Source organism: Netta rufina (genome assembly GCF_964035555.1).
Source record: "Netta rufina genome assembly, chromosome: 7".
Taxonomy (NCBI): domain Eukaryota; kingdom Metazoa; phylum Chordata; class Aves; order Anseriformes; family Anatidae; genus Netta; species Netta rufina.
Window position 1 is genome coordinate 36,639,100 of NC_140130.1, and position 144,179 is coordinate 36,783,278.

Sequence of the window (144,179 nt, forward strand, 5' to 3'; positions counted from 1 at the left end):
ACCAGAAACATCCTTCCATACTGGCACATGAAAGGGGCATGACTTTTATTGCAGCAGTATTTTATTGATTTTGTAATACGCCATTCAGTTCGATGGGCAATGGGTCTAATTTGGCCATACCTGGAACAAGAAGTGTTCCCACAACCATATACTCATGATTCAGCTTCCCAGAACCATTCACAGGCTTGACTGTGTGTGACTTTCAGACCAGGTTTATGCCTACCTGATTTTGTTAGCACAACAAGTATATTAAAAACAAAAAAAAAATACATTAAATATATATAACAATATATGCAATATATTAAATACATATTTTTATATATAATATATTAACTGTATATAATTATATGTATATAAACAAAAATATATTTAAAAGTGCAGAATGTGACGTCAAGCTATTTAAATGTATATTTATCTGTTTGTTGGAAAAGGGAAGCAGGAGGGCCACTCAGAGTTTGAAGGCGATAACACACGTCAGGGATTTGATCAGGCTGGGGAGGGTGCCACCTTGTACCCCAAGAGCCTCACCAAGCTCAGCTATGTAGATTCCCATTGTGCAAAACTTTTATGAAATGTGGCAGGTGAAGTTTGAGCTGGAAGAGGGCAGAGCTTCAGCCAGGGTCCTAACACAGAAAGGTGGAAACAGGGGAGGTTGTGTTTATGCACGACCGATGTTGTCGCTGGAATTTTAGCTGAGAATTTGGTAAAGAATGGTTTGTTCTTTCTCAAGTGTCTGAGACATGTATCTGCCGACAGCAGACATGTACCTGGCGGCAGCAGAGCTTCACAAGAGGAAATACTCTGTTAAAGTGAAAACAAACAAACAAACAAACAAACAAAAAGCTCCAAAATATTCAACTATTATTCTGCATAAGAAAATTAAGGAAAGAAACCCTACCATAGATTAACTGTGCAATGGGGCGTGTGTGTGTATGAAAATGAGTGGTTACTCCCTCCAGTATGAAGTACTTCATTTTTCTTCCTTCTTTTCCGTTTGTTACAACCATAACCTTATTTAAATGTAGCTTTTCTTTCCAGTGTGACTGCAATAATTTCGTGGAGAACATATTTTAATAGCTTGACTATATGCTCAGGATTTCTGTTTGCTTCTGTAATTGCTTCTTAATTATTTTCCAATTGCTGAAACAACAGTTTTCACAGTTTATTAAAAAGCATTTTTGAAAGCTTTACCCTAAGGCATTGTCAACATTTTATTAAGATCACTAACAGCCAGCACAAATGAATAATCGCCAGTGCTGGTAACTTACGTCAAGCAGATGAAAACTGTTTGGGACTTATGTAGGAATTATGCTGAAGTTTGTAGGAATTATGCTGAAGTTTAACGTCGGAGCGGAGCGGCTTCCATGCAGGAGGAGCCCCCCCAGCCCTGGTGCTGCCACCATTGGGGCTGCAGAGAAGCTCCCCTGTCCTCCCCCGTTGTTTCTGAGCACAGGCAGCTGCGTGAGCCCATTGGCATCATTAATTTAAAGCCCATGAGAGCAGCATGGTGACAATGTGACGTGTGTGTGCTCTGCCTGCCTGCTGCAGGTTCATGCGGTGAACCCCGTGCCCACAGTTCTTTTTACTGGAGTGCTGGAGGAGGTTATATTTTTATGGGGTTAACTGTAAACCAGTTGGTATTTCTCTTCCTGCTGTAACATCACTAAAGGAGATAAAATCACTTTATTGGAAAGCAGGATTATATCCTCAAAACTTTTCTAAAAAATAGAACAAATATTTTTGCCATTTTTTCCCTGACTCTTATTTATTTTAGAGAAAAATTGGCCTGATCCACGTAGCTCTAACAAGCTGGAGCACTCTGAATCCCATATCATTAAAAACCCAGAACATTTAGTGTATGGAAGGTATCAATTTAAATTGTATTTCCATGCATAGTCCTGATTTAACATCCTTTCAAAGTGGTAGTTTAAGAGACATTAGCAGAGCTCGCATGACCTTATTCCCACCTATATAATGTTTCACATCAAGCCCTGTGTAATTAAGAATCCATAATCAGCGCTGCAACAGCAGCCTGGCCTCCAAGCTATGTGCAGGTGCCTTTCCAGCGGATGATGTTTGCAAAATATTGAACAAACAGAAGCTGCCAGAACTGCTCAGCCCCTGCTGGCCACCTTGCCTGTCCCGCGGGTGCCTCGTCCTCTTCACCCTCTCGATGTGCTCAGCTCGCCTGTGCTAGCCAAGCTGCAGCCACCGAGTCTGGCTGCTGCGCCCCTGTGGCACAGAGGTAATTTCTTGGGAGGAATTGAAAAGAAAAAAATATCACAGCTTGCGTTTCCCCCAGGTGCAGCGTGGGGAGGTGAGGCTGCGACTGGTGCCCAGCCACACGCACAGCCCCGGCACGTGGAGGCTGCGCCTTTGCCCTCTGCTTCTGGGGCATCTGAACAGCAACGTGCATGGAGAGACCTCACGGAGCTCCTGGTCATGGCTTGGTCTCTGCAAGGCCAGCTGTGATCGCTGCTGAACACTTCAGGGGTGCTTTAGCAGAGGGCTGAGGGGTGTGGCGGTGCTGCCCAGCACTGGCTGTGCCAGCATGGCACCGTGAGAGCCCCCTGGGCTCACACACAGCGGGGTATAAATGCTCCTTCCTTGCCAGGGCTTCTGGAGCCAGAGGGACACCTTCTGCAAAACCCAGGAGAGGGTTTCACCATGTCTGCGGGGCACTCCCATAATTGAGGCACATGATCTTCTTCAGTGATCACCGTTCTCAATGATATTCTGACGTACAGACATGCAAAACAATGCCAATTTCTCTACCTACTCTAGATATGAATTGCCAGAACACAGCTTTCTGTAAACAATATTAAAGTGAAAGACAGAAGGGGTTGTTCTAGTTCCGGGAGCCCTCAACTTCGAGCCTACAAACAACTAATACAATGCTTTCATGTAGTCCCTCGGAGGACAGAAATCTAGACAACCCATCAGTTCTTCTCCTTCTAAAACTTAAACATTCAAAATAATTACTAGAAATTAGTTGGCAATTTTGTGCAAAAGATTCATTTTGTTTTGTCAGATCAGGAACGTCACAGGAAAAAGAACAATTTTTCAAAATCTCTCAGCGTAAAAAATACAAGTGGAAATTACAAAATTTATTTCTACCATTAAATATTTCTTTCAAAAAGGATAAAGAAAATGAGGATCGAAACAGAAATGAACAGGATGTGACATATCAGTTCGTTATAATTTCCCAGCTCCTAATTTCTCCCTCCCTGCTCAATGCAGCCAGTGCTTTGCTGTTGGAAAAGCCCCCCTGACCCCAGTGCTGTTGGGTGCTGTGCCCCCTGTGGCACCGTGCTGCCCATCCTCACTTGGGAACCCCCTTCACTTTTTCTTTGGCACCGTGAGATTTCTGCCTGTAGAGGTAAAGGCTAGAAAAGGAAAAAACTCATCTGAACTGAACTGGGGGCTGAAACACCATCAAGGCAAAAGCCTCAGGTTGCTCTCCCTCGTCTCTCATAACAGTGACATTTTTTTCAAGTAAGATTTATTAGAAACAGCAACTGCATATTTATACCAATGGGAAATAAATGTTTTGCTTATATTCTCTTCCTATGCTCCTCTCATAAACTAAATCATATAAATGATTCCTCATTTACCTTTATTGACTATGAGGAGTGTATTGCCTGGATATAAAACTCTTATTTTAATACTTTGATTAGAAAATACTAAGAGGAGAAGAGATGCCTTGAAGGCATTATTAGCTTTAGTGAACTAGAAGTTTTCCTCATTAATGTGGAGGCAGAGAGGTGTCCCTACCTCTGAGCAGGATGCACAGGGCTTTGTTATTAGGCAGTGGGTAATAAACCTGGAGCCCGATGTGCTGAAGCAGATGAGTGAGGAAAGCTGATGTGCTGCTTAATGTGGTAGTTGAGTTAACTTTAAAAAGTGTGGTAAGCATTCAGAGAGCAAATTTTGTGGTTTCAATGATGCTTTGATATAAATGCAAATGATTGGAGGTTTAACACAGAATATTGTACCAAGTATTTATGGTGCCATGACAAGGACCACATGTAATTTATTAATGAATATGTAAATTAGCTGGCCTGAAGATATAAGGAGGGATTTACTAGTGGTTTGTCAGAGCTGTACCTGGAGACAATGCTTTGCTACTTGTTTTTCACCATCTTTACCCCTTGGTGCTGAGAAAGGAAACGGTTAAATACTTCCTCATTGCGCTAACCTTGTGTAGAAATGGACCTAATAATGAGATAAAGATGTTTTTCTTTATTTTTCTTGTACAACTGCAATCAACATATTGCTATTTAAATAAATGAAGCAAATGCAAAGTGGACCAAAATTAGCCACAAGCAAAAATTTTGCAAGTGCAGCTCCTTGCTGTGATGAACCTCCTGGGTTGGCCAGGAGGGGAAAAACACTTCCAGGCCCATTGAATTAAATGAAAGCACAATTATTGATAAGAGATCATTTTAACAGTTAAATCAGCTTCCAAAAAGTTGTCATAAAGGTCTGCTTTATTATGGTTTATTGATAAGCAAAACATGTAATTTTGCTCTATGATGTTTTATATTATACAGATATAAACATGAATTTGTATCACAATCATTGAAACTGCAAAATCATATTTTTGTGATTTTAAATTCAACACAACTGAATCCATGAAACATGAACTTTTGATGTTTAGATGAAGCATTCTTAAAATTTCAGCATTCTTTGTCCAGGTCAGATTAAAATGTTTGACACCTGTGTGATCTCAGTAATTAAGAGACTTTTTTCTTTGCAGAATTTATTAAGTACTTATGCAAGTTACATAATCATTATATGTAAATGCACAGTAATAATAATCCACATGCTACAATACTATGTATATTATTGTGCATATGGGAAGCTTCAGGTTCAGGCACCTTTCCCAGCTTCTGCACACACGACATGTGTAGTATTGAGCTCAGAATTTCAGCCCAGACACCTTTAATCCTGAACTTTTCCTTGCACGGCTGTACTTACTGACTAACAAGGCATGCCTTGGCAGCATTATTTACGTGACCGGTCTCACTAAACTGCCCTGCAGAATTGTAATTCATTATTGATTTAAGTGAAGTATGTGTATAATTACAGCATTCTTTTCTGAGGTCAGCTGAAAGTACAAAAACTATCCACAGAGCCCAGGATTTTCAAAGCAAACCAATATTTCTGAAATAAAAAAAGTGAGAAAGCAGGAGGTGGCTCATGCGCTGCTGACAGACCCACACCAGATCCCCGGGGTACAATTCCCAGTCACTTCCATTCACGATCCCAGCACAGACAACGCCTGCAGAAGAATATTGCAGGCTCATCCCCTACAGGAAATGCAGGGCTGTGAATCAGCACACGGTGACGTGTCTGCCATTCATTGCTTTGTGCTGATATTTCCATGAATACATTATTTGAGCTTACACTGTAATAATTAAACGCTGAAAGGTTTTCTTTTGAGATAGCAGAGAGTATCTGTATCTGCTCTGAACACCACTAACAGCAAGAGTCCTACAGGCCTACCTGGAAGAAGGAAGTGTGGCTTGGCTTCACTAATTCTTGTAGACACTGCAGGAAGAACTATACTTTTTAGAGAAACCTGAGCCATTTACTAAAACATTACTAAACATTAAAGACATTACTAAAACAAAAAGGGATCATTATCATGTATTTTCAACCCCCCTGTGATGGGCCATGCTTTACAAGGTCACTCAAAGTGTGAGCAACGGTCCTGCCTTCAAGACATACTTGAGGATCCAGACAGCCTTCCCAGTCCCTCAACAAACAGCACAATTCTACAGAGAGACGTTTAAGAGCAGAGATGGGGATTTAAGATGAAGGGAACTGTCAGAAGAAGAAGGGATCAGGAAGATCCCCAATGACTGAACTGTTCTCTCCCAGCAGGGCAGAGAGAGATCAGCTGGGGAACAGGGATACGTGAAGCCTGAAAAATAAATAAATAAATAAAAAGATGATGAGACACAAGCAAAGTGAAAGGACTACAGGAACGGTACTGCAGAAACCATCTGTTTTCACCAGCAGCCAGCACGCTGCTGCTGCAAGCAGCACAGTCATCAGTGTCTGACTCTAATAAAGCATCCCCTCGTTACCGAGTAAAAGCAGAGCACAGGCACATTTCAAGTTATGCAGGCTGAGCTTTGTGTGTCTGATGCTTCATCAGGCCCTCAGTCATAACTTTGCACGCCATGGTCGTGTTTCCTTGCTTTTCCTTTTTCTTTGTAATAGGATAACAGCAGTCATTTCTCCTGCTGCCCTGCGGTGCAGCTCCTGCACAGCTGAGCTCTTGCCTTGTTCATACAGCAGCAGTATCTGCAAGCAGCTGATACGTGGTGTTAGAGGTGAAAGTGTGCTCAGGGTATCAGAACCCTCAGAAGCAACAAATGCCTTATTAACCCAAGAAGCACTCTACGAAGGAACAGGGATTGCACGTAGGAATTAACTTTTGACATGGATATTAGTTAAAGGTTGTCCCACGAAATATTAACTATCTGCTAAGGCTGCAGGACTGCAGTGAGATAACAGAGTTCTGAACAATAATTGGTAACCCCATGCTGAAATCAATGCTATCGGACTATACTGATATAGATGTTCCTTTGATCTATAAAGCTCAAAGAAAGATTGGCCTTCACACAGATCTTAAGTGTCAGTATCACTGTGAGATTCATGGCTATCCACACCTGAACTGAAAATTGCAAATATGAGAGCAAAATTACCCCCTGCTAAAGTGCTCAGGAGCTCATTTGCAAAGTCTGTTTTCTATTAGACAAAACAACACATGGTGTATTATATCACACATCTCTCTCTATCTCCAAGAAGGCTTTTATCAAAGAAAGGCGTGCTCAGGATGGGCAGACCCATCTGTGGTGCATAGATAAATGCCTACAATCCACTCAAACACAGCACGTTAGCCCTCACTGCTTGTCATGTTGTTTCCCCTCCTCCCCAGCATCATGAATCTTGGTCACTCTGTTTCTGCTATGCTGAAATGGAGCAGAGCAAATGGATATTTGGCCAGGAAACAGCAAAATTGTGCTGGTATCTGTTTCAGTTCCCAGCATGGGTGCTTTGGTGTAACCAAGTGCACGGCATCAGTGAAGGGCTCTTCATTTAACTTAACCACCCGTTACATGGATATAAGTGACCCTAAGAGTATTTTGAAAGGAAATTTCATAGAACAATTTTGGTACCAAATAATGACAAAGTTCAGTCAAAAAACAATATTCACACATGAAAATGAAGCCTCAAATATGGCAACGATGTGCATTTGGAGGGGGGTTGTATTCCACCCCCAAAACCTGGCTAAGCAAAGTAACACCATGCCCTGGCTGCCATAGTGTGGCCAGCACATTTTCCAGGAGAAATGTTCTTGAAGAACATAATAGAAAGCACGATTGTGGCATTTGTAATCACCTTTTTGTTGTTGGTAGAAGTTTTACAGTTGTCGTCAAAGCTGAATTTCCAGCCACAGCGACTGCAGCGGGGGGAAGAAAAAGTTTGAAGAGAAAGTGCATCTTGTTTTCCTTGTGGAAAGCATTGCCCTCACAACGCACTGTGAAAATTGTTGGGTTTGGGGGTTATTTCTTACTGACATGCCAATGTCTTTAGAGCTGATGGAGGTGTCTGTTACCTGGAAGCCAGCTCTCCTCCTTCGGGTGCATTTTATGCTCTGCTCTGGATCCACAGGCGCCAGGAATGTCAGGGCTGGAGGCGATGTGAGGCCAGAGGAGAGGAGCAGACACGAATGGAACTCAGTGTATCATTTAGCCCCAGTTCATGCTCTCCTGTTGCTGATAACAGCTCATCTTTCAGACACAACAGGAGGATCACAATGAGATGAGTTTGGAGCCTGTCAAACTGCTGGGAATGGCGGTGTTAATTAAATAACGATGGAACAAATGGCAGGGTCTGCTTGTCAGAACTGCAACACCAAGAAGGCAGCCACGATGCAGATGAATTCGGAGTGAGTTTTCCCCACCAGCAGATCGTGGCCGGGCTGTCTCCAAGCTCTTCCCAAGGCGGGGAATTAGTTTTCAAGCTTTGAGCTGGAGATAATGAATTGACATCAGACTCAAGTGCAAAATGTGGCCCTCAGAAATATGATTTCTGCTCAAAGTCAGATCTAATGAGGACCAAATGCTGGTTAAGTGAATACCAGTTGCTTTGAAAGAGTATTATTTGATCTGCTTAAAGATGACAGAAAAGAACAGTAACAAGACATGTCAAAGTGCCATAAGCTGTATGATATGTTATAACCTCACACTGCTTTTGTCTGAACAAATGTTATGACAACCCCCAGAAATTGGATTGTATATCTGTATTTTTTGTGTTTTACAGTATGTCATCATTCCATGTCATCTTAAGAGATATAGACAATCATTTATCAGAATTAAGCACACAGTAATAAAATCATTTCCTGTTACTCTAGGTTATGAAAACAGCTTTTGGCTTAATATTATGATGTGACTGCTTCTTAGTATCTCAACAAAACAGAAGGGCTGATGCATTTTGCTCTCAGCTTTCCTATTTTTTTTTTTATGTACTTTGTATCGAGTATATCCTTTTACATTCATTTGTGTGTGTTTTTATAGAATATTTTTATTTTAAGGATACTGGCATACCATGCCAAGGTATACCAGCTGATTAATTCTCATGACAGTTCTGTAAAGTAAAGAGGTGAGAATGTAACTTACTATGTAGCTACTGCCTTGAATGATTTTTTCTCTCTTCCGCAGTGTGCTCCTTGTCCTCAGCCCTGGAGGGTGCTGAGCAGGGCTCCTGGCACAGCCAACATGAGGGGCCTGGCACCAGTGCTTCAGGGAGGGACCCTCTTTTTAGGTCACACAGGTGTAAGCCCCTGTCAGCAGCAGAAACAGTCTCATAAACCACAGACAATTTTCACTGTGTTCTAAAAGTAAAAAAATAAAAAAAAATAAAAAAAAAATATCGAAACCTATCTAATCCTCATCTGGGGTTTCTTTAGCTATAAAAAAAAACAAAACAAAACAAAACACATTGTCTTCTCTTCTCTCTCTCTCGTTAATCCATTTTTTTGGATGACTGACAAATTCGGATTTTCATAGCTGATATCTTCTTTGATGAAGCATCACAAATGCCCAGCACCAAGATATAGCAATTAACACTATCAGCTGTCAGGACTGAACCATCCCATCTGCTTGTATGAGCGTGTCCTCTCTGCTCCTCAGCTTACCTGTAGGAAACCAGCAGCATGTCCCAGTGTTTGAGCCTCCCCTGCCAGTTCTGGCAGACATTATCAGGACTTAAAGAGGACTTTGGGGAAAGTTAATAAATAGGGTGGCTCCACGCAGCAGGAGAGAGCAAGGAAGGGTCGCACCAAATTGCTGCTGCAGGAACTTAGGGTGGACGAGATGATAACCAGAGAAAAAAACAGAAGCACAGCATTATCTCTAGCAACCATTTGCAGTGCGGGCTGACTCATTAAAAGGGATGATTAAAGACAGCCACCTACATAGTTAATTACTGTCAGCAATTAAACCTGGAGGAACACTGTAATAGATACCCAAAGAAAACTGAGCTGAGAAATAGCCTCACCTGGGCAATATTTCTTCTCTTGCCTTGTCAGACAACACTGTGCCATCCCCCACAACCTTTGAAAGTCTGCATTCCGTTTCTAGGACATTTTCATCCTCCTGTGTAGGAAAATTGCTGACTATAAACCTAAGGAGGCATTATCTCCTCTGTCCTATCTACACTGACCCAACCAAAGTCAAAGGGCCACCTGCCCCTGGGTGGTGGGTGGGATGGGAACCCTGCAAGGCAGCCCCAAGCCTCAAATGCCAGGCAGGGGATGATGATCACCCAGACCCTATCCCACAGGGAAGGGAGAAACCAGGCAGCCACAAAGAAATCTTTGTCCAGATGGTGACAAGACAGATCACATAGCTGTGAGATGAAATACATCAATCACACAGCTTAAAAGTATTTGAATTTACTTGTGTTCACCTCTGAATGCGAGGAAGACAACAAATGTGCTCTTGCTTGCTCAGGAATAAGGAAGGAAACAAAACAGTTATATATTTTCAATATTCCTTTTCATATTATCTGCTGCCCACAATAGCTTGTAAAGTACGAAGAGCTCAGCTGGGCTTAAATGAACTGGTTTATGAATCTGCATTTAGAGTACAGCTAATGAAAAATTAAAATTACAGCAGTGATTTTTTTCTGATAAGAAACAAGAATTTCATCATAATCAGTGGTTGACCAATGTTCTCAGTTGACTCATCTTAAAAATTGTGTTTTCTAGAGTCGTTTCACCATCCTTGAGGATGGCAGAGCAAAGGCAGCTTGTGAGGCAGCTCTGGCTCAGGAGGAAGAGCTCCAGTTTATGTCCCCACCCTAAATCAGCGCCCAGCTCATCTTCTTGTAAGATCATCATCTTGTAACGATTCTCCCACCAACACCCCCATGCCAGACCCCACGTGCCATCTGGAAATAACATACTCAATTAACAGGGAGTATTGGCAGTAGAGTGCCAAATTTAAACATTTTCATAAAAATCGGCAGCACATATATATTTTAACACACAGGAATAAGGTGAAAGAGAGAACTTGCTTTGCCTGGTGAAGCACAGGCACATCACCTTGCAGAGGTCAGTGCTCTTGCTGCTCCCTGCCGAGCACCATTCAGCACAGGGTGGTGGCTGCTCACCATCCATCCATCCAGCACAGGCATTAAGTGCTTCTCCGCACAGCTGGTGACACAGGGGCAAAGAATTGCTCTTCAGTATTTGGAGAAGAAAATTATTGTGGTCACCTAGGATACAAAAAATGCCTTTATATTGTTACTCTGGAATTTATAGTACTTCTGGCACTGTATGTTGACATCTACTGATGGCTCTTGACAGCACAGGAAAATAGTTTGAATTTTTTCCAGAACTCCTAATATGCACAAAGATTCCTGACTATTTGCTACCACCGAGTCCAAAGGGTTCAGGTATTCTGGTCATAACTTATTACTGAAGCTTTCCATCCTGAAGCTCAGATGCAAACCCTTTATGGCTTAAATAGGCTTAAATCCTTGATTCCAGTGGAGCTCGCTTAGGTTTAGCTCCTCAGAAATATTTTGTTAAGCACAGGAGGCTCCAGATGAACATGAGGGGGCACTTCTTCACTGGGAGGGGGACAGAGCCCCGGGACAGGCTGCCCAGAAAGGCTGTGGAGTCTTGTCCTTTGGAGATATTCAAACCCTGCCTGGACAATGTGCTCTGGGTGATCCAGCTCAGCAGGGGAGTTGGACCAGAGGGTCTCCAGAGTCCCTTCCAACCTCAGCCATTCATTGATATGGCAATGCAGAACACACAGAACCTGTAAAACAGGCATTAACACCAAAGCACAATGTGATTTGTGCAAGCTTGCTGTACCAAGGGCCTTGCAGGACTGTGAGCTGGAGTCCCCATGCTCAGGTACCCCTGGCAGTGTGGTCTCAGAGCTCCCAGGATCCTTCTAGAAGTGCTCAGCTTGATTTGTCCTTTGTGATTATGATATGGGAACCACGCTAAACAAAAATCCATCTGCTCTGCTTTTCAAATCTGTGTCAGAGTAAGAACTTTGCCCCATGTCAGCATACCTGGGCTAGGGGAATAGCAGGAGGCACCACCGGGTGGATTTCAGTTGCTGATGGTTTTTGATCTCTGAGAATATGGCCAACTCTTACTCTGCCCTGTTCTTTGGCTTGCTACAGAGATGCTGAAAGCAGAAGGCTGCAAAAGTTACATCTCCCAAGAATAAAAAATTTTACTAGTAGAAATCCTTAATTTCCCAATAGAAAATAAAGGATGTAAATGGGATTTTATATGAAGGAATCTTAATAAGTTTATTATGAATTATTATTTTATACGCATGTTCTGATACCATTTTATGATCCCTGAACTCCTCTTACAGTCACATTCACCAGAACAGACCCTGCTGCTCGGGCAGAAGTCCACTGAGACCCCAAAAGACCAATTGGATGGATCTGAGCACATGCAGCCTCTGTATTTGCTTTTGAACATGACTCCTCTGGTTTGTGCAGGAGCCTTTTTTTTTTTAAATAAGAAAATCTGTATATGTTTTACTCCTAATTCTGAATTAATGAAACCAAACATGTTTCACCACAAAATAAAAATGATGAAAAATCCAAGAGAGGACAAAAGAGTCAAAAGCTTCAAAATGGTGAATTCCAAATAGACATAAGGAAAAATCCCTCCTTACAATGACAGAAATACTGGAGGAGGTTACCCAGAAGGGTTGTGCAAACTCAGCATTTTTGGAGATTTTCAAAGGCCATTTGGACAGGATCCTAAAAAACACGATATATCCTTGAAGTCAGCCCTCTGAGCAGAGGATTACACTAGGTGATCTGCAACTTCAGAGGCTGCCCAAGGCAGGCTGGGCTGCCCGAGCCAAAATACGACACACAGGTTCTCTTCAGAGCTCTGATTTGTTTTAGGGGGAATCTGGCCAAAAATCTAAGAGCCTACCCTCCAAAATGCTTTGTTTTTGTCAAACTGTTGGGATTTGATAAAAAGCTGCTCCAGCAGCTTGCTTTCTCTCTCTTTTTTCTCCCCCTTATCCCTTAGAATTACATTTTATTAGTGTGGTGGTTAAATGAGTTTTCAGGTTATTTAGGGACTTGGATATGGGAGTAAAAAATGTATTTTACTTGTTTAGAGATTGCAGAAGACAGACTTATAGGAAGAGGTGATATATTGCTGTGCTGCCAAGAAGTCCCACAGAGGAAGCATTTGCAGATTCTGGAGCCCTAAATCCCCCATCACGTCCATTGCTCTGGAACGTGACAGCCCAGCACACCACCCTCGCTATTTAGAAGCCACAGCTGAAGCCTTGGCTTTTAAAATAGGAAAAAGTGATATTAAACACTTACTTATCCAGATCCTCATTGTGTTATATCTAGACTTAACACAGCAGTTATCAGTGTGTTGGGAGATATTAGGTGTTATCGACACTTGTGGTTTAATTTCTGGGAGTTTTTATGGAAATGTTTATTCCTAGTATATTTTGAGCAGGATCACTTGCTCTGGCACATACTCTTGGCTCCTCCAGAAAGCTGTTTACTTCTTAGCTCCTTCTAGAGATTGATTTTTGTACTTAGACACTGAGATATAAAATACTTCCTATTAGTATCTTACCATTATCTTTAATATGCAATAGAAAAAATTGAACTTTAAAATAAAAAAGAAAATGGTCCAGAAAAGTAATATTGTTTTTACATAAAAATGTTCATTATTTCATAATCTACTTTCTAATCCTTTTTATAAGTACAGAGATATACCATAATACGCATTTGTCTTAAAAAAAAAAAAAAAAAAAAAAAAGGCAATTGTGTCAACACCAAGAGAGATTTCAGAGTTAAGCAAGAAACCCACTAAAACCAAGGTCCAAACCAATATCTTTAAAAACCAGATCTCTTAGGCATGTACCAGCTTATATTTAGAGACAACTTACCCAGTGAAGTTAGAAATCGTGCTAGAGGTGTCACAGCTGGGGTTCCATGGCATTGCTGTGCTTCCCAAAGGCAAAAAGGGAGGGAGGAACCAGCACGGATTGCCTCAGAGGACATCCTGCAGGAAGAACGAGGATTTTGATGCAGCATTCGGCTGCTCCAAATGACAGCAATTGTGCAGCTTACAGCACACCTGTAGGCATACCCACAGCTTCCTACTGCAATAATTCTTTTATCAAAGTCCAATCTTCCAAGAGGAAGGGGCTATGAACGGCCGAGGAGAGCACTGCAGCCTCCTGCAATGCCCGCGTGGCTCTGCAGGGAGCACAGCACCCCTGGGACCTCCAGCAGCACCACAGCAGGACAGGGGGACAGGGGCACAGGTGTGACATGCTGGTGTTCCCTGATGCCTGGCAGAACAGGGCAGATTTCCCATCCTCTGCCCAGCGGTAATGGGTGTCAAAATCACCCAGACATATAGCTACATGCATGCTGTAATGAAGGCACACAACCCAGTGGAAGAAATTGTAGCTCCTGGAATAAATATTAATAATTGTGAGGAGAAAATTTATTGGGGGGGAAAAAAGTGAAGTTCCTGAGTCATGGTTTGGCTGTCCCATGAGGGCTTCCCATTGCCCAGCCCAGGAAACCTGTCCTCCAGCGAGAGGATGGCCATCCGTAAATCACAAGCACAACTGCTGATTGCCTCGTGCAAGGACCTATGTGAGAAGTAAAGTTAAGATTTAGAGGGTGGAAACTAGAAATCAAGTCAAATCAGGGCTGTGTACAAGGTGATATGCAGAAAGGGATACAGATACGTATATAACTTCTGTGCTCCCCATCTTCTCATTTTCTGTTTCTCCTGAATAGCAAAATATTTTTCCTCAGACTAGCGACCATTTCTGTGCATTAGAAGTCACCGTACACCCCATGCCTATAATGCCACGAGCCCCGAGAGATGTGGAAGGAGATGCAACAAACAGGCAAACGCCGGCATCGCTGGACACAAAGGCATTTCTCTGCTTACTTTCCAAACGATTTCTGCAAAATAAAAGCGATACAAGCCACAGGACATAAAAGCCACGATCGCCTAATGAAACGAGGGACATGATCAATGAACGCAATCCGATGTCAGGCTTTTACATCTCCCAGCTTCGACGTAAGCTGCTTTTTAAACGATAGCAAAAGAAACCCGGTTACAACTCTCCATTAAGGTCTGGCATCACTGCTTGGTGAAGGAAGAAAAATGACACTATTTTATACAGCCAGCATGCTTAAACCCCTTATTAGTAGTCTGGATAAAACTGAAATATGGTCCTTCAAGTGGATGGAATGTAAAGTGTTAGGGATAGCCCTGAAAGCAGTAACTGTGGCAGTGCCAGGGAGATGCTGGGGGCACCTCAATGAGGCACAGATCCTGCTCTTGCCTCCCCTGGCAGCAACAGTGCCTGACCCTGCACCAGGTGGGGTAAAAAGGCTCGGGGTGCTCCCTGCCAGCACACAGGGATGTCACACCCCAAGGGTTCTGAGCCAGGGCCCAACAGAGGCACAGCTGGGGAAAAAAAAAAAAAAAAAAAAAAAAAAAAACTTCTCTCCCACTTAGATTTTTTTTATTCTGATGGGAAAGCTGCCGTGCTGGAAAGTTTTGGAAAAATCTCTCCTGGTAATGCCCGTTTACCTGCCAACCTCATTGTACTGTCCTAGTAATAAACTGAGATTATAGAAGCTTCCAGTCTTTTCAGCATGTTTTCACCGTGATGCCATTTCAAATGTGTGTAAATATATAATAAATATATATATACATGCATATATATATATACATATGAGAAATCTGGCCCCATTTCACAGTTGCTCTGGTGCCTGACGCCAGGTTTTATTCCCTTTAATACTTGGAGCAATCAGCCAAGGAGGTACTTGTGTGCACAGATAACAAAATTGCCAGGCCAAAAATAAATTATCATATTTATCATATCTGTGATATTACTCTTTAAGGAATTGCCTTATCTAGCCAAAAAAATGCTTTAAACATATGACACTAATGGAGAGTGGATTTTGGTTTACTTCCAACTGCATTATTGATAATTGCAGGCTTTATATTTCAGCTTGATCTCCTCTGACCAGGGATGAACTTGTTATGAAAGAAAACAGGAGCTGTAACTTCCATCGCACCGTGCTAGCAGAACAGCACCCAAAATGCCGTCTTTTGGGTGGAATGTGTTCTGAATTACAACACAAACCCGTGAGTCACAGCACCACAGTGCGAGGAGCAGCTGCAGTTAAAATGAATTATCCTTGGCCATCGGAGATGCCGACTGACAGATGAAGACATGAGCCAGGATAAAGTTGCAGTTATAATAAGAGAAAATGAAAATAACATAATTTACCAAGGGCAGACTCAGACGGACAATATGCAAACGGCACTGCAATCTTTTACATCCTGTCTGCAGGCATATCCATTACACCTTCCAAAATTTAATTTCCCCCATGCTCTTTATGGGCAAACAAGCAGCATTACAGCCACTTTAAGGAAAGCAAATGCTGAAAACATGGCAGCTTTGTGTTGCTGCCAGCTCGGCTGCTCTCTCCATCACCGTGCATCAGCCTAGCGAGACCTCCAGCACGTCTAGAGGCCCTTACACCACTGCAGCTGCAGAGGAGGGGAGCCCCAGCCCCAAAGGCAGCAGCTCGATGCTGGGGGCCTGAGTTATTTTTTCCCCAAGTACCATGTAGCCAGGTGAGGCACCCCTGTTAAGGGGGCAGGTCCAGGCAGCCAGGAGCCCAGCCTGGCCTTGGGCACTGCCAGGGATGGGGCACCCACAGCTCCTGGGGCAGCCTGGGCTCTGGTGATACTCAGGATCTCACCATCCACCGAGTAAAGATATTTCTTTTCGAACACCTAATCTAAATCTACCTTCTTTAGTTTAAAATCATAACCCCTTGACTCATCACCACACTCCCTGTGAAAGAGTCCCTACCCAGCTTTCCTGTAGGCCCCCTTTAGGTATTGGAAGACAAGTTTATTACATTACAGTGTTGGTAAGTACCAAAACTGTATGACATATACATATATATATAGCATTATATATATAATAAAAAAATCACCTCTCCATCCTGCCAGAGGACTTGCAAATAACAGCTAATGAAAATGAAGCTACTTAAGGACCAAGATTTATTTTTTCTCTGACTAACATGCTCTGCCTTCTAAGCAAATGTTTTTTATATTTGCATGTATGCTGTTATGCACACACCTTTAAATACAAACAAATATTAAATCTATAGACATCTGCTGTGCTGAGCACGGTCAGAGACAAACTGAAGCACAAGCAAATAATTTATCTGTGCCTTTCCCTTAAACAGAGAGCTCTTCCCTCTGCCCCACCAGCTGAACTGGCAGCAGACTTCTTGCTAAACACCACGTGAACCTACCTGTAACGCTCCCTGAATACAAAGCCACCCCCTAAGTGCAAACTGCACCTGGCCGTGCTCGTGCTTGCAAACAAGCCAGCTGCTGAAGCAGCCAGCACCTTTCCTGCTCACAGCACCACACAAATCCCTCTGTCCTGCTTCTCAGCCTGCCCACATCAGCTTGGTTGGTAGCTAAGAAGCTGCAGTGCTGCCTGACATCCAGCATGAAGCCAGCAGCACCCAGGAAGCAGTTGCTTTATACGAGGCTGGGGGCTGGGAAGATGCTGATACCATTAGCGGTGTTAATCAGATGATGAACAGGGAGAATGCAAAGCACCTGCCGTGCACCCACCCAGAATAAGGAGAACATCCCTCGAGTCACAGAACAGGCCTCCAGGACATGCTGATGCTGAAGGGAGAGGGGTGAACCCGATGGCAGGGCCTGCTTGTGGCCAGCACCAGCCCATGGCTACGGATCAGCCGCAGCGAGATGCAGGGAGCGGTGCCAGGTGGATCAATGAAGATCAGGCAAAGGCGTTTATCAGAAATAAACCTCCTTTATTCATTAGGCCAGAGCACATAATTTATGCAAAGTAATGTGAATTGCATAGTTAATTTAGGTAATTACCTAAACAACTAGGTAATTTATGTTCCACGGCAAACTTACTAAACTCCCACCCTTATGGATTTACTATTGTTATCCTTTGGTAAATGACAGTGAACATCCCCATAAAAACTGGTGCAGAGCACTTTATGTGCTTTATGAATTTTATGCATTTTCACATGAAAAATTTAGGTCTCGGGCAGAGATTGTAAGCAAGGCACTGGTATTCTACTGGGTCGCATTAGTTTTGAGATAGGATTTATGGGACTGGCTGTAGCAAAGTACAGCTACCAGCACACAAGCATATTCACTGCAAGGAAAATCACCATTTTCTGCGATACACACAGCTTTCTGGTCATGCCCTTTCACCTAAGGCTGGCTGCTCAGAAGATGGGGGCTCGGTCAAGGGCAATGTCCCAGGCCATGGGCAGAGCCAGCGGTAGGCGCCTCTCCCTCTGCCCCCTGCCACCTCTGGGTGACGTCCTTTGGCAAGATGTGCTGGGCTTGATGACTTGGGCTTTCCTCCAAAGCGATCCTGATTGCGTGTTTATATGAGACCTTTGGGATCCAGTAGCTGGGAAGGCATTGCACAAAACCTGTTGGCAATGAAATGCTATCAGACAGGTACAGACCATCGTCAGTAGCTGAAGAGGTTGTTTTATCCGAACGATGCTTACAAGGAGACTTTATAAAATAAAAGGCATCTTAGCCTATCAATCAGACCATCCCCATCCCTCAGCTCTGTTAGCTGCTAGGAGGGAAGCCAGCCCCAGACTCACACAGTCCCTCAGGTATCCAATTTGTCCCAGGTCAGCAGAAGTGCAGCAGGGGCCCGCAGCGCTCTGTGTGTTTCACCCACCCGCTGTCAGGCCAGCGCCGACCATAGCCAACATTCAGGGATTTTACTGCCCTAGTAAATGTGTAGTGCCGCTGCTGTGGAGGTGTAATGGTGTAGTAGATCATAAAAACACCGTTGCTTGGCTGACAACAACAGATGTGGCTGACTGAAATAAGTATTTTTGGCACCCCAGCGCTGCCCAGAAGCCCAAGGATGGCAACGAGAGCGTGCGTGGGGCCCTCTGCCCAAACCCCTGCCCATCCCTGCACCTTCCCCCACTGCTGGCAGTGAGCACAGGCTCACCAGCAGCCGTGGGCTGGGGTTATGAATTAGCACTGGTGGGCTACTTAATTGGAACTTGAAGGTTTTACTGAATGAGACCTGTCAAAACTATTTTCCCATGAACACTCCTGATTTTTGCTGCGGCTGAAGTGTCTTGGTGTCTATCAAACCATCCCCGCCTGACGAAACAAAAGCCAAAAACCCTCCCTGGCCCTGCTTAGCAGGTTCAAAGAGATTAGCAGAACAGATGGGAAGAAGCCGAAGCCAAAAGGTAAGCAGATTTCACTCGTCCTGAAGCAGGTCCTTCCAGACCACTGAGCCGGGTGCAGCTGCGCGGGGTTTGGCAGTGTCCACGACGTGCCACCAGAAACCCAGGGGCACCACGGCCACCTGCCCACCACCACGTCTGCACACTGACCCACGTGGATCGGGGCCAGCACAGCCCTCGAGATGCACTTATTTGGGATTTGTTCTTCCTTTAAAGTCTCTCCCCCAGTCCCAGCCCCGAGCGAGGAGGAGCAGTGCCTGCGCACAGGTCAGAGCAAATACCTCCGTGTCTGGACCTGTGACTGCGCTGGGGTGGCACTGGTGTGATGGAGTCTGCAACTTCTACACCCAAAAAAATTAAGTAAAAAAAGAGATCTGTAACTTCTGACAAGTTGCCAGCTTGTGTTTATGATAAACGCTGAAGAATTGAGTTGTACTGCCTGACAGCTACCAAATTAAACCTCAGGCTGTTTAGGAGGCTGTCAGTCAATAAATTCAAGTGTTTAAAAGGTCCAAGGCTGCTTCTTCTGCCTGTTAGACAGGATATATGGTTTGGACTCTGTGAATATGGAAGCAGCTACCCTTCCCTCTCACCATCTTCTGGATCACATTTGCATGGTTATTAAGGGAGATTTCATCTCTGAAAAAGAACTGGGAAAATTGGCATCCCATTGAGCTGAAACAATTCTATTTTCTCCCCACATCCACTGCCCAGAAGTATGCTTGCATCTACAGGCAAGCTACCCAATTGTGTATATGTGAGCAACACTACAAAGACTTTGAGCAACACTACAAAGTCTTTGAAACAGAACATCCGCAGCAGTGCCTGGGCAACCGTGCTGAATGTCTGGTACCGCAGGATGAGCTTAATGTCTGCTAGGAGAAATCAGACTGGCAATTCTGAAGACAAATGATTTATTTTAACCTCATGCTCTATTGAAAAATCCCTCCTGCACCCAAATACTACCCTGTAAGAGTTGAATTTTATCCTAAAACACCTTTGAGTCCCTCTGGGCTTCAATAGATTAAACAGCAGGGCTGAGATCTCCTGGTCCAAGCCCGCAGAGCGCTGAGCCTCCCGAACCTGCCCCACACTGTGCTGCACTCCTTGGCCCAGGCGGGGAAGTGAGGCAGGGAGCTGGGCACAGCATCGGAACAGCAAAACCCTAAGGGCAGCCATGAAATTAATTGCAGAAGAGCCATCGACTTGTTTGTGAGCGTCGGTGGCTTGGGGTACTCCAGGGATGGAGGAAACAGTCTGATTCCAGACCAGACCTAAAGGCAGACCTGAGCCTCTGGGATGTGCTCCTGTGCTTGTCCCAGCCCTCTGGGTGAGAGCAGTTTTCCTCCTTCCTCCTGGGGAATTTCCAGGAGATTCGGCACATTTCTGAGGAAGAGTTTCAGTCTCAACAAATAACACTCCTGAAAAAAAAAGAAAAAAAAAAAAAAAAGTGTTTTGCACAGAAACATTTCTGGACAGCTCCATTAAACATCTCAGGCAGGAGCACAGTGCAGGCGATATAGATGTGCAAGGCAGCTCCTCGGCTGGCACAGCTCCATGCTCATCTGTCTCATGCATATTTATGTGCAAGGGACGGCATCCTAACACTAAAACTGTCTCAGCAGATGTGAAACTCAAACGGAGAAGTTGGTTTCTGCAGTCAGAAGGTGTGAATCGCCCCCCCAAAAAACCCAAGAGTCCCAAATGGTCTTTGAAAATTAAATGTATGCTCCTAAATCACCAGTGACTTAATGCAAAATTGGTAGAGAAACTGGAGCTGAGGTTTAGACAAATTTAAGCACATCAGCAAACTACTGCCCAGATGTCCTTGGGAATTCAGTTCTTAAGTGCTTTTGAAAATCGTGTTTTTCATTTCCATACAATTTAAAATCACTGAATTATTTTTTAATTCTCCAGTGCACTGACATGCAGTCTGTACACTTCTTGGTGCAGAGTTGGTTTATATCCTGCTGTGACAGACCCGAACTCCTCCTGTCCTCCCGGCAAGACGACACCCAGCACTGAGCACACCGTGCCCTGACAGACAATGCTCAGGCATGGCACCAGGCTGGCCCCACCAAACAGTTGTTTCCTACTATTTGGAAGAGAGGGACAATCTGTGGAAGATCTTGCAAAGTATATTTATATATTTATATATGCCATTATATAGATATAGTCATGTATATATTTATAACTAAGTCATTTATATATTTATATGTGAGTCAGACTCGAGCCAATTATAAATTGACAATTATAAATTGTGGATGAGGAAGGGTTGCCGTGCCTAGAGCTGGCCATCCCAGTTTTTCCTTTCCCAGGGGGTCTGAATGTTTTACCTTCATCCACACCACCTGCCACTGGCTCCCAAAGAGGAACATTTCCCTGCATGCTTACAGAGCAACAGCCGATCTGCCTTACTCATGGCTAAAAATCATAGTCCTCTACCCTATTAGTAGATACACGTGAGTTAGTGGGTTTATTCAATCTGAAGCCACGGTTTGTTATCCAGAAAGGGAGATCCCATTTCCAGCAGTGCTCTTTCATGACACAAGAACCATTCTTACTATAACAGATAGTAAAGACAGTGTATAAAATAGTCTTGATACAAATGACACAAAAAAGTCTGAAAACTAGTCTAATTACAAAGTCTGAGTCACAATGAAAATATTTGGGGATTATCTGTGCCAATTTCATAGCTGTTTCCAAAAAAGCTTTTTATCAGACACTTACATCTAGGTATCTAAAGCTTATTTTCACACAAGTTAAGACACTCTTAATTGGAAATGCCACGTGGTTATAATTTGAATAAGGCAATTTAATAAAAATCTTTAGCAGAGACTCAGTAGAGATGCAGCAAAAAATGGGAGATTTTTTTTTTTTATCAGCAGAAAATGGCAACAGAGTGTGATATCAAAGAAAATATAAGTTTCCATACAAAATAATAAATGTCTGGCAAACAGCTCTAGCACATTCCTGACAGCTCTGGTGACATTACAGCTCCCCCTTCCCAAAATAGCTATAACTGTATATACATTCATACCTCAGTACTGCAACCTACTTCTGAAACTCTGAAATAAAACAATGTTGGGATATTTTTCTAGAATTTAGCAGAAAGAGACACAATAAATGTCATATTATTACGATCAACTGAAGTATAAGACATGGGTCTAATTAATACTGATGTTAAAGCTTTGGGAAACATTGGTAAAAAATACAAAAGTAGCTTACAAATATCAGCAGATGCATATCAAGATGCTAATTTACAAATAAAGGAGTGTGAGAAACGTGTGAGAAAATCAGTTTTATTCAGTAAGCTTCACAGCAAACAGCATGGCATTTGGAGCTGTTATTACACATGGTACACACAAAACCTGTGGAATGCTATTTTGGAAAATGATGTATTTGTTTTCTTGCAGTCTCTTGTGTGTCACATTAATTGCTTTCTTCCTGCAATGGTAAATCCAGAAACAAGGCAGTGAGCTCTTCTAATGGCAGATTAAGAGACCTGGAAGGGAGGCAAACGTATTTATTGCTTTATCCCTACGTTCATTTTATGAACTTGTCATATCTTTTTCTGGCCTCTAAAACCTGACAGATAGAGTCTTAGCGCCTGCGAGAGGCCCTGGCTTTTGTTCTGGGACAAAGGCAGGTGACAGACCGCGGGGCAGAGCCCCCCGAGGATCTGTGGCAGCGCACACGGAGCACGGCCGGGGTGCTTTGTGCACAGCCACGCTGCCTGCCCTCCCCTCTGCAGCAGGTGAAAAGGTGTTGGGAAGACTTCAGTGAAAAGAGCACGGGATGTGGGAAGGAAAGCTTTGGGAAGAATTGCTGAAAATATTGGCTGTCAGCTCAGACACAAAAAAGGGTTCATGGTGGTGCCCCGCCGCCTCCACAGACACAGTCTGCCATTTAGCAGGCATGCGCCATTCCCAATAATAAGCAAGAATGATAACTTTTTCTCACAAACAATGACTTTTACACTGCCATGCTTCTTGTTTCCTTCTACACCTCATTCTCTCAAGCTCCTCTCTGGCGCATGGCCCAGTTTTATCCCCCTGTCCCCTTGCTCCCCAGTCCAAAGCCCGTTGAAGTCCATCGAAGAGTCTCACAGACATCAGTGGATGATTTCCGAGGTGTACAAAAGCAGAGCTTGCATTTCTATGATGGTTCCCTTAAAGTTATTTTGAACCATATTGTATCATCTCTTCCTGATTATAAAATATGTTTCAGAAGTTTTTATACAGCAGATCAGCTTCATAAGTAGGGAAAAGAGTAAGCGTGAAGCCAGTGAACGGCCTAGAAGTTCTTTTTCATCTATAGATAAATAATTTTTTTTAAAGAGTCTTGCAAGAGATGAAGCAGTCACTTGAGTTTCTCAATACTTTAGGAACCGTGTCTTTTGCAAACAGAGCATGTCCTTCAGAAAGTAAAATTTTTTCTCTTTCAAGAACCTGACATCTGTAGAAGGCTTCTAGAGCACCACATCAAAAGGAAACTAGAGAGCTGTGGATGAGACATAAAAAAACACAGCTGAGTAGGAACAAAGTCATCAAGTAACAAGAAGAAAAAAAGGGGGAAGGTCTGGAAAAAGAAAACAGTTTTAACATTTCATTCCAGGACTGGAGGCATGTAACATTTCATACTTTTTTTTTGTGATGCCAACCAATTTTTTCAGCTAACAAAATGTACATCAGATAAACAGTGTTTTATATATATATATATATATATTTTTTTTTTTTTTTCCTTTAGCTATGTTCAGACCTTCTTATAGCTTTACAACTTCATAATCTTTGTGTAAAGGATTTTAAATAAATATGCAGACTGTCCATATTCTATCAAGATCCTATTTGGGGTACCTTGATTTCTTGCAGGGTGATAAAATTTGTTTGTAAACTGGAGGGAAAACTGTCTTTCACTGTCTGATTTTGAAGTGACTTAAGCTTAGATGAAATCAGTGAGAATAAAGAAGTTAATAGCTGAAAAATAGCAAAAGGAGCTCTCAAAAACTGATGACTATCTCAATAACTTCAATTCACTCTGCAGTGCTCAGCACTGGGTTGAGCATGAGGGCATCAGGAACAGCTGCTGGAAATCTGCCAAAGGTTAATTCTGTGATATTATGTGTGTCTCCCTTCTCCAGAGGTATGTATTTCCAAAAGTATATGAGCATTTGTTGGCTTTCTTTCCACATCACTGCATTATTTCTCTGTTTTTGGTAAATAAAGCCTTTCGGTTTTGCATTCCAAGACCAAAGTAATTCTGTCATGCAGGGCGTTTTTACTTCTGAAGATTAAAATAAGTCTGTATGGAGAAAGTTCATCTTTCTGAATTTCCAGATCCGGTTAGCGTTCATCTGCTCTGATCTGTGGCACACTCCTGAGGAATAAATTCATTATTATGCAAATCCTCTATATGGCAGTACAACTGTCAGGTGCAAGATATTCTCAGAAAAATATCAATGTGCACAGCCGCATGCCTGCATCTGACCACGTATTTCAGTATAAAGTTGAATAAAGCACAGTCAAAGGAAAAAAAGACTTTCAAAATTGTTACATTTAAAAAGAAATATTTTCAAATACATTTTAGCGAATTAATTTGCATGTTGCAGTGATAAGCAACAAACGTTCACATCCTCACCTGACACAGGAGCTGGGCTCAGTGCTGCAGCCAAGGCACGCAGCGCCCTGCGAGATGCCCCCTGCCCGCACGCCAGCAGGGACCTGAAAGGGTCCCAGCCTTTCTGCTTTGCCTCCAGATAACAGAGAAAAGGATTATTTCAAACCCAACTGAAACCTGCAGAAACCTCCTGTTGGTTTCAAAGGTATTGGATGTTTTTAATCCTGCCAAACGCTGAGCAGAAGGTTGGAAAAACAAGTTCCCGGAAACCCCAGGGAGTTCTTCATCTCCTTAAGGGCTGTATGGGATCGCATTGAAGTACCAACCAAAGGGGGGAAAAGCAGACTAAACTGTGAAAGGTGGTAGCTGACTGAGAATGAAAACACTAAGTTTAAAAAATCACATGAGGAGAACTCAGCTCATCACCATTTCATGCCAGAACCGGAGGCACCGTGTGTCCCAGGCTCTCCAGTGACCGATGCCTTGGGGTCAGCACGGGCAGGGGTCTGCCTGCCCAGCTGCAGCTCCGCCAGCATCCTGCTCCTCGGGGACCCTCGCTGCACGCTGCTGCACACAGCTTTGGTCAGAGCCTCGGGTCAGCACAGCCCTGGGAATGAGAAGGATTGTTAGTCAGAGGCTGAGCACACACCTGGCTGTTGGCTCCCCACGAGCACGCTGGGCACCTTGCGCCCTGACAGGCTGAGTTCACCCATCGGCTGCTTCAAGGAACCTGCATTAACTTCAGATGAAGCCATCTGCAGCCCTAGCATCGTGGCTCCTCACATCAAACACACAGTATTACATATTTCAGTGTCACAGTGATCAGTGCTGTAAGAAATAAAGCTTTCATTCCTGTACTAAGCACTTCATTCTCCTCACCATTCTCTTCACCTACCTGTCACCACTATTACTGTATACAGTTTTAATATTTTTATTAATAAAAGAAGCCTCACATTATGGTGCTGCTCTATTACAACCATCACTATTTCTTTTGTATATCACAGAGTTTCTATTCCTCCTCCAAAAACATCTAGGAAGGAGTATCAGTGGTGTGGGGATGGGGCAGATACAGCAATGGTGCTTTACAAATGTCATATGAGGATATTGAAGTGTTAATTTGTGCCAGCTGAAGAACATAATGCCATTCTAATAATGTCTGGCATAATGCAAATTGCATGCAGAGCCATTTAGTGGTGGAGATATACCCAAGTTCGCTGTCCAGTGAAGCAGCTTTGCTTCCCCCAGCAGCACGGGGCCAGTTCTGGAGCTCAGCACAGGACTCGCTGCTCACGCTGTTGCAGATGTCCTGCTACCAGCTAAGCATATGGCACTCTTCTCATCAGAGTTCATCTTTTAAAGCAAAGCTAATGGTAGCTTCCAGACTGCTAAATAAAGCACTGTCGTGATTTGATCTTACATTTGGGGCCAAGGCACGAGTAGCACGAGTTTGTCCCTGTGCATCCTGTACTGGTGGCACGGAGCCCCCAGCACCAGGCTGGCCACAGCCCTACACCAGGACACATGCCATGGGGGCATAGGAAGGCTGTGAGGCAGGGGTGGGTGCCACGGGGGTGCAAACGCTCACTTCCAACTGCAGAGGCTGAGGTTCTGCCAGCTCTTGGGTTTCCTACATGAGACACAGAAATAAGCAAGCTCTTAGCAAGCCCTGCTCCTCAGCCCTGCCTGGACACACCAACCCCACGTGTCACCGCTGGTGAGCCTGGCCGATGTTTTACACCAAACACGTATCTGGGCTTTTCTCCCCTCTCCATTTTTTTAATAACTATTCTATGTTTGAGATGTTTGAATGTTTTGAATGAGCTTTTGAGAATGTGAGAAGCTTTTATCTCTGCACACAGACAGTTTATTGTTTACCCATTTTAAACAAACCACGAGCAGACAATTTAGAAATGGTAATAAAGTTTTGTTGGAAAGGTTTAGTGTTATGGACAACTCCATTAAAGATGACTGCAGCTGTTTTCCTGCTGTTCCTTATTCTGCGGTTTGTTATAGCAGAGCGTGCACCATATTGAATCTGCTGCAGCTGGGCACGGGAAATAGCCCTTGCAGAACCTGACTGCAGCACACCTCCATTTTTACTTCCCCATGGAGACCCTGTAAAACAGAGTGCCAAAATATCTCGGTTGTTTTGGATCAACTGCAAGCTTTTAGCAATTTGTTTTCTGCAGGCTTTGGGCTCTAGCTCTGCCTGCCAGAGCTGGAGGTGTGGGGGAAGAAAGTGCTGGGGACAGAGAACTGAGCCAGGAGTGCGGCTGGTGCAAAGACCAGCATTAGGTGGCTCAGGAATTAACAGAAAAAAGGACATGGTAACCTAATTACAGGCAGCTTATAATTCTATAGGTTGGAAAAGACCTATCAGATCATCAAGTCATCAAGGGATATGCTGACGTTAATTGGAATTCACCATCAGAGGATGAAATGGATGCTGCATCACCATCTGCATGTCCATGGGATGCACGAGCACAGCACCAGCATGTCAATGCCACCAGAAAGGCCTGTCCAGCAGAATACAGCTGCTGGAGAGCTGCACTCAAGAGTGACCATTGGTCTCTTCTGCACTGTCAATATTCAGTAGAAACAGCCTCTAAAACTACTGAGTTGCTCCAGGAAATGTGCTGAGCTGGTGAATCCTGTAACCACATCTCCTTACTGCTGTCAGTCCCCGAACAGTAGCACGGTGAAACTTTCTGAGCTCTGGTTCTTCCAAGCACCAGCACCCATTGCTGCCCAGATGGTGCATTTGCTGATGCATCAGTCAGTAGTTACCCTCCTTCGTTTGGAAGATTAATTAGGAGATGTGATGCTAGTTGTGCAGCAAAACAGAGATTGCGATTGAGCCCTTCCTGCTCCTCCCTGCCATCCTGGGCATCCTGCTTTGCCCGGGGGCTGAAGGACTGGGCAAAACGGGGTTTAATTACAATTTCTGTTCAGCAGGACACCTGCTATTTTTTCCACTGGTACGAATGCTATGAGAAGCCAACGTCCATCCTACCTGCCTCTCCATGTGCACCGTGCTGTGGGAATTGTCTGCGATATATTTGGTCATTAAGAGACAATTCAGCGGGGTGTGTGTGTGTGTGTTGCTTTTTAAGGCTAACAAAACAGTATCGGAGAGCCTTTTTATGATGAATATAAACATGAATTGAAAGTCCTCTGGTAAAGTTTGGATCTAGTTTTCCTGAATAGAAAGGAAAAGGCAAATTGCCACCAGTTGCTTAGTAACCAGCCAGAGCTCATTTCTCTTCAAGGGAAACCAATTAGGCCTTTTAACCTATTTTAATGGGGAGGGGGAGTGGATCTATAAAAATTAAACTTCCTGGATGTCCTTCTGGTCTTGAGGGAACCCTTTGGGGAACCTCTCGAGCTGGTTCCAGGTGCTGGCTCGAAGGAAGGGTCCCCAGGTGCTGCAGGAGCTGGCGGCTCCCAGCTGCGGCCTGTGTTCCCATCCACCTTCCCCTTCTGGGCCTGAGGCTGCTCTCCTGAAACACTGCTCCATAAAAATGCCACAATGTCACTCTCCATACAAAGCCACCATTGTCAGGGACCACTCGTTGGAAATAATTAAATATTTGTAAACAGGTCTCTGAAGTATTTGGGAGCTCCCATGCAGGTGCTGATGGCAGCGTCACTGTCTGTCCTCCAAATGGAAAATGTGTGAAAAGCAAACTATTTGACATCAAACTTCAGCTCTCGGGTGTTTTCTGCACAACACTGAACCATTTGCTTAATTAAACATACTGTTATTAATACGTGTTTTAAAGTAACAGAGGCACATCATTATTTTGAGCTCTGTCTGCTGGTCCTGCAGCAGAAGATAAGAGAGAAGCTCTCCTCTGCCCGCCCTGACAGTGACATTAATCATCCGTGTTGGTGCACTCACACAGCTCTCTCACCCCTTCCTCCGCTGGTAGTGCCAGCAGCTGTGCACGGAAAGGAAATGACGACTGATGTAATTAATTGTGTTCATGAGCAGACTAATACATGCCGCTCTCTTTGTTAGAAGACAAAGCCACAGGCTTACAATGATTAGTAGCTCTTATTATTCATCCCATTGTTACAGATCTGATCAGTATTGCTGAACAGAGGCTGCAATATGAATATTTATGATTAACAATTCGGAAAATTCTTATTTTGGCTGTGCTTTAAAATCAGCTTCAAGATGATAAGAAGTTATAGCACAGCCAGCTAAAGCCCACACTAGTAATGCAGGAATTATTTCACATCATGTTCTTAATGAATGCTGGCCATGATTTTGAATTGAAATCCCAGTCTTGGAAGCCTGTTCAAAAACACAGAAGATGCCCAGGAAGAACAGATGACTCATGTGGGAAGGAAGAAGAAGCTGGAGAAAGATCCTTCCCCACAAGTAGCCACGCACATCTCCAGACTACCTCCCCAGAGACCACTTGACCTCTAGCAGAATCTAAATTAATAGTCAGGGCCAAAAACCACTGATCATTGTCAAAGGATACAGAAGAGTATTCTTCAGGAACAAACCGTAAATCAAGAGTGAATAGCTTCCTTACAAATAACTAAAAACATAAATATAAAATGCATTCACCAGAAATCGTGGACACAATGCAAGAACAGGGTATGAAATTCTGTTGCTGTTTTCCTGTATGACATTAGCCTGGACAATGATAAGGACCTATTTTTACCTTAAATATGTGTTAATAAACTGGACTGAAGCAAGAATTTTTCTAAATCATTTTTAATCTCTTATCCCTCCTCTGCCATGTACCAAGTCCGTTTCGACATTCATTTCTAAATACTTACAATCTCTATAGTGCTGTTTCAAATCTGTACCACTGATCTGAATTTCATACTATGCTCTGAACACATCCTATGACATTTATCTTTCAGTTCATGGTCTGTACTGATGCTCTTCTTATTTATTCTATCTGATACTCTCAAATAAAGTAGTGGATCTTCAAAAGAAATCTTCAATCAAAGTACAGTTCAAACTAAGCCGTGGTTCTCGCCAGGTTAAACATGTGACTTTCTGTCTCTAATGGAAAGATGATGATGGAATATCTCACTACTGACCTCAAAAGGAAAATCTGGTGATTGATAATTTTCTAATTCAGCCCTATTCCCTCTTGTGTTCTCAGACTAAAATGTAACATTCTTGTTAAAACCATACTTTGATGTTACCGGGCACTTTCGGTTCAGCTCATTCTGAAGGATGTCATGTTTATTTTTCTGGTTACTATCAGTATCTTGGAGATACCTATTTCTTCAACTCTGAAATAAATAGGTACTAATTCTGCTCCAGGAAAGCTGCAAAGGTGGGACAATTTTGGGGGGGATGGAAAGAAAGGGAGAACAGTGCTGCTAGCAATGGGGCAGTGCAATGGGGTCATCTCTAGCAAGCCTTTCTCACACTGTGAATTACCAGAGGCAGGTGTGGGGTATTGCAGGAGGATTTGGAGATTGATTTTGTGCTGCCTGGAGAAATCATCATAAAGCAACCATACAAGATAGATTTAGATAATAAGTACTTTCAACCCAGAGATTTAAAACCTGTGCTCTTTGTGACAAAACAAATGTGGTTTCTTTTTCCTTTTTTTTTTTTTTTTTTTTCTTCTCCGAATTTCTCCTACAACACAATTACTGAGAGTCCTAGTAGGACCTCGGAGTGCTCCATAGGTACAGACACATTTATTTGTTTTCATACCCCCACATCTCTGTCATTACTTGTTCTCATCACTGGAAGAGGCTTAACCTGCCATCTTGCACTACTGGAGCATGTGTAACCCAACATCATTCATGAAGTAAGGGAAAAACGAAGCTACCAGCTTCCTTCACCCTGAGTCTCTCTGAGCTGGAGGCAGATGGAGAAGGGAAAAAATGCCCCGTCTAGATTTTTCCAATAGAGGATATTATAAAATGGACACTGCAGTTGGATGGCAGGTGGTGCTAAAAGAATTGTTGAGTGATGGGCACTGCTTGAGAGGAGAAATCAGATGAAAAGAGGATCATGGAAAGGATCATTTCCATAGGATGGTCCTACCTGCATTTTTCTTCTGGCTTTACTATGGGGAAAAGCATATCTGCCACTGCCACCTGTGAGATTGGTCATTACCATTACTGTACTATCTCAGGAGGTGCTGATAAGATAATTGGAGAATCCAATTCCATTGGATAAATGGAATTTAACATTTCTGAATCGTTAAAATACCATGGCCTTGAGTTTCCTAGTCAAAATAGCCACTGATAACCAGAAAGAAACTGGAATAAGCTGATATACCTGTTTTTGCTACGTGGACCTTTTCTAACTCTCCATATTTCTGCCTGCAAAATGTGATGGATTTTTAGCTTTGAGGGTATTGAGAATTTTTATTGATTTTTTTTTTATTTAGTTTTATTATTTTTGAGTCTTTTATATGGTAGCAATAGCCTAATAGAAATATGTGTAAATGGAATCACATCAACCGTTCCTTCATTGACATTCAAAAAGGGTGCAAAGACCTCATCAGAGCAGATTTCTAAAGGGTCAAGCCTGAAGGCAGGTGAATTATGGGGATGTCACCATGTCCTCCTCTCCCCATGGTGGGGGCTCAGGCAGAAATGCTGCCGAGTGAGCGCAGCCCATGCCCGGGCAGACCCCGGCGAGGGGGATGTCTCTGGGACGTGCCAAGTCGGAGCCTCGCTCATCAGTTATGAAGGAAGGGATCTTTTCATGTGTTCTTCTTGAAGGTCCCCTTTGAAATGCTTATCCAGTCAGGGTCTGACCTCCCTAAGTTACACGCGTACAAATTTACTTCCTTGACTTCAATGAATTCACTCTTCCACTATTTATCAGCTTTAATAAGACTTCTTAACTTAGCAGGGTCATTCAACCTAAATGAAAACTCTTCAAAGGATTGATGCCAATTATCCTTCCCTCCTCACTGCAATTACCATGTCTGGGTGGGCTCAGGTTGCACAGCTTCATCTGCACGTGCAGCTGTGGATCCTCCGTGCTTGTGAGGCTGGCAGCAGCAGAGGCAGGACAGCAGCATCCAGACACAAGAACATGAGCTTCTACAAGGCAGGGAAACCTGCACTGTTTTAAAAGCAGGAAAGGTTCTGAGTTCATTGCTCTAACTCGGAGAGTTTGCTGATGTGCTGCAAGCTGAGGGAAAGCCAGCAGCTTAAATTTACATCCAGCTGTTTGTTTCACCTTGCATTTCAGCACAGCTTTGGGCCCTCCTTGTCTAAATTCCCATTTCCATTGACGGGTTTTGGTCATTCAAGGCCTTTGGGGGAGCAAATGATGTGCACAACGCCAACCTGAGGCCTCAGCCTGAAATCTTTTCAGTGCTGTTTGGAAGGTCAAGACACTGAAATTAACATTTTTCAATCTACGTAAGTACTCAAGTTAAAATAGAAGGCCAGTGCATTTGTCTGATTTTAAAAATTAGTTTCAGTAGTTACTTTGCCTGTAGTGATTTCCAAAGTATAGACCCTGTGAGAATTAGCCAACCAAATTTCCATGAGACTGTCTTCTGTATTCGTTTTATTGCTCTGTTTGCTTTCATAGACAGTTCTTTTAAAATATTTTAATGAATTCTTTGGTGATTTGGACAAAGCATAAAATAAAAGATACAGGTGAATAATAGATCTAAAGAATGAAAGAGAATTGTTTGCATCATGTTTAGTATTTGCTTGAAAAGCTCATTATGATGACTGCTCAAAACTGTTATTCAAAGGACAGACCCATTGTTTTAAAGGCAATTGGAAAACAGAAAAAATGTATGTTCTGTCACTCCGTGGCTAGAGGACTTTTGTAATATAATGTTGCAATATCAAAAAGGATAAAAATACTGCTTTTTTCCTGTTTATTTTTAACAGAGGTTGTCTCCTTTACACCTGTTTGATGTCCTCCTGCTTGCAAGCATCCTCTGCAAAGAGTGCTCTGACGTTGTGGTGAGAGAAGAGTCTCCTCAAAATAATGTATTTTTAAGTAATAATGTATTTTTAAGGGGATGGTAATACCTCAAAACACATGCTGCCATGTGTGTATGCAGAAAGTCATAAAACAGAAAGGGAAAGATGGGATGTTGTAAAAGATGGAACCATTTACAAAAAATGGATTACACAGAGCCAGAAAAGCATCTCTGTACTTTGCAGGAGAAGAATCAAAATATTTTATCTGGACTTTTGTTGACCAGAGGAAAAAGACAACTCTTAGCACAAAAAAACACAAGGGAAATACAGACGGGAGAGCAAGTCATGGCCAGCTCACCTCTGCTCCTGGAGACAGGATGCATCTGAGGTGGGGAAATATGGTCATTTAAATATTCACGGGGAAGGCAATAAAAGGGTTTGCAAATACGACTGAAGAGGATGGCCACTTCTGCTTCTCAGCATATTCCAAACCCACGTTTGGCTTTAGTCACACATCTTGAGAAATGGCTGACAACACTGTTGACTAAAAACCGTGTCAAAGCATGACAGCTGCTAGGACAAATTCTCCATACTTTGCTGGAAGCGGGCTGCTAGCCTCTTTGCAGAATTTTTCTATAGCATATAGCTCACTTCCTCATGAGGCTGTCAGCAAGATTACTATATGTGTTTTTTCATTTACTTTTTAGGCGTATAAATCGCTCTACGAGAAGATAGCCTGAGACCAACGATCATCCCACACGTACACCGCACACATACGTCTCTACATGCCGTAAATTACCAGAACTGTTCTCATCATTAGGAACATAAGACTTCGGTCATTGCAATTGCAGAAAGTATTCAGTTATCCGAATTGAGCACACACGTCCCAGCCTTTCAGCAGCAGACTCATTCTACGAAGGACAGGCAATCAAAAGACATCTGATCTACCTGTGGTGATGGCAGCTCATCCACCTCTGGCTGTTCACAGCCTATTTTTCAGCCCGAGACTACAAGGGGCTGGTTAGCAGGGATCCAACTTTCATGAACAAGCCCTTCTACGTTTATGATTTCATGGCATTAACCTGCTCAGCTCAATTCAGTAAGATTAAGCTCCATGCCACTTGTTTTTGGCTAAGGGAGGCTTTCTGCAAATACAAACAGTGTTTGTACCCACACATATGAAATACAAGAATTATTTTTCAACAAGGAGTAGAAGGATTTCTCCAAAATTCTCATCAGATAGACAGCTTCAGAAAAGAAACAGCTTATGTAGCAGGTATGTGCTGAGAGCCTTTAATTAAGTGTTTGAAAACCAGCTGATGACTGTCACAGGCAGCCTGACAATGCAAGGGTGTTTGCAGAGAACAATCACAAGTTGTCCCTCCAAGTATGTGAGACGAGATGATGACAGGTGATGGGAATCTCACGCATTACCCACAGAAGACAGAAGTGCTTGCCTTCTGATTTAAAAAAATAAAAAAAAAGATAAAAAAATAAAATAAAACCACCTTAGGGAGCTATTTTTCAATAACCCTGTCTTCCAGCCTCCTCTCAGGAGTAACTTTGCCAGCAAACACACAAGCCAATTAATTCTGGACACACTGGAAAAAAAGAAGTATCAGCCAACAACCTTTTTTCTGGTGACAGATTTCTGCCGTTTCTGTGGTACATAAAAAGGACAGCAATGCATATCTTTGTTCCCCCAAAGCAATAGAAGGGGCCAACTCATTATACGTCTTCTCCATCTTCATCCAAAGAGCAGATGCTTGTCCTGCCCACTCTGCGTGCGGCAGTGGCTGGCCCGTCAGCTGCAGCCAAGCTGGAACGAGCTCTGCAATTCAGTGCCTGAAGGCACACGTGGAACTTGGACTGCTCCTACAACAACAGGGCCTGTTGCACTGGAAGGGACAGGAGGGGGAAAAGCAACATTTATTACTTTTGCCTGTTGTACAGAGGGAATTTGAAAACTTATGAGCAACACGGATTAGTCTTAGGAACTTTAAAGTTCAAGTCATTATTCATGTTCTTTCATACATTTTTTTGAGGCTCATACATTTTTTTGCAAAGCAGATGAATTTCTATTCAAGGTTTACCCAGAGGCACAATGATCTCTGCCAGCCAGATACAGATGAGCACTCCGAGCATCAATAACACTTACCACGTCAGTTATGACTACAGAAGACAAAGTACTTATTCTAATATGGATCACAATAAAAAAGCATAGATCATAAAACTTGGTCAAGAAATTTGATCACTGAATAAGGCAATAGCTTTGAAATATATCTGCTCCATACAAAATCTTAAAATCACTCCCAAGACAGTTCAGGTCACAAAATTGAAAGTCTCTGGCGAGCCCATAAAGATTAACGCGGAAAGCTGCGTTAGAGACCATTGCATGCCACTGTTAAGCAGCACAGGTAAAATTTGCTTATGACAGTGAAGGGAAACCTGACTGCAATGCAGATGTGTGACAATTTTAATTCCAATTATTGAAAAATAAATTCAAACCAGTTTGCTAAAGTCTGTTTAATAACATAGGAATACTTTCCTGGAATTAAATTATTTTTGAGTCCTTTTGTTTATGAATATGGGAGCCCAACAAAGCACAACAACCCATTGCCTCCTTGCTGCTTTTGTACTGCAAGTTGGCCCTGTTATATAAGCCGTAGGAGACGTCAGGGTGGCTGCTGCAAGCCAAAAGTGCTCTCCTGGCGCTGGGCAGCATGACCGTCCTCTGCCGTTTGCACAGCAGCATCAACCCCAGCACAACAATCCGGCTGCTGCATGGCCGAAGCTAGCAGAAGTGGCAGCAGCATCCTGCAGAGCATCTGCACGTGGCAGCGCCCCGACCTCGCGCACGTGCAAGGCGCGTTGTTTGCAGAGCCTCGCGTGGCCCCCGTAAAGACCCCGGCATCACAAAATCTGACTCCATCTCCAAATTTCTCTTCCTCAGAAACCTAATTTTGGCTAAATGCTGGGGTGACAAGAGTAATAAAAATAACACTATACAATGCATGAAGAATTTCCTTTCCTAAATATCAGATTTTAAAAGCAAAATAAACATTAATTCTCTGCTGTCCTGGCAGTGACACTGAAGTGATTCATGGCCATTCAGCTGCGCAAGGCTATGTTCTTTTCTTTGAGAAAAAGAGTATAAATCTTCAGATGAGCTACCAAATGGCTTTATGATTAATTCTGTGTTATCCTTGAATTTAATGCCAGTGGGTGGGAAGAAAAGAGGAATATCCCACAGAAGAGAAACGGAGCATCAGACAAACGAGGAAACTCCTCAAGGTTAATCTGAACAAGTTTCCTTCTCATCCCTCCCGTGAAACATGGTGCTTCGGGGCTGACACTGGCAATTCCTCCGAGCTGAGGGACTGAGCCCTGCTGAGGAGCTGCTGTGGGGTCTGGAAGGCTCAGGGAAGTGCTGGGCTGGTGGCTGCTCCCTTTTTGCCTGCTGTGCCCAGGTGTGTTCAGCACTGTTCCCCTTTTGAAAGCCAAAGCTCTGCTGCTGGTGCATCCTGCTGGGAGGGCTCTGCAAGGGCTGTGCAAGCTCAGTCTGCAACTGCCTGGCTCCAGGGAATACCTACAGGTGTCTCACCAAATGCAGAGCAATCCCCTCCTCCATCAGTGGCACAAGTCTTGCAGGATTTTCCTAGTTTCATTTGCAATAGGTGTGGAAAATTCTTTTAATTTGATATGAGTTCAAAAATGAAGGAAAAAATGGAGCTGTGCCTTTATGTTTGATATGAGCGTGGAATTTAACTAAATCAGTGAAAGAATTTATAGGATCTCTTACCAGTATTGACCACAAATTATCCACTGTCTGCTCTGGTCCCAGGAGGTTCACCTTATTCTGATAACTAGGACGGACAGCATTAAGGAGCATCATGTCGAGTAAAACGGATCAATAGTACAGATGATACGGAACTCCTTGGTCACATACACATAAAATTCACTGACAATTTCATTTTTAAAGTTCTTGTAAAAGGCGCTAACAAGTGCAGAAAGTCATGTTGACAGGAGCAATGGGGAAGGAAGCCACGACCCCATCCTGTGCCCAAGGGACCTCCAGCCCTGTGCGGGAGCTGGTGCTCTGCTGAGTGGGGTTGCAATTGCCGTGGGGATGGGGATATTTTTTGTTGTTGTCACCTGTATGCCAGCAGCCGAAGAGAGGCTGCTAACCCTCCCACTGAGCCAAGAAGCTGTCAGATCACATTAAGGAGCATTGAAGGCTGCTGACAGATTGTGAATGAATATTCATGGCTGTTATTCTGCAGCCCGCACCCTATATAAGCATTACCCAAAAAAAAAAAAAAAAAAAAAAAAAAAGGAACTGACCCCTCAAGCCTGAATCACAAAGTTTTATCAAAATAAAACTTGGTTAAAAATAACTGAGATGACAAAGTGCATTGTCCCTGGTGCGGGTTGCTGCTTCCTCAGGCATCTCTGGCCACCAGCTGCATAAAGTGCCCGAGTTCCCCAGGGAGAGGCTACGGATGGGTGTTGCAGACAGAGCTGTTGTACTAAACGAAATAATTCCCCATTTCTGTGTATTGAAAGGAGAGAGGAGCAGCACTCTGGGCTCCTTCTGCTTGGTTTCACAGCAGGAGGCGCGGCTGCCCCCCGGGAGCTGTCTCCACAGCTTTCAGACCTGTGACCCCAACGAGCTTTTAAGAAACTTCTGGGAATTTTCTCACAAAGTTCAGTGGTTTGTTTTTTTTTATTTTTTTTTATTTTTTTTTATTTTTTTTTCATGACTCAGAAACCAACAGAAATCAAGGTCAAAGCACGAATGGCTGAGACTTTTTACAGTTTAAATCGACATCTTTGCCTGGCTCTAGAACAGACTGAGCAATAAGGTGGGGAAATTGCTGATACTGCAAATTACCTGAAACCAGTCAAAGGTCAAGAAAACAACCAGCCTGTGAGGACCTTGAGCAGATCCCAACAAGTCAAGGTAAATTGGCAGGATGATGGTGGAGGAATCCACATCTTGCCAAAGACACGGTTGTACCAGTTTGGGGTGATTTCTTGCAGTCACGCAGGCATTAGGCATGGGATCATTTCTAGGAGCAAGCTCATTTGCTCACTGCGTGGCATTGCTCGTTACAAGTAAAGTGCTAGGCAGCATAAAAATGAAACAGAAATCAAACAATGTGAAGGGTTTCTCAACCTAGATTTAGATTTACCTTTCTCTAAATTAGAGTGGTCTTACTTGGAAAGTGCATCCAGTAATTCTCACTGCCTTGAAAGAGCTGGGCAGAAATAGAAAGTTGTCTGTGTCAGAAATCAGTTAACACATGACAAAACAAAAAGATAGGCTAGTTGGATTCAAGCACAAATAAATAAGAGGGCATTCTGTAGAGATACATGAATTACCAGTGGAAGAGCAAGAAGCGTTACATCTGACACTCATTCCACCCTGGTATCTCTAAAACACCAACAATTTCTAACACAAAATTAAGTTTACTTTTGGCTTGTGGACACCACCAGTGGGTGTGGCCATGCAGGCAGACCAGGGAGCAGCCACGGCCCCACCGTGATCAGGTGGCTGCGGTGCAAAGCGACAACGATGCAGGAACTGCTCGGCGAGCTGGAAATGCTTCTAACCAGGCTGGGGGCAATCGACTGGAGTACCAGCACGCTGTCCATGCATGTAATAAATGAGTGGCAGAAGGCTTTAAATTGGGACCGGTCTGAGCTGAAACACCCCATGCAATTCTAGACAGCAGCCAAGAAAACTAGCGTGGCCTTTGAATGTAAAAGGGAGAATAAAGCAGAGAGCAGAACTGCATCTTCCAAAAAGAGCTTGTCCAGGCTGCTGTGCCATTTAGGAGATTTAGAAACTCAGTGTTTAAGAAATCTCCAAGAGCATCAGAGGATAGGAAGAACAAACAGAATGCATTTTAGTCTGTTTTCAGCTAGGAGGGATGAGTGGCATGTCTGCTATAACTTTCCTATTTATCAGGGGAGAGGAAGCCTTAGCCCCATGGAAGGCCTGGTTCTGTACATCCTATCTGTGCTTTTGAAATTTTCCACAAAAATTAAAATGAAAAGGAGAAGGTGAGATGTGGCTGGTACGTTCTGGACTGACACATGCAAAGAGCTCAGAGAGCCTCGCATATTGGAAATCATTGGCAGAACATCAAGAAAGTCCTCAGCAAAATTAGGAAGAATCCATTTATTCAGAATAACCCTAATCTCACAAGCCTGATGCTTCATACAAGAACACAGCGTGTCTGTGCAGAGCAGGGTAATTCCCACTTGACTTCCTAGCGTTTTATTCAATTTTGAAACAGAATGAGAAATGCAGGAAGGAGCACCACCGTGCCTGTGCTTAGTCCTGCAGGTTTTTACTCCCTTACGTGTCCTGTACCAGGCGGCAGCGAGGGGAAGGGGCTGTCAGTGCTGGATGGGGACACGCTGCACATTCCTATGAAAAAGATCAATCTGGATTTTATCAGCTTTATCACGTAGTGAAATTTTGATTAAATCCTGGACACATTTTCTTTCTTACAGGAGGAATTTTATCAGCTCAATAAAAAATAGCTAACACTTTCCATGGAGGAACAAACACTTTCCATGCAGGCACACTTTCCATGGTGGCCAAACGCCAGTGGTTAAATGATCAGTAACTGCTTGTTTTGACTTGGCAGCTTGAAATACAGAGTGGGGTGAAGTCTCACTGGAGGTGTACGCGTGGGACAGCTGCAGAAGGAGGTGCCCTGTCCTCTGGGGCTCCGGGCAAAATCCTCCAACACACCTCTCTGCCCATTCATTGGGAAATATTCTCTTGTAGACAAGGGAACATGAAACAGAAATGAGTGGCCATGCCACGAAATGCAAGCCTGTGGATTAGAATTACTTAAAACGTTATTAAATTCCACTGAAGTTTTTATTCCATTTTCTTTATGACATAATTTTTATATCTGTTGTGGTCACAGAAATAAATGATTTAATTTCCGCAGCCTGCACACCAGATAAAGCCTTGCGCTCGGAAGCTAAGGAATATATACATGTTAATCAGCACTGCCCATGCCATTAGCAGCCATATTCATTTGTTGCCTGTTGTCGTTCCTGATTACACCCTTTTAGAGCTGATTACTGCAGTAACAGAGGGCGGGCAGGCAGTTCCCCCGTTGTGCATGTCCTTGGGTCAGGCTTCTGATCACAGGTGCAATGTGCTTGGCTAATAAACTGCCAATCTGCTTTATGTTTTCTGCAACTTTCCGGGTTTGGAAATCAATTAGTATTAGTGATTCCAAGGAGAGGCAGTCTAGCTTTGAAAGCAACATAAAGGCGCACTATTGAAAGACTAAATGAAATACGGTACTATTTCAAACTGCAGACGGAGGAGCTGAATGATTTTTCTGTGCCTTCCAATTTAGCACCCTTTGAAAATAAAATTCTGCTCAGCATCAGAATCAGAAGTCCCGAGTGCTGTGCTCCTGGCGCCAGCCTTTCCCCACGTCTGTGTTGTGGGGCCGCTTGTTTGTTTTGGCTATTTAGGCAGCTATTGATTTCTGGGTGTTTTAGAACCAGCCCGAGCAAATTGTCCTCCTGAGTTAGTCTCTCCTAAGGAGCTGCACTTCATTCCATGTCCATACAGAAAGTCCATACAGACACACAGCCAACCCAATACTGCTGCTGAAATGCCTGTTCCTCGCTGCATTTCTTTCCAGCAGCGTTTAAAAAGACACTATCTGTTTAATCTAATGCTACCACATCACAGAAATTAGTCGTGTCCTATTCACAGCATGGTGCTTGAAGCAGAAATGTGGGGCTTGTGATCCCAAACACCCCACCCAAATACCACAAAACTTTGTACTTCACAAGAAGAGTATGCTAAAAGCTCTCCCGTCTGCCATTTATGGATAAATAGGGACTCTGTAATCATCACATTTTATCAGGATACCGCTAATCAATAGCAAAACCCAAGCCCATTATCCGACAGGCACCCTTACACCTGGTTTTCCCCGTTCCCTCAAGGCCACCTCTCCCCATCTGTGCCGAGGGACCCGGGGGACACCAACCTGCCCCAGCTCGCCTTGGCTCAGGCACAGCCCAGCCCCGCAGCCACCGAGGCTGGAGCCACACGAGGCTTTAATGGACAGGGGCACGACGCGGTGCTTTCCATCAGCTGCAGCAAAATGGGATAGGAGCCAGTCAGAGCTGATAATGAGAGTATAAACTCCGACTCGATAACAAAGCACAAAGCCCCTGATAGATGGAGCTGGGATAAGGGAATAGCTTGTCTCATCTTCTCATTCCATTTATCGAGACAGAAGAAAATCTGAGGGTAGTCTCTCAAAATGCTGCCTCGAGCCTATGGCCAGCAGTGCCCGGGGAGGCAGGGCAGAGCCTGGGGGGCTGCGTGCTGGAGCAGGAGCCCCTCGGCCACTCGGGTTCGCTCGGACAGGTCACTGCAGGCATGCTGCAGAGATTTGGGTTGTGTTGGTGCAGTGGGGTGCTGGTTAATTTTTCACTTTGCAGAATTAAACCACTAAGAGTGGGCAGTGAGCTTCAGATTACTACTGGTGTGGTATTTACAGAGCTGATGTGACCCACAGCGCTCACGTGCAGGTGAGACTAGGATCAAAGCGGCGTGCGGAGCCTGCGCTGCCCGGTGGTATGGGGCTTGAGCCTCGGGCTCAAGGACGGGATGCTGGGGATGGAGCCTGCGAGGGGCAGTTTGTGCCTGCAGCCCCCCTTCTGCATACAGCACAACACCCCCCTGATGACAGCGATGAGGGGAGCAGTACGAAATTTCAGCCCAAACGACTCTGCCCTCCCTATGCGCTCCGTGAGGCTGCAGGGCATCGCCAGGCTCTGTGCTTTGCAGGGAACTCTGACAGAAGACAGCTAAAGCGTTAAAAAATAATAATAATCATTTAAAAAATCTACTCAAATATCCGAAACTCATCCCAGCCTCAGCCGTGTGTGGCAGCAGCACCCTGCTGGAGAAGCCCCACGCGAGGGAGGGCTCCGCGCCGGTGCAACGAGACCCTGAGCGTCTGCAGGAATGGCTCGGTAGCATTTCCAATATAGAGCTCTGCCTCAATTAATGAATTTATTTCAATAATTACTTCACTTGTATGGAATTACGAACTGTGAATGCGCTGGTACATTGACCGGTCTGGCAGATTGGCTCTCCCTGCAGCTCCCTGGGGCATCCCCTGCTCCCGAGCTGGCTGCTGGGCGAATGTCAGACACCGTTTGCCACGTTTGTATCAACTACATTTAGATTTACGTCCATTTAATAATTTGGGATTAGCACACACTGTTACTGACGGTGCCCTGCGTGCACCTATAAGGTGTGTTTAATCATCTTGCTGCAATTACAAACACGGCACTGCCATCTCCATGGCACGCACAGCCCCAGGTGCTCGTGCCAAAGAGCCTTCTGAGAGCCCCTTCTTAAACTTCCCAAATTCTTCAGTCATCCCAAGCCCTCTTCTGTTCTGCCTATCTGCCTTTCTCCCCCCCAGTATTTGCAGACAATGTTATTATACGCCAGCTTCCATGGCAGGAGGAATAAAATCCGGACATGGAATATTTTCACGGAGCTATTTTAGGGTGAATGTAAGGAGATTTGGTACGGAGAGGCTAATCCTTTCGAGGCGTATTTAGCGATCTCCCCGAGGAGCAGATAAAGAAGGGCGTATTTCAGAGCTCACCGATCGCATTAAAATAAATTAATTCTGCTGTGGATCTCCCCGATGCCTCCCTGCACGAAACGGGACCGGGCACACACTGCGGGGCCTCCCCCCACCCAATTTCTCATCACCCCCAGCCCCAGGGGTGCACCCGGCCCCGACAAGCTGTGGGGGGCTCCTGGCACCAGCTCACCCCCGGGCTGCGCATTGCTCTCCTCGGGCACCCACACCTCTCGCTTTACCCACGTTCATATGCTTATTTTTAGCTTTTATGCATGTTTACTCTTTGCTTATTCAGTTGTTTTTTTTAAGACTTTGTCAGTTCAGGCATATAAATATCTGCACACAAGCTGCTCTAGTGCCAGATCAATATCAGGGCGCGGGGGTGCATCGGCTACCTGCATGGCCTCAGCCGTGGGAGCAAAACACTTCACTTTACTTTTGTATCTAGCACAGATTATAGGATTATATGTAGATTATAGGATTATTATGTATAGATTATAGGATTCTATATAGATTTAGATAGGGGATACATAAAGGTTTGTTAAAATTATGGGGTTTTCCCTGTTCCTTTGAATCTTGCAGGAACTTTTCTTGCAACCCAGGTCCAAGTGGTTGAAAGCACACCCACCTTCCAGCATGGGGGATGTAGGGGACCAACACAACCCTGCTCACCTCCACCCCTTGCTCCACACAAGACATTTTATCCCAGGGCGGAAAGAGCTGTGCTGCCTTTGCTCCTTTCCCTAGGAAATTAGATCGATCGCACGTTCTTTGCCCTTGAGTGCGCGCTGCTCCTGTAGGGCAGCCCCGGCTCAGAGGACAGCTTAGCCTAGACCTGGTTTGTGATCCAGCATCTTGGAAAACAAGGCTGGTGTGAAGGGCTGTGCTGACCAGCACACGGAGAGGACAGCCGGGCGCGTCCCAGGGAGGCTCCGGCACGGCGGTGCTAAAAGCCCTGCCTTGCTCTGCTCTCACTGAGCCACGTTAAAAGATTAATAAAGGAGGTTGGGATCTGCAGGAAAAGTACACGCAGGATTTCTGCTAAGAAGAATGTAAGCCTGACTAGATCAGCGATACCAGCAGTAATAAAATATCTTTGTGATCCTCGCAGCCGGGATTAAAGCCTGCAGGCAGCCCACGAGATTAAGGAAATTACTTACATGAGGCACGATCTGCTCCCCTTTCCGGGCTTGCTTTTGCCACATAGCTAATCAGAGAAAAAGAGCGTTTCCCTACTAAGAGAAAATATTTACAGAGACACTTCTTTGCAAAAATGAGAATTTTTCATGATAACAAAATCCGATTTCCTTTGGCCTGGCTTTTGCAGGCCAGTGCCCACAGAGACTTACAGAAAAACAGGCTGGATGTCACAACCCTCTGCCCAGCCTGCCCGGCTCTTGCTCCCCTTACAACCTTGATTCCAATCCAAACTGAGAGATTTCTAACAACTTCGCTATCATTTTTTGATGCTTTTAAATCATTGCACTGAAGCTGACTGATGAGGAGTTTGGATCTGCAAAGGCCGAGCAGGGGCTGGCCGGAGGCTGCCGGGCCCCATCCAGCGCAGGGCTTGCTCCGGAGGAGATGCTGCCGGTATCAGAGGCCAATTAAAAGCACATTAAGAGACACATCGAGAGCCTGACACGAGGTTACGGAGGGGTGACGCAGGGCAAACAGCAGCTTGACTTAATGTGAGGCTTGAAAGTGCTGCAGAGGGATGCAAGCATCCATTTGGGGGAATTAATGCAGAAGTGAAGGACCCCGGGGAGCCAGCTCAGCTGGGAGGGAGCAGGTCTGACGGGAGGCACACAGATGTTAATGGAGCTGTTGCTTTGCTAAGTGGCACCACGTCAATAAAAGTGGGCATTAAGGGAGATTGATACAAATTTTAACAACTTTGGAAAACCCTTTCCTGTCCCCTGGGGCTCGGCTCCTGCTTGTTGCTGCAGGACACAGCCCCAGGGGGAGGATGGGGCAGGGAAATGGAGACTGCCAGCTGGGGAGAAAGGGGAACACACAGAGCCGAGGCAGAGACAGCAATTTTGCTGTGTCAGGAGCATGGTAACCCAGATTCTGAACCAGAAATCACAGCCTGACTGAGCTTGCACCTTAAACCCAGGAGCTTCGTGCTGGTGGCACAGAGACCCAGCCCAGCAGAGCCACAGCCACAGGGGGCTGGGGGCACTGGGAGGTGCTGGATTTGGGGACGGAGCCACGTGGAGAGCCCATGGGCCATGCCCTGCTGCAGCACTGATTTGCACCTGCTGGGCACCTGATTCTCCCCTGCTCACATTGATCTGAAACCCTCACAGCTGTGCGTGCAAACACAACTGACCGTGCTCAGTGCACCATTTCCCAGGCATTAAATACAGGGACGTGCTCAACACCATGGCAGCAGATCCCTCTCCTACGCAGCAAACTGCAGCCAAGTGCCCTCAGCACCCCTCCAGGAGGGTGCTGCCCCCACGGCAGGAGGCAGCAGGGGGGTGGCTTGGCCCAAAGTGCTCCAGGCAGAGCCCTGGTGTGCATCGAAGCCCAGGAGCCCAGCAAACAGCCACGTGCTGTACGGTGCTGGGCTGGAGAGCTCTTTCCCTCAAAGAAAGTAGCTGAAATGGTGAGTCTAAAAAGTCCTCGCTCATTAAATGGGATTATTATTTCCCGAGCTCTTTTAAAGTCTCTGTTTGGTAATTGATTGCTTCCCTTTTAATCAGGAGTAAAGAAGACAGAGGAGTAGTTGGGCGCAGTTGATCACACGTGTGTACAAGTACGCTGGGCTTCCTAATGAATCTGCTCAAAGAGAAACCTGTGATTACCCCAAAGCAACCAGCTGTGTTGCTGTCCTCGTGTCCCAGGCACTTGCCACCAGCAAGCTGCTGTGGCCCAGCCCTGGGCAGGACGGGTGCAGCTCCTGCGGCTGCTGGCAGAGCAGAGAGCATCACGGGGCCCTCAAAGCAGTGCTGGGCACCTGGCCCCTGCTCCTTGTGGGCAGCAGAGCTGCAGCGAGGGGGGCTGTAACCCTGCATGCCCTGCGGGATCTTTTTTATTTATCTATTAAGAAATGGAATTGAATCTATTAAGAAAGGATGCCCTGCGTCCTGCTGGGCTGAGGACTGGAGGGTTGCCCCCAGCCCCGGCACACACGGGGTTAGGCAGTGCTGAGCAGCTACATTTGTGTTTGGGAACAAAAGGTAGCCCCCCCCTCCTTTTTTTTAATATCCCCCAAGCAAAAATTATCAGTTACAACACATAATTGTGGCGAGGGAGAGAAAAGCAAAGTTAAATGAGCTAAACTGTAAACACAGACCCTTGCTGGAAAAGATAAGTGTGCAGTAAGTGAACCAAAACTGGCTTAAACACAGGGGAGAGCGGATAATAGAGTTTAGGAATTAAAGTGGAAAAACAGGAGGTGGAGTTTCGAAGGAGGCCGCCGGAGCAGCATACCAACGGGGCGGCAAAGTCAGGAGAAGGACTTTGGCTCGCTGCTCTGTGCAGGTATTTGGGCACTTCAGCTTCAGGGGGCGGCCGAGGTGTGCCGTGTATTTTCTTATCAAAAGCCTCACGTTGGAAGCACAAGAACTGGAGCTGTTGAGGATTTCACAGGGGACTACCCGCAGCAGCTGGAGACCGCTTTATGAATTATTCTGGCTGGGGAGCAGCGACCAAAGGTGGCTCCCTGTTTTCCTCTTGAACTTGGGAGCGATTCCTCTACATTCACATCGTTTTGGAGCGGTGTCACCGTGTCCATACCCATATATATCTTCTACTCATTTGCTGGAAAGGAGGTGTCAGACTCTGGCCCTACCCCAACGCAGGGGTCTGGTGATTACTGCTGCTTGTGGTGGCAGCTAAGGCCGCTCAATAAAGCAGATATAGTTAGCATGGCAGGCAGAGTAAATGTTTGCTTATAGAACTAGAAATAAAAACCACGTGCAAAACCATCTGCTTCTGTCATTACTGCCAGAGGGAACGGCGTTACTCCCAGCCACCAAGCCATCCGCCTTGCCACGGGTTTGACTGAAACTATCAAGGGCATCAGCTGCAATAGGTTTCCAGTTTGTTTTGCTTCTTTTTTTCATTTAATTGGAAATCAGATTGGAGCTGGCTGGACTTAAAAACAGCATTTCTGAGTTACTTGGGATGAAACTGGCTTCTTGCTGGGCTCCCCGGCAGCCCTTGGGGATGCTCACAGGGTGTGGGGCTCGGGCTCCCACTGCCTGCCCGCCCTGCAGCCGATCCCACAGCATGGCCCAGGAGGCAAATACAGTGATTTCTGCCTCAAGGTACAGGTCCAGTGGCTGGGAGACAGCCTGCTAAACACAGCAAAGTCACTGTGAAAATAGGTGAGATTCCTAATGTCTCATCTTCCTTGGTATTACAGGCAGACTGCTGGGGTAAAACTTTATTTTTTGGAAACATCAGAAACGATATTAAACAAAACAAGAAAAAAAAAAAAAAAAAGAAAAAAAAAAAAGCACAAAATAAAAACAACTCCTTTTTCTGTCCAAGACTACAAAAAGCCCACTGGAAAACACAGCGGTCTCCTCACCACGGAGGTTTTATCAGAGAAAGATAATCACGGGCTACTTGTCCAAGACACAGCTGACAACTCCGCTGTGGGAAATAAAATTCTTCCTTCTCGTGGTTAAAGCCTAACGACCGAGATCAGAGAAATCCAGAAGCATGGGCAGAAATCTAGAAACACGTCTTGCATGAGATGGAAATTCCCACCCCGAGGCCTAAGGAGAGCTGTGGCTGGAAACTGGAGCCTGTGCTCGATGGGGGCAGCAGATGCTGGGTGAATGGATCTGTGCAGGGACGCGACTCCTTCTCCCGACAGTTTCAGCTGACTTTTCCCGTGCTGCATAACTCACATCACAATTCCCAGGTAGGGAGCAGCACCCATGGCATGCTCACAGCCCAGTGCAGGGATGCTTCATGGGCCGTGGGCTGAAATCAAGGAGGCCATGCCCTGCAGAGGGAACTGAGCGAGGAAATGGAGCAGAGAGCTCTCCAGTGCCCTGTGCAGAGCACGCTTTAATTCAGGCCTTGGTTTCACCTAAGGCCACTTACCAAAACCTATGAATGAATTTAACGCCTTACAATCCTCCAGGATTACAAGTATGAAATGGCAGCAGCGTGGAAAGAAGAAACCATGACGGGATCTCCATGGAGGAGGGCAGGAGGCTCTCCTGCTCACCCCTCACTCAGCGCCCGCAGCCCCATGGACACGCCAGGCCCCTGCTGCCTCCCTGCAGCCCCCCTCCCTGCACGGCCTTTGGGCTGGAAAGGGGCAGTGGGAAAGGAAATTTCCCCGTTTCGTAACTCCACAGCCAGGCTGATTATTCTGGAGGAGGTATCATGGCTTTATTTTTACACAAAAGCTTCTGAGGTTGCAGCATGTAACATCAACGCGGGTTGGGTGCATCAACCTCCGGTTGACTGCGATGTTTGGATTAAGCCAATATTTTATTCTTTTTGGAGGAAAAATACCACTGATTATAGAAAATTATTTTATTTTTTTTCACACCAACAAGATAGAGGCCTTGAAAAGCTCAGCCTCCTGTGCCGACGATCACAGCCTGCTCAGGTGCAGAACGTCTTTATTAAGCATGCTCTTTAAAGTTAAACACAGCCGCGTTTCTCATGCAGTGCTTGTTCCGAGCAGGAGCTCTCCTTTCTTCTGATGCCAGGGAAAAGATTTTTCTCTTCAAAGGAGGAAAAAAGAGGAAAACATAAAAAAAAAAAGAAGACATTTTGCCGGTGAAATGCAACCCAGGACCACGGCAAGGTGACTCTCGCAGCTTGCCTTCCCCTGGCTGCTCCTGTGCAGCCTGGGGCTGCTCCCTCCACCACAGGCATTCCAGCTGCCGTGCAGGTAATTAGGGCTCCCTTTGATTAACCTTGGCTGCTTTGGGTACTCACAAGGCTGGGGCAAGGCGATGAAGAACACGGCCCCCCAGAAGTGCCCCTTGGAGCTTTGGTACCCCCGAGCTTGCCCCGTTTTGGGCTCCTTTTGGGGGAGCAGACCCCAAAAGAGGAGACCCAGGAGGTGTCAGTGGCGGTTCTGCTCGCAGTGGGGACAAGGCTGGAGCTTTAGGTGTCCACCCCATTAGGGGAGAGGAGCCATGGGATGTGCTGAAGGAGAAGCTCTGGGGTACAGAGCCCGGCCCGAGGCTGTGCAGGACCACCACTGCTGGTGAGACCCAACCTGGCACGAACCTGGGAGGCTTAGCAAGGAGAAATGGTAACCTGGGAGAATGAATGGAGATGGGAAACATTTAACAGCACCTGGAGGTTGATTTGTGCTCCAACAAAGGCGATCATCAAGCAGAAACATGACAAATTTACATTTACCTTATACCCATACAACTGCACCTAATTACCACGCTTTGCTGTGAGCACAGGAAAACCTTCTGGAAGTGCAAATTGCAGCAGGTGCAAAGAGCAGCTGAGAGAATTGCAAAAAGCAGCACCTAAATCGAGAGGCTGGCAGAGGCGTGCCCGAGAGCTGGGTGGGTGATGGCAGGAGGGCCACGAGAGGGTTCTGCCAAAACACCAGCACAAACTGGTTGAGTTTGGACCATAAACATCACACAGAATGCATAAATACAGACAACACGGAAGGACTGGGGGCTGGGAAGGCCCCTGCAGGAGAATGGGCTGAAAGACCCCAGCCCCTGCCGCTGTGGCTGTTCTCCAGACTTTAGCAGTTACGTACCAAGAAGCCTGACCCTGCTGATGTCAGCAGGAACCTTGTCACAGCATTTTATCTATGCATTAATTTTAAAACACTGGTTATTAGGAGATTTATTAGATTTTAAAAATAAACATGCTGTTCTAGTTTCCATGTGCATTCGGCCACGCTGGAGACTAGAATATCGTTTGTGCTTGAGACTCAGGAGCTGGGTTCCCAATGCATCTCATACACCCCCCTACTCCATCTGCACAGCTACAGATTTCACCCTATATACTCAAAACATGACAAAAAAAAAAAAAAAAAAAATCCAGGACAGGTTAATGCCCACTGAAACTCTGGACAGACATCTGCAGGGTTTTGCCTCAGCATCTCACCACATTCCTGCCACTAGCAGCAGCACACCCTCTGCAAACACCTCCTTTTAGGCCATCTCCAGCATTTATTCGCATTTATGTTGAACTCCATCAGGTGCGAAAGAAGGTGACGGCCTCCGGTAGCACCAGGCACGCTGCACACACACGACATCGCTTGCATGAAACACACAGCAATAAAAAAGGAGCAGTGCAGCCTACGGCAACGTGAAAACTCTGCTAACCCCCCCCCGTCAGGGTTACACCGAGCATCCCGGTTATTTTCCCAAGGTAACTTTTCACAGAAGCCTTCCAAGTTAAACACTCCACGTCTGTTTCAGGCCCGTCTATGTGGGAACAGGGTGAGGTGAGAAGCTCGGTCCCATTTGTAAGAAAAGGCATTTTTGCTGCGTTTCTGGTAGCTGCCCTGCTTTCCTTCCCGATGTGAAGGCATTATTAAATAAAACAACCTGAAGACAAGTAAATGGAAGACAACCATGAAAAATTGTCTGGGTACAGAACAGCTCAGACACAAGCACACTTGCCAGGAGTGTATTCATTATGAAAAGCATGTGGAGAGGCAACAATTCTGGATGTCACAGCCACTGCTGAAGAAATACAATATATAGATATTTCATTGGCGGTTGGAGGGATAAATCAAGTTAAATTGCTCACAGAAGCAAACCCAAAGCATCTCGCTGTGAATCTAGAAAAGTAAATTTGCAGTCTCGGGGGAGCGTTGCCATCATTTGTTTTCATTTCTTTGACTTCTCTTCATTTATGTTAGAGATTAGCTCTCCGAACAATGATCACAGCAATATAAAAACGCGCTCCCAGAGGAACGGGATGAAAGTAATATTTACCAAAGTAAACCCAAGTGAAGAAATAAAATGGGAAGAACTAAGTTTGTATAAAAAACAACAACAACACACGAACTACTTAGGAAAGGAAAACAAAATGACTTCAACTATCAGCGAACCACTAAACTTCCACCCAAAAATGTTTATCCTCACTGGGAGGCCAAGAGGCAGAAAACGAAGCAGCCAACAAAGCCAAAGCCACAGAAAGCTGCCAGCAGCAGCCCTTGGCTTATTTTCCTGTTGCCCATTCTGGCCAGGTTTTGTTCCCTAAATATTCATTTTTCCTAAAGGAAAACAAAACCACACAAACATTGTTGTTCTTATTGTTTCTTCCTATTTATCTTGTTTTTACCCAATGCGATCCCACTAAGGGTGGAAGCAGACAAATTACTCCTGGAGGAGCACAGCTTCCCAACCTGTGAAGCCAGCACACGGCGAGCTCAAGCCCTTGGCAGGGCGTTTCACCGCAGCTGGGTTTTAGATCACAATTTCCTTGCTCTGGAGCATTTTGCACCCAGAAGGGGCCAGGAATGCAGGAAAACCCGAACTAAAGACATTATAATACCCACAGGAACCCTACCTGAGGAAAAGGAGCCCAGAGCGTGGCGGATCCCAGGCAGGGACCAGCAGCGGGGGCAGCCCCAGGGTGGGCACTGCTCAGAGCAGAGCACGAAACACTTCCAGCCTCTGCAGTTTCCAGGGGAAAGAAAAGAAAAAGCAAATATGCAGCTCCCTGTGCCCCTGTGGGCCAAGATGTGATGGGCTCAGACTGCAGGCAGGTGCCTGTCGGGAGCGATGCACACCCAGGAGATGCACAGCTGGGGGTGCTGCAGCCTAATGGGGTGAAGAGGGAGGGGTTGGAGGAGCAATTTGTATTTTTTTTTTCCCCTCAAATATTCTAAGTTTATTTTTCGTGACTCTTTTACCAGAGCAGCCCAGGACCTCGTTTGCTGAAATACTGTTGTGTTGAACAACTGCAATATCACCAAAATCTTTTCACCCTGATAAAAGTTTTTTTTTCTGGCCCAAGGCAACCCCACATGTGGGCAGCTTTGCTGATGCTGGCACCTTCCTTTGAAGAGGTTCAGCTCCTTCCTCTCTGAAGCTGTAGCTCAGTGACCGTCAGCAGCTTGCATTGCAACGTGGCAATACAAAACCTTCTTCTATTGCACCACGGGGCTAATTGCATTTATTGTAGTGTTCTTCCATTTTAAATGTAACAAAACAGAGCTGCACTTGGAGGCATTATAACAGATGTATCACCACTTGCACTGATCGCTCACTTCTGGCATTTCACAGAGCTGCACAAGAAAACCAAACAGACCGACCCAGTCACGGGCACTCCTGTCCTGTGGTAAGATTTCTGATGCTGTTAGGAAATGCTACAAGCACAGAGAATCCCCAAGATATCAATACCCCATTTTATTCCCATTTTATTCATCTCTGAAAGAGGGGGTGGCAGTACAGGGTATGGATGTGCTCACACATTTAGGACAGAAAGCCACAAAACTGGTACGAGCCACTGAAACAGCAGAGCCTTCATCCAGAAAAGCAAGATCTCATCGCTCCTCTACATCTGTTCCCTCTAAATGGGAAACTTTGCAAAACTCTACAAAAACTGCCATAAAGTCTGTGCTTTGAAAGCCCTGTACCTTCTGCGGGGGTCACTGCTGTCTGGTCCCACCACCCCTCTCACCAGCGTATGCTTCAGGGCAGATCTTGCTTTCATAGAAATAAATGAGATTTTTTTCACACAGAAGCAGCAGAAACGGATGCTGTGGGCACTGCACTCGCTCTGCTGCGGGGGGCATTTCTGAGATCGGTGTGGACGAAAGTGAGAAAAATAAGCATGGAAGACAAAAACTCCAAACCAACGTGAAAAAGAACAGGAAAACAGAAAGAATTTTCAATAAAGCTGCCAGCCTGCTCTGGAACTCTACAAACTTCCTAAATTACATCTTACATTAAGTACTCTGCTTTGAAATGCTCTGAGTTCATTTTTTCTAAGGAATCAGAAAATACCATTTATTTCCTTGACTATAACAAATACCCACAACATCATAAAGAAAAATCCCCATTCGTAGGAGAAAATGTCATAATCGCTCCTACAAAATATAAATCCATAAATCTAATGAATAATAACTTAAAAATGAGGTCAACTGAGAAAATGATTATGATCACAGATGGAAGAGGAGAGTCTGTCCTCCCCGCCCTGTAAAGAGAAGGGACACGCTGCAGGTCGGTGCGGAGCTGTGCTGATTTCCTCCAGCCATGAGATCTGATCTTCACAGGCAGAGGGACGCCTTTGCTCTCAGTATGCTCCAGAAGGCCAACTGGCATCAGTGGAAATTTGCATACAAATCAGCAGTCCTAGGAGCTCTCCGTGGCTACCTCCCTCTCGAGTTGAAACGATTGAGCCCTCCATTATTTTACCCAGTATCTCCAAAAGTTTAGAAACTTAAAAACCCTGAAAATTGGCTTAAAATATTTATTATTAATTAAAAAAGTTAAATATTTATTCATACAAAGATGATGAGAAAAATCTCATGCAGACCTTCCACATACAGGAACATAATTCAAATCATACTGTGATGGTTTTACAAAATAACTGCTTGATAGGAACTCTGACGGAGAAGTGCTGCTACCACTCGTGTGCCTGAAAGCACCGTTCACAGGAATTAGAGAGCTATTTCTGAAACTTAGAGTTTTCCTATGGAACATATGCCAAGATTTTCACACTCTTCACTAAGATTAACAATTAATATCTTATTACTACTACTCAGAGAACTGGACATAGACGTGTGAACACTGGGTAATGAATCCCTGCATACCACTGTACTTCTAAACAATTTATGATAATGCGTAAAGTTGCCAAAAGATTGCGATAGATAATTCCCCTAAATGATGAAAATATCTTGAGGTTGTTATGGATGGCATCTGCTTCTGCTTAATTACAAATCTGCACTGGATTCATAATTTGTGTATATTACAAGTAATTTGCATAATTAAAACAATTAAGGGATTGACATATCATGGCAATTAGAAATGCATCAAACTCTGGATGTTGTACAAAAGAGAGCTTCAATATGAAACATTAATTCTTTGAGAACAAAATATCCTTCAGACTCCTGCAGAACAGCCTTCACAACTTCTACGCGTGTTCAACAAATGTCGTTAGAGGAAGTTTTTTCCAGGGATAGCCACTTCTTCGTTCAGCTGTTGCAAGTTTAACCTTTGCTTTAGCGTTCATTTATTTTCTTACCGCAGTCACAGCACTGACTTCTGTGCTTATTGCCAGTTTCAAGAGCTTTTATCTCATTTTCCGTAGCCTTATCCTGTTTTCTTTGTCCCTCTTTTTAAGAATAAGTATGAATTGATTGAAAAAATGCTCTTGGTCCTTCTTCTTTTGAACAAGCCGAAAACGCTGATCTCTTCCGTACTTCTCTGCAAACTCCTTAAACGTTGTTCTGCAGAAAAGACAGACAGTTTGAACTGCAGCTTGGTCCATCCACCCCGACTCTTGGACCTGGATGTCATGCTTAACTTTTCACGGGCACTATAATAAGGTGTGTTCTGGGGAAAATTTGACGAGAACATCTCGGCAACCCCTGCGACAAGGAAGGCAAGGCCAGAGCAAGAGCTGCCTGTGCTGCTGCCTCCCCCATCGCCTTGCACAGGTTAACTCCCTTCTTTGGGTTTGGGGACACCTGGGCGATAGCTGAGGGGCCAAGTGTGAATCATTAGCACTGCACTGACACAGGCAGGTTACTTACTCCTGCCTTCATCTCTCCCCAGCAGTTCAATTCAATAATTAGCCCATAATAGCAGAAGCACAAGCCTACGCCTAATTGCTAACGAATGCACTTTGACTGCCAGCAGCACACGGTGCCTGATGGACGGCCGCGGTAGCTTCAGCTCCTTTAAATCAGCAACAAATTAATTGTAAATCTGAGAGTTACAGGCACGACACAACTGAAATCCGCCGGGAGCTCTGCTTGGGGATTTCACAGGCAGGACCAACATTTTCAGACGCAAACACAGGATTTGAGGACAAAACACTGCCTGGCAGCACCTCTGCAGGTCCCCGTACGGGTGGGCACCTCTGCGGGTCCCCTTGCTCCCAGAACCGAGCAGAGCAGCCGGGCACTTCCAGGTACTGGCACCCACAGAGCGATGGCCAGGACTTTGTTTTTAAACTCCCAGACTTTTGGAATCTCTTAGGTACACATTGCCCGAGCAATGGTTTCTAGCTTAATTTGCTTTCAGGTTGCATTCACGGTGCTGGGATAAATGATGGAAGCTGGAGTTAATGAAGAACTGGAGCAGCGCGATTATGATAGGAAAGGCAGCAATCGCCGTGTCGTGCACATGATTGCTATCGTGTGCTGTCTCTGTCAGACCTGAAAGGCACAGAGGGAATGCTGGAGGTGCTCCAGGTCCCGTCCGTGTTTGCTCTGCTGCTGCCAAGCCTGCCTACCCTGTGCTCCGGCTGCTCACTGAGCCAGTGCTGGGGGCGCTTTGCAATGCACATCTCTGGGCTTACACCGTCCAGCTGCACCGCACCGCTTCCTTCTTTGTCTTGTCAAGGACTTTGTTGAGCTCACTACACTCTGTCATATGAATTTTACAACATTTATTGTTGGCTCTAAACGCTGTGGATTTGTAACAGTCACTTGGGTTTGGTTCTATTTGAAATATTTTCTATTTATTTATCTTACTGCACACTAACATCAAGCTAGAGATTACTGCAGGCAGATGAATTTCTCTGACATTGGGATCTCACAGCTAGCTCAACAAAAACATTAAATGGTAAAAAACATTCTCTGTTCCTGCAGGCCAGCATGTTTTTGCCCTTGCAAACTGAAAAAGAGATTGCTGGAACCAGCATTTAGCTGTTAGGTTATCCCGGAATAGTTTCTGTTTCATTGTAAAAAAAAAACAACTTTCTATAATTATTACTTCCATAGATTTTGACGTGTTGTTTGCATCTACGTGTCTAGGCAGGCAGTGCTGTACAATCACCTGCAGATTTTAGTAGAGAAAACTGTAATTTCTTAGTTCCAACAATTTAACCAGACTTGTTATATATAAACCTCTTTATTTCCACATCATTTACAAATGAGCAAATGCCATCCTTAGCACTGCATTTGCTATCGTGCAACCTTGGATCCATTACTTAAAAATATAGAAAAATAAATTATTGTACTGCATGCTTTATTTTAATTTAGTGATGTGGTATTACTAACAACTTTGTTCAGTTATGCTTCTCTTCCATCAAAACCCAAACAGTTTTTCACTAGTTTTAACTGCATGCCTAATGTAAGTGCATTAAGGTACGGATTTTATGTACACTCGTGCTTTATATAATTATGCCATATATATGTGTATAAAATAAATGTGTTCTGCAAAATATTACACATTCTAAATGAGAAACAAACAAACAAACAAACAAAAGGAACAGAAAGGGAGAAATGGTATATTCTCTTTCCCAGTAATAACAGAAAATATTATCAAATATTACTAAAGAAATGTCAACACGGCACTGTAACAATGGATGTGAAACCTTGCTATAAAGAGCACATTCAGTTTTGCAGCATTCCAGGACTGATAAGCACACACTAAATGAGAAACCTTGTCTGAACAGATCTTCATAAGGCAATGCCATACCTTGGTGATAACTTGGATTCTTCGAGGAGTTTTTTGAATTCTTCTTTGGCTAACAACAATTTATTTTTCTTTTCTTTGTACTCTTCTCTTATCCTGGTCTTGACAAACTGTTCAAATATCTTTTGAAATAAGGGAAACAAGATACAGTATTTATTAAAAAGGCTTATGCTATTTGTGCTTCATTAAAGGGTTGTCAATCTCAACAAGTACAACTCTTATCTGCCCTCAGTACTTGCTGACTCAAACACAGCTGAATCTGCTCCACGGAGCACTGACCACGTGTTTTCAGAAACAGGCAGATGGAAACAGGCATAATTTTGACAGATAATGTAATCACTCAAACATCGAGTGCAACATAAATCACAATTTCCTGACTTGCTCACATCTTCATGCCTATAGCACTGTTGTTGTTTTTTTCTACCCCGTGTCTGTACAACTAATTGCATATATTTAGTTGGGATCTCACATCTTTCCCAACTTGCATTAATTCCCGAAAACGTCTGTAATGCTAAACATCAGCATCCTGTATGTTACCCCAAAAAAGCCTGAAGACCCTTCAATTCAGTTGTCAGAAAACACGAGCTTACACATGATTCTCTCTACACATATACCCGAAAGCTTTACTGCCTTTGGAAGCATTGACAACCTTCATCCTAACAGCACTTGGCAGCTAAATATGCGGCAGAGTGCTCCACGTCAGGGTTTCTGGTGTCTTGGATAGGAACTAAGGACTTCCCTACATCTGAAAATTCTGCCAACTGCTTTAATCACATTGTAAATACCAAAAATCTGATCCTGCTGACTTTGTGCTCTGAAAAGTGAGGCACACCAAGCTGCTGAGGAGCTGCTCCTCCGAAAGCTGTTAGCTTTCCGTGTTCACCATCCTTCTCTTTTCCCCACACATGATGTACATTGAATACGATTACAATGATTACTGCCATGGTTGATTTCTCATCAGCCGTGAAGATGCACAGGTGCAAATCTACGTTTCATGAAAGCAGCACTACAACTGGTACTGGGCATGGTATGTGAAAAGGGGAAGAAGCAGCGCTGGAAAAGTAAACATCAAAGGTGGCCATGCAAGACCTACTATGACAACGCAGGAAATCTGAATATATGATACTGCATGCAATTGCATAAGCTGAATACGAGAGGAGATGGAAAAATGGAGCAAATAAAATCTGTGAAACTGTTACAGCTTGCTTTTCTGCTATCAGTACAGCTATTAACGACAGTCATAAATCAAAATTAACAGATAGCTCATTATCTAATACAGTCGCTTCTTTACCCTTCACTGATCCTTGACTAAAACACAGTAGCATCTTTCAACTGTTAATAATCCCTTGGAACATATTGCTCAGTAGGCAGATCAGTCTGTAAATATTCAATAAGGGGTCATTATGTTCCTCAGGCAGTGTAAGGACACGCACCACCGCAGCTTGCAGTCCTGGAAGTCAAACCCAGCCCCAACAGACGGTCAAGTCAAGACCAAGATCCCTCTGACACGTGCACACCACACTCAAAACACCTTCCCCACCCCTTGCAGGCTACCTGCTTGACCACAGGCAGAAGAAATCTGTGGTACAGCCAGCCATGCACGCATGCATCACTCCCTCATGCCTTTCTTTCATTGTGAGCCAGTTTTCACCCCTACACCCCTCAAATACTAATCCATTTGTGTAACTGCACAAGCACTGGAGAGGCTTGCTATTTGGGCCACACAGTCAGCATCTGTCATGGTAAACGTTTCCGTGGATCTAAATGAAGTCTTCTACCAACGTGAGTTGTGTTTCAGTACGCACTTTCATTAAATCATTCATCCTTGTCCAGCTCTAACTTTCTCCTTAAACTTCTTCCCAGAGGAAAATGAGGTCTAATTAAAGGGAAGTACTTACAGTCAGTGTCCAGACCTCTTAACTTCAAATTTAGCAGCTACAGTAAATTACATACATGGCATGTCCTCCCAACCTTTTTTTTTTTCCTTTTTTTTTTTTTTTTTTTAGACCTGACTAGTCAAAGAGCTCCTGATGATCATCCCCTCCCACCACAGTTCTGAACCACCCTCAGCCCTGAATCACTCTCGCAGCCAACACCTGCCCCACAGAGGCTTTCTACCCACTGGACTGCTCACTTCTCACAGCCTCTCCTTGAATTAAACGCACCCCACAGATGAGGTCCCTGTCAGCAGCGCTTCAAGCAAAGCTCCACATTATATTATGTGTGTTCCTTATGTATTTTTATTATATCATCTCCATGGCTGACAAAATAAAAGAAGTAATGTATCTTGATTGACTGATCAAGGTCTAGGTTTTGTCCTTGCTGATTCCCTGAAATAAAATACAAGGCTCCTTGCTTAGCCTCTTATTTAGCAGTATTTTCCACTCTAGCAGTTTCGCTCACATTTTCATTCCCATATTTCATTATTGTTTTATTTCAGGTTTTTTTCTCGGGAAATAAAATATTGGAAAGGTGGTAAATGAAGATGCATGTGCCCAGCCCCTCAGTAACTACCTACAGCAAGCTCTCTGGAGAATCCACAAGACAATATGGGTCTCAGTGCAACAGAATATAAATAAGTAGTACATTTTTCATGATGTTTATTTTAAAAATGGACAATTCCATATTCAAAATTCTTCCTTTGCCAGGGTGACAAAGAACTAGTAAGGAAGATATACGACCACAGAGTAAAAGAGTTCACCTTCCCTGCCACATCCCTGCATCTCCCCTAAATTTTTTAGACTAATCTGCAGTCCTGGAGTCCTTTTAGGTCCTCGTGATAATTAATGCCCAAATAAACAAGGCAGCAAGGAGTATACTTCCCTTTGCAGCCGGCCACAGAAGCTATAGCCATTCAAACACATGCAATCACAGCCAACACGCTCGTTCCATTTACATCTAGCAAGTTTAGTTATTGAAAAATATAGTAATAAATACCGCCAAACTCCTAGAAAAAATTCTAAGTAATAAAGTAGTCTCCCCACAATATGTAAGATAAATCAGAGTGGAAACATTACCTTATGGTCATTAGCCTTTCTACAGCTGAGTTCCCCAGCCTCAGCTGGCTTTGGTCCTACAACCTAAGAGACTGCAGCTCCTCTCTACATGCCAACTTACTTGCTGCCTTTCAAGGGCAACAGCACTTTCCTATAAACACAACCTAAATTACAAGCCCCACTGACAAATTCAAAAAAGAAGCTTCATTTCTGTGCGATGCTTTTTATCTTACCAAGGTAACAGCTCACTTACCCGTGCTAATTTGGGAAATGTTTGCCACCAGTCAGAAGCGGCGCTGGCAGTAATGCTCACCTGTTTACGTTCTTCTGAATTTAGCAGAAGGTATCGTGGATCAAATACTATTTTGTGCAACTCTTTCTCCCATGTAGAAAATGCTGAAACCTGTGAAGTATACAAATACAGCCGCATTAAAGAATTGTAATAAGGACTGAAAACAAGCAAATGTTCCACGGTGAAGCGAAAGCATAGTTCAGAAAGCTACTGAACGCTCTAAAGATGCCTCAGAGCAGCTGGAAGTTGCATTTCAATCTGGTCCTGGCAATGCTCTGGTTGCACCCATGCCATTATTGTTGGTTTGCTCTAGGACATCTCAGTGAGTATATGGAAGATGTTAACTCCCAATTTTTTGATGGAAAGGATCTGCAGCAGAAAGGGAAATGCTGTTTTTATTATCCTCTTTCTATGACAGAAGCACCAATTTCCATTTAAGTACCTCAGCTTTAACTCCCCCTCTTCCAAAACTTTAATGCTAACCCAAAGGAAGCTGTCAGTGCATCATACACTGAAGAACTGATAGCGATAATCTTCGAAGCATTATATTAATATCAAGTTGATATTCATATTTGATATTCATATTAAATTTACCACTTCCATCCCATGGTGTAGGTGTCACCACCTCCATGTGGAGGCTCCTACCTTGTTCTGTTCTCTGGAACGGGAAGCTGGGTGTGCACCCAGGCTCTGTGCACCACCCTCGGCTTTCTGAGAAAACTGGTAAACTTTCAGGAGGATACTAACAGAGGTTACGTTTCTACACAGGAAAACTTGCCGCAGGCTTAGGAATAGTGCTGTCACCTTGGGGTTGCACCAATATCATATTTTATTTTTAATGCTACAGTATATTATTCTTTTGTTGATATATTTTTTATATGAAGATTCATAACTACGCTGAAGAACTAGATCTAGCTCAAGCTCTTTGTAATGCTGTCAAGTACCCTCTTGAAAAATAACAACATTACAAGAAAATGGCAGGAGACGTCCTTTTAAATAACCCGTTTAAAATAACACTAATGGCCTCAGTGCATTTCAAGAAATGCCAGCCAGCTGAGACTAACCAGCAGCTTGTCTGGACATTTAAAAAGGCCTAGGGTAAAAGTAAAGTAACCTATTTTCTAACTGTTTTTAATTAAAAGCAAAAACAAACAGTAAATTGACTACATTTCTTACTTGATGGGCAAGTAAACAGGAAATGAGGAATCTTTTTATAGAATACCCTTCATATAGAATACCCTTCATAATTTTGACTTATTGTCCTTTACTTTAAATTTCTCAGCAGAAGTTTTTTCAAGCAGCATTCATTTATTGCATTATTTAAGCATAATTAACAAAATGTATTAATAAAGCAGGTCTGTTTGGAAATAGTTTACTGATGAGCTTCTGAATCTCTGATTATACACCTTTAAAGTCTGATTACTACTGATATGTTTTACACGCTTTATTGTCTAACAAAGGATTTTTTTTTCTTTACAGAAATTACATAAACTTCTATAGAATGCGTATCTGAAGAGTGTTGGAAGAAGGTGTAAAATCTGCACACGCTACTCCAGTGCACACCCATTTACGTTTGCAGGACTAAGGACGGAGCCTGTTATGTTCATTACTCCCGCTCCCACTCTCTGGAAGGAGAAGGGATGCTGGGGGATGAATTTCTGTGCTGGCACCTTTATGTTTATAAATAACCGCATCCAGAATTCCTCACGAATTTTGGTCATCTCTGGGTGCCTACACAGGGATTTATTCAGAACTGCACCTGCAAAGGGCTTTAATGCTGCATGGCCGTGTTTTACTGGAGGGCATTGGAAGAAAAGTCAAAGAAACACAAAAACTATATTGTTAAATAGATAGAAAAATACACTCCCAATAATTCTCCATTTGAATGCCAACTCATAATTATGAAATGATTCCTGCAGTGGTCATATGGGATGCCCTAATTGACAAACGAGGTCTGTCAGATCACCTAGGCTTGCTTCCTACCCCTCTCTCCAGCAGCATATCTCGGAAATGCGTGATGCGCTCTTCCAGGGGAGGTGTGATCTGGTGTCCTGATGCCTTCGCTTTTTGCTCCTCCACTTCTGCCTCCGCCTGGTCAGCGGCTTGGGAATCTTCTGTTCTTTAACAAGGGAAGACAGAAAGCAGTTCAGAAATTGTAACCTTCGGAGGGCATTTTTAACCCTCTCCAGCAAACACCTCAGGACGGCGGGATCCCTCTGCAGGCAGGGAGCAGATTCTGCCAGCAGCCGCTCCCCAGCCCTGCAGGCAGCTATTTATTAACTGCAGGTCTGCAGGGGAGCTCCAGCGACTCGTTAGGTGGAAGAACAGCCCATCTGTGTGATCACAGAGCAACTCAGCACCAAAATCTGGCCTGTGTGTCAAGCTACAGAACAGTGACAGCTTCATATACAATTTGTCAAAGAGCGAAGATGTTAAGAGTGACTTAAGGGACTCATTTTGTTCTCTTCTATTTTCTTGTCTCTGTTTCTGTGCTCCCACACGTGAGAGGCAATGCTAACCTTTATGTTCCCGTGCACCCCAACAACTTGCAGCTAACCCAGGAGAAAAGCTTCCAGGCAGCTTTCTGCACGTTGTAACCAAAAGGAGCACAGAGCAGCATAAGGTTGATCTCCTCAGCTGTGACCCTACAGAACTGGTGTAATCACCACAACCAAACACTTCTACAGCAGGTAAATACCCCGAATTCACACTGCTCTGCATCCATCCTACTGCTGCTGATGGCTTTCAGAAAAAAAAAGGATTCAATAAAAAATTAAGGTACTTTCTGGGAAGTCCAAGAACCCTAAAGTGATCACAACGTACAAGTGAGGATAATGAAAGTAAGCTGCTTGATTCTTAGCTTCCTACTAGGCATGGCTGCGTTTGCTAATGATGCAATTTTCACTAATACATGCTATTCAATACTTAGGTTTGGAATTTCAACATGAAAACAATTTTTTTTTTTTAATATTTCCAAGCAAATGAATTCCATCAGTATGTAATCTGAGTCCTACTTCACAATCTTCCCTCTATAAATAATTACATTACACTTACATTTATCCTAGAATGCTCTAGTACCAGTGATTTGAAAGATATCAAATTGTTATTCTTCACAGAACGGCAGTGCTTTTTACATTGCAATAGCAAATTTTATTCTGTAACATGATCCATGAAAGGTCCAATCCCATTTCCAGTACACACAAAGAGCTTTTGCAAGATGAAACTGTGAGAAATACAGCACATTGCTCAATCAGCTCGGCACCAGAGAAGCCTTTCTTTTCTTCAATCTTTCTTAGGCGATTGAAAATGTTGTTGAATATTATACAGACTTGCTTTTTTCTCATGCCAAAGATTACAATAAAGAATACAATTTTCCTTAGCAAATAATGCAATAATCTGCACAACAAAGTATGTGACTTCGAAGTCAGAAGGACACATACGGGTTTGCAACTAGCACAATTTTGGAAGGCTGCAAATCTCAAAAAGGACAGGACACAAACTGGAATACAGGGAAATCCATCTAAACAGGACAAAGCTTGTTGACTGTGAGGGCAGTCAGCTGCCCAGGAAGGCTGTGGGGCTCCAGCCGTGGAGATGCTCACACCTTCCTGGGCACGTCCCCGAGCCACCAGCCGTGGGGACCTGCTGCCAGCAGGGTGGTACAGAGACCCCCATGCCCTCCGTCATCCTGTGAAGAACACCCAGTTGAGCCAAATTTCTATGAAGATTTTTTTTCTTTTGTATAGGGCACAGTTAAAACATCACCTGAGTAAGATTTGCCTTCAGTATTTTGAAGCAGTTTCATTACACCCCAAAGAAATGCACGGCAAGTGCACCAGCACCTTGTGGAGTCCAAAGCTCCTAAACCCATAAATGCAGATTCTGGCTGGCAGCCCTGGAACAAGGCTCGTGCAAATGTCCATGCGAGAAAAAAGGGAGTTCTGCCTTGTTCTGTAGTCAGCTTTGGGTCAGGTCCCCTACCAGCTTCGTCAGCAGCAAGCAAGCAGAAGAAGAAGTAGAAGAGCAGAGCTGGTTTTGCCAATATAAATTTAATAAGTAAATGTGGATGTAGACATTAGTGTGAGTATCGGAAATGACAGAAGTGCTGCAATCAGAAGCTCTACCCAATACCTGTGTGACCCCTCTAGCTGAATTGGGATGAACTGTATTGGAACTTTGAGGCAACTGCATCCTATCATTAGCACCGGGCTTCCTCCAGCAGATCACCTAGCAGGTGATTTATTGTATGCCAGAGCAACCACGGGATTTACTGAGGTAACTGAACTTCCAGAGAGAGCACAACCAAACTGGAATAGGGATTGCAGCATGCTTTAAAACAAACCCTGAAAGCATGCACCATCTCCTTTTTTGTTGTATTTAACCAAGAAAAAATGTTGATATTGCAAAAACAAGCGAGTAACGTGTGCCTGTGTGTAAAAATGAGATTCACTTTTCTGTTCTCCTGCAGATTTCATGCACAGCACTGCAAATGTCCACCTAACACCTGCCTCTCGCTTGTCTGGCTGTCTGAAGAAGCCGAAGCCAGCATGGTGCGGGAAGACACCGTGCTGAGATGAGGGCTTGTGGGGGACAGTGGCGTGGAGGCCCCGCAGCCTCGTCCAGCCTGGCACCTGCACACCCGCAGCCGACGTCTGCTCAATGTCCTCTGGTGAATAAGGCACAGAAATCCAATCCAGCTGAGATAATATTCCTTATTCATAAATAGAGACTGGCACAGGCACCATAAGCCCAAGACTTCTTTGATGCAGAAATCTCTGAATAAATGCATTTTCTCAAGTTTATGAACAAGCTTCTGTAGTTTTGGAATTCTGTTTGCTTGGAGTTTCATCACCTCAAGCAATCGTTAAAAGGAATCATCTCAATGGCACACAGAAAATACCTGCTTCTATGCACAGGTCCCATGAGCAGCCCGTTATTGTTAGACACACTGATTTCAGTAGAAGTGTTCTTAAATACTTTTGTACTAAATATCAACTTTTTCCTAACCTTACAAATACAGAATAAATATTAAAAGTACCTGTATTTACGATATATTAAGTATAAATTCATGCTTTTATACTACATATTAAATGCTTAAATACTCTGAGTATTGAACTCAAGGTATCTGATTTCTCCTTCGTAACAATATAAACCCATGGGAACCCTACTGAGGTCAAACTCCCCACTCAATGCAGCAAGGCAAGAAAGGCAATATAGAAGAGAATAATATTATTTTCAATACCGCCACTTGCAAAACACCAAAATGTGTTGTGTTTCCTAATCAAAATGCACACAAATACAGAAAACAGCATTATACATATTTATGTTACAGATATTTTTATTTACTGTTCCAAACCAGCACACGAATCATAGCCAGCCTGTGCTGACCTTATATGCAGTTACTGGCCAAAGGTTACGTAGAATGAAATGCTCCTCAGGCACTGCTTAAACCAAACTGTTTCTTAATATTTTGGCAAGGGTAGGGGCTTGCTTATTTGGCACAGGTTTTTCAGCCTCCTACTTCACAAGGATTTGAAGCACACATGGTGATAAAGGTCAAATAAAAGCATGGCAATACAAATGCCTCTGGACATTTCCAAGCTGGTAGCTTGGCTGCAGTTTTGCCTGACTACAGCATCAAAAGAGATGACTGAAACCTTGGAATTCCTGATTGTAGTGAAAAAATGTTACTTCACTTTAATCAAGATAAGGCTTTTATCCAATCTCTAAAATAAGGACTTATCCTTGTGGTATTTTTTTTTAAGCAATTTAAAAATAAATAACAGTTACTCACACAAAAATGGATGATGTTTATGGGAAATAAATATTTTAAAAAATCATGGTGTTGGATGAAGAGTGGATACTTTTGAGAATGTGTTTCATAGTTTACTGATTTAGTTATCCATACAGAAGAAAATAGCATTATTTCTCTTTGCACCGATTTGACCGGACTTTAGTTTCCCAAGATTTTATATACATTATATATATAAAAAAAAGTAAACTTTAGAACTTACTTATTTCTCTTTATTTTGATGCTAAGATCATCATTTTCATCTCCCGGACAAGAGCTAACGCTTTTATCTGCTAAAGAGAAATAAATAGAGCAGTTAGATTTGAACTAGATAAATGGGAATCCAAATTCCCCACATTAACTTTTCATTTCTCGTTCTTTGATTTCCGCTCAGGTATTTACTGTTTTGTCTCTGCACAGAGTATTTTAAAAATAACTTATTTCATTCAATCCTTAGAAATCCCTTCATGCAAATGGAAGCGATAGCAACAAACAAGGGCCATTTTCATTCTGAAAAACTGCTTGCTGTTCATTTGTGACGTTTTTATAAAATCTCATTACTCCCACCTCTCTTCCCTTAAAAACACAACCACAAAGATGCTTCTGCAAAATTATTTCAGTCCTTGTAGTCTGAAGGATTCAATGGCGATAACTCACACCAGAGCTTATTTCTTACCCCGTTTCTCTGTTATATAAGCAGATGTAGTGCCCCAGAGCAGGCTGCCCAGGTAGGCATCTAGATGGGCCTTGAATATCTCCAGAGAAGGAGACTCCACAACCTCCCTGGGTTTTCATCTAAATTGGCACGGACAGACCAGCAGAAGTAATGCCCCACTGGTGGCTGGTTCGTGCTGGGTATTTCTCAGTAGATCACCCTGTATCAGCTGAGAAACACAAACACCAAACTGTACGTGCTTAGCTTGGGGATTCCAGAAAGACTATGCCAAGCCTATTAGGTTGGTACTGGAGATTGCTCTTGTTATTTAGGAAACTATTAAAAAATAAACAAAAATTAATTTAAAATTGAACGGGTTATGGAGATAAAACTCAACTGATGGCTTCACTGCTTCAAATAACTTTGTACAGTGAGATCTGATCTCACTGAAAACAAATCCATCCAGAACTCCAAGAGGTCTGCAGTAAAATAAGTTAATACAAATAGAGATCAGTAATTATTTTGAAATGCATAAACTAATTTCAAGTCCCTCTTACTTGTCCAGGTCCAATCATTGAAACTAACAGAAATTTGGCCATTTAAACCAAGCTTCAATTTAAGAAACTTGTTCTTGGCTCATTTTTCCCCTCTTTTAGGGAAGTTACTTACATGTTGGAGGGTTTTCAGCAAATATTAAGGTTTATTTATACTAGGTGCATGAGCACAGCACACACTAAATCACTTCAAAAACAACAATAGCATAAATGCTAGCTGTAACATTCTGGCATGTGAAGACCAGGGGTAGGAACAGAGACCACATAAGAAGAAAATACACAGAAAATTGAAATTATTTTGATATTTTACTAACTATAACTTAAATGACAATACTGAGAAGTGAATGTCATTTCAAAATAAGGAGAGTTTGATCTCAGCATTACAAATACATTAATCAATTTAATAATGTTTTAACTATATACAAATTCACAGAAACTATTATCTTTTTTTGCTGACTTCTTCATTGGGACACCCAATTAAAAATACAAAGAAATAAGAAAAATAATCCATTCACTTAGATGGTGGGACGTAGTCCAACAGAGATAGTATAAAGCTATTAATGAGAAGTTGGACCTGCCAAAGCAGCAGTGCTCTTAGCTTTAACGATTGGTACCATAACATGGAAAAGCAGAGTACCTGATGCTGTTTTCAAAGACAGCTGAAGGTAAGGATGACTTAACTTCAGTGCTGACTGACCAAGCATAATCCTGTTCCTACCAAATTTCAGCACTAATAAAAAGAAGAAAAAGCCATGGCTAGCAGAGCAGTTGTGTTTATCAAATGCCACACAGAGCCTTTCCAGGGCTGGCTAAAGGATGCATTCAGTGACACTCCTGGACATTACAAATCCTGACGTGAAAGTATGTTCTTTCAGTAAAGAATGAAAAGAAAGCAAGTGGTGAGGAAGTCAGGTCCAAAGCAGAAAGCTCACATTTTCAACAAGGCAAGGGAAAAACTCACCAGTGATGAAAAATGATTATGTGAGGCTCTCAAGCTACTTGAGCCTGAACTCCATTTGAAGCCATCTTAGGAAAAGATCTACCACAGATTTCTGAAAAGAAGGCTATATCATTTTGGATTCTTTTTGTGAAAAAAATCCATGGACTGTATATTTATGAAACCAAACCTTTAATTACCATATGACTTTCAGATAAAAGAAGCCCGATACAATACACCCTGATTTCATTATTTACTCCCACCCGCTGCCTCCTGATTTATATAATCTCAAGCTCTTCCACTGAATGATGACAGCCTGTATGAAGGAGGGACACTAAATCCTTCTTGCTTTGCTTGCATCAGTGACTTCTCTGGGTATGCTGCCTTGGACAAATGGAACAAGATTGGAGTCAGCATCATCGCTTAACATTTCGGTGCGATGGAAAACTCAGTAAAAGATGACAAATGGTATTTATACTCTCACTCAGGAACCGACTGAATCACATCATATCGCTGGACCTCTGGTAAGATTATAAACTGACTTTGAAAGGGAAGAAAGGCAATGGAGCACAGAATCTAATAATTAATTCAAAGCTTTGAGGAAGAATATTATTTGGCAGTAATCCTTCCATGAAATCATGAACCAGAGCATTGCCCCAGTCTGATGGCCTATCGAGCTTAGTGCCGATTAATTAAATCATTCAACTAATCTGTCGTGTAATGAATTTCAGTTCATTTTCCAGAACAAAAAAATTTACCACTATTTACCTGGTGAGTTAAAGCGTTGCCAATCCATTGGCAACACACACAAATCTGGTTTGTAGAGAGCTCTAGCTCTCTACATGTAAGGCTGTGAGTTAAATGCTTAACTATCTATGCTATTTGTAGGGACCAGGCTTCTTTTTTTTGTCTCAATACTAACTGGTTGAAAATATTTCTGGGAACAGAGTAGACTAAATCATCCCTAATTCTGAATGAGGATCATACCAAGTATGAATCAACATGCAATTTTTTGTTAACATTCGTTTTCTTTGTCTGAAAAAATATAAATTCCTGACCCTCACATCCAGACAAACAATTTTCTAAAAACAGAAAGAAAATATCCTTTTTCCACCTAAGTCTTTTTTCAGTTTTCCTATCCAATTCTCTTACCTTCCAGTATCCCCTGCCCAAACATGTCTTTTGGGGTTGATGAGGAGTACCATACTTGTAGGCTGATGTGCCAAGTTTCACCTCTGGATTTAATTAAGTTTTCCTTTAAAGAATTGGTGCTCTTTCCTGCTGCACTAGCTTTTGGGTTTCCTCACCATTTGATTGTTTACAATAAATGGACAGATATTCCAATAATTATGATGGAGTAAAAAGGAAGACTGGAGAGGTTACAGCCTGGGAAAAGTTTCTTATCCCCAGCGTTATACTCGCTCTACTTCCCAAGCAAGTACAGCCTGTGCTTGTTTGTGGGGCTTAATGGAGCGCAGAGAGGCTTTTTAGGGAGGCACAGTGTCAGTCAGGAGGCGGAACAACTCGAGGCACATCAGGACCCTGGAAGAACCACCAGGCTCTCCATTCAGGTGACTTCTCCCTGCTGGTGTGAGCTGTGTTCCTTGGTAGAGGCGTGGGAGAGGCTGTGGTCCTGCCTGACCATGAGGGATGGCCGGCTGGGAACCCACTGGTCGAGGAGCGTGATGGCCTCGGACACCTCTACGGGAAGGAGCACTTTGTGGGGGCAGAGTAATTGATAAACGAGTAATTTTTCATTTATGCCTACATTACAGATGTACTTGATCTTGCAGTGGAGTGATGCGCAGATAACCTATAACACCCCATGAATAATTAAGCTTGCTAACTTTCTCGTTCCTTTGATTTAAAAATTCTAATTAAAACTCAGCGGCAGCAAGTAAGCTAAATACATCTGGCAGCCATTGTTGCAAACACACGGCTCATCTCTGTTATTTATTCATTCGAGATTAGAAGCTAAGAGAAATGGCAACAAATAATTTCTTTCACCTCAGCAGCTAATATATACTAATTATAACCCGACTGCCTCAAATACCAAGCAACCGCAAGTCCCAGTTATATCAAGGAAGATGAAGACTATTAGCAGCAATGAAAACCACAGTCATAACAAAATTGGTCCATGAATCAAATCTTGGTGGTACTTATAGATAGATAACAAAGGATAGGAGTGAACTGGCAGACATCAGCAATAGTTTTAGAGTCTTGTTGTTAATTAATTATAGACCGTGAACCATGACCCTCACTTCTGTCTTTGGCTACCACGTCGCTTCGTCAGTAACTAATCAATCTTTCAATATATCCTGTAATAAAAACATATGCTCTTTTTTTCTCCTGAAGAATGAAATTCAGCAGATATGCTTTGGCATTTTAGATACTGAACCAAAGTTCTATACAAAAAAGACTTTATGTGAATTTGAAGCATCTGGCAATTTAAATTTAATATTTAATATTGAAATACTGTAATGACATTATATGCTGATAAGGACTACACTAACAGAAAAGCACTCTGCAGCATTTCTCTGTAGCATTTCCTCAGTAACGTTCTGCTAGTGACGATAACACAAATACTGATTTATTACTCACTTTTATCTACCTGTCAGCATCAAGTTTCAAGTCCAAAAAGGCACATTCACAATGTGGTTTTCAATAGTTAACTGGAAGTTTTCCCTCTGGATCAAAGCATGCATTATGGCTCCTGACAGCACGCATATAAAAGACAGGTCACTTCATGAGGCTTGTAATGCCATCTTATTTCTAATTATAAAATGCTGTATTTTAAAGGAATGACAGAAGCCTAATTTTTCCCCCTCTTGGTATTTCCAGACCTCGCCACTAATCAGCTGAAGGAGGTTCTGCTGTGAAACTGTTGCAAAGCACAGTATTCAAGGATGCAGCAGCACAAACAGCTAATCAAGACAGGCAGTGTTCCAAGTGACTGCCGCGCATACTAGATGTGCCCCCAGTAAAGGCAGATCCTATTGACACAGCTCCTACGTGACAGCCAGCGTAAAGCATCAGGAAACAGAGGAAGCACTGGGAGTGGAACCACTCCCAGTAACGATGCACAGGGAGCCAACTGGTGAAGCAAGAGAAATTTGAGAGAAATGTGGCGGAACAAACTATGGGGCCACTAGTACACTAGCAGGCCCAGGCTGACATGCGGGGTCACCGCTGGATTGGACACCACTGGGGACAAAATCTGAACTGGTCAGCTAAGCTATGGATAGCAGAATAAAAAGACAGGAAGAAAAGGTACGAAGCATGGGATGGGAGAACTGCCTCCACAAACCTTGTAGAGGAGCAGACAGCAAACCTTGGGTCGCTGACAAGTCAAGGCCCTTCTTTTAAACTGTATTTTGAACCACTTAACATGTCTTACTGCACATCAACATGTTATTCTTTAGCCAGGGCCACAAATTTCCCCTTCAGGAATCCACAGTGTTTAAAAGTGGTAGATTTACGTTGAAATTGAAGCACCCATGTTTCCATCTAACCTTTTAGCAGCCATTAGAGATTTACTATTGGGAATCTTTTCCCCTTCTACAACCTGGTTGAATAATCATTAACTACGGCACATCTGCTTTTGTGGAATAACTGAATAATGCATTGGTAATGTATTTGCAATGTACATCTTGGAAATAAGTGTAATAAAACATAGTGTCTTCCGAGATGTATTTTAAACGTCACAGATCCATCCAGTGTAAGAAGCCACCTGGTTCTTTATTGCCAGTAATGAGAACGCTCCATCCCCTAGTTCAGCACTTCAGGAGGGATAAATACCCTGTAATGAACATCAATTTTAATATGATACTTGGCACAAAATCTCTAAAGGAAAGCCATTCTAATCACGCTTATCAAATTCTCACCGTACGCACTTAGAGATCAAGACTGTTTCAACATGTGAGTTTAAGTAGAGGCAAATAATCACAGGGCGTTAGTTACTTGCTGCGGCCTCCAGCTTGCGCTTGTGCGGCGGGTCCTCGATGATCCTGTTGATGTCGCCACGGTGCTTCAAGTCCAGCGGCTTCTCCCACACCGATAGCTGCATTGTAGGGTTGAAGAAGAAGACCCGGTCATCTCCAGTCCAGACTACACACCTATTTCAAGTGATAAACTATGCTTAGATAATGTCAGATACACGTATGACCAAGAAATTAACTCTGAGTTGAATTCTCGTCTGTCACCGTTAGCTGTGCATGGCTGAGACTCATCTCAGACAACCTGCATGGGCAGGGAACAAGGAAAAGGAGAGGAAAACACAGTGAATGCTTTGTTCACAGCCAAAGAAACCACAGGAAAACACGAGAGCCATGGGCACTGGGACTGGGACGTGCAAGTGGCTGCAGCCCACAGCACCGAGCCCAGGTGATAGCCATGGGCTCTGGATCCAGTCTGGGAAACACGACCGAGTTGCTGCAGTGCAAGCCAGTCTTTGGACTTGTTCAGTTAAATAACTGTCTCAGCTTGACATCAGTTTTTGCACCTAAGTTCATTTTAAAACAGCTAACATAACATGAAAGTAAATAACACAGCCCCATGACACAGTCAGTAAAGCTCAGATTTACGCTGCCGAATCTGTATGTAAATAAACCAGCAGAGCAGTCATCTACAGCCTCCCTTTCTGAATTGTAAAGGAAACTAATAAAGAGCACATATTCACCCTGCCTTCCTCAAGCACATACACACGCTTATAATGGGAAAACATTGGTCTCTGATACATAAAGTGCTGGAAAGAACAAATGTTATTAGTAGAAGCCCTGTTATTAAAAGAAGGGATCAGAAGCGGTTAAAAAAAAAAATAAATCTGCTCTGGGTAAAAGACTACAAATATGAAAAACCCAAAAACCCTCCATCAATCCCTGCAAGGTACGATAGGATTATAACCCAACATTTTCTGTGTACCACTGGTAAGGCATCACCACTGAGTTTGCCCATACACAAAATAAATATATGTATAACCTCTGCAGGAAAGAGACTCAGTAAACTTGAAACTAGCATCTTGTTTGGGAACAGCAACGCTGCCCCACGCACATGGGACTGGCAAAGCTATTATTTGACAGAGATTATAACCAGCATTTTTGGAAACCTGTTCTGTCTCTGCTGACATGCTGCTGTGCCCACGGCTCCTCTGGCCGCTCACGTGGGTGCTGCTGGTGTTCATTAATCACCCAGTGCCACCAGGTCTCGTGTGCCATCACCTCGGGTTAGAGGCTCTGGGCTCCCTTGTGACACCCCTTTACTTTTCTGCGCCTAATATCATCTGACGTTTAATTTAAAATTAATGTCCCTTTCCCCATGTAACACGTCACCTGTTCCTCCTCGGTATCATAACAGTTCCAATTATCCACAGGGAACGCATGGTATTTTGTTTCAGTCACCGAGCACAAACTGGAGATGCAGATATTGCTGTGCTCATTTTTCCCTACAGAAAACTGGTTTGAGCATGAGTATTGGCCCTAAAAAGCAAGAGCATTTCTCATGGATTTTGTATTTCCTCTTTGGTCTACCCAAGAACTGTACAAATTAGGTCCTCAGCACGAGAGATCTAGGAAGACCAGGGCCCTACAGAACAATCCCGAGCACTGCTGCACAGAACTCCAGCAGTGAAGCACCCACCAAATCAGAAGGAAAACCACCGGCTGCTTTCTGCCAGAAGTGGTTTCTGGCCGACCTGAGGTACCTCACGAATCCCAGGGAGGTGGCTCACACCATGTTTGCAGCTCTGTCCTCTCATTTTCGTTAAGTACATGATTAATGAGGAAAAGCCACACTGGAAGCTTGGAAAGGAATGCAGTGCTGCTACTTAACACCCAGGATAGTGTATTTTCCCCACGTAAAGACAACTAATGCATGTTTGGCAAGAGAACCAGCACTGATGAATGACTTTTATTAGCTCTAATTGCATTTGCTTACCATGGTGATCCTGGCACTGGAGTGGATGCCACGGGCTTGTTGCCATTTGCAGAACTGTCATCCTCATTTACTAGTTTAAAAGAATGATCCTTGAAAGAAAGATAGAGATTAGTCAACAAGTAAAACCGATACGTAAGACTGCTACTGTCACACAAATCGCTCCCGTTAATGCGAAGTGGATTACGCAAATTGCCTTTATTCCACTGACAGCTTCACGACCAACCAACTGCCTTGAGACCAGTCCGGATAAACTGGAAATAATCAAAAATGGTGCCCCACTTTCAGTACAAATGAAAAACCAGCAGGCACGCTTTTGTCCATGCTAATAGCTCACCTGGGACAGGGGTCTGTGTATTGCAACCACGAGGAGGGATTTGCCCAGAAGGGCTGGCTAACAAGGAGGGCAGGCTGGAGGAGGAGCGCTCCCAGCACCTGGGCAGAGCAGCAACTCAGGGAGCAGTGGGGTAGCAGCAAGGGCCAGAGCTGCGGGTGGCACTGGTGGGCAAGCACACACCTCAGTGGGCAAGCACACACCTGGAGGGAGCCGTCTGAGCAGGGGGGAGAACCAGGGAGCACTCAGCACCCCATGGAGGTCGTGTCCTGGCCATGTCACGTCCTGGCTACCACCACTTGCTGCTTGCTCGTGTGTGTTTTTTCTGGTCTTGTGCAAAGACGTAACAGTGACAAGTGCTGAAACCCCATGGGGGGTCCCGTGTGGGGACCCAGCCCCACTCCTGTCCCCATCAACCACAGGGATGGGTCCCTCTGCCTATGGCTGGCCCATGCAGAGGGCACAGCAGCCAAGGCGGGTGCTGGGGCACAGCCGATATGTACGGGCAGCGAGCATTTCAGTGGCTTACAGAAACAAACCGTGAGGAGGAGGTGTGGGAGGAAGGCAGCGATCTAGCTCAGTGCAGTATCAAGACGTGAGAAGCACGTACTTCAGGCAAATATAATAAAGCATGTATGCAGAGGTCTTTATTTTGAAAGCACTTGAAGCACCAAGGATGTGTCCCAGCACCAATACAGATGCAAATGTGGGGAACACCTGCTGAGCCTGGCAGGCAGAGAAGTTTTGCTTGCACAGAGCCTAAAGAAGGCAGCGTGATGGAAACATCAAATTTAAACAAATATTTGAACACCTTCCACATCTCCCCCTCAGGACAGAGCTCCTGGCTTGCACGGAGGAGACGTGTGGGTGAAGTGCCCGCTGCAGGGCAGCTCTGGGCACCTTCCCCACCGCTGCCTCCTGAGCCCCAAGGCTGCAGCCGAGAGCATCGGGGCCGACCCCCTGACACTGCACTGACAGAGCTCCGCAGAGCACTAAGACAAATTAAACAGATAGCTCTTTACAATCGACTGGAGGAAACAATCCTCAATCGACAGCAGAGCTGCAGGTCACAGAGCAGTCCTTTAGAGTGACTCCGATCCGCGCCGCTCGATAGCTTGAAAAGGGTTTTAAAGGAAGACGGAAACCCACAGCAGACCTTATCGCCATCCCGCTCCACGGGCGCGCTTTTTCTGTCGGCGTGCAAAATCAAGGCTGGCGGGCAGGAGGGCCGGCTGGATTCCTTCCCGGTACCTGCCAGGAGAAAGGGTCATTGGGCTGGGTGCACTCAGGGCATGGTCGGCCACACGTGGGGCTGAGCCCCCTGCCCCTCTGTCCCCCATCCCCGGCCCGGTGGCAGCAGCAGGGGCCGGCAGGGCCTGCAGGCCGCGGCTGGGCTCTGCCTCGCCTTCCGCAGCAGTCGTGGCTGAGCTTTTAATTGCTTTTTAATTGGAGCCGCTGTAAGAACAAGCCCCCAGCCCTCCCCTTTCACACGGCAGCTGGCTCCAAGCGAGGTGCCCAGCACTGGGGGTGTTTCCACGGGCTGCAGGAGGTTGGTGAACAGCGAGGAAAGGCAGAAGGGCAGCAGGCATCACACAGGCCAAACAACCAGAAAAAAAGTGTTTTTTTTCCACAAAGGTGAAAGCGAGTGGTGATGGTAGCAGCTCCAGCAGGCAGCACACAGGGCTGGGGATGCAGGTGGCCGTGTCGTGCGGCCCTGAGCATCCCCCCGAGGATAAAAGCCCCCAAAACTATGATTGGGGCCCCACAACACAACATTTAGATTCTTGCCTTAAATCCTACAACATTTTTGGCACCGTTAAACAACAAATGGTGACAACGTTTGGACTCACTCAAGATAAAACCCCAAGAGCAACACCCTGACCCCCAGCACCACTGTGCACACATCCCTGAGGAGTCCCAGCACCGCACCAGAATTACCAGAGAAGGCTCGAACCCCTCCGAAACTGCTGCTACAGCAACCTGCCCACCCTGCCCGTGTGGGGTACGCCACCAGCACCCCGCTGCAGCACTGCTTGCACCCCGAGCACGCTGCTCGAGGGCTCAGAGCACGGCGCGCTGCAGATGGGGCAGCACGGACGGACTGCTCCCATCCCCAGCTGCTGCGGGGCACTTTTTGCCTTCAGGATGGACTAAAACTTGGGTAGAGGAGCTCGAAGGAACTGTTGGCATGTGCTGCTGCTCCAGGAGGGCATATTACGGAGTTGATTCGGGTGTGAAATGGCATTTGATTAATTTGGAAATTACTTAGCAGAAGAGACGTACCTGCAACAGGAACTACATCAAGGGCAAGGCTGGAGCCCACAAAGTGTTTGATTCCCTTTCTCCACTGAATATATCACAATAATAAAAATTTAAGTATAAGTCATTTTTCTCAGAAGACAACTTACTCAATTTTTATGGGTAATGAAGAAGAAGATTTACAAATCATATCAATTAATTTCCACATTAAAGGAGCAAGGAGAAGGGAGCAGCTAATATATATCAAAAGGATCTCTAAATCTATCGTTCTTCATTGGACATCTGCTAGCAGGGAATCACAGCATTACTGCAGAAGTTCAGCTTTGAACACGGATAAATTACATCCAGCTTCATTTTGCCTGCAGGTGGTCACACCTCTGCCTTCTCCTCCCGAACTTCCAAAAGGCTCAGAGCAGACAGCCAGAGAGCCAAAGGCTGGAGACATCAGAGGACCTCTCTGGATCCTGCAGGGAATTTCTCAGTGATGACAGGCACAGCAATGCCACACATACAGCTGGGTATTTTCCTACCAGGGACACCAGCACCAGTAGGAAGAAACTGACCCCAGGACGCTCATCTTCAGCCAAGAGAAAAACCAGGGTCCCGCTGATAAATATGAAGGCACATTTCATTCCTCAATCTGAAACTAAAAATTTTACTACAAAGTTTAAAAAAAGAACAACCTACAAAGGAAATGCACTCTTGTTCATGTCCATAAATGGTGGCACAAGCCATAAAACTCACACCAGAAGAGCTGTATGATGAAAAAAGCATGGCAGAAAGGACGCCTGAGAGCCAAGGATGTTTCTCTCATTCACCACTTTGTGAAGTCTGGAGGCACAATTATAGCACCTGGCTGAAATTCCACTCTGCTAACACATTCTCACACTCTAGAACATGGCAGAGGAAAGATGTGCAGCTTCTTCACCCTCATGAAGGTACTTCATTACCTTGCCCCATGGTTTTCCATCTCTGCCTCTGGCACTGCTGCTACCCCAGGGATATTCTTGGTTTCTGCTGCCACTTGGCACTGGGTTTTAAATCAAACAAAGGTTTTAAATCCGAATAGCATTAACATGCCTTCTGGAAACGTGCTTGTGGAGGATGAAAGGAACCTTGAGACACCTCCCTTGCAGCTCCTTTACAAGCCAGTGTGGGTGCAGTGGCGTGGAAGCAGGTGGAACAGCCCCGGTTTGGAGGCAGTTTGCAGGCTGTGGGCTCCCAGCACGGTGTATGGTAGCGCTGCCGAACGGTGCTGTGCCTCAGCGCATCCAGCTCCTGGCTCTTCTGCTCCTGCCAAGAAGTAATCCCAGAAGAAAGAGCTCTGGAAGGCTAATTACCTCCTGGTGAAACTGTCATACACAAGCTGCTGCTCAGACAAGGCAAAGCCCTGACTCTGCCACGCAAAGGAGGAGCAGCTGAATGTGGAGCAGCACACTTGGACAATGCTTAGCAGACCTTGGGTTTATTTTTCTTTTAGTAGAGCAATCACATCAACTCTACTTCCAGCTCTATTTCTTTCTCTTCCTACCTATTTCTCTAATCCTAGAAGAACAGAAAAAAGCTAGGAGTCTCCATCCCCATGCTGATTTAAGAAGTAGCCAGGAACTCTCATTCATCCACATGCACACGTATGCATGCATGAGGAACACGTTTACCTCGCTGGCATCATTTTTTATCTGACAATTACATAAATTAATAAAAATGGATTTAAACAGACTGTTGCACATGTGAAGCTCAGGGGAAGTTTTGCACCCCTGACACTGAAGAGTGAAACAGGAGAGAGAAGCTCCAACACTCCCACAGCTCAGGCAGTTCAGGTTTGATGCAAAGGAAGGTCCGATGTACGGCACAGCTGCTGTTGCCACCGCTGCTCTCACCCTGCTCTCCAGCAGCTGGAGGCTGTCTTGAAGTACGAAGCACGAAGGCGGCCGCGCTGACCACGCCTGGAGCCTCGCACACCGCTGTGCTCACTCCTGCTTGAACCTTACGCAGTTCCACTCGGAGACTCTCTGTGCTGGCAATGCCCGAAGCAACTTCTCAGCTTTTCTCCTTTGAAAAGCTCTCTCACGTCATCTGAGCAGGGATCTGAGGCCTCACGGAGGGACTTGGGTGCTGCGTCTTCTGCCAGAAATAGCGTGCCGCCAGCGCAGCACACCTACGTGGGCTCCTGCAGCACACAGCTCGCTCAGCACTCACACGTGACACAGCCTTCTGCAAAATGCTGGGCAGTCAGGACACGTGAAATAAAAACAACAACAACAACAAAAAAAAAAAAAACACAAAAAAAAAAACCTAAAGAATTGGGCTGAACTGCTGAAAGTCACTGGGCAGGTCAGGAGTCAGTATTTTTATATCCACAGTGACCACTGAGATGGGTTTTCCCCAGACACCGAAGTTTCAAGCCTGTGTTTCCTCCGTCTAGCTTAAAAACCCTGAGCTGGCTGAGCTCCCCGGGCTCAGGTGGGGCTGTGTGAACGAGGGAACCCGAGCCTGAGATAAAAGATGCAGAGAGCCGAAAGCGGTGAGGCCAGAGGCCAGGTGGGACTCATGGACTGCTCTGCGTGTGCAGGAGAAGGTGAAACAGAGCACAGGCAGGGCTGCTCAGATCACTGAAGACTTCTTCTGGGCCTTGTTAGCTCATTAAGGATCTCTTCTTCTCAGCACATGCCAGGAAGAACAGTGGGCAAGGCGCGGCATTGACCGCTATTGGCAACTGGTGCACGTCTTTCCTCGGGTTTACTCTTTTCTCATTAATCAAACCTTTTTTCTTCCCCTCTTTAACTTAAGTGCATAAAATATACTGCAGGCAGACAATTAAGGCACCGTGACGTATCTCCAGCATAATCGCACGGCATTTTTTGCCCCTAAACTTAGCAGCATAATTACCAGCAGCGCGCTCCCGCAGCCGCCGCAGCGCTGCTGGGGGATGCGCCGGAGGCTGGAGGATAAGGAGGCCTGATTAGAGAGATTGCTCCCAGCCTCCGCGGCAGGTAGAGAGACATGAATAATTCACAGGATGAAAAGCAGAGGTGAAGTAGCAAAATTATCAGACATCTATTACAGAGGATGTAGGCGTGTGACTATAAACATGTTAAATGCAGAATTAGAGAGGATGAGGAAGAGGAGGACTGATTTACCCCACGAGATGCTCTGGACAAAGAGAGAATAAAACTGTTTGGCAAAGGTTTTTAGAGGCCACACTCCTGTTACTCTCAAATGTAGGTTTAAAAATTTGACTCAGTGTTGCAGAGAAATGGATTTATTTCAAGTGCACAATCCAGGCACTCTGCTTTGTGCTAGCCCACCAGTTCTGCTGTATGCCAGTCCTCTCTCTACCCACAGCTTTTTTTTTTGTTTCTTTTGTGGGTTTTTTTGAGCTTAGCCTAAAACCCACATGGGGCGGATGCCCAGCTCCTCCCCTGTTGCTCACTGCTCAGCCACAGGCTGCTTTCACTGCTGGCTCCATCCCTGCCCTGCTCCCGCACGGCTGGGTCCAGTTTCCACCCACCGGCACCGCTCAGAGCAGCGGGCACCTCCTGGCATCACCTGCTCCTTCCCGCACAGCTTATTTCACCCCTTAATTGGTGTGGATATTCTGCTTTCACCCTTTTCTCTGTTATGTGCCACACGCTGCGTTTCCCACCTTAACACATCTCTGCTTGAGCAGCTTTGTCCTTCCCCACCAACCCCTTCCCACTCACTCCCTTATTTTCCCGAAGGCTGGTAACAACACGGCAGCAAAACGAGGACAAATTCTCTGCCTGCTGTACCATGGCACGGGCTCTGTGCCTGGTGCGGAGGCTGGAGACGAGCAGCCAACGCTCTCTGACAGATGGCATTTCCCCAGACAGGGCGCAGGGTGCACAGTACCCCCTGTCCTGATCCACCGGGACCAGGCACAGCACCGGGCTCGTGCCTCGGCCTCCCCCAGCACCAGGCACCCTTACCTACCCCAAAACCACCCAATCTGTGCTTGTCTGCAGTCTTCTGCCTGGGTTTACCTTCTTCTCTCGGCTGCAGCCCCTGTGCTATTTCTCTCCCAGCTCTGTGCACCCCTGCAGGGCTGTCCAGGCGAGCTGCAGTCAAACAGCTCCGCCAGCTCCTGGCGCCGCTCCTTGCCCTGCTCTTTACGTGCAATTCCTATTAAACTTAAATCGAGTTCAAGATCTCGGCCCTGACCCGAAGCACTCGATGGTCTGAGCGCTGAAGATCTGTGAGGTTATGCGGAGCTTTGTGCGGGTGGCAGGGACCAGCTCCACTCCTGTACGGAGCGTCGTGTACGAGGTGTTTTGCCCTTGACTGTAAGGGGAAAAAAAAATCATTGCTACTGGTCGTTGGATATTTCCAGCTTCCAACACAAAAATAAATGCTTACTAGAAGCCAGGACCACTGCAAAGTTTACTACTTGTGCTCCAGAAATACAAAAAAACATAGATTAATTCTGTCTTCAGGAAGGGAAGTTTTTTGCATGTCCTTAGGGGCCCTGTCTCCCCAGCTGACTCCACAACCGGGGCAGCTCCCAGGGTTTTGTCCAATTCTCGCTGTTTCATAACAGCTTTCTGAAGTGCACGCTTCCTTTTCTGCAGCACTTTGAGACTGATGTGTGAAAACACCTTTATTACTGTTATTTGCCCCTAATTATGATCCTTTCTTTGATTGCCTTTCCAATGGAAATAATGATAGCTTGTAGAAACCTATAGAAAAGCGTGTGATCTCCCGAAAAACATTAAAGAAAAATCCATACTAAACTTGAGTGAAATTGCCATTTTTCTTTTAAATGCGGTCAGCAGCAAATCAAAGATGACAATCGGAGGAAGATGAATGTGTTTTCTATTTTCAAGGTAAAGCCAGAACCAAAAATAGAGCGCTCATCTTATTTACATCACTTGTATACGTGCAGAAACCGAACGATTGCTCTTCCAAACCCACGACCTTTCAACACCACGGCCCTTTGATTTACACAACCTATTGACCAAACGCCACATGGGCCTCGTCATCAAAAGCCATCTGGGCTTCGAAGGCTTCACACGGTGTAACCCTCCATCAGCACGATGGGTGGAAGAGGGAGGTTTGTGTCCACACGTCCATGAAATTCCTCTGGCGTGAAACGCAGTGCAAAATGAGGACTGCGGTTTTGCAGAGCAGCAGGACTCTCACACAGAACTTTGTCCTTCTGCACATGCGTTCTTTAACCAGTTTTAGCATTTCTTCCATCTCTTGCTCCTGCCCAGAAAGCAAGTCAATAGCAGAGGAACACACGGATCTTAAACAGAGGAACTGCACTGAGGGTAAAAGAAGTAGGTGCTTAGCTAAAGCCAACTAAGCCAGACAAGAAACTTTAAGTCAAAGTATATCACAGGAAATGTGTATGAACCTTCTTTCAGTCTTGTATCTGTCAGAATATTTTCAAAAATTCCCAACCCGAAGTGGTATAAACTCAGCAAAATAAACTCCATCAGAAGGTCTAATGCAAGACAGGTCTAGGAGCGGACAGACCTGCTGCAAAGAGAGCCTGCAGCTCCAGGCAGGGCTTTGCCTAGCACAGCTGACCCTGAAACTTTTATCGTAGCTGTGGGTAGAGCCCGTGAGCATGATGCACCCACAAGGCAAAGGGCCTAGCAGGACGAGTGACGGCTTTTACACAAAACCCTGCACACACATACAAGTACAGCCGCTTCTAACACGCAGCTTGCAACCCCTCCACAACCATGCTAATGCCGCCTAGGTGTGAAAAAATGGTGTAAATGGTGTCATCTTCTAGGTGGGGAGAATTACACCAGAACTGATACCTAGTAATTCCTGGCAAAGCCCAGCATTTGCCATGAAACCAGCTTGCAGCACGCCCAGGCACGGAGGGCTGCAGCCACCCCGGCGGGCAGAGGACAGCACATCCTCACTCCAGAGGTAGGATTTCACCTCCACCAAAGCTCCTGTCCTCCCAACATGGCAGTGTGTAAGGATTTCTTGTCAGTAGGAAATATGTTCTCCATTTTCTATCGAAATCTGATCTGGTTTTGGTCATGATTTGCAAGGTGTCCGTGTGGATCTGAACAAAGCCATGAGACTTCTTCCAGCTTTTGGGAGAAAGCACCGGCTCCCTCTCACAACAACACACGCATTTACATGAAGATGAATAAAACAGTTTTATCACTCAGTACAGCACAAAGCATCCTCTGAGACTGCAGCCAACGAGGCTTCATGGAGCAACTACCCACAAGATAACCACGTTATCACGGCAATGCTTGTGAGTACCATTGGCATGGGAAATGAAAAGCCCAAGGACATTTCACAAACTTGCCTTTTGTGGCATCAAATGCAAAGCTACTGCCAGTTGCCAGACCGAGCAAACGGGATCTGAAACGCTCTGCAAACACTTGTAATTAGCTAAAGCAAACGCCATAAAATTTGAGCGGATTTTTTAAGGGCCCCCCATTACCGTGCAGGATGGAAAACATGGTTTGGTTGGACGTACACAGATCCCCAACATATGCTCCAGTAATATAATCAGTCCAGAGAAACAGAAACACACCTGTGAATGCCTGATCCATCAGGTTGGCTGTCATGAACGTCACAGCTGGTGCAGACACAGCAGTTACCCTGGCGACTTGCGTTGGCATCAAAGGACTCAGATGAGCATCCACTCTGGAGGCAGAACCTGCATTCGAACCATAATGAAATCACTTTTTCTTTCCAGCAGACAAAAACGCCTTCAGAAAAATCTCTTCTTTCAGCCAGATTTCACATAATGCTTGTTCAAGCTCCTGTGAAACATTTCTCTCTACGCTCACTCAGATGGTTAAAACAATAGGGGCTGAGTTTATTCGAATTACGTGTCTTGTCTGAACGTGATGCCCATTGATTTTTGGCAAATAAGTACAGGTGGATATTTTAAATTACTATAAATGCGTTCCCCCAAAACAAGAATTTCCAAGGACACATTAGGGTGTTCAGAACAGACGTACAGCCAGATCAGTTTTCTTCTTTAAGACTAAACAACACACCTCCGATTTCTGCTCATTACTCATCACCAACCATGTGTGTCCCATTCTCCTCACGGGAAATATTTTGCCAATAACTTACACCAGCAGCTTTCTCCACGTGAATCACAGCCTGCTCACAGACAATCCACAAAACAGAAAACCACTGCATTGCCCAGACGCGATATTCATGATAAGGTAGTGACCCAGACATGCTGCTAAAATCATAATTGAACTAGGCTACTTAATCCTTGAGAACTTGTGGCTATTGCCAAATTTAAGGTCAAACCTTAAGCACTGTTTTCCTATTATCTGTATGTCTGGACGCTGCACATTTTTTCAGAACCTGGAGGAGATCACACCATCTCATTCCCATTTTTGCCTCCATGCCCCGTTGACCAGCTGCCATTTCCAGACTGAGCTGGCAGCAGGGACACCTCCAAGTCTGAGATGGACCGAGAATAAAACCTCGTTTCCCAGGCACGTCTCAAGCTGCAGAACGTGTAGGGTTCAACTCCGTGTCCACTGTAAATGTTTGCACTGATTTGTGTCTTGGTTCCCAGGTGTCCAGGGAACCGATTAAGCACAGCTCTCATTGACACGGGGAACACTGATCGCTTCCCCAAACACCACTAAGAGATCTTTGCACGTTATATTACGACAGTGGTTACTCTGATGTCCTTTTTCTTCCTCAAAACTATGGTCATGGGTACCAGCTCGCCTAGTGCCCAGGCAGAGGGGTAATTCCTCCTTGTTCTGACACAGAGGTGGCACACACAGCCCGCTGCTGCCCACGCTGCCTTCCCCAGCCTTGAAGAATATACTACTTGGTAAAGGATGAGGTATTCATTTTAAATGTAAATGAAACACCTCAGAAAAACAAGATCGCAGTCCAGCAAGGAAAAGCTGAGTTCCAGATGTGCAGAGCGGAGCACAGACAGCATTACTCAGTGTTATTCAGAAAAAAATCCTTAACTTTGGGCTTCAAGGGTGCAGGCTCAGGCCTCAGGAGAAGCGAAATGCCACCTTAAGGTGCATGTTCTGCAAACAAACGGCACCGGTGCTACACACAGGCTCATTTTCTCACACGTGCACACCCCAGGAAGGTGAGCACACCCCGCAGCTGTGGCACCACGACACATCCAGCTTCAGATCTCTGTTTTGTTGCCTCCTCCGAGCCTTGAAAATCGTAAGAATGTGAGAAGATGCTTAATATTTTTTATGGGCTTCTTCCCACACTTCGGCTTTCCCGAACAGCCAGAGCAGAGCCCCACACCACCAGTGCACAGACAGCACTGAGCCTGCCCGGCTGCTGGGAGCACGGAGCGAGAGGAGAGGGACGGGAACACTTCAAGCTGGCAGGCACAGCAGGGATTTGCACAGCACTGATTTTCTTGAGCAATAACTCAGTGCCATCAGTAGGGGGAAGGGGCCAGGGAGCACAGCAGCGAGGCTGTCTCCTCCCCAGGACAGACAGAGCATTGCCCTCGCTAGGGCGACGCGGGTACCTGGGAGAGCCTGGCAAGGCTAACTGCAAGCAGCTGGAGGAAAGGCTCCAGGAAAGGAGGCCGTCTATTATTTCTCTTTATCTTTAGCCATTAAGTCAGTACAGGAGAAATTCTGCCAGACATGATCACTTGTGTGAGAGACGAACTGCCCTGTGCTATAATAAATTTAATCCACGCTTACTTTGAAGGAAGAACGACAAGTAAAGTACTTACAGGAGAGGAACAGGACACCGGGATGCTTCTTGTGCTACCTCAAACGCAAATCAACGTCAGGCCACAACCACGATTACGTACAGATAAAATTGGAGCAACTTCATAAGGTGCTTCATTATCTCCCGCGTGTCGCTGTAGATTAGCTCGCCTCTTTTTTTCCCCTCCATCAAAACATATGTTGCACGCTGAAACGTGATTTTGCGTTACACAATTTTCACTGCCTCTTTATGGTGATTTATTATCACATCCAGCAAAAATAAAATTATCAGTGCATCCTTCAACATGATGGAAGCAATTAGCTCAGAGCTCCCATCCAGACTTGACTCAAGCATATACACACGGATATTTTTTCATACTGCAGATCAAGTTCAACAGCTTAGTTTAATTTTATCTTACGCTCACCAAATAAGCTGGAATGATTTAAGGCAATCATAACATTTAAGGAATAAATATTTATGCTTTCTAGTTCTTCGTGCTCATAAAAAAAAAAGCCGTCTTTGCAATGGATGAATTTAGAATACAAACAAACCCGGTGGATTTAGTTGAATGTCACCATGCAATCCAAGCTTTCAGGATGAACTCAATATAACCTGGGCTGCAATAATACCAAAACGTGAACCTTAAAGAGCCCGGCACCCACCCACACGTACCCCGTGCGCTTTGTGATTAAGTTTAAGGGAAATTTTACTACAAAACCACTCTGAGAGGGAGGAGTAGAAAAGTCGTCTTTCCTATCAAGCCTCCGAATGCTGCTGTGCCCAGCAGAGCACCGACTGGCGAGTGGTGCGTTTTGGACCCCGTGATCTCAGAGGTCTTCTCCAACCTTGATGATCCCACAATGGTTCTATGACTTTGGGAACATCTGTCCACATTTAAGATCATCTCAGCGCAGATGCATTCTACTGTCGTTTAGAGATTTAAGAAGCCTACCTCTCCATGTAACCGTGGCAATGACGTTGCAAGGCCAGAGGAGGACAAAGCCAGACAGATGAACCCCCCTGGGCACAGCCCGCGGCCACTTCAGGGCCAGCTGAGCCCCCGGGGAGCCGCTCACCTCCTCTCTGCACCACGAGGCATGGCATGGCACGGCATGAGGGATGTGCCTCGCTGGGCACTGTGAATGCAGCTGGCAAGACGAAGGTTTGCTTGGCGAGGGAGGTTTCCTGTTTTGCACCTTGTTTTGTGCTTGGAACACGGCTGTTTTGGTTCCTCTGCTTTGTCAGAAACGTATTCTTGCTGTCTGCATGCATATTCATTACACTCTGCTGCGTACAGATAGGATCACCCTTGTTTTTATTTTTTAAGATGGCAAAATATGTCAGTGGAATAAAGCCCAAGAATATGATTTTCAGAACTGTACCCACGGCTGAAGAGCAGAAAACCCATTAACGGTATAATTTTGTTGACTTTCAAGTCACTGATGCAACGCTGAAAATCCCACAGTCAATAATAAGCCCAGCAGGTACTCCCAGATATGCTTCTTTCTAAGTCAAATATGAGCTGCGATGGTTCTTTTCTACATCCAAATTGAAATGTAATGAGGGAATCTATTAACAAAGAGTATTAAATATTCAGCATTCTGGCTCTGCTCGGCAAAGGCTTTACCTTAAAATTTCCAGAGGGACCCGCAAGCAACGCTGACGTCTCACAGGCTTTGCCCTTTCGATACCATTTGGAAATTTTCCTCTTTTGGAAAAGAAAAACAACAAACAAGACCCAACCAACCAAAACAAGAACAGCCCAAACCAGGACACAACCTGTAAATACGAAATAAAATGCTAATATTGAACCTGAAATGCTGGCAGAGCTGTCCTCGCTGCTTGGCTTGGCTGCTGTTTCTCTCCGCAGTGGGTATGTACAGAAAGCAAGTCCTTGGGGAGCAGAGAGCATCCCCCTGAAACCTGCCATCGATTCTGGATTTGTTATTGATAATAAACCCGAACGTGCACAGCCCCACGGAGCAGACGAGAGCAGTGCTGGACAACCCAGAACGACATCGAAGGAGAAATCCTGGCCCCGAGCAAATCCAAACTCCCTCGTCTCCCACGGGTGACTCCAGAGTCTCCTGGCTTCTGGGGGTTTTTCAAATGAAAACCTGTGCACAGCAAGCGAGGAAGCACCTATCAACAATCTGATGGGATACAACAGCAAATTAAGAGAAAACATCACACAACAAGCCCCGGACTTGTGCCCATACCACAGCAATAACAAGTGCTGCAAACAGTGCTCCCACTGCCTGCAGGAGGACCCCTGGTTTGAAATGGGGCCGTATTTCCCCGACCTGATAGATGTGTTGTGTCCATACGAACATTAAGCGTAAGATGGACACATGGGGTAAGTCCTTCTGGGCCGGCACCCTGCTCCTAACACACAGCTAATTGCAAACATTGAAGGAAGAGCACAACGTGGCTAGGATGCAGTGACACATGGGGAAAAGGTGTAGGGATAAAGCAGAGAACCAGCACAATGTTTCAGCAGGGCACTTCCAGACCTTCCAATAATCACAGCTCAAAGAACGGAATAATCCTTAATGGGCTCTTTTTGTCCACGGATGTGTGCTACACCCATTAAAATAAAAACCCTTACAGCTACAGAGAGGTTTTTACATTTACAGAGCTCTGGCCTTGAGCAAGCAGGCGTGCAGACAAACCGGGAAGCAAGTCCTGGGGCTTTTTGGTTTGTTTTTTGGTACGAACATACATGCTCGTTCAGGAATAGCTGGCGCTGAGCCTGCGAGGTGTTTGGGGCCGGGCACCATCCACAGCTCTGTTGGGTTTCTATCAGTTGGCTTGCAAGGCCTATGGAGATGTCTTGGCGTCCTTCGCCTGCCCACACGTGCAGCAGCTGCTCTGCTCAGGCCGAAGGCAGTGCTTCCCGAGTGTTTGAGGAGATGCATCGACAACAGAAAACAAACAGCAGTGGGCACCTTCGAAGGTGCCCAGAAAAAAAGTGCACAAAAAATGATATAAAAAAAAAAAAAGAAATGAGATCCTTCGTGGTCCAAACCACCCCGTGGTAACGCAGGCTCACTGGGTTGCTGTGCTCCTGGCTGCCTGCCCGCCACACAAAGAGCAGCCCTGTGGGCAAGGAACATTTTTCATCATGAAATTTTAAAGGAAATTTTAAAGGAACTTTGCACCAGCTCTGCATCATCTGGGAGGTACAGGCAACGGCTACAGGTTTTTTTCTTAAAAATACATTTTAAAAATACGCAAAACAGCTGCTCGGAATTCTGCATGATGTTATACCTCATTAAAAAGAAATCAGCGATCCCAAGAAAGCAGACTTGGCACCCTGTCTCTCACTGGCTCCCTCTGTTCTCAGTGCTGCTCAGGTCTGGCTACCTGCAGAGAGCACCAGGTGGGGCAGTCCCAGCTGCTGAGAGGTATGGAAAGATGTTTCAGACACCAAAACCAAAATAATTTGAGATCGTTCTGTTGCTGATTGACGTCCTCTCCCAAAACCAGGGAGCCTCAGAAGTGCTGAAGAACGCCCTTTTCCCTATTTCAGGGGCACAGCTCAGGGTTTTCACTGCTGGCATTTTCCCAGGTTTATGGCAGGAATCTGGGAATATTCTCTGACAAATCTCAGACAGGTCTCCAGGAGGACGAAGGCTCAGCAGCTCTGCTCTGCCAACAGTGCCACCATGGCACAACCCGCCCAGCTCCGATCTACAGCCAGATTTGGGATCTTGAATATCCCATTGCCACGAGCTCCCCAGCGGGACGTGCCTTAGAAGCCCCACGTGAAGGCAGAGGCTGCCCCTGAAACGACGCCACCGCTCCTGCAGCACTGCATCTGCTGGAAACTGCAATTATTTGGTTACAGATGTGCGAGCGCGGCTCATCCTGATAACGTCCACGTTTTGAAAAGGCACCAATATTTTTAGAAGCTTGAAGAAGCTTCGATAAATCATGTAAATTACCACTAGCCCAAGCCAGAAGAATTGCAACCAGCTTCAATTTTTCACCTCAAACAAGCACTGGAAGTGAGGAGAGATGCTTTCTGAGACCTGAACACGAAGCCCAAATGTTAATGTGCTGACAGCACCAGCACCACCAAACCCACACCACCTCAGCCAAGGCACGCATCAAGGCTCCTGTGCCTGCCAGCAGCACCCCCAGACCTCAGCCCGAGCATGGAGCAACCCCGAGCACTTCTCACTGGGGCTCTGGGCAGCGTGCTTCCCACCTGCTTGTCCCCATCCCACGACCAGTGCCAGGAAAAAGCTCCCAGAAGATTGGTTTCCATCGGCCTTTCGTTGAGCTTACACCGTGTTTGACTACACAGCACACCTGCAGAGCACAAATTTACCTTCCGGGGGCTGGCAGCTACTTTCTGCTGTTCTTCCAAAGGCAATCCTGCATGGGGGATGAGCAAAGCTTTGGGCCCTCCAGCTGAGGCATAGGAATGGGAACCAGAGACATACCAGCCGGGATCACAGCACAAACAGATTTTCTGCTCTGCAACTGGAGCAGAGGAGAACACGTCTCTGAAACAACCACGTGAAGTCAGAAGCGATCAAGCAGATGGTGTAAATCAGAGCAGCGTGTTAGTGCTGGGTTGGTTCGGATGTGTTTGGGGTAAAATGAGCCACTTCGTAAATCCGTGTATGGAAACCAGTTCTACTGTGCTCCTTGAAAAGAGCTGTGACAGACTTGGATTTAAGTCCTCCCTTCCTCTGAAGGCCATTATGCTCAACAAACATCTGCTAATGAGCCATTATTTGTTTAAAAACAGAACTGTGTAAATCTGCTCTGAGTGCACTAAAGAAAAAGACAACGCTAGGTGAGAATTTCAGCTGTTTCAGCTGGCTCTGCTGTGAGCTGAGCAGGTCTTTTTATTTGTTTTTTAAATAATTTGAGCCTGAGCATTATTTCCAGATGAAATTTGCACAGATTTGGTGAGGATTTATGGGACACTTGAGCTTCCCTCCTAGATCTGAGAACATCTCAGACTGTTTCAAAACTATTTGAATCCAAACACGGCCGGAGCCCTGAGCCACATGGAAAGCTGCTGTGGTGGCAACCCAAACCCAGCGTTTGGGAAGCCCAAAATTTCTGCTTGGGAGAGCCAAACACAGAGAGGCTGGAGGGAGTTAGTGTTCCCCCACTAATGAGGGCAGCCCTGAAACCTGACTACTGCCTCACGCAGGGATTCAGCCATTTACAGAGACAGAAATACCGGGACCTACCGGCAAGCGAAACTGCGGAGAAAGTACTTTGACAAATTACAAACCTGGCAAAATATTTACAGATAATTTGTTTCTCTTCTGAACCCGGAGTTAAATGTATAGCAAGGTGGGAAACGAAATCATACGTGCCCTGGCAGGGCTGAGAGAAAATATAAATGAGGGAATAATTCAAGTGGTTTGTTTCCCACCCATTAATTTCTAATTTGATCTCCTTTACACCTCACTGGACATGCCAGAAGAGAAATATGACAAAATGTATTTATTAAACACGTACCCAAGCTGTGTCTGTGGGACAGCTTCTACCCTAGGAACCCACACTCTGGCTTTTAAACAACTTACTGCTTTTGCTTTGTAAAGCCACGCACGCCGTGGCAGTGGAGCAGCACCCCGGTGTGCCTGTCCCAGATGCAGGAGCCAGAGGCGGCCCCAGCAGTTTGGGTTTGGAACCCAAACCCAGCGGGCAGTGTGCCCCCACCTCCGTTTTACAACTAAGATTTTTCAACCAGTAATGCAATAATTGCTTTTTAAACGCTTTAAATTTAAAACTAAATCACTCAGATTGGACAGAAAGGCAGCAAGTTAAGGGAGCAGTAAATGGAGAGGAGAATGAACTTGGATGTGTTTTGTTTCATCCTCAGGTGGGAGAAGGGAGGGCTGGAAATCCCTGCAGGTATGAAGGTCACATTCACCTCATGCCCAGTACAGAAAGTCTCCTCTGCCTTCGTGTCCCCATGTCACCGCCGCAGAGAGCATCGCCCGGTGCTGCCAGGCACAGCGGGTCTGTGGGGATGGACGGAGGCACTCCTGGTGGGGCCGTGCTCCACAGCCTTACCTATCTCTGCTTCCTTTTACTGGGAACAATTGGAGATTCAACTGCCTGGTTGTAGAGCACATCACGAGAGGAGCCGTTCTGGGGCTGAGAGAAGAACAAACAGTTTTTTGTTTGATAATCTGAATTACTCGCAGCTGCTTGGAAGCACTTAGGGAATCCCGAGACATGAATCACAGGTCAGGCTGCCTTTTTTTTTTCCTTAGTATTTTTTTGAAATTAAGCTGTAACAGATAAAACAAGTGACTGGCGACGGAAGACGCCTCTCAGCACCCTCTGGAGCCTGACCCCAGAACCACATTTATCTGGGATAAAGCTGCCCCTGAGCGAGGCCCCCAGAAGGACACCTCTGCCACCCCGCAGGGCAGCTCCTCTGCGGCTGGGGCGAGCTGTGGTCCTGGGCTGAAATCTTCCCATGGAGCAGCTCCGGGTTCTGCTGCTGGGGCTGTCTGAAGGAAAGTCCTTGAAGGTTTTTTTATTTTTTATTTTTATATATATTTTCTAGCTATGTTTTCATTGTCAGAGAAGCACTGACTTGAGGCTGAACTAGTTCAGTTTTCTTTAAAAAAATGTGCACAAAATGGAAAAAAGAGCATGATGAGGTGCGAAGAGAAACTTATAAAAACTAAAAAAAATTGAGTTTGTGATTTTCATTTGTGCGCAATTATCACTTGTTCCCTTAAAGATAAAAGTCAAAAATAAATTATTGTGTCAAAAAGTTGGCAAGCTGGGCGTCCAGATCAGTTTCAGATAATTAAATGAGATGCATTTTGGAGCAGAGCCAAATCCCGATAATATGGCAATTACTTACTTAGAGCCCAGTCAAGATCATATAACACTTTCCTCCCGCGTCTTCATTACTGTCTTGCTTTAAACTCCTCTGTTAAATTATCTCGAGAGCTCGCAGAAAAGCAAAACCACGGCTTTCACCAGGCTCCTTGGTAACAACGGGTGGGTGTCGCCCATCCCTGGCCCTGCAGGGAAGCCGCGAGGCGCTGCTGGGTGGCTCGCCCGAGCACCAGCAGCCCGAGCGGGGACACCCCGGGGTCCCGGCGGTCCCCCCAGCCCTGCCCACGCAGGAGGCACTGGGACGAGGTCTCCTCTCCCCTCTTGTTCCCTCCTGTCCCCTCTTCCCCTCCCAGCCCCTCTGCAGAGGCACGGGACAGGATCTTCACATCTCTGAAAACCCTTCAGGCTGCCCCGCAGGACTGCGAATCACGAAACCACTCTACGCTGGGTAATTTTCATTCACTGTGATTTTAACAGGACAATTGATTCCTAGCAAAGAAGAGAAAATACGATTTCATCTCGTTTCATGCAAGCAGGTATTTACAAGATACAAATCACGACGACAGCACGGCCGCAAATATTAGATTTCAGCCTGCATTAGGCTGGCATTGTTTTAAATTACTTTTCTTCCACTAAAGTTTATCTGAGAAATTTCTTCCTCCAAAATGATCCCTACTGCTGTCAAACACACGCTGCACACATGCCAAGATGTTAATTTGAGGGAAAGGAGAGGAAAATCAGCCCTTTTACGCTGGTGATGAGACGTTTAGCAAGTGACTGCTGCTCTCCCCCTTGGGCTCCCCGTCACCCCAAGCCCTGCAGGGCGTTCGCACCACTTGCACTCCAAGCGGCTTCACTCATTTTGAGTGAAAATTCACACATTTGCACAGGCAGACACTGAGCTGCACCAACTCCCCCCAGCCAGGTCCCTGCTGTCCGTCAGCTCCGAGCAGGGAACAGGAGCTGGGTAAAGACCAATACCGAGCAGAGCCCTGACATATTTTGTTCCTCCCAGAAAAGCTGCTCTCGAGAAAATAACACGAGGCTATAACTTTGTGAGGCGTGGATTGTAGGAGGACACAGCCTGACCACGCCATGCTCCGAGGAAAACGCCAGCACATGCTGGAGAAACCTCCAAAAAGCCTGGGCAGAAGGCACCACGGCTGCAGGAGTGCCACGGCAGCACCCGACCTTGCCCCATTCTTTAATTAAGCAGAGACCAAAACATTTCTGCAAAATCCCGAGGGTGTACTTGTGCATCTTTGGGGTAGCGGAGGGCCTTCCCACAGCCCAGCCCTGAGGGTGGGCAGGCAGAGGGATGAGTTTTGGCCTTTCTGCTGCTCCTCACACCTCCTCCTCTCATGAGGCTGCTTCCCAGAGGGAACAGCTCCGGGGGCAGAGCCCCAGGCCCAGCAGTGCTCCCGACATGGGGTGAGCCGGGCCAGCCGCACCGCAGCGCCCAGAGCCCCGCCAGGCACCGCGGGGAGCCCCCAGCACCCTCCCGCGCCGCAGCGCTGCCACTTGTCAGTCAGAAGCCGCTAATTGCAGCCCGTTAAACCTCTAATTGCTTTTCGAGAAAGCCTCGCTGCTGCACATGGGCAGGCGGAGGCTTCTCGATTGGAAAGATTTCCCGGAGGAATCGTTCTGAGATGGGTTTCTGGCCTCCTCGTTTCTCGCCTTTCAGGGGACAGAGGCTCTGCACCCCGCTGTGCTCCGCACCCTTTTCTGTTTCCTAATTTTCTAATATTTTTCTGATTCTTTTTTCTAATTTTCTGCACCCTTTCTATCATTCAAGGCACCCAGCACACCCCAGCAGACATCCAGCTTCTGAGCCACTGCAGGCGGGTTCCTTGCCCGAAGCCCTGCAGAGAGGGTTCCCCACGGCCACCAGTCCTCGTCCTGCCCCTCGGGGCTCGGATGGTCCTGGACAGGAACCACCAAAAAGAGGCGCCCGTAAAATTTCAACTCCAGGACCGGTCTTGATTTATTTAGTTACAGGGTTTTTAACCACCATTTAAAGTATGCTTCCTAACAGCTACATACATCAAGTGTGAAATTAGATTCCCTGCTCTCGCTTTCATTAATTAACTCCCTGAATCTCTTCCAGTCAGCGCAGACTGCGCACCATCCAGGGCACAGCTCCGGCTCCAGCTCTGCGTTTGCCGAGTTAGCTCCTCTTCCCCCAAACAGGAGAGCTGCCTTTGCCAACAAAGATTTCTTCTAAGCACCAAACCATAACCAAAGCTGCCCTAGCACCAACTTACCCGTTTTGCCTTATTAAAACCTGGCCGTGTTCCTTCTGCCCAAACGCTGTCATCAGAAGGGCACAGAGGTGTGTACCCAGCTCTGCCTGCTGTAAGGGGGGAGGCAGCTTCACATTATAAAGGTGGTGCTGCTAGAACTATCCCAAAAGCTTGCACGCCTAAGAGCTGGGTGCCAACCCTAACGTGACAACGTTTGAGGCAGTCTGACACCCAATCTCCAACTCTTTGGCCAAAACCAAACAAACAGCCCAAACATTTTTGGAAGTTCTGTCCTGGTTAGCCCGGCACGGTGCTGGTGTTCCTCTGCCTTCCAAGCGCCACGACTGAAGTTCATTTCCATGCAGTGCATTAGGACTCATCTTCGTTTGCATTTCCACAAGCAGTATGAACTCGCTGCCACATCATAATTAAATTAATTCCTGTAATGCCCTCGGGTGCGTGCGGCCAGCAGCGCGTGTTTGCAGAGGAGATGTACACAGCGTTATTGAATCGCTCCCCGGCGAGCAGCAGCAGGACAGTTATCTTTATCCTTTTCAAAGCGATTACAGCCTTCTAAAACCAAGCAGCCCAGTGAATACGATCCTCTGGAAAGCAAACAACATGCTAATACAGAAAAAAAATCAAACATTGCCACTCTCCCAGCAAAACCATCTTTGCCTACGGTAACCAGCGTGCGCCTGCTAGCCAGCACAAGAGCGAGGCCGTGGTGCCCGTGCCATATCGCACAGAAAGTCAAACCACTTGTTTGAGAGAAGTGAATGAAATCAGGGTGCTTATTTGGTGTGATTTACAAAGCCCACAGAATTACAGCATCCTCTGGATTTACCGGGAAAACAAGCCGTGCACGAAGTGAAGCCGAGCCTTCCTGCTCACTTAAAATACATAAAAATATGGTTCCCCCGATGTGCACAGACATTTCCTCGGGGGAAGGCTTACAGCACCAGGACCGAGACAGCCCGCTACCAGCATTTTAATTACTTACTGATATTTAAAATAACGTATTTATTAAGATTGATATGCAAATCTCTGTAATTTAAACATACCTGAATTCCCTGCTGTAGACTTCTTAAAGATTATTTCCCCTTAATTCCCACTCACAAAGGTCACACTCGGGACATTACTGTTTTACTCCTCAGTAAGACACAAATGAGACGTGACTGATGGCTGAGGAGCGGCATTTGAGCCCCTGTTTTGCTAGCAGTGGTTCGTGTGCGTATCGAGGACACGTGGCCCAGCCACCGAGCTCGTTTCAGGCAGCGCTGGTCCTGCTGCCTGGCAGAGCACAGCGCTCACCCTCAGCTGGACAAAAAAAAAAAGTTAGCGTGAGATTTGCCACGATCCAACAACGTCTCACCTGCTGAGCTGCCACGCTTTCTCACCCAAGGTCCATGACACCAGGCACCGAGCAGATGGTTTTTGGGGTTATCCATGTGCACGGGGGGACAGAGCCCCCTGTGCCACCCCCCCAGAGCACAGGCACCAGCGAGAGCCCGGCCCCTGGGCACAGAGCAGCCCCCGGGCTTTACCCTCATTCCTCTGCCACTCTGCCTCTGCTTGCCACGCTGATGGAAGGCCTCCATTTATCTTTATTTTCCCTCTGAAAGCAGCCTGGCCCTCTTTCAAGAGGCAGCCAGACCCCTTCTCCTTTCCTGCCAGGAGATGAAGCTGTAAGCCTACATCTGCCCCAAATACACATGGGGGAAGCTGGAGACACAGGGGCTGCAGAAGGGTGGGGAATGGTTCATAGGGCTCCTGCTCCATCCTGGGCATCACATCCCCATTGCTTCCTTGCTCATGGGTGCTGCTGGGCAGCACAATGCCACGTGCCACAGAGGGACACCTCGGTGCCATGCCCCCCCTGTGCTGCCCGTCCCTAACCCCGGCAGCGGGGGGTCCCCATAGGCACCAGGCAGTGGCTGCTCTCCAGTGCACCCCTGTGGGGTGACGCTGCTCGTTAATACATTCACATCTGCACCACGTTTATCATCTATTTCCAGTCGTATGAAAACCAACTCCAGCATAAAATTTCAATCTTGCAGTTTAATAGGATGTAATTCTGAAAGAATACAGCGAGTTGCGCGGCAGCAAGCCTCCGAACTCCAGCTTGCTGGCTGTCGGAGCGAAGTAATTATTTCTGCATGAACTAATCTTTTGTGTTTTGGAGAAAAAATCTTCAACTACTTATTTCTGGGAGGATTTGAGCTATAAATTAGTTTGGGAATTTTAAAATCAGTAACACTGGAACCAGAAATGTGATTCCAGCTTTTTTTTCCCCATTCCTTACACGCTTGTGCAACGAGGGGGTTTGAGCCAAGCTTTACAATGACTGGTTCTTGAAACTAGTGGGGAAGTCGACACGATGCAGTGCCTGGCAGAGTGTTTTTTTTGTTTTTTTTTTTTTTTAATTTCTGGAAAGCACAGAGGGCTGGTTAAACCACTGCCTGCTCCTTCAAGTGTTCCCCAGAGCAGTACCAAGCCAGGCGGCCTCTCCTTTTTCCTGCCGTTTGCTTCCAGCCCATGGGCAAACATCAGCGCAGCTCCTGGGGAGCCTTCAGCCGAGCAGCTCTCACCCCAGCTCCTCACCCCGTGTTTTTGGGGCTGGGTGACATCTGCCCTCGCTTCACATCGCTCCGCAGGGTTGGGGTCCAGCAGAGTGGCCACTGCAGACACAGCCTGCCCAGCGCTGGCGATGGATTTTGTAATTCCAGCCCAGCCCTTTATCCAAATAATCCGTGCTTGGTTTCTGTGCAGGGCCAGCAGCAGCCCTTCCCCCTGCGGGGCTGCCAGAACTCCTGCCTTGTTTGCAGAAACATCATCAGCTCGCTCCGAATGCGATCAACAGAACTAAATTTGCAATAAAATCAATGAAATTCTATTTAGCTACTCCAGGGAAGCACCTATGGCACGCTTAAGAGCATGGAATTTAATTAATTTTCCTTATTTATATTCTGGCCAACAAGCCAAGATTCATTTTACCTCGTTAGATTTATTTACACATATATTGGGGCCAGACTGAGAAACGCGAGTCACCCAGAGACCATCCACGGGGCTCCTCACTGCAGCTGAAGCAGCCGTGGAAATCGCTCGGCATTTCTTTCCCACCGCCGAAGAGGCTGAACGGGCAGAGCTGTTTGACTGGATAAAAGAAAGAGGTTTCTGTATGGTGATTAATATAAAAAAAATCATTTCCCGTGTAGGCCATAATGAGCATCTTCTACAAGAAGGAAGCAAACTCTGCAGATTCTGAGCAGCAGCTGCAGGAGGCACGGGATGCCTGCCTGCCTTCCTCCTCCTGGGCTGTTTCTGCACCAGGTTTACCCACCAGCCAGACCGGGCTCGGTACCACAGATTCAGATTAAAAGTTAAGAGCGTGCAGGGTCAGATCCCCGCTACAGCTTCCTTTCACAATGTCAAAACAAGCCAACAAAATTGGCTGCAAAAATAGCGAAAACCAATAATAAAGAAAAAAAGCGAGCTTCTCGCTGGTAAGTTAAAATTTTCTCTGGTGAAATCCAAAGCAGCCTCACTCCTCAGCACCTTCCCATCGTTTATATGGAGCTCAGCAAAACGTGCTCCTTCGCCGTGCTCTGGGATCCCGGGCGAGCAGCAGCCCCACGTCACCACACCCTGGGCTATTTGGCACCGCAGCAGCTTCGCATCCTGACTTTATAAAGCCCTGAAAATGCAGACGGAGTTCCAAATGGTTTAATTGCATACATAAATTTCAGGGAACAACACCAGCAGTCACCAAAACGATTTGTTCCCTCGGCTGATGTAAGCCCCACGAACGCCACCAGTAATTCTTGTCCACACGTCTCCTCCTGAGGGGGGCAAGCTAACACCTGCCTTCCCCAAACCATCCCATTATCCTGGCACAGCCTATTTCTTCATTTCAGTCAATTTGTTGTTTAATTTGTTTGGTTTTTGTTGGTTTTTTTTTGTTTTTTTTTTTTTTTCTCCGAAGACTCCTGCTACTCTGACAATATATGAAGTTTGGATACGAGACTGCTCTAAGCAACAGAAACTAAATGGCAGTCTGCAGCGGGGAAAAAAATGTGGAGCAGGAAGATCCTTTATGGAAAGGTGTCCCAGGGTGCAAAAAGATGCCTCGTGCTGCTGATGAGGAGGAGCTGAACGGACCCACACGGGCACTGAAGTGTGAGAGCAGGGGTACAGAGCACAGGGGTGCAGAACTCAGCGCCTCGGGAGGAGACGGGAGGTGGGAGAGCCAAGGGCTCAAGGGTGCAGTGCAGCACAGGGAGCAGAGAGAAATACAGGCACTGCTTCCTCACCTGCCTCGTCCTTCCTCTTTTTGATATTAGTGCTCATCTCTCAAGTACCAGCAGCGATAACCGCCTAGGTCTGCGGCTTATTTGTCTCTTGAACGGGGAAGGAAACACCCCGCAGGTATTTTGGCAGAGTAGCTGCTGTTGCTAACACACGGAATCTGATTTCAGCTCCCTGCAGCAGCGTACCAGCACTGTTCGAAGGGGGGAAAAAAAAAACCTACTACTTGTTTTAACAAGTAGTTAAACAGAGTAAATTAAGTCCGACTTTTATGACATTTACCAAGCAAACAGCTGGGCATGAATGGAAGGATTTGGGTTGTTTGCCTTTTCTAACTAGGACATGAAATATTTAATTAGGATTTTGCTATTGTCAACACCCTGATGGCACGCTGGGGACACTGAGCCCATTCTGCCCGGCGTGCCCGCTGCCCCTGGGCACGCCGGGCAGAATGGTCCCCTCACTTGCATCAATAAGTGTCCCCTGACTTACTTCATCTTTCAGCGGGGATGGTGTGGGAAACTTCAGAAACAAAGCCCTGCCCGACACCTCCCCGCAGCGTTACCTCTGCGACCCCTCCGCACCAGCCGCACCGTGCTGGGCCACCAAAACCAGGCTGCATTTCCACAAAGAATCGCCGTCAGGACAATCACCCAGCTGCTGGAGGAGCCTTCACCGGGCAGCTGAGCTCTTCAGCGTTCAGCAGGGATTTGCTGTCCAGCAGCAGGAGAAAATTGGTATTTAAATGTGATCCCTGGCACGATTCTAGCTCCGAAAACCGCTGTACGCGCGCGCCTTCCTTCGCATGTGCCAACACAGATATAAAACCGAGAGGTAATTTTATGCTGAATATTAGGTCGAGTAGGAAGTTATCACTTTAATAACTATAAACATTCATTTGCTTGCTTCGTTACACAGCATTAAAGCTGGGCAGATCATTTACAACGAGCTTGTTAGAACTACTCAGTATTCAGAGTCGAGCTCGGTTTTACTGCTAGACACAGGACACCCAGAAATGAGGAGGGGAAAAAAGCTTCCCAAGGATATTAATGCCAAATTTTTGTTGGGAATGTTTGGAATTGCTCATGATTTTCCATAAACGTTACCTCTTGCTCACCTGCCATCTATGAATTCCGGGAATGTCTGGGCCAGGCACTCACAGCTAACAAATGCAGAAGAAAAATTGCCACCATGTGAATTATCATCGTGTTTCCTGGGGAAAAGGAAAGAGCCACCACCAAAGCCCAGACCAGCAGAGCCCAGAGAAGCTGTCTGAATGCCAGACATGTACAAGTTTGTGTTTGTTTGTTTTTTAATTATTTTTGTAATTCCTGATTTTGTAGTTGCACCAGAGGCTGGATAAAGCCCCCCTGCAGTGACACACCGACTGCTGCGGTCCAACACTGGCTCAGCTCTGCTGCCACGTGGCTCTGGGTAGCTTCAAGGCACCAGAGGGCTGACCTTACTCCTTAATTAACATCCAGACAAAATAATTGCTACAGACAGGCAGTACCTAGCCCTGCCATTCAGTCTCAGGGAGGAGCAGGACGTGAGGATGGCACAGCCGTAACCGCACCGCCTCTCCCCACCCACTGGGACCCCAGCACTCCGCATAGCCAGCGCCTCTCTTGGCTGTGAAGAAGCTGGTTTTCCCCCCCAAAACACCATTAAAATAATTGAGTAATTGTTGTTATGAAAACGTGTTTTGTATCAGCAGAATTTGCTAATGAAGCAAGCTGACAGACACATGAAAGAGCATGTAGAAAAACCCTGGCACTCAGAGGTGTTTTGAACATATAATGACGCTTGGCCGTTAAGTTACTGATAGGAAAAATACTTAGTCACTTCCCAGCTGTTCTGTGGCAGGGTAAAACATTACATTTAAACCATTAAATAATTCTGAAAGGAAGAGAACAGGTGGCAAATGGCTTCTATGGCAGATGGTGCCTTTTTAATATTTGTACTCGCTGCTAATTTAGAGAGTCCATAACCACACACTCCTACCTTACCTTTCCCATTTGAATAATTAACAAATTGTATGTGAAGAAACAAATACCCCAGCTCCTAATACAGTAGCCATAAGAAAGGCATTAGAGATTGCCAGATATCCTATACCTGAAGTACCACGTAACTTGAAATCTGGAAGTTTCTCGGGTTTTGGTTTGGTGGTGGTGTTTGTTTTTTTTTTTGATTGCTTGTTTTAAGAGAGTCCTCTTCAAAGGCTTGGCTTGATACTGCTGGAAAATTAAGTTCCCTCTTTACCAGCAGAGCAAATAAGCACGAAGATACAGCACAGATAGCTGTGTAGCTGTATCTCCACAAGCTCCTGTTTAGTCTTTATGTTAGATCTGGCACAAAACCCAAGCTAACAGCAAGGGTGACATTACATGGAACATTTTCCCTAGCACATGTAGGAGCAGAACCACCAACAGATGAAAAAGGAAGAAAGAAAGAAATAAACCTAGAACTGAGCTCCAATCGCATTTCTGGACCTTTCTCAGTTTTAGCTGATTGATCTTAAATCACTTCCCCCGTGCTCAGCAGAACCGAGCAGCTCACCAAGCACTGTGCCCACTTCTCACTACACCATGCTACTGAGTGGCTCCATCCTCAGCTACCCGAGTTTTATCCTGTCAAACAAACCCACACAGACAACCCAGACACCCCTGCTGCACTGGGACCATGGACATCTGGAGGAGAAGCAAAGAGCAAGGGGCTTGGCTTAGCCAGGGCCCCCCCGGCAGCACCAGCGTGTAGCTGGCGACCTGACTCCCAACCTAAGGCGGGATGTTGGCCACCAGCAGGTTCTGCTGCAGCTCCCTTTCCCCACCAGGCTTCAAGCTTAGCAGTGCTTGAAGGAAGCAAAGCAGTGATTTAATCACACCAGGAGTCCCTAATTACAGCTTCAGCTGCTTTCAGGAGCCAGTCTAGGCACAGCCTTCTGGATATTCCTCACTAGAAGGCAGCTAAGGCACTATTTTACCAGCTTGCTCTACAGAAATGTGCGGTACCTGCCTTATGCTGGTTCTTCCCAGCCTAAAAGCAGGAACTCTGCCCTGACCGAAACACCCAAGGGCAGGCTGTGGCTGAGCGTATGGGAGACTAGACAGAGGCCCTGACAACCAGGGAAAATTGAGGAGTCTAGCTTTGTTTAAAAATATCAAGGGAAAAGAAAAAAAAAAAAAAAAAGAACTTTTGTAAACAAAAGTGGCACCAAAACAAGCATGCTCAGCTTGTAGTAGGGAAATGCTAACATTATCTTTGAATTCTACGTTCTGGCAGACAGCAAACAGAGCAATGCATCTGGCAGCTGTACAGATTCCTCGCATTTGTTTCATAAACTGCCCACCACTGGGCTCATCTGGACTGGCTTGAGATCAGCAATTTTAACACAAGAAGGGCCGAAGAGGAGAAAAACTGGAAATCGAGTCTGCCAGACACCAGTTCTCATCTGCAAAGATTTCAGGTATCACACTGCCACAGAAACCTACCCAGCCACTGCCTGGGACAAAGCTCTGTGACTTTCCCAAGGTACCTCCACACCATATATATAAACTCTAAATATATTTTTTTTAAAAAAGGAGAGAGGAACACCGGAATGAGAAGTTCCAGAAGCAGCAGCACCAGCCCCTGGGGCTGAATGCTTTGTGTTCCCCCAGCATTGTGCTCCTGAAGCTCCAGGAGCCCTCCTGGGGGAGGCTGGCGCAGTGCAGGACGGGGACACCCCCAGCACCCCATTACCAACGGGGCCTCACCTGTGGGGCCGGCGGGGAGCAGCACAGCTGGGCTGGAAACCTCCCTAGAAATAGATACTCAGTCAATTATAGGCTTATTGATCGAACAAACTGCAGTGACTGGAAATACAATGTACACGTGGCGGTGTAACACCCACCTCTGGAGTAATCCATTCGCGGCCGATAGCGAAGCGCTCCGCTCAGCCTGACACCAAGCTACGAGCAGGTTTAACACAGGAATAATTTAACCTTCTGCTTTGTTCCTTAAGTTCATTCATACCACCAGAACGTCGCCTCACATGCTTTAGACAAGGAGAACATGGGAAGTTCATTAATTACCACGTTACTTTATAAATCATACATGAAACAAGAAAAATGCGGCTGCCCCAGGGCCCGCAGATTATGTGCTCTCAAAGATTTATTTTTCTGGGAGAACTGTAAGTCATCCCTAATAAACGTCAACACGCTGATGTTTTCAACAGAAAGGCAGACAGGGTTACAAAGTACGCTATGCACTTGGGATTATCTGTAAATTAAATTACTCTTTCTTGAGGCTTTCCCGGTCATTACCTCACAGGGCAATGCAGACATTTATTTTTGACAGCAGAGAGCCGCCTTTGGCCAGCTGACCATTTCTGCCCTGGAAGTTAAATCCAGCTGCACCACCTTGTCTGCAGGGTATTTCAGAGGAGATCGGGGGCAGCTGCAGCACGCACAGCAGAGCTTATTTCTAACGCTTCTGCAAAGCTTTTCGCCAGCGTGTCTCTTTGCCTTTTCACTCATGCCTATCCAAACTCTGATTCATTCATTAGCGTTTATGAACACACACACACACATATTTATTTATTTAATCAGGTCGCTGTGTCTGTATTTATGGACCTGGTCAGCCGATGCTGCCCCATCCTCACAGCCATCCCGGCCCCAAGGGCAGACGTCAATCCACAACACGCCGAGCGCGGCACAAGTTCAGGAAGCTTTTCATCAAGCTCATGTTGACAAAGATAATTTAAAATGAACACCTTAGAGTCCTCTTTACTGCAAGCACAATAAAAAGGAATTTCATAAAAATGTTTTATGTAAGCCTTTGCAAAGGAAATAGCCATCCCTCCAGAGATGATGATTAATAGAGAAAAATGGTTAGCTGAATCTCCAGTTTATTTTGTATGTACTGGGCATTTCCAAGCTTTCTTTTCTAAAAAGCTACTATATATTCTGTAGGAGAACACACCCAGAAGTGTGTGGTTTACTGAGAAAGATTGATAATAGGATGATTGCTCAGGCACTCAAAGCATGATAGTTGATAGCCTATCACACACTCATTCGAAAGGAAAGCAACAATTATCATGGCCTGACATGTTTATCATTGCAGCGCTGAGCCAGTTATCTGCACGGCAGAGCTCCACGATATTAGAATATTCTATCACGCCTAACACAACTCACGCAGGGCTCGCTACTGCAGCTGTAAATCACAAGTCCTGCGACTGCTTCTTCCAAGAGCGCTCGAGCATCTCAATTCAAGCAGGAACACAGCTGGCACCCACATTTGGTTTTCGGCATGGAAGAAGAACTATTTTCTTCCCCTCTGGATTCTCCTCCAAGATGCTCGCTTGCAAAGAGGCAAAATAATCTCTGTGGGTCAAATAACTCTGTGGGAAGTGCCACCAGCTCTGCCAACCCCCTGCCCTAGAGAGGGACCCCAGCTGCCTGGCTTCCCTGCCCCTAATTCCAGGCCTGGGCCCCGCTACCCGGCGCTGGAGCAGCCAGGTGACAGTGTGCTCCCCTGGACGATGACTGAAGTCTTTCTGCATATCTTGTAGGTGACCCAGGGACAGGGATTCGGGCAGGTGCTGCCTCGTTCATGAGCTCTGCCTCTTCCTCCTGCTCCCACGATGGGCCTGCCTCGTCCTCTTCTTCCTCCTTCCCCTTCTTAGTCACGTTTCTTCTTTTAATAAGAGACCTGGTTTCACATCCACTGCTTCTCCTCGAGTAAAGGGACAACTGATACCAGCACAGGTTGGCCCTGGATCAGCTGTAGGGCCTGAACCAAACGTCCAGGCCCAGAGGCATTTGCCTCCTCTTGACGGAGCCGAACAGTCCTGAGAGCATCTGACGGGCACAGCCAGCCCCAGGGCAGATCAGGGCATACCTTTCTAGAACATTCTATCATCTTTTTAGGATCCCGCATTTGTTCAGGGCTGAATTCCAAAGCCATGGGAGGCGACAATCCCAATAAATACCTGCCCACGTCCTCCCACACACCTTGCCACCCGCTGCCGTCCTGCCTCGGGGCAGATCTCCGGGTGGCATTCTTAACTAGTTGGTTAACCTCACACAAAGCTGCAAACACAGGCAGGAGGCATGGCAACAGGACCGTGCTAGTCTGAACAACCCACAGATATTAAAATCTGGTCAGATCCGTTGTTATCCCAACCCACAGCCACCCAAAGGGCTGCTGTGGTTTAGCCTGGAGGCAGCTCAGCGCCACAGCCACTCGCTCACATCCCCACGGGGATGGGGAGGGAACCAGGGAACCGGTACAGCTCAGGGGGTGGGATAAAGGCACTTTAATGGGACAGAAAAGGAAGAGAAATAGATATGTAACATCTACCCAAAACAAGGGATGCACAACGCAATCTCTCCTCTCCCACCAGTCGGCGCCCAGCCAGACCCAGCAGCGGCAGCTCCCCCAGACAGCCACCCCATAGTCCTTGTCCCACACCACACCACACGGCAGGGAACCCCCTTTTGGGCCCCTCAAACCAGGACAATATTCTGAAGAGAGTACAGCCCTGTCCTACAGTCTGACAGGCTTTATTCCGACGGGAACGTTTGCTCCTCAGGCTCCCTGAAGATAAACACGCTGCCGTACTTCCTCAGCAGTCATTTATCTGAGCGGTTCTAATGACTGCTCAACAGGAACAATAATCACTGAGATACATTTCTCATACAAAGATCTCATCTGAACAGCCAATATCGTAACTGCACACTTTCCCCAAATTTTAATCTCGCTGTATTTTGCTGTGGTACACTTCAAGCATCAAAAAAATGCAAAATGCACCAAAAATAAAATTTTAAACTTAACTGATATACTGTATTTCAAAAATATATACTTAAGCATTCAAAGCACAAATAGTTTCAAAAATTATCCCAAAGACTTAAATCAGACAGACTTCCACAGCAAGTTAGGGATGCCCCAGTATCTCCCTGGGTATCACGTTCAGAAAGCTGTTAAGTGGTGTCACGCTAAGAAAATGATATTCCATGATATCTTGGGATATCTTGGGATATCTTGGGATATTCCATGATTCTGTTTCTAGCAGATACCTTTCAGCTGCCAACACCACAACCTGAGGATCTGTTGCAAAGGCTGAGTGCCACTAAGGCCGTGTTTTCTTATAGATGTGATAAAGGATGCAACTCAATTCGCATAATACCCATAAATGTCAAAGCACATCTAAAAACTACTAAGGCATAAGAGTTTTGAACTCGCTATTACCACACTTTCAGAAAGCACCTCTAAACAGTACCAGAAAAAATAACTTGAATTCCAGAAAAACACTTGTAACCAGCAAATATTTCTCAGAGCACACAACAAGGCTCGTACACGGAAGCCTCTCTCCGTTGCAAAGCATAATAAGCTGCTTCCTAATGCCAACAAGGGTAGCCTTACCTGGAAAAGGCGAAGTCAACACTGGAATTTTGATAGGTGAGAAGGTCAGCACGTGGCAGGGTTGGATGCTTGGAGGTGAAGGTCCTTGAGGGCCTTCAGACTCCACCGACATCATCGCCGCAGTGGCCGCTGCGGCCAACGCGAGGGTTTGATTGCTGCTGACCGGTTTAAGGCTATTCTGGCAACCACCTGTGGAAGAACGAGATACAACATTTTATTGTCAATTGGAAACCAGTGGATTTACGTCAGAATGGTTTCAGCATTTTGAGTTTTAACACAAGTTGGCACAATGACATGGAACGTTCTCCACCTGGCTTCCACTACACGAGTCCACCTTCACGAGATGCTAGGCATTGAAAATACTTTAACACTGCTTTCGAAACCTTTGAGTTTTCTGCAAAAAGCACACGTAATGGCACCATTTAAATATAAGTTTTACTTTATACAATGCCTTGTCCAAGGCTATGGGACTCATGCAGCACCACAGGCACCAGAGCCCTTGCCCACCTCACTGCCATTATTCCAAGTCCGAGCCTGTGGTTAGTGCATTTTCAGATATTTAAACCCCATGCATGTGAACATACCACTATAACCTGGAGGGACAAAGCAGAGTAATATTGGGTGATACATAAGCTGTGCAGTTATTAAATTTAAATGAAAAAATCAATAATAAATGAAGTCAACAGGTTGAGTGTATCGACCGTATTTACTTCATCTGCCATGGCTTCACAGCTCTTCACGAACAGCCTGATTCTGACTTTTCCTAAATATAAGCCATCTGATTCCAAATCTGAATCTTTGTGTTGCCTGTTATATTCAGCATCCAATGTTAGTGTTACCTGCTGGACTGTTGTCCTGGTAGATGCCAGCAAATACCTGAGTTCTGCAAGTTTTATTTAATAGTAACATTCGCCTTGAAAACACGCCATGCAGAAAATTCTGATCATCTTACAGAGCAACTCTGAAGTTGTCCACCAAACGTAGGCTCAAATTCACTTTTGACTGTGTAAGATTTACCTTAAAGTCTAACAAGCTTAAGGGGTAGACCTTTAGAGCTCAATCTTGTCTAAGTATGCTAAATAAACAAGAAAATGAGTAGTAAAAAGTCTTAAGGAAAAAAACTAATTTGACAAACACCAGCTGTTACTCCCTCTGTACTCAGCTATGTATTCAAAAATTAAGCAATCATTAGCTTATTATGTTATTTAGCAAATGTTTGCAGTTCATGTGGAAATCCTTCAGGCAGTAAGAGCCAACTGTAGCTCTGCAAAAAAAAAAAAAAAAAAAAAAAAACACTATTTGCTCAGACACATCACAGCAGGCATTTCAGACATTTCCCAGATTTTTTGTACCTCTGCCTGGCCCCAGAGCACCCGCTGCCCACCAGGCATGGGCCCAGGACACATCAGAAGGTGCGAAGGCAGCTCGGCATCGTGCCTTGGGCAAGGAGGGTGCTGCCACGGTCAGAGGGGGTGGACGCACCCCCAGCAAGCCACAGCCTAGCTCTGGAGCCCAGCTACCTCACCCAGGGTCTCAGATCCTCCTCTGCATTCACACACCTGAAACTTTTTGCATTTTAGCTGCCAAGTGCTGTTTTGCTCTCGGTTTGCACTGGGGGAGAAAAGTGGGTCAGTGTTTTGGAAGGAATATGTTTTGGTTACAGCTAATTGGGGCTCTTGAGGTTATCTGTTGTGCTAACTTTGGCAGCTTTGCTTCTAACTCTTCGTAATAATTATTGCCAACAAAATAAGCTCTCTCTCTTAGCAGAACAGAAGTCAATGTTCTCAGCAAGCACCACAGAAAAAATTCCATTATCGCTACTGCATTTGTCAATTCCAAGCAGAACCCATTTAAAATACCTGCACACGCACTAATAGGACAGGCATGCAGGCAAAAACACACACACTAACAAACAATATTAAAGGTTTAACCATTCAACCACCGATAGTTAAAAAATATTCTGCCAACGTCACAATGGAAACATCAAAAACAGCAGTGTCCAGCTACTCCAGCCCTTTTACCAGTTTTCATGTTTCTTCACCCGAGAACTAACACAGCGCATCGGTGAGGTTAAACACCTCGCCCCCAAGAAATCGCACTCCCTGCTAATCCCAGCCAGCCTCAGGTGGGGAGAAAGAAATCAACAAAACGTCTTCCGTAACTCTTATGAAAATTAATGTTGCATGGAAAAATTACTTTCCTACTGGCTTCCTACAGGGTACACAAGCCGCAAGGTTGTTTACTTCTCAATTGATTCTTATTTTGGAGAAGATGCAAATCCCCCAAAGAGCCCAGGAAAGCAGCAAAATAACCGAAGTCTTCGCTGCTTGGACAGCCAAAGTCTTCTATGAGCACAGACGAGTAAAACTCTTGAAGCAGTAGAGTTAGCAGGGCTTCCTTATTAAAGTTTCATCAATTCCGTTATTAAAGTTTCATGAGTCAGCCGAAAGAGAAGTTTCGGTGATTTCCCTGCCTTTGATGAGGTTCTCTCCCCCTCTCTCCTACTAAATAATTCCATCAAGCAAGGACTACCCCTGTAATTGTTAATACTTGAGAGTACATCACCAGCAGGGTGCCTGGGGGTCATCAAGCCCATCTCTTCCTTTGCAGTCAACTGAGCAACCCATCTCAGCAATTTATCAGGCTCAAAGAAAAAATATGATTTCCAAAGCAAACTCCTATTGGAACCTGGCCCAGGACATCACTTCAGAGATCGGGATTTTCTTCTGCATTCGGCATAGCTGGAGAGAAGCAGCTCTGCTCAGGAACAAAGCCGATTCTGCTGGAAGCATTTCCAAAAAGTTCTGGGTAGGGTTTCTTAGAATCACACTTAATGACTTCATTTACTTGAATTTCAAGAGCCTAATGCTTTGCAAGTAATAGTAAAATACCATCACCAATATACACTTGAGGGGAAAAAAAAATAGCAATGGTTGTTTCTCCAGATCTGTTTACCCAAGGCACGCTGCATTCTGGGCAGTGTAACACCCACTCGGCTATTCTTCCCCAGACTGCCGTCCCCGCTTCTCCAGCAAGCAGGCTAGGGGAGACATCTGAGATTTTTATGTGATGCTACTGGAGAGCAGCTGAAGCAGCAGTGAAGAGATTATTCAGAGACAATTAAGCGAAGGTGGTGAAATGCAGTGAAGGCGACGGAACAGGGCATCAAGCCCAGCACAGTGAGCGATGGGCGATCCCCAAATGTCTACCCGCACACATCCGTGTGGGACAGGGTCTACGCGCACAGGGGAGGAGCTGTATCTTTTGCACCTTCTCTTTTATTCGAGCACAGCATCATCTGCTTAAGTTTCTTAACCAAATCCAGTTCCCTGTTGATGTGGACGACCCATTTTCACGTGGTAGACCTGGGCCAGTTGGCTACAGACATCCAGGGACTGTAGGACAGAGGGCCTGGGCCAGGCTGCAGCACCCAGCGGGATGGAAGGGCACAGCAAAGCCCAGCTTTGGGCTATCAGCATGGTCCAACATTAAAAAACTGAAACAAGATTCTCTGCCTCAAAGAAAAAAAGAATAATTTAACAAGACAAAACTAAGTACTACTAATACTTGTGAGATATGAAGATCCACTCCTCTAAAAAAGAGTAATTTAATTTGAGACCTTCTCTTTTAGAAAAAACACATATATAGGCATGTGTTGTGCAAATTTACTGTACGTGTAATTTAATACATTTGAAATGACACTTGGCTAGATTGTCCTTCAGTCTGTGTCTTCAGTTCTGCCTACAGAACATCTTTCCCCCAAAAATGAGCATCTCCTGAGAGACCTAAATTAAAGAAATAAAAGAGGAGGAAAAAAATCAAACAGGTTAAAGACCTTTTTGAACTTTTTGGCTGTCATTGAAGAAAGAAAAATACATGAATGTATTTCCTTTTCACTTCTTTTAAGGACCTACTCAAATGCCTCTTTTTTGTTTGGTTGTTTTTGCTTTTTTCCCCTTTCAGTCCGTTAGCTCCTGCAAGGGCCCAACAAAGGCTCTGTAAGAGCTCTGTGGCTTTAGGAGAACCTCCTGCTGGCGAGGACAACTGGACACTAACTCAAACACTGACCTTGCTGCCTCTTCTTTTCCACCTGAAAGAACTGAAAGACAATTCTGACACAAATGGCGTTGCACATCAACGTGCTGAAGTATCTCTCCCCACATATGTGGACACCAAATGTAAGGAACCACACAACACTCAGTTTCTATCAAAGCTTTCCAATCGCCAAAAATTTCAACCCTATGCAAATGATCTTTGGTAGTTTACGAAAAGAACACAAGGACTCCGTACTAGCAGAAAAAACTGCCAAGTATTGAGTAGCATCCTAAGGGATTTGTAATACTTCCAATGTACCTCTAAAGCAATAGGTATTTTGAAGGCTGTCAGCAGAGATGCGTGTTACAAAAGTTGTATGAAATGAAATACCAATTAAACACAGGTTGGTTAAATACCTTCACCTGAGAGTCAGGGAAGTTAGTGACAGCGAGCTCTTAATCCTCACCCGCAGAGGGAGGTACACCACTTCTACTTCTTTTTAAACCAGATGTATTTTTTACTTTCCTCATAAAACTAATGATCACTAAGCAGCCTGACTGCCTTTACCCCTGTTTCTTTCAAGGCTCAAGCTACTTTCCCTCCTCCCAGCCCCGGCCACAGGCACCCCGCTGTTCTTTGGGCACCAGTACCCTGCTCAGTCCATCTGTTACTGAATTTGCTGCACCTACGTAGGCACAATCCCGGCTACTATCTAAAAAAAATGAAGAAGTCTATCATTTGTGATTACAAAGACACTTCAGAAATGTTCGCTGAATCCCAGCTGATGCTTTCTACACCAGCTGAAGGCTAGAAGAGGGATTTTTGCACAACACCACACCACCACCAGATGACTCCTCGGGTCTAGTCCACTGGCTGGGGACCTATTCTGCAGCACAGGGTTGCCACTTACCACTCCAGCCTGGGGTTAATAAGTTCTGACAAGCATTAGAGCTGTAACAGAGAGCTCCCTGATGAGCTCTTGCTGGCAGCCAGGTGGGGAGCAGGGATGAAGTGCTGGCGTGCAGCTCCGCACCCTGGTGTGCCCCATGGGTGTTCGCAGAGCAGCGCAGGGAGACGGTGCCCCCAAGGCACGGGGTGCAGGAGGGTGCCTGGGACACTCAGCTTCATGCAACAGCTGTCATAAAACACTTAGCACTTCCTCTGAAGATGTGTGAAAAAACAACTCCAGAAGAAAGAACAAAGCGTTTCAAGTGTGAATTATTGTTTACTGTCCCTTATTCCCTTTCCCTTCATCTGCAGAGTCTTTAAGAGAAAAAAAGAGATAATAACGTCTGAGATGACAGCTCCTTAATAGACTTATTAGACTATTATCAGTATTAAAACTGACAACAACTGTCTTTTGATATGGAAAAAAAGAATGTAGTTCAAATGAGTTAAAGTGGCTGTCGCTGTCCCATCCTCCCTCCTGGAGGACGAGCCACAGAACAGGGGGAACAGGATAAGGAAAGGTGCACAGGGACTGCAGCTTCGTGATATGGGTTAGTGGAGGACTGGCTAGTGTTAGGTGGATCTGGGGGATCTTGGAGGTCTCTTCCAACCTAGATGATTCTGGAATTCTGTGCCTCAGACCTCATCGCCACCCAGGGCCCTGCTGCTCCAGGCAGGCACAGCACTCACCTCGCCAGTTGCTCCAGGCCCTTTTGTGGACCAACAGCAGTGGTATCAGAGACTGCCCTGGCCAGCAGTGCAAGGCAGATGTTGAAACACAAGGTAAGATGACACAACAGGACAAAACGTGACAACTAATAATATTAATAAGTATCACCTTAATAATAAATATAGATACTTATCCTACCTCTAGATACATGTAATGATACTGACCAGTACATGTAAGGAATGCACTCAGACCCTGAAATTGACAGCAACTGGGAAGATAAGTTACTCATTGTTTCATTCATCAGTGGGATTAAAAGGGTTTTTATTACAGACCGTTGGGATCAAACACTAGATATTGTCCTTTCTTGCTCCACTCAGGTCTCTACCACTGTAAAGATATTTTCTGGTACCATGGACTCAACAGGACTGATGCACTTTGGCAGACTAAGATGTCCTTCCAGTCCCATACTCCCCTCAGGAGTAAATTTAACTCTAAAGTGGATACATACAAACCACCCACTCAAGCTCAGTATACTTACTAGTAACAATAAAGCACTTTTTTGAACCTGTTTCTGTCAGTTCTGCCTGCCCCCTGCTCAGCAGGCCGGACTGTCACAGCGACATTGAGGCGCCAGACGATGGCTGGTGAGTGGGAAGGCCACGGCCTTGCTGAAGAGCACCGAGCTTCTTTTCATCAAGCACAAACATTTGGAAGGCCTACAGCACATAAACTTGTAATACCAGTATTTATTCTTGCAGAATTCAGGCTGTGGAGGATCTGCTGGCCCTGCTGCCTGAAGTGCACATGGCTCGAAATTTCAGGTGCTGAGCAGCTTGAAGCAGCGCTTATCGATCAATATCACGAAGCAATGGGTTGACTTAAATAGTATATTTATCCCAATACAAAGGAAAACATATTGATTTCCCTATCTTCTGAAGCCAAGAGGGAAGAAAAAAACATAGCCTTTTATGTGTGTTACCTGGTATTGCACACGTCTGCCAGTAACAGCACCACTAATGGCTCACTTTTATGCCCACATGTAGTAAAAAGACCTGGCTCCTCACACACACTGACAGCCTCTGCAAAGCCCCAGGAGAGATGAATTTCTGTACAACGGGGTCTTGGGACGGGGTAGGAAAACATGACAAGCAGGGCAAGACTACAAGCCTTTGACCATAAACATGTAGCTTGTAGCCTTATTTACATTACTGGAGTGAAAACCCATCTTACTGGGGCTAAGGTTTGGACAGGTAACACAAAGAGCCATAAAAAACACAAATTTCATGATATTTTTGTTTTGTTTATTGAGTGCCACTGAAGTCAAGTGTTCCCAAGGACTTCAGTGCTCCTCTCTGCGGCACCTGACCAGTCCAAAAACGCAGCAGGCTTTCGTGACATTTCAGCTCCTCCAGGCTCCAGGTCTGAGCCTGGCTTTCACAGCCGGGGTGTCCGCATCCCCCAGTCTGAACCCCGACACGTTCTGCTGCAGGCTCAGCCCCCTCTCCAGCCAACTCTCCTTTCTCCAGTATCAGAGATGAAAAGAGCATCCAGAGGCATGCCGTGTCCCATCAGTGCCCATCTTTTCACAGCCTACTCAAAATAGAGGTTTTCTTTTTGTGCCTTTGCCAACACGGAAGCATGAGAAGAATAGCAAGATAAATATCTCCCAGCTTGCAGGCTTTGTACAGGATTCCTGGCATTAAAAGCCTCAAATCCAGCCTGGTTTAGGAACCAGAGAAGGTCAGAGGTCTTTTGTGTCATGTATTTCAAATTTGCTCAGAACCATACAACTTTTCAAAGTGAAATTGAGCAAATTTTTATATATAAAGGAATCACCTTCCTTTATAGATTTGTCTTCAATTTAAACTGAAATCATCTATCTGTATATGTACACAAATTCTACCACAGATACTTGCTGTGGCACTGGCTCAGTTCTGCAAAGGTTAGTGGGATTAGAAGAAAGAAAATGAATACTGATAGGAAGGATCAAATAATCCTAATCCACATGGGATCAGTAATGCTAAAGTAATTTTGTGAAATTATAAATGAACTCATCTTTCTGATATTTGTGATTGTCAATATCCATGGATGAAAGAGCAAAGTGACTGGTTTTGAGCAAAGAGACCCCGTTGAAGTGTAGGGGAAGGAAAGAAACTTTGACTTAGTGGAAAACACCTTCTGTTGAAAAATCTTTCCATAAAAAAAAAAAAATCTGCTTTAAAAAGACTAACTTCCATCAAGGAGACCAACACAGTCTTCATTCCAGGTTAGATTGACCCTGACGAAAAAAATACTGAGAGCATTTTGTTAAAGATCAAAGCAATTAAAAGGCTTTCACTTCTTCAGTATCCACTCACAGCACTTAGTGCTCTGACTGACAAGGCTCCCGCAGGTTTCCCATCACGTATTGTTCCGCACATAACTTAGCAGCTACTGCTGCAGAAGTCCATAGAATCACAGAACAGCTCGGGTTGGAAGGGACCTCAAGGATCTCCCAGTTCCAACCCCTGCCATGGGCAGGTTTGCCACCCTCTAGGTCAGGCTGCTCAGGGCCTCACCCAACCTGGTCCAGAACACCTCCAGAGATGGGGCAGCCACAGCTTCTCTGGGCAAGTACCAGGGCCAGTACAACACACATTGCATATTCTTACTGGTCTTATTTTGAAATGTGTTTAAAAAATCTGTTTGAGGACTGCCAAGTGTTTCAAAATGAAAACTGATGATGAAATGCCCGAGTTTACTCAGCTCTGAGCAAGACGTGCAGAAGGCAGCACCCAGGCTCCATTTACACTGAGGCTCCTGCAGACACCGCTTTCTCAAGGCTACCAAGTCCCCAAACTGTTGGGCTAGGCCACTGCCCATGTCACTCACCCACAGAGAAGTTTGAGAGCCTTTATTCAATCAGCCATCAGCAGCACTAACAGAAGCAATCTTCAGCTCTGGGCCCTCTCAGCACCGGCTGAGGACAGGATTTGGGTCAGGTACAGATGCCCAGGTCCCTCTGCAGGCCCAAGAATCTCCCTGCACAATCCCCGAGGCTGTCCACAGGTGCTCTGCTGGAAGCTACACAGTACTACAGCCCTCAGGAAGATGTTATATTGCTGGTGCTGCCGGAGTGCCTGCATGCTGTCAGACACAGCACAAGACATTGTGTTAGTGGCATTGCTACAGAGCCAGGAAGCTTCCAGTCCCTACAGGACTTTGAGCTGTGCGATGTGGGACCGTGCCCATGGTCACAGGAGGCACCACACAGCTAACCTGGCATTTCTGTCACCCTTCAGCGAGCAGAAGCCATACACAGATTTCAACAGCTACAGGCTGAAACCCATCATTTCAACATAACAACATCTCTGGGTTTCTGCTGTCCTCAGCCAGGATGCCTCCTTCACTCCCCCTCCACGTGCCAGCAGCTGGAGCACACAAACAAGAGGTGGGACCAGCTTCGGTGTTTGCCCAGGTGGGCTCTGCTCGCCGTGGTTCATAAAGCACTTCTAGAGAGATATGAGACATCCGTCTGTACCTCCTGAACCTCCCCTTGCAGAAGGCGAGATGAAAGGATTGTTCTCCAGGTTTTCCCGTGAAAACCTTCTTCCACGCACCAGCAGGAACACGTGGCTTACCAGGGAACTGCTGGCAGCAGTGCTCTTCAAAGCCGGAGACGCCAAGCTGCAGGGACGCATACTGAAAGCAGCTTCACTACCACCGGTAACAGTACAGCAGCGAACATCAAGGACCAGAGGGCTACAGCTTTCACCTGAACAGTGGAACCAAGGCTCCCTCCATAGGCCACCAGCCGCGCAGGGACGTGCAGAAGGCAGCAGGAGGAAGGCAATGTGCATCTCTGTACCCCCGTCCCCAGGCAGAGCTGTGCCTGCGGATGCTGCTCCCCACGGGAAGCTCAGTGCTGAAACCCAAAAGCTTCAGCGCAAGGCAGAGACCTCGTTCTGAATGAATTAACCACCCAGAACAGCTAATTCACAGTGCTTTGAGGAAAGCTTCCAGGAAGCTCCTTCAGCAGAGCAAAGCCAGACAGCACAGCTAACACGGGCATGGCTGACTCGGTCCAAACCAGCTGTGACTCCGTCCACGTGGCAGGCAGCACACCGCAGGTGACAGCAGCATTCATCCTTCCTCCGCAAAAATACCTCGACACTGCCTTCCTCGCTTACAGTAATGAGCCCGACAGACATAAAACCAGCTATCGCTTCTGGGTGGGAAAATAAAATGCCATTATTCACTTTAGATACACAAAACTGTAAGCACATAAATTCATGTTTTGTAATATACTGGAGAATAATAGCAGCTTCCTTCTCTTGCAGAAAATAACACCTCCTAGTAGCTCGTACTCACAGCTGTGAAATTACGGGCATTACCATTCACCAAACGCCAAAGCCTCATTCCTTTATCTTCGTAACATTGCTGATACACTGAGAAAACAATTATATCATTACTGATAACTGTGGAAGGCAACCCTGCCTGTAAGATAGGCTTTCAAAACGAATACAGTCATGTAGCCTGCAAAAAGCTTATTAACTTCTCCGTTTAAACCACTTAACTAAGCAATTTGCTCTCAGTATTTTTATTACTCTTCATATTAACTGTAAAGATTATATAGGAAACACTTCAAGTACTGCCATAACACTTCCTAGGAAGTTTAAGTATGTTTGGAAGCAGCTCCTGATCGGGCTGTAAGGCACTGATACCATCTTCCCATTCTTGCAGCAGTGTCATAAATATACACGTCTGCCTTCACGAGCTCCAGAGCACACAGACCTCAGAGCACATCATTTGATTAGCACCTGATGCATGGATTGCATCGGTCACAAAAACATTTAGAGAGGGATGGGAGGATTTAAGAAGTTAGCTGGGGGGTGTTTCACACCCTCCCCTGCTCCTCTCCCACTTGAAGGGGAACACGGAGAGCTTTCTGAAAAGGAGGGCAGCAAATGCTGAGCACTCTCCTGGAAGAAAAGCAGGGGCTTGCACCGTGCCAGGCTGCTAGTGGCACAGGGAAGGAGCCCGAAGGACAAAACCTGCAGAGGTGAATGAGTCAGGAGATTTACCACCAATAACCTCTGCCCGTGCTGTGCAGCCCTAAGAGCAGCATTCTGAAAGGAGCTGCAGTAGTCAAAGAAGTTGCCATACACTGAAGGAAAAAGGGCTGGAAGAGAAATTTAGAGACACGAGCAGAAAAAGGCTCTGTCATCAGCCTGTCCTGTAAAAGCAGCTACTAGAATTAGGTGGAGCATGAGTACATTTAACTGAGGGCAGAGAGGAAGGTGAGGCTGCAGCGCTGAGCACAGGGCTGGACACAGCCCTGAACAGAGAAGGCAACGGGAAAACAACCTAGAGATGGGAAAAGAGGGGAAAGGCAGAGCCTGAGGGGAGACCAAATAAGCAACCACGCAACTTGGTGGCACCCCAAGTTCAATTTGAAATGTAAGCAGTGAGAGGTCAGTGACGGAATTAACAGCAGACAGACTTTGTATCAGCAGGAAAAAAAGATGCCATTCAGGGTAATTCTACCAGAAACCTCTTACAGCAGGAGGATAATAAGAAGAAAATGGATCAGCACCAGTTTGATCCATCTGAAGACCTGTCAACACACGCCTGGCTGTGCACATATTGTTCACCAGGAAGGAAATCTTCAGCGACAACACAGCTTCCCCTTGCTACTCTGGGATCACAACCCTGCCGTTCGGCTGGGAAGACCCTGCTCTGCCTCGCGAGCTCTCCTCATCTGCTACCAGATAGAGATATAATTCAAATACAAAGAGTAAGTATAAGATATGTGTCGAACTCCCAGCCTTTGCTGCATTGTCTGAGCCGACAGCTCAGCACAGAGCTCTCTCAAGACCCAGAGCAAGCACATAAATTCGAGCCAGTTTACCAGGTACCAGGCTCCCAACCCATCTGCCACACGTGCATTCGTGCAGCTATGCCAAACTCCTTCCTCACCGCTGCATTTGTCATTAAGAATGCATTTCAAGCAATGTATCCTGCCTGGGAACACCGCTCAGACGTTCCCTACCGCATCCAGGTGGGAAAGCATTAACACAATGGGTTCTCACCCGTGGTGTCCCTATTTATGACCACCGTCACTCCCAGCAGAGCCACGGCCCCGCAGCTGAGCACTGCCTGCTTGTGGCAAGGACCGAGCGCAGCTTACTGGAAAGGGCTGCTGGAAACATCAAAACAGAGCTGATCCGAGTTGTTCAACATGCTAATTAATCAATCTGGCAAATTAACCCAAACAGTAATCTCTTCCAGCACACTCGCACTGAACTTCTGTCTTATTGGAAAAATACAAGAAACTGACTGCATGCTACACAGGCTGAAAACACAAAGTGCCTTACACAGAAAGACCAAGGGAACGAGGGCTCCTCTGCCAACCAAATGACCATCACCTTACATCCACGACAGAAACAAAGTCGGCAACCCATTAAGAATATCCTGATCCTGAATTTCAGAACAAAAGTTACTGGTTTAAGTATCAGTAGCATTATGGTTCTTAATCCTTTCTGTGAGACAACTGCTCTTCCAAATTAATACTGCAACTCACAGAGAGACTCAGCTTTATGGCAGCACACTTTGCTCTCTTCCAATCACAAAGCTTAGCTTTTCTATTAGCAGCTGTGACACACCCGAGTTATGCGGATTAATGTCACTTATTTCATAAATATCACCGAGCATAACTGAGCCCCAATGAGATGATGGATCAGTTACTCTTCTCTACTGATTACCATCTACACAAACCACATCAAATCCGTACAACTTACAGCAAACAGAAGAATCACACACGAACTCTTATCGGTATTATTTTTTTCTGGTTAATTGAAAATAAGCCAAGTATCTCGAGGGCAGCTTGCTCCATCTTTCTGGAAGTAGACAACCAGCTACGGAATCATCTGTTGCAATCTTCTATAATTAATATGTTCTTTTCTTTCTTTTAAAGTAATTTAGGGGATGAAAAGCACTCTGCCATCAAGGTTCCAGATCAATTGAGAGATTTTCAAATGAATGGAATGAAACCCTTACTTTAGAAAATGGCTTATGCCTCTCTGGAGTTGCATAAAAAGCGGTAAATACTTAATTATTTACTAACCTGGTATCAGCTGAGGTGCCAACACCACTGTGGGAAGAGGCCTGGAGGCAGTAGCTGGCCTGGCTATAGCCATAGCTACTTGATTTGTCATTAATAGAGGCTTCTCATTTCCCTGGAAGAGTCTTGATTCCTCAGGATGTATCCATGCTGAGTCCAGAGCAAATGCATTATTTAAGTATATCTGTCCAACACAAATAAAAACATTAAGGTTTGAGATACTTTATTCTCACTTCTGTTTCTCATTTTTTCTGTTTAATCTTTAGCTCATTGTTATGATACGGAAAGTATCTCAATTTGGGGACAAACTTACAAGAACAGATTGCTGCTACTCCGTAAGCGTTGTGGACAGAGTTTAGCTGATGATAAGAAAATTAACTGGCTCTGAACATGAATAATCAGCTTATGCAGCATCACCAACAGAAAATGATAACCGAAGCCAATTGTGCCTCAGACAGAGCTATTGCAGAGCACGTCTGTCTGCAATTCAGAGACCTCAGTCATCTTCTAGGTTGGAGTGACAGGGACGAGGGAAGGAAATGGGAACGTACAGTCACAAAGCCTCATTTCAATTATTCAGCTAGTTAAATTTACGGATGTAAATAACGATGGGCAGCACGAGGGCCTGGGACCGTGAGCGAAACCCTGGCGCCAGCCCCGGGGCTGGCAGCGCTCCCAGCGACAATGCTGCCTGCGCTGCACCCCCATGTCCCCTCCTGAGGAAAACGGGGAAGTGCTCAGGAGAGGAAAATGGAAACCCTTAAAATCCCATTCAGGAGCGAAGCTAAAGCATTTCACTCAGCGTAGCGTGGATAAATAGTGAAGATATTTTATTCTTTGCATAACTTCACAAGGCTGAAGATTTAATGCCACTGAAGTGCCCTCCTCTGCCCATTACCCCATGACATTCCTCCTCCCTGGGGGGTTCTCAGACAAACCCCTGCCCTCCTGCACACAGCTGCAGTTTACAGAACCAGGACTATTCCTCGGCTCACACAGCCTACGTGCACCAGCATTAAGCACACTCCAGAATACGAGACCCGGACTTACTTTGCAGGTCGGCAGCCTTTTATCTATCCAGTTCTTCCCAGCGTGAGGCGGAACCGTGGATGCGTACACAGGGGGAAAGAGAGGAACAAATTCCACACCCGACGACGGCGAAAATCCTATGACGGGAGAATGGCCTCCGAATATCCACTGAGGGAGGGGGGGAGGAGAAAAAAAAAAAAAAAAAAAAAAAAAAAAGCAGGGAGAAAAGTTAACAAAGGGATTTCACCACGAGTAAACTGATGCTTTAAATGGTTTCTTAATTAAAGAGATGACTGCACATTTCAGAAACAAGCCTCTTCAGCCCGAAAAACGTTTGGGTTTCTGCAGGCGCTGTAGGGGCAGCGAGAGGTGCCCCGGCCACCGGGAGCTGCCCTGCCGATCCCCAGTAAAGCAGCGCCGGGCGGGGGGGCTGCGGCTCGCCCCCAAACCGCGGCTTTTTCTCCGCATGACCAAAAAACCTCACGAACAAACCCAGAACAGGAGCCGGGAGCGGTCACGGGCTCTGCGGGGCGTGCTTCTGCCCTGCAAGCACACGGAGGAGGCAGAGCCGCGAGGGGCAGCGAGCTGCTAGGGGGGTCCCGGCCGCGGGGAAGGAAGAAAAAATTAAAGAAAGAACAAAAAGAGATGAAAACACCGCAGGTCCGGTGGAAGATGCCGGTGCTCCGCGGCTGGGAGTACCTCTAGCGGCGGCTCAGCGCCCAGCCGGGCTCTTTGCGGAGGAGCCCCACGGAGCCCCCACAGCCCCGTCCCGTCGTTACCTGCCCGGGCAGCAGCTGCCGGCGGTGGTGCCGGTGCTCGGCGGGCAGCAGCGGCAGCAGCGGCTCGCAGGGGACGTGCCAGCCCGGCGCGGACAGCAGCAGCGGTGGCGGAGGAGGAGGAGGAGGAGGAGGAGGATGGGGATGGGGATGATGGGGGGCAGCCCCACCGAGCCGGAGCAGCCCCGCGGCGGCCGCCGGCACCGCCCAGCCCCAGGGGGGCTCCGCCGGCCACAGCAGCGGCGGCGGCCGCTGGGCTGCGGGGCCCGGCAGCATCCTGCATGGCCCGGGGCTGCCACAGCCCCGCTCCGCTCCGCTCCCAGCCGCCGCCGAGTGCCAGCCCGGCTGAAGCGAGCCCAGGCGCCGCCCCGCTGAGGCGCCGCCCGTGTGGGGCGGGCCGGGCAGGGAAGGGAAGGGAAGGGAAGAGAAGGGCAGGGCAGGGGGGCTCCCGGCCCCTCCGGGCGGCACTCGGTGTGTTAGGGGTTGGGGAGAGGCTGAGGAGGGGCAGGGAGCGGAGCCGCCCCCGCTGCACGGTGAGGGGACGGCGCCCGCAGCGCGCCCGGTGCCCCGCGGGGGAAGCGGGCTGAGCCCCTCAGGGGAACCGAGCCCACCCTCCCCGGCACGGTGCTTTAGGGTTTTTCAGCAGCTGCCAGCATCTGAACTGCGGGGATAGCCTGCCCTGGCTTGCTTGAAGGCTGTGCTCCCAAGGTGGGGCAGACGGGGAGGGCAGGGGGCCCTGCAGCCCTCACAGCCTGCCCAGAGCAGCCCCACAGCAGGGGTGACACCGCCACACACACACAGAATGACAGAATTTCTAGGTGGGAAGAGACCTCAAGATCATCGAGTCCAACCTCTGACCTAACGCTAACAGTCCCCACTAAACCATATCCCTAAGCTCTACATCTAAACGTCTTTTGAAGACTTCCAGGGATGGTGACTCCACCACTTCCCTGGGCAGCCTGTTCCAGTGCCTCACAACCCTTTCAGTAAAGTTCTTCCTAACATCTAACCTAAACCTCCCCTGGCACAACTTTAGCCCATTCCCCCTCGTCCTGTCACCAGGCACTGCCACCACCACCATGACCAGCAGTGCCCTCAGCTCCTGCCAGGCTGGGGAAGAAGCCCCCGGCAGCACTACCCATTAACTGCCCTCGTTAAAACTCAACCCATGGCATGTGGCTGACTGCGGAGGTGTCCCAGCCTCGAGCAGCTGGGAGAGGGGCAGCACGCTCGGTGTGATGGTGTGAGGAGAAAGGGCTCCATGGCAGCTCCTTCCCACAGCCTGGGAAGGCCCCTTGGAATTGGGTCTCTCATGGCAGTGAATAACCGTAGCAAAGTTAATTACCAAGAAGTTTTGAAGTCCAATTATTGTGATACATGGATAAACACGAGGTCAGGAAAACACATTGCTTACAGTCATCCTCAGAGATCCTGGGACCTACAGATTTGAGTAATCTACAAAGTGACAGAAACCAGATAAAGAGAAGATCAGTTCTAAATATTTTAGTGCTTGGCCACATTTTTAAACACAAAAATCATGTAATGGTGATTGTAGCTAAACAGAAAAAAATATATATAGTGACAGAAAAAAAGATTGTTTCCTATGAAATGCAATAATCCTGGAGTAGAATTTGTCTATTTAAGAAAGTTTTTTTGTTTGATTGATTTTTGTCTATTTAAGAGCAGTTCATCTCTAAAATACTCCATATAGCAGCAAAATAACAAATTGTATTTCGTTGGACATAGTTGCTGGGGATTTATTTTGGGGAAGAAGAAATGTGGAGAATTTGAAGGAGTTCAGCCACTCTTGGCATCCGCTCACCTCTGCATTCAGGGCAGAGTAAGAGCCCTGCCAATCACTGGGAGATGCTTTTAACTACATTTTTCCAAGGTACACAACATTGTCAATACTATTTTTTTTCACATAAGCAAGGGAAGTTAGAAAGGACCAAAACCATCCTTGAGTATTCTTCTATTTAAGGTCCAGAAGGAAAAAAATGTTTCTCAGAGGAGTTTATTTGCAATGTTGAATCCAAATTTAGTTACTGGCAAATGCCAGCATTTTACTTTTTTTTACTCTTTTCTTTCCTTTTTTTTTTTTTTTTTTTTTTGGGGGGGGGGGAGGGATGGTGATGAGGGGGAATTATAATTTCTTACCAGTCTGCTGTCTTACCAAATACTTTACTAATATTAGATGTGAAGGTTTGTGCAGGCAATGTGACTTCAGAAAGCCCAAGCTCACTCAGGTCAGCTGAAGTCAGCTGCTGTAATGACATTTTGTAGCCTGGCTAAACACACGCACACACAAGCATCAGCTGCTTTTTCTTTCAGACTTTCTTTTCCTACACCTCAAAGAATACTAAGGAAAGTGTTCTTCTGCTCCTGCCTGGAGCTGGGGAAATCCTTGGGTGTTTTCCAGCCCACGTGCAGGATGCTGGCGAGGTCCAGGCTTGGCGCTGCCGCCTGCTCCCCGGCCGAGGCGGAGGTGACCGCAGCAGGACGAGCTGCAGCACTTGCCAGGAGCAGCGAGCTGTGCTGTGCTCTGCTTTTCCCGGCCAGTCCAGCGAGTGGCAGTGATGCTGAGTTCAATTTAAGCATCCAGGGATGGAGCAAAGCGCACAGAAACGGCGCCTGGGCAGCGAACGCCATCGGTTGGGAACAGCCCCGCAGCGTTTGGGGGAAGAGGACAAACTCCACAAATCCCTGCGCAGAACTGGGGTGATCAGCGCAGCACTCGCTGGCTCTGAAGCCACATTTTTCAAAGTGAAAAGCTTCAAATAAACTTTTCTGGCTCTGGACTCACTTGCCATACTCATGTGCACACATTCTGCTTCATCTTCAGGGCACGGAGCAGCTTCTCAGAACGAAGCAGCAGCCCCGCTGCCTCCTGCTCCCCCACCAAAGCACCTGCAGTCGGTCTCTTCATTCTGGTAGGGGCTGCTCTGAGCAGCCATCCTCGTGCCCAGCCCTTGTGTTTTATTGAGGGGAAGGCTGGAAGGATGTCCTATTAAATGGAGAAGTGACGTGGGTCCGGTAGCTCCCCAGTTCCTCGTGGAGCTTATTCTCAGGGCCTGTTCCGATGGTGTTCTGCTGCTGCTGACAGATTTGGTACACCTGCCTGCGAGCCCAGGGAGCGTTTACTGTCACATTAAACGCTGATGTGCTTGAAACGGCCTGTACTGCTGAGAAGCTGGCACAGCAGCACAGGTGTCAGTACAGCAGCAACCCCTTCCAGTGGCTCCCAGCACAGCACGAGCTGGCCCTGGGCATGGACTGGCCCTGGAGGATTCCCTCCCCGGGGCTCTCCTCTGGGTCCAGCCCACAGCAGCAGTGCTGGTAGCTGGACATGGACCACGTTGGAAGAGAGATCTCCTTTCCAGCACAGTAGGCACACAGAGGGAAAAATTTGCTTGTGATAACCAAGAGTAGAACAGCATTTCGTGCCATTTTGTGCAGGCATTATACAGAACTCCCTGTGCAGAGGCATGCAGACACAGATGTGGACATGCCGAAGTTGCCTCTAGATGTTAGCCCTGACCAGAGCCTCAGGCACTGCATGCTTCAGCAGATTCCTAATGAACAAATCCCTCCCCGTGCGCTGTCTGTGAGGGGAGAGGCGCAGGGAATGAGGTTTGCTGCTATCCTTGCCAGTGGTTGAGCTGCTCAGTTCACACCACGCAGAGGGGCTGGAGCAGGAGAGGGATCTCCTCTGGCACCCCGGGTGCCTGGAGCTGCCTGAGCACCAGCAGATTGCTCTTCCCAGGTGCTAAAGCACCCGGCTCACTCCTCTGCAGCAGCGCAGCCGTCAGGAACCTCATCTGAGGAGCTCTTATTTCTTCCCAAGCAGGGCTGCCAAAACACCCAGCCAAACAAACGCCCCAGCCAGGCGATTATTCCCTTTTCTCCTAACCACACAGACTAGTAGTCTGTCCCCGGGGTTAAATAGTCTGTCCCCTGCTGTAACCCCACCAAGAAAACTCTCAGAAATGTCAAATGAAGGGCATAAAAAGTGCAGCAAAAGTCACTGCAGCAAGACATAGGTGACACGGGACTTCAGAGTTCCTTGGAGCCCTTTTTCCATCTCCCAGGGTGATGGTGAGAGGTGCCTCGAGGTGCCCAGCTCCCCAGGACACCTCTCCCCCTCTCTGGCAGGAGACCACGGACAGGTGGCGGTGGCAGAGAGGGTCCGGCCGTCGGGCCAGTGCTGCCTCTGTGTCCCAGAGGACACATACAATATTAGAATTAAAATACAATATAGAATTAAAATGCCAAACCGTGAGGGAGCAGACCAGAAAATAACCTCTGGGAGGGGGGTGGATGGAGAGGGAAGGGGCAGAGGGGCAGCAGCACCACCTTCGGCTGGTGGGGCGATCTCCGGGCTGCCCTGCCACCTTTTATGTTTCCTAATTGTCCATCCATCCCTTTTTCACTCTGTCCCCAGACTTGCTGGCTTTTTGGGAGGACACATCAGGAGATTACAGTAAATCTTAACCTTGCTGGGCGCGAGACGAACCCAGTGGCAGTTCAAGCAGCTGTCAGAGGAGCATACGATTGCACAAAGATGATTAATTGGCAAGTTAAACTATAAAATATGAATTTCCTTCCCATTATACTTCGATCGATCTGTTCTCCAGTTTCTCATACAACATTCTGAAGTTATTTTTATACAAAGGTGGCGTTATTGATATCCGTATTTCAGACGCTGATTATTTAGGAGGAGAAGACAAACGAGGGGTCGCTGCACTTCATTTTCGCCGTCCACATGCTCCACGGAAAGCGAAAGCACGAAGGGGCGAGCAAACACCTGCCAGGCCTGCTAGGGACAGCCAGGCCCCTTTGCTGAAATCCCAGGGGCATTCCCGGCACATCAGATTCCGGGGTCAGACAGGTCTCTTTTTCTTAAAATCAGAACAACAAACGCATCACTCAGAATTAAGCTCTGCAGGGTTTTGCATATAGGAAGATCCATTCAGGGAGCTAAGAAAAGAAACAGAAAGGCACTCAAACCAAGAGAAATACTTAAAATGGCTTATTCCGAATGCACACACAAAAGACCAAGATGCTGTCCACATTTTCCTGTTGAGTTGAGGAATCAAGAGCACAGTCATTTAAGGAAAAATTTGTTTTTCATGCAGTCGTATGGAACAAGTCTCTGCCTGATCTGCTTTTAACCCTCCTTGGTTAACCTGCCAGCCTGCCTCCCCTCCGCACCTTCTGCATCACCGCAGGTCTGCGTGCACTTTGGGTACCTCGGGTGTGATGCTTGCATAGCTAGGAAAAAATCGTGAGCATCCCAGGTCCTCAGTGAAGTCAGATCAATGAATTCACCCTCAGTAGCTTGTTTAGAAATTAACTGTTTTGTAATTTCAGCAAAATGCGTACGTGATGAGCTCCAAACATCGCGCTAGCCAAAAAGCACCAAACAACAGATGGTGGCAGCTCACATCTACCTACTGCTCCAAAGAGAGTCTTGACGGAGAGTCAGATGAACTCTCTCATAGAAAGACTACTGGTAGGCTTCAGAGCAGAAAGATTCACTTTTTCTTGGCATCCACTGGTAGCTAGCTAGAACGAGAGGTGAAGAGCGATACCCAGCACACCCTCAGCATTAGCAGGGTGAGAGGAAGATACCACAGCAACTTGCTTATTTACCCTCAAAAGCAAGTTGTATTTCTTCCCAGAGGGATAAAAAACTGTCATCTTCTTGGTGCTGTGGGCCACTCAGCCCTTCAACGGGGGCGCTTACCCCGAGCGCCGGCTATTTGGGAAGTGGAAGGGGCAGGAGGGCGACTCGTGGGCACTGTGGGCACCACAAGGTGGGAAATCATCACCACCTCCACTTCCTACGCATTATTCCAGTCCACAAATGCATGTTTTTAGCCTCTCAATTAGGTGTGTTACCTTCCTGTGCTAACAGCATTGTGTCTAAGCTCATTATAAGTTTGAAACTTCACTTTATCAGCCAAGCAATTTCATTTTTATGAGCTTTATCTTTTTTATAGTAATTTTAATACACTTTTGTTTCCTAATGATCTCTCTTCCCAAATTACTGCTCTTAAATAACATCCCTACTATTCTGGATTTGGTGGTGGGGGCAGCATACCCTGATCCCACACTTATCTCTGAAACCAGTTTGGAAACCAAATGTGAAAATACCAGTGTCAAGGTACAAAAAAACATGTACTAAGGACTAATTTTTCCATCTGGAAAACTTCGTATTTAATTTCTCTGACATTAAACTCCCCAGTATCATTGTTCTGTGGCTCAGCTGTAACAGGTGTTGCTCCAAGCAGCATCTCGCAGTGCTCTCAGGTCAGGGCTCTCCTGGTCTCTCCTTACCACAGCTCACCGCCTAATTACACACGTGGAGAAGAGCTCCCTTGGCAGCTGACTGCCAGCTTGGGCTGCTCCTTCTGCCCCCGGTCCCATCTCAGCATGGGGCAGTGGCTGCCAGCCCGCGAGCTGGGCTCGATTCTGTGATTCTGCACTTCTGGGTTTCTGCATTTCGCTGCCTGCCTGTGCCGCAGCTCTCCCTCCTGCGCACCGCAGGCAGGAGTGGGCTGGGGGAGACAGAGCCACCTTTCCCCAGGCAGCCTAGGGCTGGATGAAAGATGTGCGGCGAGCAGACAGCGCCTGGATCCCATGGCTCATTTCTGGGCGTAGGGCTGGGTCCTGCTGCCCTTGGAGGTGGGAGCCAGGGGTCCCCCAGCGCCCCATCCCTTGGGTGCGCAGCTCAATCAGCACCAGCCCGTGGCTCCCTCCGCCCCCAGCCTCCAGCCGAGAGCCCAGGGGAGCAGCAGCAGGAGGAGGAGATGCTGGGGAGAGCTCAGGAGGCTTCTCCTGATTCACTGCCTGGCTCCAGCTCCTGGGACTCGCTGGCAGCCTGTTGGATTTTCCAGGGGGAGAGGATTTCTGATCACCCCGTTTCACACAGGTTGTGCATAACACCGACCAACATGTGGCATTCACCCTTTAAGGCAGAAAACCCTACAGGAAGTTAATTCCTTGTTTAGTAAAAAAGAAGCTTGTGGCTCGGAAGGAGCTGAAAGCAGCAGGAATTGTTAAAAGCCTCGTAACACCACCAGACATGAGTCCCAGGCTCTGAGAGGCACCTGATGCTCCTGCAGCCCGCAGGGTGTCCCTGCCGTCCCTCTGCACCTCGGGGCCTTCCCCAGGGCACTGCTCTGACATTTCAGCCCTGACCCTCGGGGCTGCTTTTCCTTCTCCGAGGTGGTTAGGCTGACTCCACTGATTTCAAAACCTTAAAATACACATTTGGGGTCGTTTGTGGTGGTTGTTTTTCCAGCTAGCCTTTGGAGTTAGACTTCCTGCTTCATTTCCCTGACACATCAGTCAGTAACAATAAAAGCAAACCTGTAAGGACTGATGTTCCCTCCGTCCATGCCAGGCGGATGCATGTCTCTGGAGATCTCCCTGAGCTGTGCATCTCTTTCTTTGGGTTCAACGTTACCAGAACCATGGCTTATTTATGCCGTGCTCAGTTGAAGAAGGCAGCCCCCCCAGTGTTAAAAGGAAACACTGGGGGGCAGGAGCCAGTGTTGTTTTCTCCTGCATGCCTCCCTTCATTAGCCGGAGACCCCCTCTGATCCCCGCTTTCCTCTCTGTGCTCAGTGCTTGAAGGAAGGAGGTCTCCCCGAGAGCACACTTCCACTTAGCCAGGCAGATGCTCTTTTTGTTTGAAGGCCCCACCCGCAGCTGACACTGCTTTACAATGTGTCATTCACATCACAAGCCTGATTATATTTTGTTTACTGCTCGGAGAAACCGTTTTGTTGATTAATGATCTTTGTGAGAGAACCTCTGCTTTCAGAACAGTCCACGGTGCAGCTCATGCCTTAATGAGTTTTCCTGTGGGCTATGAGCTGACACCCAGAACCTGCTTCACTTGGCTCCTCGTACAGACAAATTCGGGTAAGATGCCCCAGTCAGCTGGCAGGGACAGCGCCAAGCAAACCGCTCTGACACAGCACTGCAAGAGTGACTTCACATGAGCCTATCTGAGATCACAGAGAAATCCTCCTGCGGGAGGCCATTCGTAACCACGAACAAACCCGTGTTTTGGAAGATCTCACAATATTACATTTTTGCACAGTTCCTTCCACCTGACCCATGCACACGGCCATGTAAAGCTCAAAGCTCCAGTAGCAGTGCAGGTGCTGGGTGAGGTTAATGTGCCCAAAGGACATGGTGCTTTGGGATGCTCCACCAACACCTGGGGACTACCACAGTACGAGCAGGGACCCCGGCACATGCCCTGGGGGTCCTAAACACACACTGTAGGCAATGTAGCTGCTGGAGCAATGCTTGCAGTATTTGATTGCTCAATTTCTGTTGCTCTCTATTCTAATTTTTCCTCGTCTGGAGCCTCCTTCCCTTGGAGCAGGTGTACAGCGCTTCCTGAAGCCTTGGTAGCAATATCACACAAGTGTGTCAATTTGCTCCCAAGCATTTACTTCAGTTGTAGTGGCTATAATTCATAAACTAGAACCATACATCAAGCTTACCTAAAAAATATTTGTAGACCAAAGCACTTCTGGCTAATCATTATTAATAAACTAAGTGTTACTGCATACAAATTGGTTCCTTTCATTCAACTAATAATGTTCATTGGTATCCCATCTATATAAGGTGCTTTCCTAACTCTGTAAGATCAGTTCTTCGAAAATATTCAAGAACACTTTAAAGAAATACATACTAAAAAGACATCGGAACAAAATCCCAAAATATCACTTCCTTCCCCTGAAGGAAAGGGAATGGCTATTTTTAATGTGCAATGCACATGATCTTAAATCTTCATAGGAAGATGGAAAGATGGAAAGATTGACAGGGACAGAGCTTAAAAAAATTGTTAATGCAGGTCTTGGGTAGGAACACACACCTCGCCCCCGAATCTCTGGGCATTGCTCACCACAACAATCTGCTGCTCAGTGAAGGGGTTGGTTCACCTCCAGCTGCAGCCCAGGATTTTTGTGCCGAGGTCACCAGGGCCGACAGATTTTATTCCTTCTTAGCTCCCTGCTGCGCTCCTCCCAGCACGTTTCTGCTGGAGATGCACCAGCCCCTTCCCAGGGCATGGAGAGGCCCAGGGGACACCTTGGGACCCCCGCCCCAGTCTCCCTGATCACAGCAGCTTGCAGACAAAGCCAAGCAAGGGAGCGAAACGATCCCAGGTAGCGCTGCACGCCTGCTGTGTCTTCCCCAGGGGACACCTGGAGGAGGCGAGAACGCTCTGCCACAGCCCTGGCTCATAGGGGAGACTGATAACAACCAAAATCCTTCCCTATCAGAAAATTCCCCTGTTCAGCTTAATTTACAAACAGCCTCAGCACTGGCTGGTAGTGCTATTCTGCGAGGGAGGGAAGAAAAAAAAAAAGTTGCTTTTTAGGATATTTTTGAGCAGACTAAAATTGGGAGGAAAAGTACGTTAATGAAAGCAAAGCTCAACTGACAAGCAAGCTCCTAAAGGGAAAAAGTAATCAATTCAAGAGGGTCCTGCTGCTAGATGGCAATTACATCCTCCACAGTCCTTCTTTTTCAGTAATTGAGTTGTGTCTCTTGTTGTGACGCCAAGTAGAAGCAGGGGGGAAGATCCCTGAACATATCGGCCTTTTTTATTGCTATTATTATTTATTACTACTCTTAAGTCTTTCCTGGGTTCTTCGTGGAGTCATCCAGAGACATCACAATGTACTGCTGGTCCTGCTTGATTGTGCCATGGTAAGGGTGGACAGGGTGCAAGGAGCTGAAATGGCTTCCCCAATAATTTGCTAAAGTTACTATAAATATTTTGAAATGGCATTGCCAACTTTTTAATAAAAGTTAACAGACTGTAAGTTTAATGCCATTCCTGAGGAGTTATTTATCCACTTAGATTTGTGGTCTCCCATTAAAAACCCTCCTCCACTTGTGAAATGAACTCCAGAAGTCTTGCACCAGATGAGGAAAGCATGGTGTCTCCAGCACAGACCGCCAGCTCGCTACAGGTGAAGGGTTTCCCCCAGCTAAATGAAGCAGCTCTGCTTCTCTGACAAATTAAAATACAACAAAAATAATTTAAAAAGACAAATAACTGAAAGCACACCCCACCCTGTAACTCCACTGCATACAAATGCACAGAAGCTGCTCAGAATTCCAGCCCTTTCTCAGCCCAGAGCCGCAGACCTCAGCCCAGCTCGCAGCGCACCCCTGAGACCTCATTTTATTCATTTTCTGTTCACCTCTCCTTGCCCCATGTCTCAGGAAAGATGGAAAGATTTGTGTTCATTGGCTTGGAGGAAGCAATGGCCAGAGCCTTGTAGCTCACTTTTTTCTGTTCTCTAGGACTCTTACAGACACCCAGAAATTTAACCCCAACCAGGCAGGCTTCGCTTCCTTGTGCCTGATGTTTCAGCAGGCAAAACAGCAATGACAGGCAGTCTCCTGAATACCCCCTGCCCTTAAATTAAGCTTGAGCCCATGTAGCAGGGGGGCAGGAGAGGGGCTGCTGCCCTGCCCTCCTTGTCAGAGCCGGGACAGAAAGCCCAGCCCAGCACAGCTCCCATGGCCCCGAACAGCCCTGCTCCATCACAAACCCACCGGTTTGCTCAGCCTCTATCGCAAAAGCTGCCAGAGCATTTCATGCTTTCAACTTCCAGGAATAATGTGACAGCACTTGAAGATTTGATTGCTCTGATTATATTATTATTTGTTGAATACTGGTACTAGCAGGCAAAAGGAGACTTCTCACTGCCTGGTTGGCAGCAGCGATGCTGTGACAGCAGTACTGAGGAAACCTCGTGTTTCCCAGGACTTCCCCATGGCACTGTCATCCCCTGTGGGTGCAGGGGACAGAAGGGAGCCGGGGGTCCCACATGGGGGCCCGGTGGCCCTGCTGCCGGAGCAGCCCCAGCATCGGTGCTGTGCTTGACACCAATCAACACCGCTCCTCCCAACACACCCCATGCACTCCACACTCCAAACAAATCTGCCCTTTTTTTCCCCTAAATCTACTAGAAAGTCTTCCAATCCATTAATTTTGAAGAAATTGGCTGTTTCCTACAGAAAAACTGATGTGCCTGATTAATCTCTAGATCCCTTGTATCAGGGCTTTGTCATCAGGCAGCTTTGCTTCGTATGCACCACTTACTCCCGTAATCAGATGAGATTGCCGAGCCATTGTGTTATGGTAGAAGGCTGCTCTCTGGCTGCAGAGCTAACATCCAAATAAAGGGTGCTGATGGGCATAACAGTGCTTGGAGTATTTTAGTAGCAATATTTATGCAGCTGCGTGAACGCGCTTCTTCATCTGGAGGTTCTCCATACAGGCCAGTGGCTGGGAAATCATCTTGGCCTTCTGTATTCTAGCAGCAAGGCTTTTATCTGTGTTTCTCAAATTAAAAAATTTGCTGCTGCCAAGCTCAGCCATCAAGAAACTCCAGGAAGAGTTCCCAGGGCAGGAGGGAGTTTGTCACCTGCTGGAGCATGGCAGACAGGAGGGGAACAAGCAGGCATGCTGCTGCGGGGACAGCCAGCAAGCTTCCCCAGGGCCCGACGCTCCTAACCACAAGTGATCCCCTGCCTGTCAATAAATGCACCTCCTCCCTCTCCCCTCTAACTTTCCACCCATCCTCTGTTGTAACTTCATTAGTAATAATGTCAGCATTGCCCTGGCAGCTGCAGGTGGAGATTTCAGCCCTCAGCTCAGACTTAACCTGACACAGAGCAGATCTTCCGATGCAGCCAGGCAGCAGGTTTGCCATTTATCCTCCCCAGCTGTGGGGCACATCCCTCCCTCAGGGCACAGCACGTGCCCAGGACAGGACTGGCAGCTCCACAATGCCCAGCTCACACCCTGACACACAGGGGTGAGCCAGCACCACTCCTTTGCTCCTGGTGCACAGAGCCCTGAAATTTCTCCTCTTGCCCCCGCAGCAGCCAGGAGCAGAACTGGGCAGCTCCCAGCAGCGAGCAGCCCCGAAGCAGGATTTGTTCTCATAAAAGTGCTGTAGCTCTAAGGCAAGCACATTAAATCTAAAATAAAAATGTATTTTAAAGGGGAAGTACAGGATAACCAGTTTGCATGACTGGCACCCCAGTCTCTCTCTGCCCAGGGCTCATGAGGGATGCCTTGGTGTTAGGGCTAGAGAAGAAGTGTTCAGTGTACGAATGCCAGCATAGCACAAGTAAAAACAAGTGCCTTTTTTTTTTCCCCTGCCAAATGAGTGCTAAAAACACTATCTATTCCTTAATTAGAGCAAGAGCTTACAGTAAGTTCATTTAAGAGCATCGTCTGCAGATGAATGAAATCCTCTTCATCTCTGGAGCTCGTTATTTCACCCACAGCCAGACGGGCCCAGAGCAGCTCCAGCTCCCCCATGTTGAGCACCCACAGGCTTGTGCTGGGCCCGGCAGCACCAGAAGGATCTTAAAAACAGCATAAGGAAGTGCTTCAAAGTAGGCAGGTTTTTTAATTCCTCCCAGTCATGCCATTCACCAGTGCAGGGAGGTCAGTAACTCCGGTCTGAAACACACACACAACTTCAGGGACTACCCTGTGCTAGCAAATAGCTTCCCAAACAGAGATCCCTACATTTATGTGGGTCTGTAGCAGGTTTTTTCATGCTGACATACTCTGTTTTGGAGTGAAGAAGTTGAGGAAAACGTTATCAATAGCTTCCTGGATGTGATTTTTCCTTTCCAGCCTGTCACACTGCTGTAAACAGAAAAAAACGAACGTATCTACGATCATTACACTAGACCAGAGTGAAATAACACTCAGGGAGGAAAAAAAAAAAAGTCTCATCTCTCAGCAGTCACCCTCGACAGTATAGATTTGTGCTGGGATCTTCCCAGCAAGAACTGCCAAACCATAAGATCCGATCAAATCGCTAGTCATAACAGATGACAACAAGCTGCTGCTGGAAGCGGCACGGCGGAGGAGTGGGAGCCGGCTGCCGAGCGCCTGGCAGCGGCAGGCCCGTGGCGAGCACCAGGCCCATGGTGGTACCGGGAGGCCCAGGATGGCCCCAAGCACAGCAGGACACATCCACAGCCTGTCCCCAAGGCCCTGCTGTGGCACCTGGGTGTTGGGGCTGCTCTGGTAGAGGCTCTTCTACCAAGAGGGAAGCGTCAGGCCTTCACCTCCAAGCACAGCGCAGCTCTGGTTTGAGCTGAGAGCTCCACTCGTGGCGATCCTCTGCCGCTCTCACCCAGGCCCACACAGACACAGGACTGCTGCAGCACAGCGCTGAGAAGTGCAGTGTTGAGTTTTACACCATTTACTGCTAAAAATGATCCAGCATCCAGCGCAGATCCTCACTTGTCTGCTCTCACTTGCAGCTCGTACTGGCAGGGCTACTCTACCCTCCTGCAAGGGGCACCAATGCATTTCAGTATGTTGTAATTGCAAATGGCATACTTTTAGGGACATTTGAGTTTAGAAAACATGTTATTTTTTGTACTGATAAGTGATACTCAACAAAAACCAGAACGCTGCATGCTGACAGATTCTGCTCATGCGAGGAGCCTGAAGTCAGTGAGCTAGGCGAAGTCTCGTTACTTCCTTCCTCAAAGCGTTAATTTTCCTCCTTAATCCAAACATAGCTTTATGCAGTTATTAAAGTAGTTTTAATCCAATAAGCAGCATGGATCAAAGGATATCCCAAAGGCACAATTCACAGAAAAAAAGCTCATGTAAAGTTCAGCAACACAAAATGCAAAGCCTATTTACTACGGAGGTAGACAAGCCAAAGGTAGGAGTGCAGACATCTGTAAGATGTCTGTCAAGCTCTATTCCCTGTGCCGTAATGCCATCTATCCAATTAAAGTACGTTTGACTAATTACCAGTTAACACTTCAATTAATTTAATTAACATGTAATAGCATTATATCATACAATGATAATACTGTAACTTGTTTTGAAATTAAATTCTAAATTACCACTGAACATGTCCATTCCTAAAGGAAATTAAAATGCAAACATTTTCCTGTTTTCTTCCCAGGGCCTTTTAAGAACAGATTTCAGTTCTTGGAAAACTGAAGTCCTTAGGTTAGCATATGGGTTTCGTGAAATGCGTAGGTCTCAATTCAGAGACAGATCTTTCTGGATTACAGAGAGCAGATCCCAGTGACGTGTTCCTCCTGTGGCAAGGCAGCCCAGGGGACCTCATGCCAGCCTCTGTATTTCTGCCATGGTCTACCAGAAAGCACCAAAAAGGGAGGAGCAGATGTGCTGAGCCCCAGGCTGCTGTCAGACTGTGGCCCCCGCAGACAGACACCAGTCTTTTCTGTTGCAAGTGCCTTAATCACAGCCCAGGTATCCCTTAACTGCAGCCCTTTAATCACACCTCCAGGTATCTGCTGAGCATCCACACTCAACCCATTCTCCACCATTCACTGGTCACATGCAAGTCTTTTCACTCCCTGTAGCAAGAGCAAGTGTTGCACTTTAATGCCTTTTCGGACTCCTTAATAGCTCGTTTGCTCCACTGATAAGGCTCTTGGGTACGCATCTAGAGCAAGCACTGAGCTCAGTAGTTCAGCACAGCAGAGATATTATAAAGATGGTGCAGCAGCACCAGTCAGCCCTTACATACTTCACTGCTGCACAGAGCTTGTCGCCTCCCTCAGCACCAAGCACTGCACACAGGATGCACGAGCTGCTCCTGCAGCAGCCTGGGGAGCTGCTTCTTCACTCGCACGTGGGTACATTGGTTATGGGCAAAGCCAGACACTGCTTCCAGCAGAAGTGCTAGAGTGGGATGTATTTCTTTGAAACCAGGGAAACAGTTTAATACCATCTTTTATGAATAAGAAGGAATGCATACATTACCCGTTCTGAACGGATCCCATGCTTTCTGAATTTAAAAAGTTGGTTCTAAAGAGAAATTCCAACTCTGTCAAATAAAATCAACTTCTCTGAAGTTTTCTTGTGATCAACATATCATAATCTTTCTGATAAAGATGACCTAATCAGAGGCTACATTGCACCAGCTGAAACAATGCCCATAAAGATCATCATGCCAGAATTTTTCTTAGGAATCCAGTTAATGAAAGGACAAATAAAATACCAGCATTATTTCCAACCTTTGAAAGTTTCCTATCCTAGCAGTTTTTTTTAAGTGCTAATTAATCAAATCAGTGATATTTTTCTAGGGTCAATGATTCATTACTGCTGCACTAGTTGAAGCTGAAGTCTGAAATATGAAACTAAATGGATCATATTTCTTCCATAGATGGTCAAGCTGCATTTACAGGAAGGATAAACATTATCTGTTGAGTCAAACAGATTCTGAATCACTTTTTTCTCCCTTTCAATAGCAGTGCAGAATTAGTGAGATTAGATTACCAGAAAATGTTCTGCTGATGTCTAGCCAGTGCTTGACCAGTACAGACGAGCATCACTGGGCTCACCCTTTCACGTAACCAGCTCAAAGAGCCCAAACAGGCTGAAGGTCAGTATGTCAATACCTGAATTTAGCCATCACCTCCATACAGGAGGAAAATCTGGTTTTGTCTGCAAGGATGGGGAAGTTGTTTCTGAATTCAAGGCTGGCAACAGAAGTCAGCTTTCTGGATTGAGAACAGGGAGTGGATGCAACTCCACATTGGCCGCCTCCCTCCAGTTTTTTAAAATGCAAGTCCAGAAGCTAAAGCTCAAAATAGCATATTAAAATAAAATGAAAAGACAGTGTTAAGATAAAAAACAGCAGTCTGGTAGAAGATTACCAAGAGGAAGGATAAGATATAGAAAGAAGGATGAGATTGAGAGGACAAAGTTGGATGATTAAAAAAGCAAGAAGAATAAGATGAAGGAGCAAAGCAAATAATGAAAGGAAAATAGAACAAAGGTCAGTTAAAATAAAAAAGTTTTAAGCCTTCTTGCAAATTTGTTTCTTACATGATGCAGCCAAGGTCAGGTAGAACTAGATTTTTACCAAATGCTTCACTTGGACATGGAAGGCCACTGATACGTTCCTGCACAGAAAGGGAGAAAGGACAAGTAGCTCTGGAAAAGCTCAAAAATCTCAAAACCAAACTTGGGGTGGAAGGGAAGCTTCAGCAGACATGGCAGCAAGATGTGCAATGCTATCTATAGAGACTTTATACATTTAACAGCTAACTACTGTATGTTATCCTCAAACTTTGTAGTGATCAACTGCACATGTATGCCAAACACTGACCAACTCAATTTATCATCATATTCCTAAACACACACACTCAGACATTAAGCTAATGCAACTGAGTGTTTGAAGAATTTGTCTTCATCAACAAAACAAAATACACAGGTCTTTCAGATCCTCAGCTGGAAGGAAACTTTTGTGTAATCTCAATGCCAATCTCAATGCCACAGAAAAAAATAGGAATTGACATGATGAGTTATTACAGGCTATTAGTTTTGTGATTTTGTTCTTAAATGTGTATCTTCAGAACAAAAACCACATGCAGAAACTTCTGCCTGCATAAACAACCTAATGATAGCCACAAAAGAAAGTTGGCTGCTTTTGTCAGGCTGTGAATGCTGCTGCTGTGAGAGCTGCTCAGCATCTCCAGCGTTAACCATCTTTATGAATTTAAGGATTGCCAAGGACTACACAACATCACGGGCAATGCTGCAGGTAATAAACACTGCTCTAACAGTAATCTGCTGGAGATTTAGAGAAGAGTTAGTATTATCTGATGCTACCAGAGAGGCTGTGGAGTCTCCTCCTTTGGAGATACTCAAAACCTGCCTGCTGCCACCCTGAGCAACATGCACTCGGTGACCCTGCTCGGCAGGGGGTTGGATGAGATGAGGGGTCTCCAGAGGGGTCTCCAGAGGTCCCTTCCAACCCCAGCCATTCTGTGATTCTGTACTTTCAGTGCATTTCTTCAAAGCTACCAACAAAATACTTATTTTTGGTGATGCTACACAGAAAGCTTCTGATGGAGACAGCTAACCCACTGGCCACCTCACCAGCAATACCTGAGGAACTTTAACAGTTTGACACAGTACCACAGCCTATGTATGAATGTGGCATTTGCTGTTCCTAAGCAATAAACCTTTAAAATCTGTATAAAAGCCCAGATTAGCCAAGTAAAAACAAGGACCTTTTTCAGAAGAGAACACACTAATGGGTGCTTCAATAGAGAAAAACATTGGCAATGCTAAAGGCCCTCTGAAACCCTTTCTGTGGTAGCCAGATTTGATAAGATTGTTGAAATTAAAACCATAACATATATACCCCTGCTGCTGTTGCAACGTTAATTCAAGCACACGGAATTGTTCCTTCTGGTTTTATTTCTCCCAGAGACTGTTTCAAGCGGGTATGGCTGCAGGTACCTGGCTGGAAACATTCCCCACAGCCTCCCATCCATGTATTAATATTTTCCTCCAAAGGCACTTCTTCACAAGACTTCGCTGCGCTCATGACTAGTAATTAAAAGATTCAGAAAACCTTCAGGACTACACCCACACACGAGAACCACATGGCAACCCGCTGCTGCCGAGCCCCTGATAATAGCCTAATTAATTTTCTATAAAAGAAGAAAGTTGAGTAATCACCTCCACAAACCAGCTCCTTCCTGACCTTCCCAGCCACGCGCAGGCGGCCGCTCGCAGGGTCAGCGGCAGCTCTGGGGACAGAGAGAGTGGCCAGAGCCTTGATGAAGACACTGCTGTTGCTCTGCATAGATTTTATTGGGGTCACAGCCTCTCGTTAAGCACAGGACTTCTCCAGGGAGAGGTCCCATGGCTGGTTGGGCTGTGGCAGCTCTTCCCTTCATGGCTTCATGGAGTGCTTGGGGGGCAGCACGAGGGAAGGAGCCGCCAGCTCACCAAGGACAGAGGGGTTCATTACCAAAGTGAGCCCAGGGAAGGCAGTGCCTTCTGGCTTGGAACTGCACAAACCGCCTGTTTGCATGGGGATTTGGCCAGAAAAGGCACTGCCACCAACGGCAGGATGGACACGGACCCTTGGGCAGGGCATGCTGTGCCCCCAGAGCCTGCGACAGCCCCACAGCCAGTGCTGCGCTGGGCTAATGAGAGCCCAGGAAATAGGTCGTCTCCGAGATGCCCAAAGCAGAAAGAGAAAAACAAATTGAAATGTTAGAATAACAACTTATAAAAACCATTTTGTTTAATTTACAAATGGCTCTATTATCTACTTTGCAATCTTCGTAGCAATGGCATAAAAAGGATAAGAGCGTCAGATGAGAGTTATAGGGTAATGTTATTCATAAGCAAGCCTTATCTGTCTGTACAGCTTGCATATTTTTACAAATTGCTAAATTCTTTAACCATTCTGGGTTTGGAAGCAGAGAGATTCGTGTCTCACCTCATTTCTCAGAGGAAATGGATTCACATCCCCTGTACAGCCAACTTCTAATTAGTCAGAAGTTTGCAGCTTGGTGATTTTGATGAACCTGTCACAATATTGAAACACTAATTGTGTGAATTAAAATAGAGTCCAGCCACCGGCACTCTCAGCAGAAGTCACAGGTAGCATTCTAAAAAGGAAAAGAAAAGGGTAACTTGCTGACAAAGCACCTATGTTCACTCAAAAATTCTTCCATTACTGGATTAGACAATGCAAACAAAGTGGCGTATTTTCCTCCCCATTTGCTCCTCCACATGCAAATGACATTCTTCAACAACAAGAAAGTGAATTTTGAGCAATTATGAAGATATTCCTATAATAAGGCATAGCAACAGCTTTAAAAGCTTTAAATACAAATAAAGTCTGATATTTTTTTAACATGCTTTAAATTGCAGATTAAAGTATGCCACTGTCATTATGCTAATTTCTAGTTTAATTCTTTTTTAAAGCAAGAGCTCCCAAAAAGTCAAGGTCAGAGTTGTTTCAAGGGAATAACTAATCTGCCTGCCCTAACCATTTTCTTTAAAATGGCTTTCTCCAGTGTACTGGATCTTTTATTTTGAGGGAAGCAGTTCACAGAGTTTTTCACTGCAGTTTAAGTGATTAATAACTAAGCTCATGGGGTTTGATTATTTGTGTTTTTTTAAAGGCCAATCTTAATACCGCCCGTTTGATGCTCACCTACAGAAATGAGTAACGCTTCAAACTAAGAGCACAACAGGAAAACAGCACGCTAAGCCAACACTGATCTGTTGAGATTTAGGCAATCATTCTGCAAACAGGAGCAGCTCCTCTTCTCGGCACACTGACCCCCCAGCAGGGAGCTGCTGCCCCCCAGCCCCCTGGCAGCCCTAACACAGGCCTAAGACATTCATTCGTTTTATACTCATCTAAGCTGCATTATGGTTAAGCTTTGCAAACTTTAATATATTAACAGAATTTAATACCCTGAGCAAAGGTCAGCCTCCTTTTGTGCTAAGCAGGACGCTGGCTTAATAAGGTGCCCAAGCATTCTCATCAAAAAACTTAAGCAAAAGGAACATCCTTACTTTATAACATTGGGAACAGAGGCAGGCTGGAAGTCCTGCCCTGGTTAATAGAGGTAATTTAAGACCAACCCAAAATCTGAACTCAGGCACCCTCGGCCCTTATTTTAATCAAGATACTCTCATCCTCTGCCTTCTGTTCCTCACTGGCCGGGAGCCATTCAGTCCTTTCCACTTAGCAATGGGCCATTACTGTTGTAATCTGAAAAATCCATCCAACATTTCAATAGGGACAATAAAAAGAGCGATAAGGAAAAGTTAAGCCCCTCTTTGCAATGTGTTCATAGATGAAGGAATAAAAGTATGCAACAAAACTCAAACAAGACCCAATAACAGGCAATATTTACAAGACATACTTCGCTAATGGTTCATTTAACTCTGCAATATCTTAAACTCACTCATTTGTGAAGCGAATTATTCATAAGGCTGTTTATTGCAAATAGATTAATATTCATTGGACAGTTGGCAGAAGATTACGCTTAAAGTCTCTGAATTATTTGCAAAAGAGAAAAGCCATCATTCTGTGAATTTTGGACAAAGAACTGATTGCAATCAGCATTATCCAGAAGTTCATTAGACATCGAAACACCCCGTGTAGAAAGGCATCATTTAAGTTAATCACTACCTGGCTGTCAGGCAGGGAGCAGCTTGCTGAGTTCAACATTTTATAGTCCTGGATTGCACATTACATCTCTCTGGAAAGCGAGGATTTAGAAATGTGTTCATACTGCTAAATAAGATATGGCTTATTAGAAGTAATATTTTTAGTTTACATACACTTTGAAGTAGCTCATTCCTAAAGCATTTTAAAAATAAACATAGAGAAACACAGATCTATGGTCTGCCAGGCTCTCCAACACCTCTCCTAACCTTCCCTCGGGGATACCCAGACTATGTATTTACTAGCCAGTGAACGAAAGTGCAAGGTTCCCCTGGAGAGGTGGAAGGGAGGCAGGCCCATGGCACAGCCCATGCCCACTGCAAGGCACAGACACCCCCTCCTCACCCTCCCAGCGCTCGTGGTGCCCGGCTGCTAGCCCAGGGGCACAAGAACCTGCCACGGCCAGGGAAATAGCCCCTGCCATCCCACCGAGAGGGGTCACGTCTCGTTACAGATGTAATCATCACTGCTGCAGAGCAAAGAAATCAGCACGCCATCCAATTCATCAGATGCAGGTGCTTCTCCAGTCCTTTACCTGGCTCAGAAATAAAACATTGGCAACACCCCCCTCTGTACCTGTGTTAGCCATCAGCTCTGCCACTGTAGGGAAAGCAGATATTAAGCTGTCAAACAATAAAATCCAGCAACGCTCTGGTTGTGAAGTGGCAGGGAATAAGAACACCTCTCAGGATAATAAAATACATTTTTGCTTCTAGAACTTGTCTAATCCACAAATCCCAGAAGTTACAAATGTTGCCTTGTGCCGTAATTACTGCACTCTGCTATTATAAATGGTTATTTTCCTCAAGTCTTCCACTTATTCATGCACTTTCTTCCTCAACTTGAGAGCACAATGATGCTCTTAAATGAGGATTTTCTCCCACTTGTTTTTGCCCTGTGATGAAGACAGAGAACATTACCTAGCAAATAAAGCAAGCACACAGCTTGTACACCTTCATTGCAACCTGCAAAGGGGGATTTTCCCTTGAAACCCACTGCTCCTCTGGCTGTGATTCTCGGTCAAGCTCACCTGGAGGTTCCCTCTCTGCAATGCATTTAATGCAGGGTTTCACAGCTGGCTGTGTGAGCCACCAGGTAAAGTGACCTGCTGCCACGTGGCTGATGGTGATAGCTGCAAACGGATGCCTCTTACCTCATACACTGCTTCACTCAGGGAAAAAATGTGTTTAATTGTGGCTTCATTCAAAAGTGTTTTTAATGCACCAGTCACAGCTGCACTCCAGCCAGCAGCACATCCCCAGCAACACGAGGGGCTCTGCTCAGCGTGAAGAAGCTGAAGTATCTCACGTGATGTACTTAAAATAATGCATTTTGGTCCGCTTGCAGAATTTCTACATGCTAAGCAAGCCTCTAACCCAGCCTCTGATCTACTCCTGCCTCCTCCCATCCAGGCTCAAGCAGAGACCGGAGAAACCCTGCTCTGGTGACAGAGAGAGGACCACAACCCCATTGCAAAGGATTTGTTGGAGAAATACCATGGAAGCCAGAACATCTTACTCCTAAATACCAGGGAAGCCAGAAGGCTTTACTCCTCTCCTCCCAGTCCTCTGCTCAGAGGCCTCACAACAGGGGCAAAACAGACTTCAGATTAGCATAAATACTGCTCACAGTAGTACACAATTTCTTAAAATACTACCCACGTAGAAGCACATACACCAGCTCCAGGCTTGTTCCCCGCTCACCACCACTTTTGGCCCATAGTCTAACCACACCACGTTGTTCCAGGGGAATCCTTGAAACCAGATGACTTAATATATGCACATGCAAAATCATCATGCATTTGAATTTCCTAATGAGAACAGAGCTTTCCTGATAAGCCTATTTTTGGTCTAGGCATTTATAACTACCCCATACCAAACTGAAGAGATGCTACAGTTTATATATTCATCCAGTGTCTGCATCAAATATGTGGCTAAAGCCAGGGAGCTCATAACAGATTGCCCCTAAAAACCTGCGTCCTTAGCTGCCACTTGTTTTTCCTTACCTAAAATCCCTCTGTGCATCGTCCCCTTGGTGGAAAAAGTTTGAGGATTTTAGATGAGGTGCAATCTCAGGGAGCAAAGCCAAGCTCCAGAAGTGGTTATTTTCATCACTTTCACCTAAAAGCCTGCACACTGACACCCCTATTGTCGCAGAAGCAGCTGTGTGCCCACGCTTCGCCTTCCCACACAGCAAAGATGCAAAAGCACTGTTAGGAGACACTGCAGTTAGGGTCTGGGAACGACAGCCAGTAAAACACAAAGCTCTCAGGAGGTAACTCAGTGCTGCACTCAGGTTAAGGACAGGAACATTTCACCCCAGCACCATGCTGGGACAGAGAGCTGCAAAGCACCACAAGTGAGCAGCCCAGGAGCAGGACCAGAGGCACAAGGTCAGCAAGTGAGGAGGAGGAAGAGGAGGGCAGCACCCTGATTTTACCACCCAGCCCTCTTCCAGCCCCTGCTGGGTTTCCCCTCTCACCATCACAAGTTTAGCATTAAGACGCACAAGTGTTGTTGCACATACAAAAGTTAAGGCCATTCTGCTGCCACAAAGCAATGCTTGGCTTAGCTCAAAGTCCGGCTGCTTACCTCCCATTAAATAATGGAAATTTCAGGCACTACTCACCCATAAGTTGTGCGAGAGCTTTTCCAAGGAATGCCAGACACACACTCCTGTAAAAAACCCTTCTGCTTGCCAGTTGCCAGGAGGGTACAAGGACACCACACCTGCAGCAGGTTACGTTCAGTCACAGCACTGGCCCAGCCTGCACACACAAGGCAGCAGTGAGGGCCCTGCTGGCTGCAGGAGGATGACAAAAAGACACAAACCAAACCCCAGGGCAAACACTCTGGGCACCCACCAGAGCAGTCCCCCCTGCTGACCACTCCTCAAGAAGCAGCAGCCTGCCCTTCCCACCCTTTTTATCCCTTTCTTGCTCCCTGCTTCGAGGGGGTGGGATTCCCCCAGGTGTGGGCAGTGAAGGCAATGACCCTCCTGACTGCCCCAGAGCTTCCACATGGGACAGCCAGGCTCCTTTGGGTGCAGCCAGGCTCCTTTGGGTGCAGCCGGGCTCTTTTAGGGTCAGCTGGGCTCCTTTGGGTGCATGCCCGCCTGGCCTCACACATGTCACAGGCGTTTGGCTCGTGCACACTTGGAAGTACAGTTAGCAGCACACGATCCTTCCCGTTACAATACATTTCTAACGCTGCCATTTCATCACATTTGCTTTGATTTGGATTTTATCTGTTGAGAAGCTGCAATGAGAATTTGATTTCTCTCTGCTTAGCCCCAATCAGCTCTCGCTGTTTGCTTTCCCATCTCTTATCTCCCATCTCGCATTTTCTTTCTTTCCACCCCTCGCAACCACGCCAGCTTTAAATCTATAAAACTCCCTGAAGTTACCATACACAAAAATTGTCTCACACTTCTGCAGAAGCACAGCAAGCCTAGCTCTGCCCACATTACTAGCTTTAATAGACGACACGTCTCAAGCCCAAATGCTTTCTGCTCTGGGTCAGTCACCCAGACGAGTGGCACACACATCATGTCCCCCCACCAGGCATGGGGCTGGCTTACAGCTGTGGTGGCTCTGGGGCCCTGAGCATATGTACTGGTTTTGGGGTCCCAAATGGGTACGAGTGAAGCAGGCTGGCAAAGGTGTGCACACACTCAGTTTACTCCCGGCAGTGCTCGGCACACAGTTGCCTTCTCTTCTGGCAGCTTGCTGGAGCCCTGCTGGAAAGGATTTTAATACCAACAGGGAGGCAGGGAGAAAGAGAATTGACACGATTTGCTAGGAGCAAGGAGCCTGCATGCACACCAGGATGGTGCTAGATGAGGCTGTCTTCAACGGGAGACGAGGCAGCATCTCTGCAACAGAAATGAACTCATCATTTATTCCACAATCGCGCTATTTTCTCTTCTCTTAGAGGGCATGCAGAATGCTCTGATGGTGCCACATCTGCAGCATTGGCAGCTGAGGTATTTTATTTACCCGTGCACCAGGCACAGGAGGTGTTTGGGCTGTCTGTGCTCCCCCAGCAGCCTGCTCCAGCCACCTTCTGGAGCCCACAGCTCAGTTTCCGTGAGCACCCAGCCCTTACCCTGTCTCCCCAGGCCGTGGGCTCACAGCTTGGTGCTGCAGATGGCAGTTCTGCTGCTCCCCTCTTTTATACAGCCAGGTCAGGAGCTTCTGTCTGGATTTCGTATAAAAGGAGCAAGTCCAGCCACTCCCCATGGTTGCAAGCAAAGCCTACTCATTCTGGGTTATTTTCTTTCCTATCCTCCCCTTGCTTAGTAGCCCCATCCCTATATATGTCTGAAAATAAAAGAAAAAAAAAAGAAAAAAAGAAAAAAAAAAGGAAAAAAATGAGTAAGTTATACAAAAAACATTGCCTCCAATGAATACTTTGATTCCATGTTTCCTAGCTTCCTTATACAGTGAATATCTTTCCTACAGATTTACTGCTTCCTTTTTAGGTCTTAAAAGGCAGAAAAATGGTTAAATGTTTGTAAAGTCTTGTCCTATACTTCCAGAAGTGGAAAATAAATGAAGTGAGTTTCATTTCAGGAGGCTTTTTCAGATATTCCCTAGGGCAAATTTCCTAAGCAGCCTCAGAGTTGGGTTGCATCAAGCATGAACAGTATCGCACATATATATATGTATATATCTTAGGTTTCAACATTTGAAGTCATCCCAGCAAAATTCCTCT

General features: G+C 46.0%; 1 protein-coding gene across 1 annotated transcript; it reads right to left on the reverse strand.

Moving 5' to 3' along the window:
- Positions 1-53,273: 53,273 nt before the first annotated feature.
- On the reverse strand, positions 53,274-119,677 carry TCERG1L (transcription elongation regulator 1 like; the record flags this gene model as incomplete). Its single annotated transcript, XM_084289995.1, has 13 exons — positions 53,274-53,430; positions 55,631-55,749; positions 58,937-59,026; positions 60,899-61,034; positions 64,930-64,999; positions 70,813-70,967; positions 72,784-72,872; positions 74,271-74,365; positions 81,906-82,031; positions 104,842-105,030; positions 117,600-117,780; positions 118,647-118,793; positions 119,405-119,677. The coding sequence occupies 13 exons, from the start codon at positions 119,675-119,677 to the stop codon at positions 53,274-53,276; spliced, it is 1,827 nt and encodes a 608-aa protein (XP_084146121.1).
- Positions 119,678-144,179: the final 24,502 nt, after the last annotated feature.